General features: G+C 41.2%; 6 protein-coding genes across 10 annotated transcripts; 4 read left to right on the top strand and 2 right to left on the bottom strand.

Annotated features, from left to right (window-relative positions):
- Nucleotides 1-9,731: 9,731 nt before the first annotated feature.
- Nucleotides 9,732-32,767, top strand: LOC148817903 (uncharacterized). Its single transcript, XM_088937313.1, has 25 exons — nt 9,732-9,852; nt 10,122-10,267; nt 10,571-10,775; nt 11,308-13,070; nt 13,926-14,097; nt 14,806-14,862; nt 17,384-17,454; nt 18,498-18,647; nt 20,127-20,189; nt 20,852-21,001; nt 22,216-22,323; nt 23,074-23,215; nt 23,742-23,858; nt 23,958-24,002; nt 24,227-24,306; nt 24,389-24,501; nt 24,943-25,126; nt 25,900-25,984; nt 26,285-26,430; nt 26,909-26,999; nt 27,779-27,927; nt 28,139-28,224; nt 28,580-28,649; nt 29,349-29,467; nt 30,014-32,767. Exons 1-25 carry the CDS (start codon nt 9,732-9,734, stop codon nt 30,153-30,155), a joined length of 4,575 nt encoding a protein of 1,524 aa, XP_088793439.1. The 3' UTR covers nt 30,156-32,767.
- A 1,911-nt stretch (nt 32,768-34,678) lies between these two features.
- Nucleotides 34,679-45,006, top strand: mapre1b (microtubule-associated protein, RP/EB family, member 1b). Its single transcript, XM_088937185.1, has 7 exons — nt 34,679-34,914; nt 37,992-38,122; nt 38,496-38,641; nt 39,162-39,369; nt 40,731-40,846; nt 42,012-42,164; nt 42,608-45,006. Exons 2-7 carry the CDS (start codon nt 38,002-38,004, stop codon nt 42,656-42,658), a joined length of 795 nt encoding a protein of 264 aa, XP_088793311.1. The 5' UTR covers nt 34,679-34,914; nt 37,992-38,001; the 3' UTR covers nt 42,659-45,006.
- A 1,895-nt stretch (nt 45,007-46,901) lies between these two features.
- LOC148817905 (WD repeat-containing protein on Y chromosome-like) lies at nt 46,902-67,196 on the top strand. Its single transcript, XM_088937492.1, has 27 exons — nt 46,902-47,005; nt 47,167-47,209; nt 48,055-48,211; nt 48,527-48,645; nt 49,924-50,027; nt 52,898-53,087; nt 53,378-53,483; nt 53,814-53,898; nt 54,107-54,228; nt 55,766-55,839; nt 56,232-56,362; nt 56,496-56,563; nt 57,057-57,205; nt 57,665-57,802; nt 58,176-58,283; nt 58,912-59,139; nt 59,628-59,698; nt 60,169-60,373; nt 61,027-61,221; nt 61,761-61,931; nt 63,544-63,759; nt 64,129-64,296; nt 64,401-64,569; nt 65,056-65,188; nt 65,776-65,968; nt 66,167-66,262; nt 66,717-67,196. The coding sequence occupies exons 1-27, from the start codon at nt 46,902-46,904 to the stop codon at nt 66,966-66,968; spliced, it is 3,795 nt and encodes a 1,264-aa protein (XP_088793618.1). The 3' UTR covers nt 66,969-67,196.
- A 132-nt stretch (nt 67,197-67,328) lies between these two features.
- LOC148817906 (uncharacterized) lies at nt 67,329-68,924 on the bottom strand. The gene is made up of 2 exons (XM_088937493.1): nt 68,614-68,924; nt 67,329-68,311 (listed from the first exon to the last, which is right to left on the bottom strand). The coding sequence occupies exons 1-2, from the start codon at nt 68,745-68,747 to the stop codon at nt 67,942-67,944; spliced, it is 504 nt and encodes a 167-aa protein (XP_088793619.1). The 5' UTR covers nt 68,748-68,924; the 3' UTR covers nt 67,329-67,941.
- A 1,291-nt stretch (nt 68,925-70,215) lies between these two features.
- On the bottom strand, nt 70,216-75,921 carry LOC148817907 (dolichyl-diphosphooligosaccharide--protein glycosyltransferase subunit 4-like). 2 transcript variants are annotated; one of them, XM_088937703.1, is made up of 3 exons: nt 75,663-75,921; nt 71,644-71,771; nt 70,216-70,294 (listed from the first exon to the last, which is right to left on the bottom strand). In XM_088937703.1, the coding sequence occupies exon 2, from the start codon at nt 71,768-71,770 to the stop codon at nt 71,645-71,647; it is 126 nt and encodes a 41-aa protein (XP_088793829.1). In that variant the 5' UTR covers nt 71,771; nt 75,663-75,921; the 3' UTR covers nt 70,216-70,294; nt 71,644. The 2 variants fall into 2 exon arrangements, with proteins under 2 accessions (XP_088793829.1, XP_088793830.1); XM_088937704.1 differs by lacking the exon at nt 75,663-75,921 and adding an exon at nt 72,368-72,413.
- Nucleotides 75,922-76,067: 146 nt separating this feature from the next.
- acss2 (acyl-CoA synthetase short chain family member 2) lies at nt 76,068-99,497 on the top strand. Of its 4 annotated transcripts, none has more exons than XM_088937522.1 (19): nt 76,068-76,800; nt 78,448-78,643; nt 84,987-85,078; nt 86,158-86,261; nt 86,564-86,636; nt 87,475-87,550; nt 88,024-88,141; nt 89,024-89,071; nt 90,444-90,581; nt 91,216-91,386; nt 92,406-92,539; nt 92,886-93,018; nt 93,222-93,278; nt 93,618-93,698; nt 94,462-94,570; nt 94,891-94,959; nt 95,361-95,537; nt 95,859-95,933; nt 96,581-99,497. In XM_088937522.1, exons 1-19 carry the CDS (start codon nt 76,674-76,676, stop codon nt 96,706-96,708), a joined length of 2,106 nt encoding a protein of 701 aa, XP_088793648.1. In that variant the 5' UTR covers nt 76,068-76,673; the 3' UTR covers nt 96,709-99,497. The 4 variants fall into 4 exon arrangements, with proteins under 4 accessions (XP_088793648.1, XP_088793649.1, XP_088793651.1 ...); XM_088937523.1 differs by having other exon boundaries at nt 89,027-89,071; XM_088937525.1 differs by lacking the exon at nt 91,216-91,386.
- Nucleotides 99,498-128,797: the final 29,300 nt, after the last annotated feature.

Below are 128,797 nucleotides of genomic sequence, written 5' to 3' on the forward strand. Positions count from 1 at the left end.
TAACTGATAATGACATAGGATACATATAACAACCAATGTTGCTGGTTACACCAAAGCACAGTGTACTGCAGAATAGTGGGGAAGTGTTCTCCACTTATACCTGGAAGGTTGTTGCTTCAGATGCCAAGAAAGACACTGTTGTACCCTTGGGTGAGGTACTTCACCTGTGCTGTTCCAATAAAATAGCCAGTGGAATAAATGAGTACAAATATATGTTGCATTGCATAAAAATGGCTGACAAACTAGTCATTAAAAATAATTACTGGAATAGATTGGAGGGGTTGCATACAGTCCTATCTCGCCTGCTTTGCTTCCATGGTTTCACAGTTGACGTGCAGTTTAAAAAAAATATTTTCCGATTTCATTGATCACTCTGTGGGTGCCTCAGTAAACAGGGAGATAAAAACAAGACAGGTTAATTAAAAATTAGCTTTTATTTTCCAAATGGTTGGTGTACGGACAGCTGGTTTTAAGGCTCCTTTGTTTTATAGCAATGTAACGTTTGAAACGTTCTGAATTCTTTAATAAACTCTTATTATCCGTGTGTTTGTATTTACAGGGGTCTTATGCAATGACAACATGAAGCGATGATCTTTGTGCCTTGTATCTTTGTGTTTCCTGTCAGTCCTTGGTGTAGAATACAGCGTGAGGACACACCAGCCCTCTGAAGACACGGGTGTGGGTGCCTGTGTTAGATCCTCAGGTGAAGTCGAGTCTTCTGCAGTCTGCAATGTACTGACCCAGACATGTTTGCTTGTCCTGCTCCATGAAGTTGCCCACCCGCCCGTCGAACAGCACAAACAACGAAACTCGCCGCAGTCGTTAGTGCTGCGTTTGTGCTGCTTTAGTTTCCGAGATATAGCGCCTTGTTTTTTCGGGTAATCACGTGATTATCTACAAGGGAGTTTACAGGTTCCAACAAACTCGGTACTTGAACTCCTGATTGTGATGACAACAATGGGGGCAATTTGTTTTCAGAGTCTGTCTGATCGTACAAAACAGCAAAGTCACGACCACCAGCTCTTTCAGTTGTGATCTTTTGATCAGTTGCAGCCTGTTGACTTTGCAGCCTTTACACGAATTACAATGTTAACAGAGAAATTACTATGTTAGTTTACTGGGTTAGGTCTTTCTTTTAATTTTTAACCATGTTCTCAAAAATGTATTGCCTGTGTAACCCTTTGATTGGTGAAGAGACACCAGTTTCCAAATTACCGCTGGTACAACACGAGAGCCCATATTCACATTTTTAGGTATTAGTTTCAAGATCGATATAATTTAACAATAAAAAAAACAAAATTGAAAGCACGAGCATAATAATATAATGATCACAGACTTTACATTTCTATTCATTTTTGAAGTACGAAGCAGAACCTTAAACCTTAAATATACGATTTAGAACCCCTACCTTAAATATACGATTAAAATTGTTCAAATACCATGTATTCATTACAGAAAGCAGAGGAGACAGTTATATTGCAAATTAAAAAAAATGTATTTATTTCGAAGAGTACAGGACATTGTAAATCAATAAAGCCATTAAAAAAATAAGCAGATGTAGTTATTTTGCAAATTAGTAAAGCAATTAAAATTAAAAATAGATTCTCATTGACAGTAAACAAGCCACCTGGCGCTGCTGGCTTGAACAGCTCTCAGACCCGTGATTGGCTAAACCCCCGAACAGTTCGGGCCGCGATTGGGTGAAGAGTGAGAATCGACACTCTGATTGGGTAAAGCGTCACAGCGGAACTTGTAGATACATACATGTAGATACATAGGTGATGTTCTTCTTGGTCCAAATACTGCAGCCCTGGTTAACCGTGTGTGCTGTATGAGCACGCTGGATATACAGTAACACATCCATTGGTTTCCAATTACTAATCAAAGAGAAGTCGCACTGAGGTCAAAACTGAATAGCAGACAAAGAATGTCATGGCATCCACATCGCTTTCACGACTCCGATAGCATGTCACGATAGGAGTGCGCGCATCACGATCCCATTGCGACTGGCGAATCACTGTCATTGCGCCACTGTCACGACATTAAGTCCATGTATCGCGATATGACATACCCCGGCAAAAAATGCCCCACCCCATGTCGTGACATGGAGTCCATATATCGCGATATGACAAAAACCTGTCACACTCATGTCGCGACATGGAGTCCATATATCGCGATATGACATACCCCGGCAAAAAATGCCCCGCCCTATGTCGCGACATAAAGTCCTTATATCGCGATATGACACAAACCTGTCACACCCATGTCGCGACATGAAGCCCGTATATCGAGATATGACATATGACATACATACCCTCGACAAAATGCCCGCCCCCATGTCGTAACATGGAGTCCATATGTTGCGATAGGATGTTCCCTGACAGGATATACTGACCCTATGTCGTGACACAAAGCCCATATATCGCGACACGTCCTATCTGGGTATATCATGTCCTGATATAAGACCTTTGTTGCCACAGCTGTGCCAGGGTGGCATGGAAGCAAGGCGCCAGTTGTGATGTACACTGCCGCGATGTACATGCGAAGTGCATTGGATCCCTATCATGACATGCTGCGGAGGTCTTGTTGCGATGGTATCCCACAGTTAAGCGTTTGGCAACAGCGTGTCACGGTAGGGAAAGAAAAGGAAAAAGTGCCTTAGAAAATAAAAACCATAGATCTTACAATCACGGTGATTTTACATACATTACAACCAGAGGTTTATGTCATAGATGGTTAACTTGTTGGCATTCGTCATGTCTTAGTATTAATTCACATCTAAGGAGGGTCACATGTTTATGGATATTGATTGTCTTAAAAATGTAAGGGTACGAGCTAAACTGTAACAGAGCGCTTGAACTCGGCAGACGGGGTCACTGGAGGTGAAAGTCACCATTGATGCTCACGTTATCACCGGAAAAACAAGGCGCTATATCTCGGAAACGAAAGCAACACAAACGCTACTTTCAACAGCACAAACCGGCACAAACGCAGCACTAACGAATGAGGTGGGTTTCATCGTTTGTGCTGTCTGTGGGGGGAGGGGAACTTCACGGAGCTTTTACCTTAACCTTTAAATATTCAGCGGACTTGAGCATAACATACCAGAAGAACGTGCACGCACGTATGGGTTTCAGAGGTTGGAGCAAATGCATCGCCCCAAGGGTAATATCGAGTGAGGCGCCATGAGAATAAAAACCGCGAAGGTATTAACATATTAAGTTCTGAAGATCTTGTTTGATCCTTCATGATTCTTTTAAACTTGTATGAAACCTACGAAATCAGTATTCTATTTTCGATGCCAAAAGACACCTAATTTGGAAATTCGTGACTTCCCACAAGACTTAACACTGAATTGTTATAGTCGCATTACAGTGCTAACCAATTCATCGTACCTTTAATTGCAAGAATGGTCTGCTAATAAAAGTGTCAAATACAACGCCTCCCCTGTATGACATGAGCTGGAGTATATGTCCCGATTAACATTTTATTCGCAAAGAAATTTGGGTAGAACTGCTTCACAACGCAACACAGAAGACAGGCTGTTTCGGTAGCAATGAGCTGGAGAACCGTTCCCGCTTTTGGTGTCTTTACCCCAGCCGTGCGCTTGCTACACATTGACAACTCTTTCCAGATTTTCAAAGCTTGGTTTGCCCTTTCAGGTCTTCTCTTTTGAGATTTTTCTGGATTAAAGATCAAACACGATTTTAAGTGCCAGTGTAGTTCATACATCCCTTCCGTTTTAGCGTGATATTACCTGTCGACCATGTTACAGTAGGCTATATATCCATGGGTCTTAAGAATTAAGGTAAAATAACCGTCTGACGTGAAGCATTTCTTTAAAAAGTAAATGCATTGTAAAACCGCAGCTTAAATAAGTGCTCTTTTTCCATCAAGCCCTAAGCTAATTTGTTGAAGAAATACGGTCACTGGTGAAACATTAAAAGACACCTATGTATATTAGTATATCCTGTGAAAAAGGATATACAATCAAAAATGTTGATCTTTAGGCCTATAATTATTGCTACATGTGTAGTTTTGTTTATCCATCAATTGACACGTACGGTAGGAAGCATCTGGTGTGAATTCAGATGTAAAATTCAGACAGCCTATTCTATTGTGATAAATGCTTATTGCGGCAGTGGTGATAAGTCGTGTCGAAATTCAAAATATGTAGAATCCCATATCGGGCAATTAAGTAAATGTACATTAAAGGGTTGATCCTATACCATTCTTGAGCTGCACGGTCCTGATTTGCATGCAGTCTACATCCGGGTAGCGGCGGCGCTTAGCGGAACGAGCCGCCACGTGGCTGATCTCCACGCGTGCACCTCCTCAAGCCTTGTGCACGAGACCAGCTCCGCCATGTTAGTAACCCAACTGCCCGCCCGCCCGTCTGTCTGTGTGAAATTGTTCTCTTTTTGATTTCTAAAAATCATTTTGTTCGAATGATTAGAAAGTCTGAAAGACGGGCGCATTCGCAACTTCAAATGTAATACACACAATGTGCATTCATTCGTTTGTGAAGCGAATGAATGAGGTACCGGGCTCACACTGTGACTACACAAAAACTGGACGAAACAAGGTTACACATGTAAACCTGAGGTGCTTCAACACCTGTTTAAGTAAATTATTAGCTAATGTGACATGATACGTAAAATTACTTTCGGTGAATTTTGTGGCAGTGTCCTGGGAACGCTTTTCCAATGAGCGGTTACAATCCAAACATCACTATATGGTTTCCTAATCATTTCGAGTCCCAAAGCGTTGGTCTGTATTTTGAATTTCTGAACTAATTACTGACGTCATCGTCATGACAGTAGAGAAGAAAATACACCGTAGTACGTAACTGTTGAGCGTATACATACGGCTACCTGTAAAAGGGATTGGAAAACGGAGGTCAAAATTAAGTGAGCACGCAATGCACGAAAATGAAGCGTTTATACGAGCTAATTTCAACTCCTGTGATGAGATCGGTCGTTGTCTTCGCGGGGACCCGTCGAAGCGGATCGGCGTAACCCCGTTAAGCAACAACGTTGCAGGCCAAGTGAGCAACGAGTGCTCATTCGTGAAGGGAAGACAAATGCATTTTTTTTTTTCCCCGAGAAGGGTTTTTCACGCCACGAATCTCTCCGCATCGGCTGCGGTTCCGTCTCGTCTCGTCTCGTCTCTAGGGGGCAGCGTCGACACCTTCAGGGCATTTGCGCGGAAAACGTGGCTTCGCTGAAAAACGCTACCCCCCCAGATGCCGTGCATTGGCGAGCCCCTCATTCTGCCCCCGGTGAAGCACAAAGATCTCGCAACGTAGCGTGACGTCACTCGGGGGGGGGGGGGGGGTACTATAGCAAACGAGGAATATTTCCTGACAGGGCTGTCGGCGGAGAGCGTAGTGGAGAGGTATGTACGTGACACAAGCTTCGTATTTTAAATCTAATTTAGGTGTGAGCAATGGAAATACCGGTGCGGCTCACCTTCAGATAGCGTTTAAACCGGCGCCTCTCCACCGTGAGATGGCTTTGTGCAAAACAAAGGCACTGAAACAAAAGAGCGCCGGTATTGTTCAAGAAAGGCGACAGAAAATGCTGCAGAATGCAAGTTTTTTTTTTTGGGGGGGGGGGTTATATCTTTGCTAAATGGGTGCGACACATGGGCTTTTAATTGTGCAAAATACACAGCACAAAGGATTAAAAGCAGGGCGCTGCAATGGGGCTAGTAACGTGCGATGTGGCATCTTCAGAATGACTCAATTAATAATCGCGAATATAAAAGTTATCTTTTTTTTCAGTTCTGATCCGCCCGTCGCTGTACGAGTACGGAGTGTTTTACACCTTTTTTTTTGAACGCGGACAGTGAAAACATGCTCCTCAGATGGGGTGGGGGGGGGGGCAGGCAGTTTAGGTAATGTAGCCCCCTGGTTCATTAAAAAAAAAACCGTTTCTCACCAGACCATAGGCGATCTTATCCCCCTTCCCCCCACCCTCAAAAAGTCCAAATGATTTTGCTTTCCCTTATCCTGTATCGATCAATCGCCAGTGCATTTTCTCATTTTTAAAGCAACTTAATGGAAGCGGTGTAATATCACGTGTGTGTGTGTTTCTAGTCCTGCAGCGTACACTCTCGGGCTGCTCTGTAATCAGATTTCTGCTCTGTGTTACTCGGCTTCCGCGGGTATGGCTGCTAAGGTCTTATCTTCAAATGTAGTTTGGCGGCAAAAATCGAGCATGCGCTTATTTTTTTTTCCTCCTACAACAAAAAAGAAAAAAAAACCACCGGAGAGGGTGGGCGCTTCTGGTGTTTTTTTTGACTTGATGAGGGTGACTCGAAAATCGGAGACCAGTCGTTTAATACAACTGCTTGCGTCTGCGTGTGCAAGTTAGCTTCAGCGGTTAACCGGTTGTTGGTGTTTTGTTGTTCAGTGATCTGACAGCCGAGTGACAGAAAAAATTAGGGCAAGGGGTAAGATACACCACGTTTCTCTTCGGGTATTGCGGAATGGTTGCCGACAATAGATTCCTCCCGACTACTTTGAAAAGCAGCCCAGAAGATGCAGGGTCAAACGAGTTCAATTTCGTGTTCATTTTTTTTTTGAAAGGGTTTGTATTATTAGGTGCACGGCAAGTCCGTAAATCTGGTTCCCAGTGTAGTGTGTCATTCCTCATGCTGGTCGTTTGAAGAACAATAGGACTCGTCTATCGCCCAAATACAGCATCTCTCGGATTTGCCCAGATTAATGCCCGCAGTCTGCAGGCCGGCTCGTTGTCAGGGCAACCGGGACGCTGTTTGGACCGGGCCTCAAATAACGCCTCCCTGCTGGTCGTCTAAAAATGAACATTTCTAAGGGGGATAATTATGTTGCAACCCCCCACGTGTTCCTTTTTTGTTTTAATCCTGAGAGAAAGAGAACTACTGAATAGGCGAAGCTATAGAGCAGGCTAGGTACAGTTACCTTGGTCTGGCTGTCAACGGCGGGGGTATTTGAGGATAATTTGCTTGCCAGATTGTAAAATTTGGGGAATAATAAGTGAAACTAGCAATACATTTGTAGTCAAACGGGTTAAACTAGCCGGCGTTTTAAACCAGGCTGTCCAAAACGGAGAATCGGTCTTGATCGTTAACGCAAAGGCGCAGGTCCCCCAGGCCGGTAGAGGGAGCTGGAGTGATGCTTTGAAAAAGCGCAGCGCCCTCCCATTGGTCTCCATACTACCGAGTGGGCCAATCACGGCGCACGGAATTGTTTTAAGTACCGTCGTGCGCCGAATGACGTACAGCGTCTCCGAAGGCTCTCCCGTCCAGCACAGCGACCCCTGCGGCCTTCCAGGCGTGGGGGAGAGCCTCTGTGTGAATGACGCGCCTCTCCTCCAATCAGGGCACGACCGTGTGCTGCGCGGCAACGAATTAAAAGACGAGTGGCTCGAAGGTGGGCGGGACTGTTTATACTGCCTCTTCTGGGTGGTTTTACCTGCGAGAAGAGTCGTAGAAAAAGTTAAAAAAAACATCAAGGAAAATAGGATTATGAACCTTATTTAGATTATTATATTGTGGATATGTTAAGGAAAACACGGAACGGCAGCGCAGTAACTAAGGAACACCCCGTTTTCTTTCAGGAACAATACGTGCTGTTTTTATTTTATTTAGGACAAGATACATTTTTTGTACGTTATGCAAGTTGTCTGGGAACATTAAAATACATATTCAGAGCACATTTTGAAACATTATTTTCAAATTGTTCTTTTCTGTGGTGTCACGTCTTGTAGTATTTGTGCCGCATTTTCTTTTGAAATCGGGCCATACCCATTTTTGGAAATTGTGTAGCGAGTGGAATTTTTTTTTCTGAACTTCAATGTACTGTTTAAACTCAAAACATTTGGACTATTCAGTGTTTGCAGTTCTTTAATATTGTAAGGTCAGTGAATGATGGAACACGTAATTTCACGCAATTCAAAAACTTGAGGTTTTTTTTTTCTTTTTTGTGGCGGTGTATTGAAGGTTATCTGAGCGTTTACATTGGACAAGTGACTGTAGGTTCAATTAGTCTCTCTGGTTTCTTTGGAAGCTACTCGCGTTACCAACCAACTCCGTGGACTATGGAAGTAACGTGTTGTTCAAGTAGCGATAGGATGTACATGAATGAAAAACTGGAATGTTTTGCATATTTTCACAATGTACCTGAATTGTTGGTTGCTTTTTCTATACAAATACTTTATTTTTCTTAGATGGTGGAAGGATGGAAGGATGAATAAGCCATCCAAGCAAATTCGGCCTACCTTTGGCTATGCATCAATAAGATGTGAAAACCGTATGTATTAGGCACTGTGAAATACCGTGTGATTTATTTTTTTGTTTTCTCATTAAGGTTAATAATTTCGTATGATTTCCTTCTGCTGTTTCTTACAGTTTTGCAATTTAACCATGGTTTAGAAAAATGCGATTTAAACTGTTTTTTACCACCTATTAGAAATCTGCAGCAGTGTGACTTTAATTTGTTAGCAGCTCCTTAAAGACACTGAATGGTGCCGTTGTTTCTGAACAGGAAACAGATTTTATTTTTAGAAGGAGGTGTTAATCCAAGCCAGCAGGTTTGAGCTACATTTAGAGCAGCATCACCCAACATGTGGACCTTCCCATCCTCTTCACTGCTCTGTTTTGATACAGCCAGCTCCTTAATTGCTATATTGATCCTGCTACTAACCAATTAAACTATTAAGGAGATGGAGCAAACTATGCAATGAGGGGGATTGAAGGGGGTGCATGCTAAGCTCGGTGCATTAGAGGTCTGAATTCTCATTTGCAGAGTAAATTAACATAGTGTATTGCTCAAAGGATCTTAAAGTGCTGCACATATAGCAGGGCCCCTTCATCTGTCACTGAAACCATGACCTGGGTGATGCAAGTGCAGTTCTGCAAAACCAGCCCCACTACACAGATGAGGTGTAGAAGTGAGTTGTTGCTTCATCAGTTGGAGGGGGGAGCTGAATGGAACCATGGAGCTGAAATTAACTGGGATGTTTAGTTCACTTACACCTACCTATGAATGATATCATGACATATTTACTGACAACATCTAGTCAGGACCTCTGTTTATTTTTATCATCTGAAGGACAGGGTCATTGGATTGTAAATGATGGTCGTGGAAGAAGAGCATCACCTACTGGTCCACAAACACCACTTCCAGCAGCTGCCTGGTTTTCTTCAGAGCTCACCCATCCCATTCCTGATCAGATCTAGCCTGTCTAGCTTTTGAGCTCTGACAAGATCAGGCTACATGGTGTTAATTCTGCATTGTGCCTATTATACAAAGCTTGTTACCATAAAATATATTCTTTAAAATATTGCATTAAAATGAGCTAAAATTAGAGAATATGCTTTAACCACAAAATAGTGCCTGCCACATTCATCAGCTTTTTAGATGTGGCAAATGAATATGCAAGTGTACCTGGGGATGATATGTTAGACTTGTGATTTCTTTCATGATGCTATGTCGGGGTAATTCCACAGATCCAGTCCCTGGTCCATCAATCAGAGGTAACAATCTGCAACATAGGGTTCAGAATATCCCAATTCCACTATTGTCACCATGTACCAAAAGCCAGGGATTCCAGGTTTTATATAGAATTGAATGTCCTACAGGTAGCAAGCAGAGCTGTCACTTGGTGATAAACTGTGTCTGTGGTGGCTTGAGTTTGTCACTAAAAATGACACTTTATGCATGTGTGTTTTAAAGGCTGGGAAAGATGGCAGTGAATGTTCGTCTCACATCCGATGCTGGAGACAAATATGATCGTGTTGAGCTGTTGGCATGGCTCAACGATTCCCTACAGACAAAATTCACAAATGTCGAACAGATCTGCTCAGGTAAAGGCAGCACATCATTTCTGATTTTTAAATTTGTCCATTTAGTTTCTTATTCACTTTTTAGGGCTGAGGCCGCTATTTGATAAAAGTTAACAAACACGCTACCTATTTGTTATCTGTGTAACAAGTCTAATAATATTTTAAGCTAGCGCATTTGCAAATTCCATGAAGCAGCAGTGGTAGAAATGCCTTTAAAATATATACAGAAAGAAGATTCTTGATTACTATAATCAAATATTATTATATTTTCATCTTTTTATGATCTGCAGGTGCTGCCTACTGCCAGCTCATGGACTGGCTTTTTCCAGGCTCTATGGATTTAAACAAAATCAAGTTTCAGGCTCAGGAGGAATTGGAGTTCATCCACAATTACAATCTTCTACAAAAAAGCTTCAAGAAAACTGGTGTGACCAAAGTATGTTTTTTTGTGTTTTGAGATAGCAAATGATTCTGTGTTTTCTCTGTAATAATTTTAAGGTCTGAAAATGAATATTACATGATATAGGGTGTATAAACATAACAGGATAATCATGGAATATTCTGTTTATCAATAAAGTCTGGAGGCTTTGCTCAGTTTTTCTACAAATTCCAACAACATACATATATTTTAGAATATGATTATTCCTCACACTCTTAATTAGCACCAGTCATTGAAATTTCAAACTACAGTATGTAACATGACTGTAATTGTTCTTCTTTTATCCTTCTTTTATCACAGGTAATTCCTGTGGATGAGCTAGTTAAAGGAACCTTTCAAATCAATTTCCAGTTTTTGAAGTGGTTCAAGAAATTCTTTGATGCCAATTTCTACGGACAAATTTACAACGCGTTAACAGCCCGAGAAGGTCAGATTGTACTGCCAGTGACGGAGAAGCCTGTATCTCCGCCAAACACAAAGTCCCCCAACAGTTTCACTCGTGCCGGTAAGGGGCTACGTTCATCTTGTTCTGCAAATAGGCAGGGCAATTGAATTCTAACTTCTTCACTATAGTAGTTAATATTAGGTATTGGCACTTTTCATGGAACAAATGTAAGTTGTCCTAATCTCATAAAAACATAAGAAAAGGTCAAACAAGGAAAGACTGTTTGGTTGTTGGTAGCTTATAAGGCTCATTCAGCTGTTCTTCAAAAGATCTCAAGTAAGTGACGTGGTTGTTTGTTGCAGTCATCCTCCACATGCAAATAAATACCTCATGTTTTCATTTGTAAAAAAATCCTTACAGTTACTGTCTGTCAGAAGATCCTAGTTTCTCTCTTAATGCCAGAGTCATCGCAACGTGGGCAAACATGAAGAACCCAAGAAGGGACCGGACATGCAATTGTTACAAGTTGTGCCTTACAATTTTAGATGGAAAACTTTTCTTTAAGCACCTGGTATGTTTTTCTTTTAAATTCAAATGAACAGGGTTGTTGAGGAATTTTGTTACTAATGTGTTTTTATTTTAAATTTGCTAGGTGGAAAAGAAAAAAATGACTGTGACTTTGATGAGGAGTTACATGATCCAAAAACTAAACGGATAACTTTCCTTACACACTGGCAAGAGAGCTTTAGCTGGGTTCGTCAGAGTAAGCTCGGAGATATTTATGCCTACTGTGAAGTCTGTGACCTCAATATCACAATTCACCATAGAGGGCAGGTGGATTTGAAACGGCACCAGAATTCAAAAAGACATTTCGAAAACCTGAAAAAAAGGAAATGCCTGACAAATAAGACAAGTGATAACGAGGACATGTGCGGACGGGACTCCGTTACCTGTGGCGTCACAACCCTGAAGTTCATTAAGAAGTACTGCACCAGTCTGAAAAGCTTCACCAAAGTACGTGACGGATCCAGGGTTTCCAATTGTAGAGCAAGATATATCCTGGGACTGAAACATCCAAAAGACATCGCCTCCATCTGTAGCCAGACCCCGTACTGTGTTTATCTGCACCGTAATGTAGATGTGGGAGATGGTGAAAAGGCGGATGTGGTGCTCGTGGGCTTCTTCGACGAGAAGGCCGGTCAAAACAAGATCAGACTCCTTGACGTCGTACGGCCCAAAACGGAGACGGTTGCCTCCGTGACCTCTTGCCTCATGGAAACGCTGCAGAAGTCTGAGCTCCCAGTTCTCAACCTCTCTGGTTTCCACACGGATTGTCCCCCAGAAGAGGGGGCTGCGGTCCTCTCCAGGCTAAAGGAGATGAACCCTAACGTTATTTGCGTTGGAAGCCTCTCCCACTTGGCCAGCCTCGCCTGCAAGGCTGGAGTGGCAGCTTCCTCGAAAGACGTCAGTCAGTTAATTTCCAACATTCACACCTATTATTCCTCCTGCTCAACAGCCAATGATAACCTGAAGGAACTGTTTGCGAACATCGAGCCTTACCAAGCAGATTTGCCCACATCAACGCAGTGCCTTGCGTTCACTCATATCTTAAAGAAAATAAGTGACATTTGGCCTGACCTAATTTCATATTTTCAGTCCTGTGACCATAAGAGTGAGAAAGTCAAGATAATCTGTGAACAGCTAGGAGACCACCAGCTGAGGGCAATGTTCCTCTTTCTGAGCCATGCCCTTGAACCCCTGTGTGCTTTCCAGAGCAAACTGGAAAAACAAAATGGTGACCTGGCCCAGCTCCTGAAGGATGCCAGCGGCCTCCTGAGAACATATGCTGCCAGTCTTCTTCTTCCAGAGGCCGTGGTTAAATTGTTGAAGGGCCATGACTCCAAAGTCTTGGAAAATGAGAAAAACTATCTTCCAGGAACGGAGCTGAACATTGGCGCAGAGGTGGAGGAGTACTTGACAAAAAAACAGCAGGGCCTGGGGACTGTCTGGGGCGACTTCTTCAAGGATGTCGCTGTGTTCTACGCCTCCGTGACCGCACAGATTATGCAGAATCTCCCTCTGAATGACACGCTACTCAGAAACATTTCCATTCTTTTAAATCCCTCCTGCAAACTGAAGATCACAGGCAAAGTGGTAGCAGATCTTGCCACACATCTGGGCCTCTGTAAAATTCCTGAAGAAACCACTCAGCTGGTTGATGAATTTCTGGAGTATCAGCTCTTGGAAAATGATGAAGCCCAGGTGCTGCCTCCATCCCTCCTGCAGCACTGGAGTGCTGTCTTAAAGACAGCCTTATCTGGAACTAATGAGCAGATGTCCATTTTCCGAAAACTAATCTTGACCTTGCTGTCATTACCATACCCCAGCATGGAAGCAACAAAGGCTTTCAGTCAGGTATGAAACAAGTTCACATGGTTTCATTATGCAGCTTGGTTTTGTCTGATTATTAACCCGAATTGGACTTTCATTTAATTTACACACTTGTATTTGCTCTGTGTGCAACAATCATATAACTGAATTTTAACAAATGCAATGCTAGGTTAAAGGATAATACTGATTTTTGAGCAACACTGTAAAAGTTTGCCAGTGCAATCAATAAGTAAAGGCCTATCATTTGTCTTAATGAAATGTATAAAGTATAACTTTAGGTCAGGTAAGATTAAAAGCTAATGGTTTTAATGCCGAAACAAATGACCGTCAATCTTTTTTCACATACCACCTTATAGTCTTTATAACTGAAAAGACTAAAATAACCTTGTAAACATCCCTTTTCCTGTTAGACATCTTAATTCTGAACCTCAGTTTAAAGCTCAGGTTCAATCATGCAGCTCTTCTGTCAAACATCTGGACTGTTATATCACAGTAATCGCAGGTTTCTGAAACCTTCATACCATGTAAATCAAAGTGGAGCTGACCGTGCATCTACGGCTTCTTTTGCAAGAAATTAAGTCTTTCGCAAGATATTGATAATTTTAAACAGATGTCCGATATGTTTCTTCTTTCTTACCTTTTCATGGAAATAATAACATTTTTGTTCCCACAAGGATAAGCACATAAAATTGGTAATTCAGTGTATTGGCATCCATGCAGGAAGCATGCCCTCAGAGACGTTTTTGGATTTAGGCATTCTCTGTTCTCCTTCTTGATCTCCATTATACTCTGAAACTTGTCCTTTTATTTGCACCTGTTTGTACAATTATTTTGCATTCTTATTCTTATTTCAACTTTGAACCTTCCCCCCCCACTTAGGCATTTGAGAACGGGGATGTCTCACTCCTTGATGAGACGGTGACCGAGAGTGAGCTGGATGACACCAGGGACTCAGACTTGACCGCAGGGAATGATGATGTCATCTTAGTCGAAGATGGCCATCTGTCTCCAGAGACCACAAAGCATCCTAAGCGCTGCAACAGCTCTGCAGGCAAGCCTTAATTCCAGTTTTCTCAGATTTTTTTTCCTAAGGTCCCATCGGCAATATATAAGTGATCTTGGAAACTGGAATGAAGTTTCCAAACTGCCTTCAAAGACAAGTGGCTCAAAGGAGGAAGTTACAGGAATATGCCTATACATTCCTCATTTCTCCCCATGCACAGTTACAGGGTTTGTAGTTGAGGCGAAACACCACAATTGGCGTTGCCAGATCGGGTGACTATGTAACGGGGAAAAAAGAACTTAATGAACTCAAGCAATGTTCTCAGCCCAAAGACGGTAAACAAGACTGTTGATGTAAATTGTTCCTCCCTGTGCACAGTGCACAAGAAGTTTCTGTGTTTTGATTTTAATCTTGCCACGTTTTTATGCATGCAGGAGGACACAGCTGACATCTGCTGAAATGCTGTACAAGGCATAGAAGGTGGTTGGTTTTTCTCTGTGTTGAGTGACTGGTCAGGCAGTTCTTGAATCAATTGGCTACTTTCCTTTGCCACAACTCCCCTGCCACAGTAGCCTCACTGCATCCAAGGTTATGTTGCACCTAGTGGCTGAATAAGGAAGATGCCTCCTCCAAGATGAAAAAGATGCAAAGTATGCAGTCAAACAGAACAGAAAGAGACCTAATGGCCACTTGCTAAGTTTGAAGTTAAAAGCATATTAGCCATTGTCTTTTTTCAATTCTGTTTGTGTTTTGCAGATGTGATTGATCTTACCCAGATGAAACCCTGTGCTGTGCTGTTGAAAAAGATCAACTGTAAGGGAGGAATCAGAAATCCCAACATTCATTCTCTAAATTCTTAGTTTACTGCAGTGGCTTGTCTAGAAAGAAAGGTGGAAAGGGCACGTCCCAGATAATCTTCGAATATATTCGAATATATTCGAAAACCTACACAAGGTTTAGTGTAGTATATTTAGTGGTGGAAATGGGCCAGAATGACCCAGAATGCTGTGGTAGGCGTGACAGTTTAAATGGGATTGCATTGCATCCATAGAAAAGTTCTACAATCTCTCCTTGGCTCCACCACTGCCTTGGCCAGAATGGCCCCTGTAATCAGCCAGCCAATGGGAGATGGAGATGGTGCAGTCACCTGAACCATAGTAGAGGTTTGTTGTGCACAGTGAGCTGAATTTACCATCAGGGAGGACTAATTCTTTTTCAACTGTTAACTGGTTATACATTGAGATGGATGACATCATCTGTTAAAGAAATAGATGATAATACTAACAAGACCTAAGATCAAGACTAAGGCACTGAGGTGAAGCTGCAGGATCCGATTGTGATGGTGATAAACTGATGTTTGTGTGTCCAGGCACGACTGCTGTAGTGCTCTGCGGTGAACATTCTGGGTTTTCCCATTCAACACTTGCTTCCTTTTTCTGTAAAGAACACAAATGAAAGGTCTTTTGTGCATTTCGTGACTGTAATAACTGTTTGCTGCTTTGACTGAGCTCCAAGTGCTGTTTACTGATCTGCGTCTGCACATTATGTTCTTGGAGGCAGGGTTCTTGTAATAGATTACTTTTAAGTGCAATTACTTCTGTGGTTTCTGCTTAGGGCTTTTGTAGAGCGATCTTCTGAAATAAAGGGGCAGTGTGTCCTGGTCAAATGTAGGACTAATCAAAATAATGAGTCCTTTTCATATTCTGGTAATGTTCCATCACACTACACAGTGTTTTGTTTTTACTAGAATTTTAACTTGGGGCAGCAAGAAGTGACGATGTTTTCATTTTTATTGGAGAATCTTGGAACTCTGAAACAATCTATGTAGCATTAAGTAAGTTGGCGTGTGCGTCAGAGTGAAAGCTGAGTTTTAGTATAGCCCGTTCATCCAGATCTGTAACGGTAATTTTAATTTAAACAGCATATACCGCTCTTTGTTGGTGGTGGGGATATAAAATAGTCAGTAACTACTGAGTTCTACCTGGTTACAGTCTCAATATTCATACAACTTTAAGTCCAGCAAACCTCTAATATCAAGAGGCATGCAAGCATTTTAGTCCAGTACTCCTAAACATGTTGAGTAGGCCACAGTACCCCAAATTTAGCTTATAGAGTTTTATTAATATGTATTTAATTATTACAGGGAAAGGAAGCATGTGAAGCAAACGTTTGGGGATGCTTTCTCTAAATAAAATTGTGCTGTAGTTACTCTGGTAATTTCTTTTCATTTCCACCACTGGATATATGTAGGTGGTTTATTTCCTAGTTATCTGTCAGTGGGATGTGCATTATTTCCTGGTTTTGCTTGCTTAAAAGGTGTACAACAACTGTTTAGGCAGTGACGCGTTTGAATTTTGCAAAGAATGTTAGTGTTAGTGCATTTTTGGTTTTGCACACTGTCTAATTTATGTAACGTTATGTAATTTGTTTTCTGACTGCATGATCTACAGTTAACTTATAAAGAAGACCTCAATGATCTCTTCCTTTTTATACTTTTCTTCAATATTCGGTATAGATGAACCCATTAAATATTCAATTCTGCTGATTGCTTTTCATTCCACATTCTTTGCACAAAAAGCTGTCTCTCCTTTAATGAAAAAATCCAATATTCCAGAGGCAGTTTGGATTAAAAAATGATTTTGTGTCTTATGTGTCTGAATGATATTAATGGCATCTGCATTAATGTTTGTGAGAAACATTCGCATGAATTTAAAATGTTTTTTTTATTCTTAGATTTAAGATGTTTTTTATATGAACAGACACTAATCATAGACTTGGGACCTTGTGTCTGCTTTTGTGCAAATTCTGCATTCTCGGCTTTCTCTGTAGGTTACCTTCCCTGAATTTCTTTGCACATATTAATAGACCTAAATAGTTTTAAATTTTGGAATCTGGTAGTAATTTTATGACCCTGAAATAGAAGAAGCAGATAAAAAATGGATGAGTGGGAGAATGGATGTTTGTAATGTTATGTTCACACTCGCTAATTTAGAATCACTTGTTGTTAATCGCTTAGGGATGACATTCACTGTGATTCAGGAGCAAATCACGCTTTGATCTGCAAGTGTGCTGTTGTCAAAGCCATTTTATTACAGTAGCAAAGGGTTAAATAGAAACACTTTTTAAAGCGCAGTTAATACATAAGCCACATGCTTACGTCAAATGCATTTGACATCGATCTGCCCCGTTGTATGAAATTCAGATACAGCCAATCGGCATGTGTTTGGTGGTCCATTTACCTACATTTTGTTGTGGAAGAATGGCTTTGAGAATGTGGCTTGTACACATACACCTAGTTCTGGTGTTCAGCTGATTGGGTTTTGTTCCATTCCAGGTACAAGTGTGGACAACAAGAATGAAGTTTTTATTGAAGATGACATTGTTTGGTCTAGTTCATGTCAAGAGGTAATAACCCCATTTGTTAATGTTTTGGTCATGCCTTTCTGTTTGAAAAAGTGACAGCAAGAGGTTTATAATCGGGGGCGAGCCGGCGAGCCAGTGTCTCGCATTGCATCTAAGTCTGTCTGTGATGATGCATGAGATCACAGCTGAGCAGTCAGTATAATCAGGCAGTTTATTATTGTGAACTTATCTGGCAGTATACAGGACAACTTACAAAATTTGTATCAACCCCGTTTTTTTCTGTAACAACGCTAGTATGCATACATACATCCAGGTTTTCAGGAGTAATTTGCATGAAGTTCCTTGTCTAAGGGTGCAGCAGCAGGGATTCCTTTCAGGTATTTGACTGCATTAACCTCAAGTCGGGGGATCAGAGCCCTAACCACTGCTCTACACTTTTAATTTGGAGGGCGAAAGTTTTTTTTAATTTTTAAGTGAAAGAAATGTGAGTTTTATTGTTTATCTTCTTATTTAAAGATGTTGCAAAGAAGACAATTCTGTAAGTCCAGGAACAGATTTTATGGCCAGTTGTGCCTCACTTGAGCTATAAAATCTATTCCAATTGAAAAGGTGTTTGTTCCTCTGAAAAATTTTTAGCCCAAAATTATAACCCATAATGTTGATGTCAGGGCATAGAAAATACCAGTGTTGTTTCATTCTGAATGCATTCTTGGGTTCAAGTATTTAATGGGAAACGTTTCATCTGTCAATGTGTCTGACATAGACTACAGGTACATTAGGTACCTTGTAGTTTATAAATGTCCCTCACGAGGGGTAATATACTGGATAAAACAGCTGTTTGTTATATCCACAGTGTTAATGACATGGGCTTTTATTCAGATATTTCAAGCTTCAAATATTAGTTTAAAACCTAACATCTCTTGCTTTCTTCTGATGGTCTTGTAAGAGTTAACTGAACACCTGACACTTGCCTTCTTGAGTCTTTACCGTTGGGCCGTCTCCCCTCTGCTTCGATTATCAGTGCAAACAGGCATCAGCTGTGCTGCTTTAAGCAGTGTCTTTAGATGGAGTTTCTGTTTCCGTAGGAGACGACCAGGGGAATTTGTGGCTGGGAGTCCAGTCTGAGGCAGAAACCTCCAGTTCGCAAAATATTTCAGGTGGGAGCAAACTCCTTGGAGAATGTGAAGAAAGAGGACAACAGTGGGAGCACACAGACGAATTCAGGGGCGCCTGGGGTACGTACCTTCAACCTATGAAGTAGGATGCCTGGTGTCCTGCAGCAGGCTCCTTGAAACTCTCTGAGGCACTTTTCCACTAGTGCACCCTTCTTCAGTATTAGCGGACAAGCATGGTGTGTTCCCGGAGCAGCTGCAGGGTTGTGAAATGTGAGAGCTTGTGTGAGAGAAATTGGTGGAATGTGTGGAAATAATTCCTTTGCTAAGGCTACAGTTTTGGCAATGGAATTTTTCGCTCAGTCAAGTCAAGGGCAGGAGCCAAATAATAAAATGTAGAGAGCCTTTTAAATTGCACGTTACACCTTGTAATAGAGACAGTCCGTGTCTTGGTTTATTTAAGTATAAAATAGTCCACTGCTTTGAAACTGCTGTATGTTACCAAGTCGTCATGTTCAATTGCACATCCGTCCTCTTACAAACTGAAAGACTTTCACTGCTAATAGGTTCCTCAGGTGTTTTCACTTCACGAACACACCATTGTAGGTATGTAAATCACAAGTTTGCTCTTTTGATTTTTTTAGAAATGAGCAACTGAACCCTCCTAACACGCTGCAATGTAATGGTGGTTCGTTAGTGTGGATACTAATTAGCTCTGACCTCTTGTATCAAAACGCTGTGCATCATTGAACTTCTCATTCCACCTTTTCTGAATTAAAATACACGTTTATTGCAGAAAAATTTAGACTGCAACATTTCTACATAAATAATCCCTTATAAATGATCACAATAGCACTTTGACCTGTGTCAAACTTTTTCCCAGCATGACAGGAGCATTGATTTCTGAAACCTCTAAATGACTTCTTTAGCTTGTGCACCTCAAACGCTGCCAATATAAGGTGGTATAATATTTAACAGTTACAGGGTGTCCAAAAGCTAAGCTAAGCATATTTTTTATTTTTCAAATTTTTGGATACCCAACATGTATAGGTGTAATAATATATCACCTCTTCCTGTCCTTTAGGAAACGTCTTTTAATATAATTTTTAACACATTCAGGGAAGAAGAAACATGTATTTGATCAAGTCCAATGTTTGAAGGCAGATGTCTTATAGCAACGTTCCCTGATCTATGGCTGAGAGCCTGTGCATTCAATGATCAGATGCCTCTGGAGGGGCTAAAACATACAAAGAAATGAAAATGAAAAGGCTTGATTTGTGGGGGAAAAAATAGTATTGTTCCACATTTTCTATGGCACAGTCTCTTTATTATATCTATCATGTTCAAGGAGCTAAAAATGGTCTCTTAGGGGAAACACGACTACAGAGTAGTAACAAAACTAGAATGTTATATCTTTGCAATATGAAGTTTTATGTCTTTAACTTCTCTGTGATATTGAAGTAGTTCTGGTTCCCTCTGAATAATCCTTCTGTTTACCTGCTTTGCAGCTGTATTCTTTGACAATAGAAACACAGTTTCTTATCAAATGCGAGTCAAGTGGTAAAATGGAATTAAAAACGAGTGTTATGTCTTTTGCTTAAGGTTAAAAGGGGGAATCACACTTCAACGCCTAACAAGCCACCCAAGAAATCTTATCCATACCAGGTACTGCCTTTTTATTCAATTAAAGCTATATTTTCCCATTGGGGAGAGTTGTTTTACAGCACACTGTCAACATAACACATTGACAGACAACCTCTTACCACCAAAGAAGTTAATGAAGCAGTGTTTCGGTAAGATAGGGGAGAAGATAGTTACAAGACATTGTTTGAAACAGATATTGCAGCAGGGATGAAGGATTTCCTGTGTCTATTAGTGTAACACCTGGGGACACAGAGGCGTCTCCCAGAGGGGAGAAGTGTGAACTCACAGTGGAGGGGGTGAGAGACGCACTCCACAATATAAATTGTTTTCTTTGCCACCCTCTGTTTGTAGAGGACATTTAAAGTGATTTGATTTACCCCAATTAAATTGCTGCCTAATTTGACTAGTTTTTCCATTTTTCAATCCTATTACAATCAACGGTACTGATGTTACCAAACCAGTGAGTGAGACAATATGTTAACAAGCTTTCAATAAATGACTTGTAGAAAAGTGTTACGATGGTTCTATCGTACTTTTTTTCTGCCCTGGAACAGACCACACATGATCTGTAGTTGTACTGTATCTGGTTTAACAAACAAAACTTCTGGAGCTGCAGAAAGCAGTCTGGTGATATGGGTAAGTCTACAAGAGTCGGTAATGAAGCAGTTTCCATCCTTTGACAGGATGGGAAGGGCTTCTCGGTTGGGGAGCTGGTGTGGGGGAAGGTAAAGGGCTTCTCCTGGTGGCCTGGCCTGGTCGTGGGCTGGAAGAGCAAGCAGATCCCCACCGCCATGCGGAAAGTGGAGTGGTTTGGAGACGGCATGTTCTCTGAGGTGAGGGATGGGGAAGTGTTACATGGAGCTCCAGATGAGCCCTGGGACAAATCCGTTCTCTGTGCGCAGCAGGACGTACCTTGCGGACTCCTGCATCACATGTATTGTAATCTCTGTATGCATAGAAAATAAGTCCTTTGTAAAACTTTTTAACAGCTTTATTATTTTTAAACAAACATCATATTTTTACCTTTACAGTGTTGTAGACCTCTTCAGCTTCTCTGCAATGCTGAAGCAGTTCTGATTCCCTCTGGATAATCCTGTAGGCTTCCTGCTTTGTAATGCCGGCATCACACTACACGACTTTTCCTAGGATTTGCAGTCGTAGCCTTCATTTACATAATCGTAAGAAAATCACAGCAAGTTGTAGAGAGTGGCAGTGACACCCCCAGCGACTCAGTCATAGCGCTCTTAACAGCCCCTACGACTCTCGGCAACGCGATAAAATCTCGTAGCGAGTCGCTAGTCGTAGGGGTGGGCTCTTGTGTCTGCGACACAACCGCTCTCAACCGGAAGGACCATGACCAAACAAGTGTGGTCTACTCCAAGTTTTCCGGCGTATCCTCTTTTTTTCTCGTCACAAAGGAGAGCACAGGCTACAGCGAAGGCGACAGCTACCTGCTTGTTCTCCATGTTGTTTGTTTACTTTTACTGCGGTGCTCCTTTTTGCCGGTGTGCTCCACGTTGATTGGCTGCCAAAATGAGGCGACCTCTCGGTACGTTCGCGGCCCAATACGAGATTTGGAACTGTGATGAAAAGTCGTGAGGGAATCGGTCAATTAGTCACCCCCTGCGATTCCTAGTCGTATAATTTCACACCCTCCTGGACAGAAAAGGCAGTGAGATTCAGCGACTGCAGTCGTTAAATTTGACATGCTCTCCGACTAGAAGTCGCGTCGAGTCATGTAGTGTGACGCTGGCTTAACTGCAGTATCATTCCTTGACATTAGAACTGCAGTTTCTTATCAGGTGTGAATGAAGTAGTGAATTGAAAGTAAAAATGATTGTTATTATGTCTTATTTATTGTTTTTTTAGTTTCATCTTCTTTTAAGCTTAAATAGGAGAATTGTATTTCAACACCTAATTAAACACCTATGAAATCTTATCCATACCAGGATAGGATATTTTACTTTAGAGGAGTTTAAAGCCCTTTTAATCCGTATCTTCCTGTAATTGTCAGTCCTTCCTGAGATCCTGATGTTTTGCTTTTCAGATTTACACAGAGAGGTTACTTCCATTTTCTGCCTTCTCCAAGTGCTTCTGTAACAGCTCATTTGCCACTCTACCAGCATACAAGGATGCCATTTTCCAGTCACTTGAGGTAAATAATAATAATAATAATAATTGCTTACACTTACATAGTGCTTTTCTGGACACTCCACTCAAAGCAATTTAGAGGTAATGGGGACTCCCCCTCCACCACCACTAATGTGTAGGCCTGCCTGGATGATGCGACGGCAGCCATAGTGTGCCAAACACTCATCACACATCAGCTATTAGTGGAGAGTAGAACAGACTAATGAAGCCAATTCATAGATGGGGATTATTAGGAGGCCATGATTGGTAAGGGCCAATAGGAATTTTGGCCAGGACACCGGGGTTACACCCCTACTCTTTTCGAGAAACGCCCTGGGATTTTTAATGACCACAGAGAGTCAGGACCTCGGTTTTACATCTTATCCGAAGGTTTTTACAGTATAGTGTCCCCATCACTATGCTGGAGCATTAGGACCCACATGGACTGCAGGGTGAGCGCCCCCTGCCGGCTCCATTACTACCTCTTCCAGCAGCAACCTTAGTTTTTCCCAGGAGGTCTCCCATCCAGGTACTGACCAGGCTCACACCCGCCTAGCTTCAGTGGGTTGCCAGTTGTGAGTTGCAGGGTGATATGGCTGGTGGCTGAAGCCTTTGCTATGCATTTGCAGTGCATTCAAACTGCTTTGGATTGTAAAGTGTTATAGCCATGTTCGTTGTGAATATATGTGTATTTCCTACACTGCTAGGGAAATGCCTGTTACCAGCGTGGTGTGCTCTTCTGTTGTCTAATGCAAATGTAATGTGACTCTTGTAGATGGTGAGTGAGAGGAGTCAGAAGACATTTGCCGCTTGCAAGACCGAGTCTAAGGACGAGAAACTGAAGCCTATGCTGGAATGGGCCTTTGGTGGGTTTAAACCAAAAGGACCCGATGGATTCAAGCCTCCAGTAACTGATAGTAAGAATGCAATCTTCTGTAAAAATCTTCATTGTGGGGAGCTAAGCTGTGGGCCAAGTGCCATGACATGAGATGGTGGTTTTATTGAAATGATTTTGTGGTTTTTTTTTTTTACAAAGTTCACTTTCACGTGTCTTACGTTATGGATATCCTTTCAAAGTTTTGCATTCTTGAGACCACAAGAAAAGCTAGGAATGAGAGAAGGTCATTTCAGCTGCTCGTCCTGTAGATCAGGGGGTCGTGCAGTTGTTTCTCAGCCCTTCTTCAAGACTCTCGCACACCTTTGCATAGAGACATGTCCCCAGTTCCCAGTTTTACGTAACATTGCCACATTTCCATTCATTTTTTGTCGTCTTTGCATTAATAATATTCAGTCTCAGCATAACATTTGAATAATTTCATCGTATTTAACAAGCTTTTAGGATTATAAATGTTTGACATGATAGATATACAGTTGAAGAGCCTGAGAAGACATTCCTAGATATGTTTCGCTTATTTATTTTTATAAACTTCTTTCTCTGCTCAGATCTTGCAGCGAAAGCGGCGATCTTGGACACACCAGTTCCAGAGTACCAGCCTCCAACCAAAAAACAGAAATATGTTTATAAGAATAAAGGTGGAAACGAGCAGGGGCACTCTAGAGGTAAGGCCAGTCTGCAAGCTCAGCTCTCCTTTTCAGTACATTCGATTTCAAGCTTTGTAAGTCTGTAACAAAACTGATTTTAATTTTAATTCTTTACAGTGCAAATGGTCCGTGAAGTTCTGCAGAAAGGGAAAAACATTGAGGGTAAGCGTGTTTCAAAATGTCTGATTTAAATGCGAGAATATGGAGCTCTCTTGTCAGTCAAATAAATAGACGGGGTGGAACATCTCCTTTGTGATGAAAGGATGACAAAAACTTACTGCATGCTGGATGTATCTTTTGGCAGACAGCACGGTCTATTTAAAGTCTATCATTGTTAAGTGGAACACATTTAAAATAACCACTGTTTCCGATTTTGTTTTCCATAGAGTTCTGCCTGTCCTGTGGGACACCGCAAACTGAGATATTTCACCCCCTGTTTGAAGGAAGCCTGTGCCTGAAGTGCAAGGTAGCTATCGTATTCGTGTTCTTTTTAAAATACATTTTAGGCTCTTTTAACAAGAGCTGATCCCGTAATCTTTCTATTGTAGGATAACTTCACTGAGACCTTGTACAGGTACGACGAGGATGGCTACCAGTCCTATTGCACAGTGTGCTGTGCCGGTCTGGAAGTTATTCTCTGTGGGAACGCTAGCTGCTGCCGGTGAGTAAGAGAGGGGCAATATAATTCCCAGCAGAAAACTCCCAGGATTTTTAGTGTTGAACTAGGTGAACTAGGCTTTTTTTCTCCTAATCCTAAACTCCAGTGAGGTAGATGAAAGGTACGGATGACTTTTAGATGGGATTTGTAATAGCGGTATTATTTCTGGGATTAGTTAACTTGTTTTTATTACATGTATTGGGTCTCATTATCATTTAAAAACACGTTCCTTGTGTTGAATATCGTATAAAAACCGGGCCTCATTGTTGCGCAGGGTGCTGTGCTGGTTTGTAAGTTATTCTCTGTGGGAATGCCAGAGGCTGCGTAAGAGAGGGGAATTAGCAGAACACTCACTGGATCTTTAGTGGGGGGCCTAGAGTTGTCATTGTCATATAGAATTCGCTCTCTTTATTTTCTGATGACGCTGCTGTTGCCCTGGCCCAGGTGCTTCTGCCTTGACTGCCTGGATATCTTGGTGGGCCCTGGGACCTTCGACAAGCTGAAGGAGGTGGATCCTTGGAGCTGCTACATGTGCCTGCCGTCTCAGCGCTACGGGGTCCTGAAAAGGAGGGAGGACTGGAGTATCCGGGTGCAGGAGTTCTTTGTCAACAACAGCGCTATGGAATTTGTAAGAGACAGACCTGCATCTGATTTTGAGTGACGTACTCCGTGCCCACAAAGCCTTGGCTTCAATAAGTACTTTTTTACTGCATGTTCAAATACTGGTTACGGTTCACTGCATGCATGCTGTGTATCTGGGCATGAAACCTTTCCACTCATCTGATGGATTTTTTTTAGATATTACCTTCATATTACAGTAAACACTTGGTTTACCGGACTTCAGATTTAACGGACGAAATCTGCTACAGTGTAATTTTGTCTGTGAATTTAGAAATAGTCTTTCCTTGCAATAATGGGGAAATGCACAAATAATAAAACAAGGTCAAAATAAATACGACAGTATTAAAATTCAAGTTAAAAGCCCATATGTATTACTATATATATATTGTTCAGGTGGGTAGCTGCGTCAGCATGCATAGTCTGCAAAGGAACAAGTAATAGGTTTATTCCCTGCTGAAAAGAGAAGAGAGAAAACAACATTTTGGCCATGGAGCCTTTTATCAGGTGTGAGAAAGACAGGGCAGTAAGCAAAGGTAATGTAGCAGGAGAACAAAAGCTGGGAGAGAGGAGGGGCAGGTGGCGGGAGCAGGGGACGGACAGAGTGGCCAGTCAGGTAGTGTGAAGTCAGGATAGGTGAAGAGATGAGTAGAGAGAATTTAGAAGAAAATTAGTCTCTATTAGTCCGTTAAGCCGAGAGATTACTGTATTAAAGCATAATGTTTTTTTTTTATTATTTGTGCTGCAGACCTTATTTTCAAAGCAAATCTTTTTGCCTTACAGGAGCCTCACAGAGTTTACCCTTCAATCCCTGCGAATCAGCGCCGGCCCATCAGGGTCCTGTCGCTGTTCGATGGCATTGCAACAGGTGCGGTTGTTACAGGTTTTATTTGTTAATGGTCTTTCAGATTGTGCACCTAGCTTTTATGAGCCTTTTGTATGTGAACTGTGTCTACTGCAGCACTGGGGGAGAGTTCATTTGACCTTACGGTTTTAGTTCTTTCACTTTGTTTGCAAACAGGACAAAATTTTAGTTAAAAGCATTGGTAATTAAGACCCTAAAAGCAACTTTTGTATTTTTAGTACTTGATTTTAGGCAACATTTTTTAAAGTGCAAATCCCACAATGATAAGCATAATAAGAGCATATGCTTTCTTTTTCTCCACAGGTTATTTAGTTTTGAAGGATCTCGGCTTTAAAGTTGAACGGTATATTGCCTCTGAAATTTGTGAAGACTCCATTGCAGTTGGAATGATAAAACATGAAGGGAGAATCGAACATGTGCACGACGTGAGAACCATCACAAAGAAACATGTGCGTGAAGCCTCTTAATTCCTGATTTCCGTCTCTTGCCTGACCTAGCAGCATAGCTCACCTCCCACCTCGGTGACACCTTGTAACTTTGATGAGTTGGCGACAGCTTTTGTGTTGTTAATGTTCACCTACAGAGTTAGTTGGTCGAATTGGACCACTGCATCCTGCAGCAGCTCTGCAGAGATCTGACACACATGCCTGGATAATGGCAGCAATATCAGAAATTGGTACAGTGACTCACTATGACACTAATTTATACCACTTGATTGCTGTCAAGCCTAGAGGGTCATATTGTACACAGCTGAGCAAGTTATTGCTTCACAGTGCACCGTTTTTTTCCTGCGGTTGTCTGAATAGGTCATTTGGCTTCATTTGTGACATCAAATAAAAATATGGCATTTTTATTTATTATTTGGAATTATTAGCCTTTTTTGTACGTCACGTAAATGAAGTTACATGCACTTTTTTTTCGTTCTAGATTGCCGAATGGGGTCCCTTTGATCTCTTGATTGGAGGAAGTCCGTGCAATGACCTTTCCATTGTGAACCCAGCTCGAAAAGGTCTTTTTGGTATGACTTTGTAATATACCTATCCACGTCTGTAGATTTAAAAGAATATACAACATAATTTATGGCTGTGTGTCTGTCTACCTCCCTGTTTAATTGCATTTACTCTGCCTGTTTGGGGACAGTATAGAGCAGTGGGTAAGCTTTTGGACTCCTGAGTGGTGGATTGTGCATTGAAGTTCCTACTGTAGACACAACTGTTGTTGGGGTACTTTACCCCAGCTGTGTAAGCACCAGCATTGCTGGGGGTAATTGCTGCAATGGCTTTGACTTCACCTTTACTTCCTTTAAATATATAGAATGTTTCAGCCAATTTCAAGACCATACAAAGCAATAACAGAGGGCACTGTGACACATGTTGGAAATGCTAAAACAAGTATACAACCAGCTCATCCCAATTGGCTTCGATACACTTCCAAGGATTTAATGCCTGTACTGTCATTCTATGAAGCTTCTCATTCATTTTTGTTTGGGAACATAATGATTTTAAGCATGCTTTTTATATTTTGTGTTTGTTTTCATTTGGACGTTGTGTGTGGCAATGTGTCAATAAAGGAAAAATTCTGATTTAATACAGGCCACAAAAAGTTAGATGTGTATAACAAAAATAAATTAATACAGGCCACAGAAAGTATAGATGTTCTATATGCACTGTATATATTTTATTTTATTCTAATGGCTACAACACTGAATTTGTAAAACTGATGATCCAGTAAACTTGATGCTGTAAGGTTTAGTCAGTGTCTGCAGAGGACAATATCAGGTGCATGTTTTCTTTACAGAGGGCACTGGAAGACTTTTCTTTGAATATTACCGTCTCCTCAACATACTGAAACCGAAAGAAGGAGACAACAGGCCGTTCTTCTGGCTATTTGAAAACGTGGTGGCCATGGGGGTCCGCGATAAGACGGACATTTGTCGATTTTTGGAGGTAAGGATTTCGACAACTTGAGAGTAACTTTAGGAAGAGAACCACTTTGCTTGGCCAATTTTCAGTTGCTACTTTAAATTCAGTCATCAAAGATTTCTAATAAAGCCCTTTGAGGAAGAATACAATGTTGTAATGTACAGTATGTGAGGACAGCCTATTAGCCGAAGAATATAGCATACTGGTTCTCTGATACATTATCTGTTAATTCCAGTGCAACCCAGTGCTGATAGATGCTGTCAAAGTGAGTCCTGCGCACAGAGCAAGGTATTTCTGGGGCAACCTCCCTGGAATGAACAGGTATGGCTAATTTTTTTAATATACCCTAAATGGTAAAAGTCTTTGTGCAGTTGCTGTGTGACTCTGTCTTATGTGGTGTTCAAGACAGTCTCATGAGTATTTTGATAGGGTAAAACCCTTTGAATAGAGCATTCTTCTCATTTTCTTGCGTTTCAAGTCCTGGCCTTTTTTTTCGTACAGTGAATTGATTTCTTTGTCTTGTAGGTGTTGGTGTTTAGTTTAATATACAGTTGTCTTTTATTCTCTGTTTTGCTAAGTCGACAGTGTCTCAGTTCAAAACCTCTTAAGCAAACCTTTAACCATGGAACTTGAATGTTCTGTTAGTATGATATACATGTGATTTGGCTCTCCACAGGCCTCTTGCTTCTTCCCAGAGTGATAAACTGGACCTTCAGGACTGCTTGGAACATGGAAGGCAAGCAAAGGTCAGAACTCTATTTCTGCTATTTTAATTCCAGTTTGTTCAGTTGGGTTCATGCCTTGAGAAATAAGCAAACATCTAGGGAAGTTTGCTAATGTGTGCTTTTGTTGAGACAGCAGCTAGGATTAACCAATAGTAGTTGAGGAGTTTCCAACTTAAGAAAGATGGCCACCCCACTTGTCTCCTGGTGAATAATATTAGAGTGCTATAACAAAAGCAGCAGCCCTTTTGAAGAGAAAAGCATTACACTTCCTTTAGGGAATATCATCCTGGAATTCAAAGTATTTTATACTCTCTTCAGTTTTTTTTTTATTGAAATGTCTGCTTCATTAGAAGTAATTAATTATATGAAATTGAAAGACTTTTTAATTTAATAACATAACTTTAATCACTTTATTAGCCCTATACAATTTCTTGCATCAGGAATTCGTATTTTCGCATACCGCAGCTTGCTCTCCATGAGACACATAGACACACAGACAGGGAGAGAAGCCTGGGGTCAGAGCGCAAGGTCAGCTATTGTACAGCGCCCCTGGAGCAGTTGGGGTTAAGGGCCTTGCTCAGGGGCCCAACGGAGTAGGATTCCTCTGCCAGCTGCGGGATTTGAACCGGGAACAGCCACAGGTGCAGATCCTTAGCAACAGAACCACCGCTCCGCCCCATATATAGTTAATCTCCTTGTCCTTATCTCATTTCTCTTCAGTTCTCTAAAGTGCGTACCATTACAACACGACCAAACTCAATTAAACAGGGCAAGTCGGAGATTCTTCCGGTGGTAATGAATGGAAAAGAAGACAATTTGTGGTGCACAGAACTGGAGAGGTAACGTTTGCCGTGGTTTTTATTTTATTACTTTGCAGTGGGTTTAAAACATTAAATCTGGCATTATTATAGTATACCAGCATTTCATTTATATAGCACATGGTTTCAAGACTTTTTTTCCATGATTAGCTCCCCTCATTTTGAAATATAGAGTAAATGAAGACTCATGATCATTAAAAACACATCTTAAAGTGATCAACTGAGGGTGAGCAGACACGCTGTATGCTATGTCGGCACAGATCTACGAATGATGGCAAAACCGATCACTGTTCAGCGGTGTAAATTTAAATGCTCTGCAAGACTTGAATGAAAAATCTTGATGTGATTCTGGGGACCCCTAAGAAACCCTGGAGCTAAAACTACTGCTTTAAGCCTGTAAATTATTGCTGTTAGCACACCTCCGAAGAGAACTGAAGAACCTCATTACGCCCCATCTTGTACACGTGCTGGTGTGCGAGTGAGTCGCTGACTTGATTGTATTTGTCGGAGGTCTTCAGGTAGTGTGTGCCGTTTTTGCACCATTGTGTTTCTCTTCTTTTCCTCCAGGATTTTCGGTTTTCCCAGACACTACACGGATGTGAATAACATGGGGCGTGGGTCCCGCCAGAAGGTCCTCGGGAGGTCGTGGAGTGTTCCCGTAATCCGGCATCTGTTCGCGCCCCTGAAAGACTACTTTGCCTGTGAATAGCTGGGAACAATGCAAGCGGAGACACCTCAAGGACCTTTGGAAGCTGCCCTTCCCTTCCCTGGGTTGGGTAGCTAGGCAACAGCAACATAAAAAAAAAACTGCAAAGCACAGAGATTGAGTGAGGCGGGGGAGAGCGGTCCTATACGCACAGTGGCCGCTTTATTAGGTACACTTGCTCGTTAACGCAAATAGCCAAACAGCGAACCAGGTGGCTACAACGCGTCGAACCTTCTACAGCAGCAGAAGACCACGCCGGGTTCCACCGGGTCAGCTAAGAACAGGACGCTGAGGCTACAGTGGACACGTGATCACCAAAACTGGACGATTGAAGATTGGGAAGAATAAAGTGGCCACTGAGTGTATACCCCCACCTTCAGCACACATGCACAACTGCCCCGCACAGTCTAGAAAAGACATCCTCAGCTTCTCACTGATGTCACACAAGCAGGCTTACGTTCCATGCTCTTTCTTTTAAATTTTCTCCGGATCCCTTTGTCTGAGGTAAAACCAAGGAACCTTCTGTCCAACTGGGGTGTGATTTCCGACGTTATCCGGTTTTATTTATTTAAGGCACACCTGGAATTGCTTTTAAACGTTTTCACTTGTCGGAGTTTATTGGTCACTTACAGCACTGCCACTTTGTCAGCTATTTTAAAACAGGACAATTTTATTTAACGGGAACCTCATATTCAGTTTTCTGCCTACCTCAAACCTCTGTGTGAAATCTGCTGTGCGGTGACATTCTCTGTGTACGCTACCGCCCCCTCCAGGGTGTATCCTGCTTTGCACCCCATGCGATATGATGATGGGAGAGTGTGGAACATTTTGGCGTTTCTCATTATTGATGATGTGAAAGTCTATATTTGATTGATATCCTTGGTTTGCTCAGTGTGTGTTAACCGTAACTTTATGAAGCGGTTTGCGTCACTCTGGGGGTCAAGTACTGATTTACCATTGAACGCTCCCGGATTTAAACAATTGACCAATCTAGGTGTGTGGGAAGCAAATTTGTTTTAAAATTAATAGTATTAATAGTATTTAATTCAATTATGTAACCAGTTCTTATTTGGTCAAATTTGATGGTGAAGCCAAAGTATATGAAGTCTGAAAAAATTAGGGTGTTAATAATAATTTATAGTGAACTTATAAGCTATTTTGTATTTTTGTTTTTTACCGTCAGAATCAACATTTTATTTGGTTTATTATGATGCTGATATAACATAAGACTGTTGGACAAAATTGCCAGGTGTATCTTGATTATATCCTCATACAGGAACACAAAAACTGTTATTTTTCTTTTATGTCTTCTTGTAGTGATGGTTGATTTTTCTGTTGTTTATTCACAGTTGTGGATGATTGGAAATTTCATAGGACAGATAAATCTGTTGCTGGATGAATACATTATAGATTGTAATCTAAGCAAGCACAGCAGAGAAATATGCACATAAGATCATGATTCTGTATCTGAATCTCTGTAAGGCTGAACTTCACATCATGTGGAAGTGGCTTAAATAAATAATCAGGTAGCCTACTAAAAAGGGACACTGTTACAACTATAAGTGCCTGTCATTTTTAAGCAAAAGAAAATCTAATGCACAGGGAAACAATATGTAGCATTTTTGAGTACTGTGAATTACTGCTGTGTGATTCAGAATATCATGATCCAAGCAGCAATTTTAATCTAATGACTTTCCACACCTATGGAACACCTCAGGTGTATTGTTCACTTTCTCAGCCAATCTTGTCCTTTCAGCGCACACGTAGTTTAAAAAGAAACTGTCATGGCAAAAATCAGTTTTACCCAGTTCTGTGTACTCCTCCATGTATAAAACAAAGGTCATTTGATTTTCTGTTTTTTTTGTTGGCTGCTACCTTTTGTTATAGCAAGACTGAAACATCATTATGTTCTTATTCATCAGTGCTGTTGTTTATAGATAGCTAGGTTATGGGGAAATTGTACATTAAGAATGCTTGCTTTTATTTGTATTTTTTGCTTTGATTTACCTTTTTTGTAATTGCCATAATTATCTATTCAGGGTACTACTCACCCTCTTCTCATGACCTGTGCATTGTAGTGTTCTATTTTAAACTGGTTTTATTATTGTAATATGTCAAATCTTCTGTTTGCATTCTTACCTTGGATGTGGTATATCCCAACCACATAACGCAGCTGAGGTGAGCTGGATGTGACGGATATTTTTGGTGCTATTTGACATTTTTCCAATCAAAACAAATCAGGTTCTGTTCTTAAAAGCAAAACTTGAACAATTATGCCTATGTGCCATATAGTGGAGGCCTTTTTAGACCTTTTGGTTACTGTTGTCTATGTACTGTTTATTGTCTATGTACAATAATACCTCACAAGAATATGTAAGGTGCTAGGATATTTTAAACTCTTATTGGTGCTAGTTTTAAAACTTTAGTATAAGGAATTTTACTGCGTTATGTGTACTGTTTTTTTCCTTGTGTTTTGGTAATTGGGTTACACGTACTGTAATAGTATTCATAATGAAAGTACCACCTGTCCTCAAGTTTTTAATAGAAAGGTTGGACTTGTTTCTCTCAGCTTCATTGTTAATATATGTGTAACTATAGGAAATAAATTAAATTGATTATCCTGTTCTCAGTATGTTCATCATAAACTTACATTGAAACGTTTCTTTTTTGTACGTCTTTGAGAATTAAGCATTTTCTATTTCTTATTTAAAAGGATCGCATTAAATAAGAGGATTGCAGATGTTTTAAGTAGTTTTTTTTTCAGATTAAGCAAAGATGTTTAACATTCAAAACCCATCCCATTGTTCATTTATTTCCCTTTAAAAACCCAAGAAATGATACTGAGGGGAAAAAAAACTTTTTTTTTTCAAACGCTGCACTTCTCTCAAGTAAAACACAGATGGAGCTCCGGTATCAGAAAGGATGTATTATTTTTCGTTGACTTGAAAGAGCTGGATACTGCGTACTGTAGCTGCACGCTTCCCTCTGCCATTAATTCCACCAGTATGGAGTAGGAACAGTAGGTAAGGCTCTGACTGGAGGGTTACAGGGTTGAGATCTACGGTAGGATACTGCTATTGTACCTGTGTCTCACACATTGTGCTCATATGGCTCCAGAAAAATCCCCTGCTGTACAAACTGGGGCTCTTAAATCATCATGGCAAGGGAATTCTTTCTCAGTCGACCTACTTGGTAAAATAAAGCCGAGGAACAAGTTGTTAATGTGCCTCCACTGTGAGCCCCAAGTCCAATGTAAATATCTCTACGTACACAAGGCTGCTGCATTACTTGACTACATGAACACTGTTTTATTTTGCTGGGTTCTCGATTCAAGTACGTGATCGAGACTTTGCAAAGTCGCCGAGAGTGCTGTATAGTACTCCTGTCACTGTCAAGCAGGGCGATCACCTACAATCGTGCGCCCTTTGAAACCAAATCCGACCGTCTTTGTTTTTGTTTTTTTGGCCGCGGTCTTGTCAGATCAAGCCTATAGGTAATCGTGAATTCCACACGATCTAATTTCTCCCTTCATAATGAGAAGTAAACTCTTCTCAGTTAAAGTACAGCTGCCAGGAATCAACACCTATAATGGTTTTACAAAGTATGCGGTTTGGTCACCCAGAACTACGGGTTATTTTATTTGGGGAGATTTTTGGAAGGGAATAACATGCCTATCTCTCTCCAGAAACTCGGGCTGCTGGCAATGATGAGTTTTTTTGGTCAAGCGAACACGGGTTTCGTGCTGTCAGCACTCTAGTAGAGTCATCCATACGGACAGCCCTGGCCAAGTGAAAGGACCAAGTTGCTTTGCTTCCGATTCGTGTAATCTCCTTCAAAGGGTCTTGAAACTGCTGCGTCCTGCAGTTCCCCAAACTTCAAACACAGGTGGGCCCGCAATATGCTCCGAGCAAAACAGAAGCCCTTCAGCCTAGTATAATCGGGTGTGGAGAAGTCGTTAAGGCTCTGTACTTGTAAGTGAAAGGTTGTTAAGTAAAAAAATCAGTAATTAGAAGGACAGGACTTTATGGGCGTTTGTCATTTTTTATATCCTGCTACAGAGGATATCTCTCAAGCACGATGTGCTGCCCCTGGAGCTTGGCTGCGCCGAAAGGTATTTGGGAGAGTTTTTTCCCTACTTATCCTGATGTATTCTTCTATAGCACTTATATATATATGCAGCATTTGGCAGACGCAGTCTAGCTTTTGTTTACGGGTGGGTTTGGAGGGGGTAGTCGCTAAATATTTTTATATTTAGTATATTTCTAAGTATATTTCTTGCGTCTTTGTTTTTTTTTTTTGCACTCAGAATTGATTTAGAAGCTCCATCATTGAATGACCGCAAAACCGTTAAACATGTTGTGACTAAACGTCTGCGTCAGTGTCCTTCAGCACCACTTCATCGTCAGCCTTGTGCTGCTCCTCACCGACCGGCGCCGCTCCAGGAGAGGGAGTTCAATGTCTGACTCCCGCCGGCAGGGGGCGTCCTTTCGCCGGCGGGGGAAGGGTTAAGCGCGGCGCCTCGCCCAGGCCGCCTGGGAAGAGGCTCGAGCTCCCGCACGCCGGCGTTCGACCGTTACGTCGTGACGTCTTCCGCAGATTGAACAAACCGAGGGGCACCGAGCGAAAGGAACCGCCGGTAGACGAGCTGGGGGGAAAAGAAAAAATAAGAGAGAGAGAGAGACGAGACAGTTTGATTCCCCGAATAAATTATTGTATTGCTTCAGTCTGACCAGTGACCGCCAAGTTAGTCGAGACTTGCGAGGTAAGTGGCGAGCTTTCCGGCGAAGTTGTGCTTTTTTTTTTTTCTCCGAAGGAGAATGGGAACAGGCGACTGGAAGGGATTGAATGGCGGAGATAGTAGCAAGCGTAGGATCTGCGGTGGGAGAGAGAGAGAGGGGGGGGGGGGATTTCGCACAATAAGAAACGGCGATTCGGTTTTAAGAGGTTCTGAGCTGTCGGGGTGAGAAGGGGGCGTACTCCCCGTCTGGGCTCCCGGGGTCATTTTGTGGAAATGCCTCGGTGTGAGGGAGAAAATAGGCCGGCGAGAGACACCCCTCCTCCCCTTTCTTCAGCCGAAATCCTGCGCAGTGACTCAGGCCAGAACAGGGGAAATGAGCTCCGGCTCCGCAGCTGAAGGAGTGGGATCGCTGTACATGACAAAGACAGAGGGGGAGATGGGCATTTGTACCGGTGTCACTGTGCTTAATCGGCAGTTCGTTTTTCCCCCCCCCAGCTATTTCTTCCCTGAATCCTCTGATCAGCCCCATTCGCGCAAAAGGCCTGACGGGATGGTAATAAACCACCGTCCAGTGTCAGAGCCGCCGTTATTAAAGTTCGCGATCGAGGGGATTGGCCCATACGCTGGCTGCGACGACGAAACGTCCCTTTTGTTTTTTTCAAATTTAAAAAATAACTCAACTCGCTTTGAAAACGCGGCTGTGTACGCGGGATGGGCGGTGAGGAAGAGTCGTATCTGGGTTTTCTCTCCCCCCCCCCCCTCCCCCGGAGAGTGACGTTTTCCGAAACGCAGACTTGGTTGAAGATGGCGATTTGAAAGTGCAGAACAGAAATCATATCGAGAGAGAGCCGCAGCTCTCTCCTGCTGCGCCACATAGACGAGTGTGGTATTAAAACCGTCTCTCTTGCCGCCAGTATTGCGCTGTGCAGTGTGGCTTTGCCTATTCCTCGCCCCTTGCTGAAGGTGGACTGGCACAATCCTGTCATCTGTTACACCTGAGGAAAAGCCGGCTAACCTTCACAGCTCCGTTCATACACAGTACTTAACGGATTACGATCCAAACACCTACATCAACCCGAAAGCATGCATTGAACACTTTTTTTTTGTGATTGAAGACTGGTCTTGGTAAAATTAAAAAAAAAAAATGAAATCCGTTTGCAAGATTGATTTAGTCGATCCAGCACTGCAGTTAGCAGGCAGTCCGGGCTCCTCCTCAGTGCTGGTTGTCCGAAGCTCAGCCCCATGTTGCCTATTGGCAGTCGAGATCGAAGGGGTTTCGCCCTCTCCACCTGGTCCCGGCCTGCACAGCAGACAGCAGACAGCAGTACTTCATCTAGGCTGGGAGTGACTGTACGAGGAAATGTTGCCTCCCTTTTTAATGTAGGTTGTGCTTATTTGGTGCGTTACCGTGCCCACAAACTTTAATGGAAACGACTTCTTCAGCTTGAGTTTTATCCAGTTTAGTATTGCCTTTTTTTTAAGTGTACTAAGTGTATTAAATTTTGTCTTTTGGATAAAGTGTCTCCGGTTTTTGTACACAAGCCTTCTGAATGGCATTGGAGTGCTTGTGAATGTTGCTTACGAAAAAATACAATTCCAATACATTTTCTGGACTAAGCTACAGAAGAGGTATTTTTTTCCCACCTGAAAAAAGGCTCAACACATTGAAGAATTCCTTGCCAGCTCTTCTGTACATTAAAGAAAAAAACACATGTACAGCTTCCTGTAGAACATTTTATTGTGCAGTACTTTCCCATTGCTTTTTGTCTTTGCCAGTGTGTGTAGTGTTGCCAGTAACAGTCACATGAAGGTTGTGTTCAGTAAATATTCTGAAGCTATTGCCAGCTTAATGACACTACTCTGTCATGTGCTGAGGAGTACACTGTGTCAGACCAGTCTTGGTAGAAGCAAACAGTGTTTGTGGATTGATGCACAGAGTGCATGAAGTAGTCAAATGTGCGAGAAATGTCAGAGGATTTTGTTCTGATCTTTATTTCTCCATGAAGCTTTTTTAAGCACAGGAAACTCAGCCATGTGAATAAAGACATGGATGCTTCACATTGTTGCTGTGTTCCAATTGCACTAATGCACCGAGGCGCAACAGCTGTTTTTTCGGCATGTGATCATTGAAGCCAAAAACATTGTCTGGAGTGAAGACGTTTAAACAGCTGTGCCAAGCATTCCCCCTGTCATATAATGGATTGAAGTCTGCTTTTCATTGTGGGCCACAGTCCACTCAAAATAATAGCACTAGGGATCAAGTGGAAAAGTCACTGCAGACACCAGTTGACGGTTGTGACCCAAGTATAGAAGAAGCATGGAAGAAAAAGTCATTTGTGGAAAATGCAGATGTCAGCTTTATCTGCTGAGAAGGGGAAGAGCAGAATGTTCTGGTTTGTTTGTCAATATTGTTAGTATGGGTGACATATTGTAAAAGTGGTTTGTAAAAAAAAAGGAAACTTACGCAAATTAAGAATGAATCGGGAATTCCTAACTTGTTTCTGAGACAATTGGTTAATCCCAAGTCAAATGTAAATCAAACGGGTTGATCAGTGCTGTGTTTCAAATGTGGGGGCTGCATGAATTAGTCCCATTTTCCATCTTACGCTATGTGCTGTAAATGGTGTCATGGTTAGCACTGCTGCCTTGCAGCTCGTGTGTCTTGGGTTTGATTCTAGCCTAGGGTGCCTTGGTGGAGTTTGCATGGTCCCCCTTAATTCATGCTGGGTTTGAAGTGCTCTGGTGTCCTCCCAGCTGCCAGGCTAGAGGTTAATTGCAGTCTCTAAATTGCCCTTGTGTGTGAGCACCCTGTGACACAGCTGCACAGCCTTGTGGCCCGTGCTTCTGAAAGAGGCTGAGGGTTTCCTCAACACCATTTTCTACTAATGGATAGATGTGTTAAAGTTAGTATCTTGAAGATGGAGAAATTATTCCTTTTCCATTGAGAGAAAATGGAGTTCTGGAACTAAATGTGTCCAAATGATAAGTGGCTGTGCTGTTGTTTATGACTTTTATTAGATATCTTAGTATGTCACGTGTAGGCTGTGCTGTTACAAACTGGAAAGAACAGTCTAGCCTAATATTTATTTCTTCTCTTTCAGCTTACAGAAGATGGCTGTGAACGTCTATTCAACTTCAGTAACCAGTGACAATTTAAGTCGACATGACATGCTGGCATGGATAAATGAATCTTTAAAAATAAACCTTACAAAGATTGAACTGCTGTGTTCAGGTAACATCGTGGAAATGAAAATATTTGCATAACTGTAATTTTCCTGTTTGAAGTCCATAAATGAGTTTTGTTATTTAATGTAAAAGAAGAATTAACTGAAAAAGAATGATAAAATGCCTTTTCCCTGTATCCCATGATCATGAAGTTTGCAGGAGTTACTTAAAGTTCCATCCATTTAGACGTAGTTCCTATGCTTGGAGAAACCCAGTAATTTAAGGCACAATTGAGATTGTTTATATTTTAATCAGATTTAATCTGTACTCCATTTAATGAAGGTTTACTGTGTAAAATGATGCATGTCAGAAGATCAATTAATGGAAAGCACTTCCAGTACACATTTTCTTACTGATCTCTTTTTTCCTCCTGTTCTCAGGTGGTGCGTACTGCCAATTCATGGACATGCTGTTCCCTGGTTGTGTGCCTTTGAAGAAAGTGAAATTCCAAGCCAAACTAGAACATGAATTCATTCACAATTTTAAACTGTTACAAGCAAGCTTCAAGAAAATGGGGGTTGACAAAGTTAGTAACCTTTTTTCGTGTTTTTACTATTTGCATCTACTTAAAATTAAACTGTTATTAGTTGATCATTAGTAAATCAGACTCGAAATCCCCAGATATAAAGTTCAACTGTTAATCCAAAGCTGTTTATACTGATGTGGCATTTTTAGTTTGTACCTTGGGCATGTTTAGAGGTGATCTTAGGGTGTGAAGATAAGATTTTTTTAAAGTACTTTGGGAACTCTACTAATAGATATGTCAGTACTTTGGGGGCAGTTAGTTGTAGGTGGTGTGACAGATGGACAGCTCCTTCTTTACTGTTTGATCATGTTGTAAATTGCTTGAAGAAGGACATTTCTAGGCTCCATGTTCTTTCACATGGTCTAGAAGAGTGGAACGATCCTAGGGCTGCTAGGTAGTGGTGAGCTTTGTCCTTGATTAGAATGGAGCTATTCAGTTGGAGATGAGCAGAGGCAATCGAATCTTTATCATTCACAATTGTCTTTAATAAAATACCAATATTAATATGTTCTCTTTTCAGATTATTCCTGTTGACAAGTTAATAAAAGGAAAATTTCAGGACAATTTTGAATTTGTTCAGTGGTTTAAGAAATTCTTTGATGCCAACTACGACGGGAAAGACTATGACCCAGTAGCTGCACGTCAAGGCCAGGAGACCATGCCTTTGCCCAACCCCTCCACTCCTGCTCTCAACAAGCCCAAGAAAATCCCCAGCACTGGAAGTGCAGGTAAGACCATGGACCCCTTCAGCTTCTCCTCTGCTGTGCTCAGGGCTGTTCTTGACTCACGCTTGCATCTCCCCCTGCTCAGGGCTTCCTCATTAGACCTAGCTGAAGTGTGTCTTGTTAAGTTGTACCAGTTCCGTCTTTCCACATGATACAGTTTAGTTGGCTATTTTTATCCTTTATGCTTCATCTTGGCTTTGATGTTCAGCTGGGAACATTCCATCCGTTTTACAAAACATGCTTTAAAATTTAAAATCTGAAAAGAAATGTTTTTATGTGCATGTGGAGTGGAGTTCACTTTCAGATCTTAAGTTAAAAACGATAACGTGTTATGTAGCCAAGTCCACTGATTTGTATACCCACATAGGGATGTTTTTGCAGATTTTACAGTTTCCCTTGCATTGTTTCTAAATCTTTATCCCAAAATAACATGAATTCCTGATGTGTCATTCCTTGCTAATTACAGATGACAGCCTCAGTCAGGTATCTAAAGGGAGACCAGCAGCAAGAATTGGTATACTAATTTGTTGGTCAGACCTGGTTCTGTGGCTTTGCACACACTTTCTTACACTGTGGGTTAAAGTTTCAGAAACTAAGTTCTCATTAATATACAACAATTATTTGTTAAAGTTCTTAATATTGGAAAAAATCTTAATATGCACGTTTTGGCCATTAGATTTAATTTTGGAATGTCAAAATCAAGTTTTGTGCAGTTTCCTGTTCTTTTTTTCCTGTTGTTTTTGGTTGGTTGCAATTTAATCATTTTCCGAGTTTCTGCAGGGAATAATATGTTTTGTTTAGTGTTCCCCAGTGAAAAACCTGCTAAACCATTTAATCATCAATTTGAATAATATCCAAACTTTGATGATATAATCAAATATAATTTAATTTACCATATCATTAGGAGAAGGATGCTGTGTGTGCGTTTTATTTGATGCAACAACCACAAAAACTAATGAGAACCTTTTTTCTGGATATTTGTTTAATGCAGTGAGATTGATTTTTTTTTTTCCTTTCCATGTCCACTGTGTGTGCTCTTCCATAGTTTTGTATCTACTGAATAGATGTATGGAAAATTTAAGTACTGTTTCAACAATGGGGCAGTGGGCACAACCCAGGGAGGATTGGAATTTCAGGTTCAAACAGCCACTCCAGTTCATTTTAGGTTGCCACCTTAAGCTATTTAGCACGCATCTCAGTGACTGTTTTTATGGGTTTGTTCATGGTTATATCAAAAGACCACTTTGCTCAATTTTGTCCTGAAATTACCTGCAGAGTTTTATACCTTCCTGATCTCTCACTGCAGTGCAGTGATGTTGCCGGTTGCGCACTTCTTGATTTTGTTGTTCTGATATCACTTCCAGCCCCTCAGAGACCAGCTGCAGTAGCAAAGCCAGCTCCTAAAGTTGCTTCAGTGGGAGCGCGGAGACCTGGCGGCGCAGGAAACGGCGATGAGGAGAAGGCTGAGCTCGTTCAGGAGGTTTGTGTAACTTCCAAGATTCTGGATGTTTATTCCCACAAGTCTAATTTTTAAGTCCTCTTTTTTTCCCCTAACCAAGAACAAGTTCTTGACTGTTAACGAGAGTTTAAGGGTATTTCGGTTAATAAATGAAAGGAAAGGAAAATTGCATAGCAGGTCTGTGCATGGGGTTCTTTTATCAGGTTGTTTCTAATCTGCTCCTAAAGCATTACACCGTTTTAAAACTGAGTAAAACCAAGGAAAACCAAGTTTTTTTTTTGTTTAAAATCGGAGACGTTGTTCAGGTTCTCAACTGGTTAAGTAAAATCCGCATTTGTGTTCACTGCATTGGTTATTCTGCTTACACAGAATCATTTGACCTGCGTCTCTCTTTTTAATATTTAGTACTTGTATCACTGAAAATAAAATAAAACCCTGTTGAGGTTAGATTCAGGTATATGCCAGTGAATCAGGTATTCTGTTTACATAGGGTTTATGGAAAAATGTGTTGGACTCAGCAATTGCCAATTCCATGTATGTGTAAAAAACATTTTCAAACTAGGGGCTACAATTATACCATTGCATGTGGTATTTTGCCTACAGATAAATTGGTTAAACCAATTTCAACATTTGGAATAAGCATTGTAGGCCTCAGCCTCTGGGGCTGGTCTTTGGACCAGAACTTGACTAATTGGTCAAGGAGTTGTGCATGTTGCTAGGTGCTCTGTGATTTGTTGGCTCGTCAAATTGATCTTCCCACAGTGATGCTGTGTTTTGTAAAAGGCTCTAAACATGGTATGTACTTAATATTAATAAAATTGTAGCAATTTAAAAACTCTTTAAATTTAGTCATTTTGTAGGTTTTGTTGTCGTTGTGTATTTTATGTGCTTGGCTTTGTGCTAGCTTTGGTTTGGATCAACTGCTTCACATTCAGTAGTCTGTGTATTATATAAAGGACTCCTAATTCTTGTGTTCTATTACTTCCATGTAGGAAATGTATGCATAATCCTTTCTGTATATATAATGCTATTTGACTTCATGTTGTCATTTGGAGTCCTTATTAAGCATGATCTTTTGAAATGGGGTTTCCCCTGGCAGAAAAGGTTGGTAACCATAACCACTGGTTTAAAGATACAGAAGTGCCTTGTGAGCTAATAACAATTTAATTTTTTTTCTTACCTCTAGGTTAACTTATTAAAACTCACAATTGAAGACATGGAGAAAGAGAGGGATTTTTACTTCGGCAAACTGAGGAATATTGAACTGATCTGTCAAGAGAAGGAGGGGGAAAATGACCCAACATTGCAAAGGATTGTTGACATCCTTTATGCCACAGACGTAAGTATTTTGCAAAGGGTTGTGGTAAAGTATGACTTAATTATGAAGCTTAATGATAGTGGCATCAGTCTACTTGTTCTCTGAATAAGACAAGAGAGGACCTGTCTGTGGAATGTACTGTTCTTTAATGTTTTAAAAAAGTACATTCCTCACCTCTCCAATCTTTAATGTGTTTGTGGTATTGTTCCTTTATTTAATACCAGGATTGTGCAGGTACTGGCATGATTATACTGATATAAGAAAACCAATATACTGGCATAAAAATGTATTCTGCTGCTACAGCTACAGCTGTGAACATGTATTGCAGCTTTTTCTAAAAAGAGCTCTTTCTGACAGTTACAGAGTTTGAACTTTTTTTGACCAATTATCATAATGTTTATACTGTACTACTAATGAAGCATTACTTTTCATAGCAGTCATTTTAAATTGTGTTGCTTTCTCAGGAGGGCTTTGTTATCCCAGATGCGGAATCTCAGGAACAAGAGGAATACTAACATTCCAGGCTGGATGAAACTTCTACAGTACCTGTACTCCCCTACACATCATGTTATGCATTTAGTTGAGAATGAACTATATATGAAAATTTGTCGGCAAAAACTAATTGAAGTACCTCTTGACCCTTGACGTGTATAAATGCAGAATTCCAAAAGCAGAACTGTTCGTTTCAGAGTGGAGAAAAAAGCAACGCAGATCCGTCTTCAGACTTTGCTTCCCATTGTTTTGCTTTTAGGGAAGTTCAAAGGTGTCCAGCACCTTCAGTGTTTGTCTTCTGTTTTGTTTTTCTGTAAGCTCTGTCACCTTTTCACTGTTGTGGTTTTGTAAAAGTCACTAAAGTTTTCTGATTTTTTGGATTATTAAATGTTGCTGAAATTTAAGAAGTTTTTTAATTATTCTATTACATATCGGAACAGAATATCACCTTCAGGGGTTTAATGAAAACGAAAGACTGGGCACCAGACACAATTTGAATATGTATCAATATCTGGTGTTCTGTCTTGAAAGGAAAAGTGCGTCTTTTTGCGGTTCTGTGATTTGTTTTTCAACACTGAGTTCTCAGTACTGAGACATGAGGACTACATTGTATCTGTCTTGGTGTGGTAAATGAGTTGGTCTTTATGAATTGGAAGTCAACAGGGAGTCGTTGGTTGTATACCAGTGACTGAGTGCCATTTGTTTAATTTTTTAATATTCTATACAATACCTACTCTAGCATTGTGGATTAGATATTTTGGCAATTCTGAAAACTTTGTTACATTATTGCACACACACAACTGTTTTAATGAAATTGACACTGTTTCTATTAATGTTTTTATTTAAATAAGAGTTTAAATAGTTTGTATCCAATGTCTTTTATTAAAGCTCTCACAGGGTTCGTTATCCAGGTTCACTTAAATTCTGCTATTCTATGTGAGGAAAAAACGTTAAACTTTAATTGTGAACTGGTTTATTTTCTATTTTTAATACGTTTTTATGCCTGATAGGTTCTCAAGAATTTTTTTATAAAATGAATGTTTTTCCTGCAGCACATTTCAGGTATAATGAAGTTCTGCCTCTTTAAATTTTACAACCTTTTAAAGAAATCTACAGGAAGTCTGGTGTAAGTGATTGGCTTTTTAGATTGTGATGACACTTAACAGGAAGTAATGCAAGGTTTCCACATAAGGTTATGATGGAGAAAAATGTTTCAAATTCTCACACATTCAAATTGGCAGGAAAGAAATCCAGTACATTTATGTTTTTGAGTATGTTCTTCTGGGTTGCACCACAAAATCACAGCTTCGTTTTAGTTCACCAAGTGTGTGGTTTTATAGTGGCAACGACATCAGTTTCGTAGGCTGTGACCTTCCAGGTAATCTCTAGTTTACTTTGATCAATACCTTGGCAGCAGACTGCATGAAATGAGGCCCGTTTGTGTGAAACGGTTAAAAAAATGTGCAACGAATCTGTAAGCTTTTACTATTATTGCAGTACGTTCTGACATAATCTGCTTTCAGAATAATGGGGTTTCCTAAGAGATCTTGCCTGTTATTCATTCCTGAATTGTCAATTCATAAAAATCTGTTTCGCAACTTTTTGAAGACTGCATTGTGCAGTTTAATTTCTGATTCGATTTAATATTAATCTGGGGGAGAAAATGTAAGGGATCTTTTCCCCCTTTTCTAACACTTTAAATCAATGGATGAATTGTCTAGCTGAAATACCAGTTACTGCTCATCTTCATAAACAAGCAAAGGGATGTGTATGTATTGTCGGTCTACTTATTTTTTGCACTGAGTCAAGAAACTCACCACTATGATGAAAATCAAGGACTTTTTTTTAGAAATGGCACCTTCTGAAGACCATGGGGTAGATGATCTTTTCAGCAAGATAATGGTGAAGGAATGTTTTTGTCTTGTTAAGTCCAGAATATAGTAAATGCATTGTCAGAATTATGTAAATATAAATCTGTCACTGGAGTACGTCTCCATTTCTGAATATTTTTTCAATATTTTTTGTGCCAATGTCTTCAGTCTTCTGTTTCAAGTTGGTTATGGTTTCATCGCATCAGTTTTAGACAGTTTTTTTTTTGGAAGCATGTGTGAAGGTGGAATAAGGAAAGACTGTAAGTAGAACTTTAGAAGTTGCCAAAAACATACAGTAACCAGCCATTGTTGGGATGGGAGTGAATGCAATGGTGCTATTTCTAATTCCTTTTGTGGCCTTTATGGTTTGTTGTCCTAAGATTCTTGTACACTGTGGACCATGTACCACTATTGGTCTGTCTCTGCAGGGCGTTCTTCTTTTACCAATTTGCTGAAGTCGGTTTCTTACGAACAATAAAACTATTTCCACACTGTTGAAATGTCTTTGTAATGTTTTATCAGGGGTATTTGCGTGGCTCATATTTTGTATTTGTTTTTTTTGCATGGATCTGTCAAAACAGGTGTTCTAAATCGGTTAACTCATGTCCTTGAATCGATTGCTTTTCTTGTTAGTGAAGAAATGCTGTCTGCTTGCATCTTTTTATGAAGCCAACAAATTTCATGTTCTTTAGATCATAGGTCATCTCCAGTCCTAGAGTTGATCCAATCACTTTGGTTTTATAGGTGTCTCCCCTCAGTGGAGAATCACATTATTCTTGAGCAGTAATATCAGTCCACGATTCAGTTAAGTATAGAGGGGTGCAGTTAGAAGGTATGGCCCCTATCCTACACATTCTAATTATAAAAACTAAAGTTAAAGATAAATGACAGATTTTTTTTTGTCCCCAGTTCTGTTGAATTAAAATGTTTTGGCTAGAGCTGAATCTCAGTAGGCAGCCCCTATCTTGACATTTTCCCTTTTTTCATTGATTCAATTTTAAGGTTTTTTGGAAATTGGTAAGCAATTCCTTGTTTTAAAAGTGGAGTGTTGCAGTCATGTTAAAGCATGTGCCTATTTAGAACTGTATCTCCCTCATTCTGTCTGCCTTTTTTTTTTATCTACATAAGCTTCCACCTTCTAGATATGCAGCTTTGGAGCTTGTATTCTTTTAAGTGGTGTGCAACAAGCTATAGAGCTGACAGGTCTCTACCGACTGTCATACTAGTGTTTTGTCTAGCAAACCTCTTTCCAAGTTCCTCTTGGGCTCGTCGTATAGTGTTCGCTTCCTCTTTGTGGCACGAGCCGGAAGTTTGCTGTTGTCAGTTTAGTCAGTCCTTTATCTCGGGTTACCCAGGATAGTCAAGCCTGTTCAAGCAGGCTTTTACTGTGGGTGAAATGAGGTTTTGCTGAAATGGAGATTCCTGTTAGGTGCTTGTGGATCAGTACATGATTGTACTTTTCTCACCCTGTAATAGAAAACAGACGACTCTCATTATGTGTTCTTTCTAATTTAACCCAGTGGTGGCCCGAGGAGGACAGGCTCCCTCTTTCGGGCCTTGGTTCCTCTCAAGGTTTCTTCCTACTTTACTCTGCTAGGGAGTTGTTCCTTGCCACTGTCGCCTTAGGCTCGATCACTGGGGGTTCAGGCCCTGGAGTCTGTAAAGCTGCTTTGTGACAGTGTCCATTGTAAAAAGTGCTATACAGATAAACCTGGATTGAATACGTACATCCAAATAATAGCATTAACTGCTTTTCTAGAAATGCTCAAACGTGTTAATGGGTGTTGCATGCACCCCCTTATTGTGTAGAAGGAAGTTTTCATATGAAAATTCAAATAATTCTTCCCAAAGATGAGAATTCAAGTGAAGGAGGAACTCTGTAAGAGTGTTCTTAAAAGGCAGCATGTTTGGACTTATGCAACAGCTGCATATTGAATCAAGATAAGTATTAGCTTTCTCAGTGTTATTCTGACGGCTAATAATCCCAACATGACATTGTAAGCACTCAGGCTAAACCTTTGCTTAAACAAAGACATTTGTTACATAGTGGCAAACTCAGTCCTTCATATAGAGTGTCACAAAATGTTGTGCAGTGCAAAGACATCTTAAATTATTTTTCCCAATGCGATATGCATAAAGCAACATTCATATAAGAAAAGATGTCATACAATATCCACTTAAAAGAAAAAATGTGGTAACAAATGCAGGTTTCTGTGTTTTGAATTATTCCTTGCTATAAAACAAACATTAAATCCATTAGTCTAGTTTGTGAGATCATCAGGGAGGATGAATTACGATTAGATGACATCATAATAAAGGAACATTCTATGAAATTACCAGCCCTGTTTCAAGTGGAGAATGTAAGTGCCAAGAGCTCTGCAAGGGCACTATAAAAATGAAAAATAAAGAAACACAAGAAATCCTGATAAAGGGTAGCACATCTGTGAATGCCAGTAACACGAATGTGAAGGTAGCTAAGCAGTCCTCTTCAGTAGCATGGTAAGTTTCTTTTGTCATAAGTTATTGTGTTGCTAGTTGTGAGTCTTCATACATGTTAAAAACTATCTTTAATTTATACTGTACAGTATACTGTATGTTTACAATACTCTATATTATACAGTGTATAGAAGTTATTTAAAAAATCATTTTTATATTTGTAGGGTGAACTCAGAGACTGATAAAAACAGGCAGGCTGCAGCACAGGTATAGTACAGATGGCAAAGGCACTGTTTTGCAAAAAAAAGTTTTTGTGTAATATAAGCTGGATATGGTTTAAAGTTTCATGTACTACTTCAAGGTAACTTCTCAAACATTTGAGGACAAATGTAATGCAGTCTTGCATATATATTCACTCTAACCAGCTGCACTTTTTCTGTTTTGATGTTGTAACTCACTAACTACAACTATGAATAGTAACTGATGAATAGTAAATCAGATTTTGATTGTAGTGAACACTTGCAGTTTCTCTTGACACAGAGAGGGAACAGATCTTCTGAACTAAGTTATTTAAAGCATGGATCATTGGAACACTGAACCCAGAATCCTTCCCTCTATCTATGTATTCATAATGTCTTTATCCAGTACAGGGTGTATCCAATCTCAGCAAGCAACAGGCGTAAGGCACCCTGGATGGGATGCCAGTCTGTTGTAGAGCAGATACACAGACACACACCATCAATTTTCCCAAAAGCCAGTTAACCTACCAGTGTGTCTTTGGACTGTGGCAGGAAACCCACATTTACACGGAGAGAACATACAAACTCCACACAGATAGCAGCCCAGTAATTGAACCCAGAGCCCCAGCACTTCAAAGCAGCAATTCTAACCACAGTGCCACTGCACCACCCTACTACAGAATCCTTGTTGGCCCAAACTGTATTCCTCCAGTACAGAAACACAGATGTGCAACCTGTTAACCATCTCTAATCCGTTCCGCTCTGGAGACAATGACCCTGGGCAAATTCCCTGTTCCTTTCCAGCTGGTTTATGTTCAAAGCCCATTGCCCATTTGCTGTTGACTTGCACCCTGTGCTTCACGTTTCCCACAGCAGCCAGCTGGCGCCCCAGCGGAGAAGCCAGCGAAGGAGGGCGAGATGTCGGCAGAGGAGAGGCAGACGCAGGGACGCGTGGAGGACCAGATCAACGACGAGCACCTCCGGCGCATTGAGCGCATGTTCCGCGAGGCTGATACAGACGGAGGCGGAGGCCAGTAACCGAATCGTGGAGATTCTTAAAGGCCTTCTAACATGAGAATATATGTATATGTACTGAAAACCTGGTTAAAAAAAAGAAGTTTCAAAGCATTCGTGAGTTAATAGGGTTAGTTAGCACAGTTGTACCAATGCTGAATTATAAAAGGTAAATAATAAAACCCCACCCTCCCCAAAGAACACGAGTATCGAGCAAAGGGAAAAGGGAAATGAGGTACAATTCTGTCTTGATCTGTTATGATAATAAAGCATTACAGCTCCGCTGAGCTGGTCTTCTTCCTAAAATGTCCTTTTTGATTTAACTTTGCAGGCTTGGACATGGAGGAGTTTCGAGATGCCATGAAGAAGATTATGGGCGAGGTGGATGATGAGGACCTGGACATCATCTTCATGAAAGTGGACACTAATTGTGATGGCAACGTGGACTGGGTGAGTGGGTCACAGAGCTGCCTTTCGAAACATGCCTGAATGGAAATTAATATTTTAACTCTCTCTAGAAAGCAGCTACAGATCAGCAAGCAAAGCATTGTGGTTCACTGGGAGACAGTAAAATCCTGATGAACCGTTCAAGAAAAGCAATTCGATTTGCCTTGAAAAATATTTTGCTCAGCTGTAGACCTTTCAATTTTGTATTGTTAGTTGACCAGGGACTGCATGCCAGCAATTTTGTTATGATCTTTAAAATGCTGTTGATAGTGTCACATAATAGGAGCCATCTGAGCCCTCTGTTAAGTGCAGACTGATCCTTAATAGGCAGAATTTTGAATAGTTCGAATAGTTTTTAGAATAGAATTGTTTTTGCTTCTTTTTATTGAAATTCAAACTTCTCTGTCCATCTCCGCTGTGACCCTGAAGATGTTCATGCAGCCTAGCTGAGTATTATTCCTTCACTTTGGGCTTTGAAATAAATGATATTGTATAACATTCAGGCTCTGTGAATATTGCAGCAGTTCATGCACAGACTGTCTCAGCGACAGAGAAGGCCCGTAACTACAGCTGGCACAGAAAGGCCCTTGTACATAATTGATATAAATAACTTCTTCCCAGAAAGGACTTGTCCAGAGGGAATACTCATGTTTTGCCGGAGTCAATGGGGTGTTGATAAACAGTATGGATGAAGGTCTTTGATAGCAGCAGGCATGGGGCTTCACATTTCTTGCTTATATCTCCGGCGTGCACTTTCAGCCTGTGCTCCCTGTCTGTGTGGTGTTTGCATGTTCTTCCTGTGGTTGTGTCTGGATGCTCCATTTTCCTCCTGCCTCCCAAAGACAGGCAAGCTATCTATGACAGGACGCTTGAAATTGTCCCTTCCCAAAGCTTGAACCACAAAATGTAAACCTCTTATCAGAACCCAGACCAGAAAAAAACAGATTAGAGCTATGATACAGAAATTGTACCATCACTTCATTTAAATTAGGTGCTTTGAACAATATATCCTAACATGAACCTGAAAGAAATATGGGATCAGTTGTAAAGGAGGTGGTGGTTTTTTTACTTGATTTTATGCTTTTTTCCAGCTTTCCAGGGTGTGAATGTGTGTGGTGCTGTGGATGGGTGTTTTCTAAAGCAGAGTGACTTTTTATAAATTAGTAGGACGGCTCAAGGTTCTCTCCCACCTCCCAGTAGCCCTGCCATCCCCACATCAAGTACAGATTTCACACTGAAACACTTTTTCTCATGTCCCTGCTCTTGCACCTGTGTTTCCAGGATGAGTACCTGAACTACATGCTGCTGGAGTACCGGGAGAAGGATTCCCTTCAGCAGCAGACCAGACCCCTGTACTTCCCCAAGCCACTGAAGATCGTCCCCGTGTAAGGCAGCCCTCTCGGCAGTGACAGTGTTATCTCTTCCTGTAAATGGATCCTAAACACCGGGCAAAACCACACTCTCCCTCCCTGGGATGTGTGCTGGCTGAAGAGGAGCAGGGGTTGAAACCAGAAGTGGGGTGCTGGAATGCCAGCTCTCTGGGCTGGGCCCTCTGCTGTGGTATTCAGAGAGTGTCGCAGCTAGGGTATATTTCCAGTCTAAAAAAGTGGGAAGCTGTTGATGGAAAAGCGGAAAAGCATTTTGCCCAAGTATTTTGCCCAAAAGTACCATCTGTCATTCATTTATGACCCAGTTCTTTCACAGATAGGTCACTGAATTATATTTCCCAAGAAAGACCTCTCAGTTGTTTTTTAAAACTCTCTTTGGCTTTTAGATTAATTAGTTTCAAGAGCTGCTGAGTAGAGGTTCTGCTTTAAATCTGTCAAAACAGCAATCCTCTTCGTCTCCTGCACTTTCAGGATTTTAGCTATAAGCTGCTTTGCCCTTATTATTAAATTGTTTAATTATTATAATGATAATAATGTTATAATAATATAATAATGTAAAAAATATTCATATTTTGACCGAGACTTTCAAAATACAATTTTTACTGAAAGTTTTGGTTCAGTTCAATACAGTTACGTCTTCAGCTCCAGGATCCCTGCACAGGGTTTGAACGCATGAGTCCAGTGCTAACATCTTCTGCCCCTGTTCCTTATTATTCAGCCTCTGTTTCTGTGGTAATGAAGGGTTAACAGGAACAACATATGGATACTGACTTTATTCTGAATTACTTAACCTTGTTAGTACAAACGAAGTAACGACGGACTGGTTTCATTACCAGAATGTCCTCAGAGTGGTATAGCTCATCCCTCTGATTCTGTTGTTCATTAGCAACTGACAAAGTAAATTGATCAATTTGCGCTGGTCTTGGATTTTCAGTCTCTGGCTCTAAGAGAGCTTTGCAGGCGGTGACAGGCCAGTGGATGTTGTAACAGTACAGTATGTGTTAGGTACAGCTGATGGTGCAACCACCCAGTCAGTTCAGCTCATAACACAGCTTCAGTGCAACATATTTAATGTTTTATAGTTGTTTCAGATTCTTTAGTTCATTTTAATTTGTATGGTCTGAGCCCTGAGGCTGTGGTAAGTAATCTGGCTTTTGATGTTGCTGTGCATAGCATTTATTTCGTCTTTCTGAAGGGGCTAAGTCTGTTTTGACAGCAGCGTAATAGGTGTGTTCCTACACTCTGGCAAAAGCTGTCTTTTTTGTTATGGAGTTAAAAGGGTTTCCATGTATCTCTTAAATAATTAAATAGTAAATCTGGTTCTACAGCACAGCCTTTCTGTTACATCTGTGATAGTGCTGGCAGCCGAGTCCCAAGAAAAGATGTTAACGCACTGTAACCCCCAGTTATCTTGCTGAGGAGACACTTATGTGCTGGATAATCTCTTGTGGAATTAAAAGTACTGTACATAGGATTTAATAGATTTATATCCTGCTTTTTAAAAACATATTATGGAAAGAACAGCCCGGCCCAATTTCATTTTGTAGTCTGGTCAGTTTTGTAATACGAACTGTGTTCTAAGCTATTTCCAGCCTATTGCAGAAGTTCACAGTCCCATATTTATGATACTGGCTGTTATCAAAGCAGAGAAAATGCTAATGTTGTGTAGAACAATTGCATCTACAACATAATCATCAGTAGAAGCCTGACCTTTGCAATACATTTCCTATGCAAATCCATCATTGGAGTTGATGAATCAGGCTGTGGGGGACTTCAGATGTCCGAACAGAAATGCTGCCATTATTTTGCTATTTTTAGCAAATCTCCTAAATGGTGATCAAATCAAGACCATTCAGCAATGCTTTTAATGGGAATATGACTTCACTCCAGTGGGAGGCTCTGTGCTCTCATTGGCTGAGATTTTCCCTTGGGCTGGGGGGGAGGACTGTCTTCTCTCCAGTAGGGATAGGGGTGATTGTGTGTGCAACAGCACAGACAGTGTGGCCTGAATGTCTAATAAACCTCTTTCAATGATGAGTCACTTCTCTGGCAATGCAGCACCCTCCCCCTCCCTCCTCACCCCAGTTTGCAGTGGGGTCGCGATTAATGACTCAGTAATGGGCATGGCTCATGTAGCTGTGTATGCATTATTCAGACAAATTCCAGTGTATCGGCTCAATAAATGAATGAATGTGTTCCACTACAAGCAGAATCAGAGCTGAATGCCAACAATAACATAATTCCTGTTCGTCCACTACAAGCACCTGTATTTTAAAGCCAACTAAATATTTCCGTGTGTGTGTTTGGGTTATTTTGACATTATATGGCTTCTGTCTTTTTCCATCCAGACATTTACAGTAGCTCCTCTCACCAATGGAAGCCCTGTTAATGTGTTTACCAGTTTAAGGAGCATCTGTACATGTGTTATTCAGGCAGAGGTCCAAGTAAGCTAAGCTGAGGCTTAAGAGGCACATGTCCCTAAACAAACAGATTGTGAGATGAAGCCAGAGATGTGTGTCTGCAGCACCATAGGGGTCAAATTCTGACCGAACATGTGGTGTTATCTCTCTGAATCACTATATGGTATAGTATTAAAGTCAGCATTAGTATGGACATATGGTTTGACTCATTACACTCTTGTGACATAGATTGGTTCCATGTTTTCCATACGTTACCATGTTGATAATGATTGGAGCACTAGAGTCATGATCAACCTGCCAGTTAAAGAGCTAATGAGAGCTATACTGTTTCCTGGTTAGTTCAAATGACTGGGATTTGCTGGGAGAGTCTTTACTGCTACCTCCTCCCTGTGTATGAGTGTGTTTGCCTGGCTTGGCCCTGCCTGATACTGGCTCTTATGTCTTTAGGGCTCATTGTGAGGTGATAGTGCGGCTGCAGTTCTATCCTTTCCAGACACCCCAGGCAGACAAGAAGGATTCTGCCGAGCAGAGTGGGCTCCCCAAGGCACGGACCCAGCTGGGCCGCTACCTCTCCATCAGCCGGGATGGACTCCTGTACTACTGGAGCGAGAGATTCAAGCTGCTCCGGACTGTCAATGTGAGGCCATGGGCAGACCCTCACAGGCCCAGTGTATTCTCACACATCACTACTTAAAAACACAACCGGACGATCCTCTAGGGCCTCTAGGGATCCAGAGCTTGAAACTTAAGGTTGGAAATATGTTTTCGGTGTCTTTGTAATCCTAATTGAATTTAAGAGCAGAGACTGTTTGAAAGCCTGTGTCTCGTTGATGTGATTATGTGTGGGGAAGCAGGTTGAAGTGGGGCAGGAAGTGTCTATCCTTGTGAGCACTGGCCTTGGGCGCTGAAGTGTCCGCTGCATTTCAGCTGGACACTCCGAGGCGCAGCCACGCCCATCCCATCTGGGTGACCGACATGATCTGCCTGAGCAACTTGAACCTGCTGGCCATCTCCTCCACCGGCCGAGACGTGGGTGTGTATGTCAGTGACTACAGCACTGCACTCCTTCTCTGTATAATGCATTGTGTGGTGATGTTTTTAACACTTTGTAGGTGCAAGGACAGAGCAGTGAGTTAGAATATCTGTCAACTGGCAGATCTGTTTCATAAGTTCATCAGACAAACAGCTCAAGATGGTTACAAAACTAATGAAAGACTGAGCAAGAATACTTTGGGATTGAGTGTGGCACGTGTTAAATATTCTGAAGTGTAACTTTTTAAGAGATCATGCACTGGTTTATTTTAAATGTGATGAAAGAAAAATACAGAATGCACTTTAAAAAGCTTTTTTTTTTAAACATCAGAATTCTACGACATCAGTGCCAGCAAATGTGACATTGTCTTTTCCCTCACTGGGCTGGACAGCTACATTCTGGTTATGGACTACTGGTAGGTACCAATCTGCATGAGTAAAACAGGGTGTTCTGTTATCTGTGCTACTCATTTCTTACCTGAAGGTCAAGGATGACTTCATTCTCTCTGTATTCACTGTCTACAGGAGCTCTCATAATGGGTTATCCTGGTTGCAGCCAAATACCGAACTGTACTCATATATTCCAGAAATCACTTCACATGATTTTATTTCTGTTCTTTTAAGGTCTGATGGGAAAAAAGGTGTGTTTTCCATGGGTGATGCAGGAGGCAGTATTTCAGTCTTCACATCTTCAGACGTTATCCGGTATGGACTCTTCAGCACTCTGAACAGCACCTCTAAAACAGGTACAGTCTCAGTCTCTGCCCAGGACAGCTGACCATTCCAAGAAAAATCTAATAATATCAACTGACTTCCCTAGCAGTTTGCATGAATAGTAATCGTGTGTGATAGTGAGGTGTCTAGGAAAGATATTTGTTGGGTGGGTTTTTTAATCAATTTAAAGTTAAAAAGTAGGTTTTTATCGAATCTATCAAAATTGCACACATACTTTTTTGGGGTTCTGTTTAAAATTATTTTGTGGCGGTGTACGTTCTGAATAAGATCCATGGAAGTGGAAATTGCTTGAGGAGTTCTTGGCAAAATAATGTCAGAAACCACATTAGTAAACAAGGCCTATGTTTCTATTCATGTTTTTTAATATTGTACCTCTCTACATTACATGTTTTCTATGTACAGTTTATAAGTAACATTCTACATCATTGGTTTTATTTTCTTGTATAGTAAAAGTGCAGTATACAGTAGCTCTTCCCTGTGTTTTCTATGCATTTTTGTGAAGAAATATATTGTTTGGAGATATAAAAATGTTCTTTATGTTTCCCTCCGCTCCAGGGTAGAAATCCTGAAGTGACTTCAGGTCCTCTGGCTGGAACTATTAATGGCTCCTCTCAGAGTGAAGTAACTCGATTATGAAAACGGCTTTCTAGTCTAAGTCACATCAATAGTAATAGAAATCCCACGGTGACTGTGAATGACGAACACCAAACTAAATGTCAGAACTGAAACCCTAAAAACAAATTTCTTTAACCATTTGAGGTTAAGCCTACTGTAAGTGTGCCTTCTATCGTTTATACTACTCGTCTGAATTGCTTTCTCCCAGCTGATGTTTGGATCACTACAGAGTTGATTTTCTAGAAATAGCACATATTCTAAGTAATTAATATTGATGAAAGGATAAAAAAAAATAGTGAATTCTCTGACATAACTTTTCATTGATATATTGAGCACGTAGGTTGTTGCTTATTATTCAGTGCTCCATAAAGGCAACAAAAAAAAAACACAGACACACGTATATATAATATATAGATATCAAATTTAGCTTGTTTGGTTCTGAGTAGCTAATTGATCTGAGGATGTCACCCAGCTGTATCTTGAAAAAAGCCAAGGTATGAGCTTTCACAAAATGGCTGGGCAGCTTATTCAAGACTCCTGCAGCCCTTTGTGTAAAAAAAAAGTGTCTCACATTCTCAGTTTGTATCTACCATTTAGTTTTGTGTCCTCTGGCTCATGTTTGATGTTGACTGGTGACATCTTTGCAGTGCCTTTGTGCATTTTGAAAGATTGGACCAGTCCCCCCATTGTCTCTTTTTATTCTGGACTAAACAGATATAGTTCAGGACAGTCCTTTAAGCCCTAGAATGTATCTGGTCACTCTTCCCCAGACTGGTTAACTTCTCCAATGCAGTATGTTCATAACCAGTCCACCTGCTTCTGTTTGCAGTGCGATTCTGGACAGCAAGTGATTTTCAAGTGGAGATTTGCCATGGAACTAATAAATCATTTGTAGTCTCGGATTCTTATTCTTAACAATTCTTTGTTTTACAGGTGGAAAATGTCGCATCCCTACACCAGCTTTGTTTAAAAATACATCCAACATTTACTTGTGCTTCAGAGTTTCTGTAAGTAGCGGATCTATATTGCATCAAAGTAGCTGTAATATTCAAGAGAAATTTAAAGTTTGGCACCTGCTATTCGAATGGCTCAGTTGTCTATACACGTGACTGCCTTAGTTATATTCCGAGCCATGATTTAAGATAGTTGTATGAAAGCAGAATGAGTCTGAAATTGGTTCAGCTAGAGATCACCAGATACAAGAGAATAAATAAACTACTGTAGAATAATACCAAAATAAATTTCTATCTACGTTTGATTCTTGTCCTCGATAGTTTTGTCATGTCCCAGATTTCGTCTTGTTTCCCATGAGAGTCTGAGGCATGGATAATAAGTATTTCTGCTCATGAGCGTGGCTCATTCCTTGCTGTTTCACACTCTTTCGGGGTTTTGTGTGCAGGCTCTCCACAGTGACTGGTGCTACCAGATCAAGTTCATCCCAGAGCTGAACGCTGTCGCCACCTGCTCTGCTACTGACAACAGCGCCATGGTGCTGACCCTGGTGCCCCACTCCCAGAAGAGCCGAATTCAGTACGGCTGCTTCCCACCTCCCTCCCTCACTCTGCTCCAGCCCTTTGTACACCTTCTGTTTTGAAATGAAATGATCTCAAAGTTTTCCTGACCAATCCTGAATCGGAATACTCCTCTTTTCTGTGATTCACAGTAACTCAGCTTTTCATCTAAGGAAAGGCATTTTATGCTTTGACTATTCCCCAGAGTTTAATATACTTGGTAAGTAGTATGTTGGATCTGATGTATTTTTGCAATTTGTATTAGACGTTTTTAACTGGCCAAACCTTTAGACAGAACAGAATAGAGGTGTTGTAAAGGAGTAAAAATCCATGCTAGGGAGAAATACAACCATGTTTTGATGATAATACATTTAAAAAACCTCACATAAATGTTCAATAGCTAGTAACTGAAAGAGCAAATTTCTGTGGCTACAGATTATTTCCAAAATATACAGCTATATACAGTTCCTTATATAAATTTTGTAAACATATTTCTTTGCCATCTTCAACAGCTCTTTAGATTGAGATAATGTTGTTAATATGTGGTTACAAAAAAAACAGAGCAGAAGTACAAACTGGACCTTAGTGAAGAAGAACCTGTGGGAGGTCAAAGTGTGTACAGAATAGAGTACAGTTTTAGCAAGAGCAAGACAGCACTGTCGCAGGGGCTGACTCTTGTGGCAATCTTCTCGCTGCGCCTCGCTCTGCTGCAGTGACAGGAGGATTTGACAGGATCGTGAGAATCTGGAACCCCTACGTCACAAACTGCGCCACCTCCCAGATGAAGGGGCACATGTCCGCCATCACCCACATTGTGGTCAACGGGCGCGACAACAAGATCATTAGCATTTCCAAGGACAAGGTGAGTTGCCCAACGAGAAGTGGAAGAAGAAAAAAATTCTTGTCCATTGTCTATTTCTTTTGAGATGGACATAGATCTACTTTTTGTTGGAAGTTTTAAGCTTTCCTGAAAAAAAAAACAGTTTGTGTAGCATTAGATCTTGCCAAAGTAAATACAACAGAATGGCTGGATGTTGGGTCAATGATTGAGCATGGTGAAGACTTCAATTGGTGAAGTTATAGGAGTTGAGCTCTTTGATCGTGGGTTTGAGCCTGGATCATGTCTCTAGCCTACTGTGACCAGTATTCCTCAAGAGTCGACACCACAATTGGCTGTGCTCCACCAAGGGTGGGGTGGGAATAATAAAATAAGCTCACTTAGTGACACAGCGACCCCTGTGGCCACCCAGGTACTTGTAGGCATGAAATGAGGCTGGTGAGGGATGCACCGCTCATGCATTTCAATGCTTTTTGTTTTGAGAATGTGCGTGTCTGGGACCTGCAGGACTGCGCTTGTCTCCAGAACATCCACTCAAGAAACATGCCCTTGGGCAAGTTCCCCATCTCAAGCATTCACTACAGCAAGGACACCAACACCCTGGCCCTCTCCACCTTTCAGGTTGGCAGTGCTGGTCTTCCGTCCTGATTCTTCTTCTCACTTAGCGTTTGCTTCTTTGGTTTTTTTATCATAGATTTCTTAAAGCTTCAGAAAATTGCACTGAGCAGGAGTTCTGATTTTTTAAAAACGTATTATTCCAAATCGAATTATTTTTTGTTTGCATGAAAAAAAAAAAGAAGTTGGCTTCTGCTCAGGGAAAACAATCCCAGTTTGTGATGCATAGACTGCTGTGGTGACAATTTTAAGGGAGCAGAAGCTAAAAGCAAGTCAGCTTTTGTATATATAATATACTCTATGCTGCAGGAAGAAATACTGTTGCCCAGTAATGATGAGAGAATGTGAGACTTTCTCCTTGTGCTCATCATTGCTGTAGATTGGTGTTCTGTATGGTGCAGTGGAAGATGTAGAGGCCAGCAACAAAGCAGCCACATCCCACGAGCAGTCACTGTGTGCTGCGCTCTACAACAGCAACTTCAAACAGGTATGTCAGGTAGTGAGGGCGTTATAGGATTGAATTGGAGTACTCAGGATTATAGATACACTGCTGTGGACTTTAGAAAATAAATAGATGGTTTGTCTGTTCTTGAAGGTGATTTTTGTAAGATTATTTTGGCTTCTACTCTCTGCCTATCTTATTGGACTATTAGGATAACCCCTGACAGATTTCATAATTGTAATAGTTGTCATAGATGGACCCAAACTGGGGCTGTGAAAAACTTCTCTGAGTCCCTACTGTTCTGAAAACATTAGCTGCTGTGATCAGCAGAGAACTCTTCTCTTCCAGTGGGCCCTGTTTCTCCTGTGGGGCGCTTGTGTCACTGCAGGTTGGCAGGTTCAAGGAGCACATGTACAGTACATGTATTTCATCAGTTCCTGAGCTTCTCTGGAGAGCTAAGTCCTAAAGTCAATTGTGGACCCCAAACAGGGTGGGTGTGTAAGAAGAAATGAATGTCCATTCCACATGTAGAAGCAGTGGATCGGGGCTGCGGTGGTCCTGCTGGCTCCTCCTGCATGCTTCTGACTTGCTTTGCTCCTGAGCCTCAGGCCTCTTCCAGCGCAGGCCTCCTGCAGCATGGGGTTTTCTTGACTCGGGTGTCCGTCTGTTCTAGGTGGTGAGCGGCTGTCACAGCGGTGTGGTAAGCGTGTGGGACATCCTCACAGGTGAGAAGGTCATGCAGTTCGCCACCTGTCCGGAGAGAGGGGTGGAGGTCACGGCCATGGCCTTTGACGGCCCCAAGAGACGTCTCATCACCGGCTCGAAGGACGGCTCCCTCAGGCTGTGGAACTTCAACAACGGGGCTTGCCTCTTCGAGCTGCCCAAGCTGCATGACTCTGAAGTGCGTACTGCAGCGATGGTGGACACTTTGAGCGCAAGCATTAACACTGTTCTTCCTGAACAGCATTTTTCTCATTTTCCCAAGATTTTACCATACTTCATCATGCATCTTCTTTGCTACAGTTTCCTGTGTTTAGTGCAAAGCAGTCATTCTTACCATACATCAGTATACTCTATAAGGCTTTTACATGATTTCATTGCACCTTACTACACTTTTCACTGCTTTTACTGTTGTACACCACAGTAGACTTTCAAGATGGAAGCCATCAGTGTTATGCATTAAAAATAATACACATTACAATGTTTGGGACACGATTGTAGCACTACGACACTTTGCTCCTGAATGGCTAAGGTTAAAGATACCAGCAAGGACATGTTTTGCTTTTCTACTGCATATAATTTCATATACAGTATTATGAATAGCATTTATATATTTCTATACATTGCAATACTTGTATTTGCTTAGGAGTTTTTGTCATTGACTTGCAGGTGACTGGGATTCTGTATATCAACCAGAGGATTTATGTTTCCGGTTGGAGTAAAAGAGTGGTCTTGTACCTGTGAGTAAAAAAAAACACCTTCTGATTAATGTCACCAACCGATATAACACTTGTCAACAGTTGTCATCATGGAAGACATAACGCACATCCATTGCTCCCCTTTTCCCAAGGCACGGAAACAGAGGAATATTGATTTACTGTAACAAATATTTCTTCTGAAAGAAAAGAGGCACTGCGCACAAGTTCAGACCTGTCCCTCTCTGTCACAATGTTTCATTTAAGCTGAATACTACTGAGGATTTTACAGTTTGTCAGGGGTTGTAATGCTGTAGCTTGTAAGACTTTAAAATACGCATCTGCTGAAGAGAGCAAAAACCGCAAAAAGATATACAGGTATACATTTTAAATAACAGACATACTATATGTGAAATTATCAAATCCATAAGCCACATCCTTGACTTCAGTAATAACATTCCAGTTATTTGATCATTAGACTCGAAGTTTTAGCTCATCTTTTTGGTGATGGACAGGGATTCGAAAGAGGACGATGAAATGGAGTATCGGCTGTGGAACTGCTATCACTCAGAGGATATCTTCTCCATGGACGCCCACAGCCACAAACTGCTGGTCACCGCTTCCTACAACGGGGACATCATTGTATGGAACATCGACTCGGGTCAGGCCTTCTGCCGGTTCAACGCCAGGGAGAGCCCCCTGCCCCTCCTGCCCATCAGGGTGAGTTGGTTTCTGCAGTGTTAAGTAGACAAGAGAGCACATGGAGCACACAGGGTAATTACCACGGTGAAAGCAGGGTAAGATGTAGTAAAGTACTGTGATGTCAGAGCATGATGAGCTATGCTAAAGCACAGCACAGTAAGCTCAATGCCTGATGTAAGCATGCTGTACTGCTGTTTAGAGGTGACATGCTTTATTCTTCGGAATATCGCAAGTGGCAATGACTGGCAAATGTCTGGCAAATATTTAATATTTAACATATTTAATATAGAAAAAACTTGAAAGCACATTCTCATATATCTTAGAGGTTCATTCCTTCTCGGTCATTTTGCTTGGGTAGTACTTCACCTGATTACCTGCTTGTGCTGCCGAAGATATCTTAGATATCTAATATATGTGGTATTTTCCTGGTGTTCTTTTAAAGAGTTTCTGTGGTAAAGCAAGTCATTAGCTACAGACCTCAAATCATGCCAGGTTCAAACTTGAGGTTCTGCTTCCTGACCTTTAAGTATGGCGATAGTATTTTATGATGATGTTTCTTGAGGAGAGGGACAATGAGAACACAGAACGGTCTGTGGTCAGCCCTGCTCCTCCACAAGGTGAGAGCTCAGGCACCAGACCTGACGCTCTGTGTACTTGACTTCCGGGGGCAGGTGATTGATCAAGGCAGTGCTCGTCGGGAGGGCAGTCCTTCTGGCTCGGAGGAGTCCCTGAGCAGTGAGGAGGATGTCGGTGATTCCCGGAGGCAGACTCCTGCGGGCACCGACAAGTCCGGCGTCAGCGGGCAGAGAGCTCCTGCCTCGGCTCCTCCTGCTCTGAAGAGAACCAGCCAAATACGTCTCCAACAGGCAGGAGGCAGTACAACATCACATTGCCCTCCAGGGCTGAAGCCTTGCAGATTTACATTCTTCTTGCCCCCTTTCAGTGCTTGCTGTTTTGGCTGCATGTACTGGTCCAAATTATATACAGAAGAGCTCTTCACAGATGTGTCTACTGACAGCTCAACATCTGGCTATAAGGCACAAAATACAAATTAAACTGAAGTAAAAGCCATAAAACACCTCAGAGCATAACTTATTAATTTTTATTGTTCTGCTGTAAACCTAAAGAGTTTTCAGAATCTGTAAAACAGACGGAATGACAGGAATTTACAGGAATTCTTAAGGATTTTTTATATACTTTCTCTGAAGTCTGCATGAATTTATTCTTGGTGTTTGCTCAACCATCCAAGTCTTGTTTATGTTTTTTGAAGAGTCCACTATACCTTACGGAGACACCATTTAACAGCATTGCCCTGTATACGGATGACATCTAGTCACTGGCTTTTCGATAAGAATGTTTATTTAGCACAAAAACATTCTCTGACCACCACCTGCTTTTTCTGAAGGAGAAGCGACACAGTTCCCAGGAAGTGAGCCCTGTGTCGGACACAACGGACAGTGATGATGACTGGACAAGTAAGGGGAAGAGACCAGCCACCACCTCCACCATGGAAAATATGGAGAAAGAGATGGATATAGAGGAGAAGCTGGACAGACCTAGGCTGGCTGTGGAGAAGGTACACTATGTATTAAAACTGTCAAACTGTCATGATTGTCACTAATGAACTGTTTCATTTAGTGCAAAAAGACCTAAACTTACTGAAAATGTGTTGTGTTACAAGATGAGAATAAATCCGGCAGCCATTTCCAATGGAGATAGAACAAGTATATATGTGTCCATCACATCCTGTTCAACATTCACCTCTCTTGGATAAAGTAACTTTGCTATACCGTAAAAAGTCTAAAAGCTGTGTAACAATACTAAAACACAAACTTCTATTCTAATGTTAGAAAGCAAATTCAAAAGCGTGTTTTAACTGTTTAGATGACAAAAGGGCAGGGCATTTGTACATAGTGGACTTGGGGGAAAAACAAGATATGGACCAGCTTGCCTACACAATCAAGTAGCCATGGTAACACACCCAGGAGCCACTGGCCATGTCTTTAAATACACAGCAAGCTAATGATGTAACTGGAGATTAGGTCCTCAACACAGCAACAACAGCATCAGCAGGGAAAATTACTTTTTTCTGCAGTAGCAAACAGCCTACATGGCAATTACCGAGTTCATCTAAAATGACCAAAGGCTATACTTTGAAAAAACAAAAAAGGCGTTCAGTATTTCTGTTCCTCACCTCCGTCATGCTAGAGCAATCTAGAGTTAAACCGTCTTGTCTCCACGTTGTTTCTGGTTCTCGTTTGCTTGCATTTAAAAAATCTCGACACAATTAAGCTTTAAACCCGAGCTTGTTCAAGTCTCGACGTAGTCTAAAAATGGCTGAAGGCCTGCGATGACTGAGCTCAGCTGACACCTTGTGGTGGGGAGAGTGTATTCCTCATGGACGTAAGGGAGGGTCTGTGTTCTGCTTGAGCTTTTTTGTGGCTTGATCACACCCTTAACTGAACTTACTAAGGGCTGTATCACATTTTTTTTAAATGTAATCTTTCAGTATATTAGAGATTTTAGAAAAAGGCATTTTCTAAAAATGTTGACATTGAGTGAAAACTCATAGGCACTGTGTTCTTAACAGTTTGGAAGCTCTGAGTTGAAATTTCAAAGCACTCCAGCTTATGGTTGGGATATAGACTTCTGCTTTTGTTTGTTTTTTTGTGGTTGTGGAGAATTATTCAGAACAGCCTCGTTTAATTTAAAAAAAATCAAAACGACAGCTGTTTTACCGCCTGTATTTTTGGATTGTAGCAATCTTCCACACCAGACAACAATGTGTGCATTGTGTAGCCCTCTTCTTTACTCTTCCACTGCAAGCCTGGGGTGCTTAGGGAGGAATTGTGGTAGCAGAGAGCTGGGATACGCTGCAGCAACAGGATCCTCCAAGCCAAGGGACGATAACTATCCCGTTATCCTCCAGGAGGATTTCACTGGAAGGGGTACTTGCAAAGCACCGTTAACTCCTCTTTTCCTAAAGGGGGTTACTGTAATCGAAATGAACTCAACCCTGATGGCTACTGAATACAGCTGGAGCCCCTGGCTCCTTTCTTTAATTCTTTATTCATGCCTCTTCTAAAGAGGGGGTACAGCCGCTCTTCTCCGAGACCCCTCGGCGTGTGTTTCTACCAGCTGGTTTGAAGTCTGAGCACTGCACGCTCTGTGATCTGCCACCTCTTCAGGTTGTGTTCCTGCGCACCCGGGAGCGCAGCCCCAACACGGCGATTCTCCTGACCAGCGCGGCTGATGGCTACATATACGCCTGGTCCATCAGCCACCAGGGGGGGATGCTGGGAAAGTTCAAAGCAACGCATGGCAGTGACACCGCTGTCTGCTCCATGTCCACAGACCTGGAAGACCAGATGCTTCTCACAGGAGACACCAAGGGCTACATAATGGTAAAGACCACATTTATAGGAAGACTTGCCTTACAGTAAAAACGGAGAGGGGGGGGGGTTGACCATGAAAGTAAATATTAAAACCTGAGATTCACATTTCAGAAACTTATGTTTAGAAAAAATACAGTAAGGCAAAGAAGTCCAAGACTGGGGATTTTTTCCTGCTATAAATACATTTTAATTGATGTGCGAAATGTATGTGGACTTGAAGACATATATTGTATTGCAGAGAGCTTGAGAATGTCCAAAATGAGAAATATAAAAGGTTCAGAGACCACATTTAGTGCGTCTTTCTCAAAGAAGGTGACAGGTGTCTCTTATTGAGGAAGTCCCAGCATTGGATTGTCTGTCTCTTGTGCCTCCGTGTAGATATGGGACATTGAGAATTACTGCTACTGCATGGGAGATGAGAAGCAGTCCTGCTGGAGTGAGGAAGAGGAGGGAGAGGGAGGGAAATGCCTGAGACTAGCTGACCTCATCCCAAAATACTGCAGAGTGCGGGGTCCCAGAAGCCTGGTAGTTAAGGAAGAGAAAGAGGTAATACAGGTGAATCTTGGTCACAATTTGTACCCATTGAAAGGCAGGACTGCACGATGATGCCTTTCATTAATAGACTTACTGTCCGCTTTTATGATTTGAAGGTATGGGGTGGATGGAACATCACCCTCGTCCCCCCAAAACTGCTCAGCTCTTGGAGGTGCCACCTGAAAGCGGTTACTCACCTGGAGTATGTGGACAGATTTCAGCTCATAGTCACGGCCAGCCTGGACTGTAATGTCCGTCTGTGGAGCATAGCAGGCAAATACATTGGTAGGCATGAAAGGGAGACATCTGGTGCTGCAAGTTATGTGTTAACTTGTACATCAATAATATTTTAAAAATGCTGAATGATAAGAATTAATTTAAGAGGTCATGAAGTAATAGAATTTTACTAATGTCTCGGTGAAACTCTTTTGCATGGACTTGCTGTTGCAAATGCAGCAACGAGATTCTGAGTCCAGCAGTGTTATGTATTAGCAGTTAGCAATGAGGCACATGGTCTGTGTGTGCAGTGTTATTCATAACCTGTGTCCTGGCATTGACAATCCGAAGTTCAGAAAGGACCTTCATCCTGTACGTTATCTGCTGGCCTTGCTCATGTGCCAAGGCCCTCCTTGAGAAACACTAACCCACTGACTGCCTGACACTCGGAGAGAACAAAGAACATCTACTGTTACAGACAGCAAGAGAATCTACCTGCTCAGGATAAGAGGACCAAGTATGACAAGCACTCTCCTGCAATTCTTTTGTCTCCAGGCACCTTTGGCCAAGCTGTGTGGCGTGTGGGTGTGCCCCCTGTCCCCCCTACGGAGTTGCCTGCAGATCTAAGAAGGGTGGGATCCTGCCAGACCCTGAGGGTACTCAACGCGGGCTCTCACCCTCACTGGAAGTAAGTCTCCAGGAACCCCCCCCCAAACCGGGGAGGCCCCCCCAGTGAGACTCAGGGTTATACAGCAAAGACATCATCTCTTCATTCTGCAAATTGGCCTCAAGCTGCGTCATAAGTCAAAACATGTTACATTATGAGGAAGCAGCTCCTTCTGGGTGCATTGGTGGAATCAAGAGCTCAACAGGATGCCAGTTCATCGCAGGGCACACACACACCCACGAGTACAGAGACACCGGTTATGTTATCTAGTACTGCTGGTTGCATGGGGAACAAAAGCTTAACATCTAAGAGTTGTAATTTACCCTGCCATCCTAGGAGAATTTTAAAAAATCATATTTTATTTGAGCAGGTTCATTGTGTTTCAGTAAATAAAAAAATACCGTTTTCTGAGTTTTATCACTTTCCTGGGACATTAACACCTCCACCCAAGAGCAGTGCTCCAAGTAAGCTAGTTCATAAAGAAAAGGTCAACTCTTAACTTGAATTCTGTCTGTGAAGTTCCCTTGATTCGAAAGTAGAATGTTATGGCAAAGGACGAGCGCCATAAAAATGCTCCGTTAAAACAGTCTGAGGTCGTGCATCTGCAGCTGTGCCAAGAAACTGATGGAGAGGCTGGTCAAGCAAAGGCGGCAGCAATCAGTGATGATGAACTTCAAGCTGGCCAACAAGGATTACAGCTCCAAACTGCAGGAGCTCCTGCCCACCGACCCCTGCATCGCCGAGTACAGCCAGGAGCAAATCGAGGAGACGTGGAGGAAGTGGCAGGTCAAGGGGAAACAGGTACAACCTGACCGCGGTTGTGCAGACCCTGTCACAGCTGGCTGATGGCAACAAACTGGAAGCCCTTTCTGTAGTATTTAACATGCAAAGCAACTGAGTGCCTTTACCGATTCGACTGGTAAAAGTGGTACCATTTCTAAAAGAAGAAAAAACTTTCATCAGTGTTATATATTTAGCTCTCCCACCATTGTGTTCCAGAGAAGCATTGTACTGGGCAGAGCTTACAAACAGAAGGTCAGGCACCATCTGCCCAACCTACCCGATGTCAACACATCTTTCAGCAGCAGAGAGCAGGCAAGTCACCTTTTATTATCATATATGATAATATAAATATGAATTTAGTATATTAATACAAATACTTTTTAATTGTATACATATTTTGATCAATTTATTTTTTAAAAATTACAAGGTCAATTTATGATTCCCAGTACTTTAAGAAATGAACAGTGCAGTTACCTTCCTGTGGTAGACAACGCAGGAAGACATGGAAAACCATGCATATGATCTTAAATCAGATCCCGGAGAGCTAGTGCATCTGCAGATTTTCCTTGCACTAAGACTGATAAAGACCTGAACTGGCTCGTTAATGATTTAAATGGACCAAGCTCTTCAGGTGTGGGTATTTTAAATATTTCCCAAAAATCTTCCTATGGACCCTTTAGGACCACGAGTGGACACCCCTGAATCATCTAAACCATTACGTACTGCTTTATGTTACTGTATGTTCTTATGCTTCACTGTGCTCCAGCTGAGGATCTACAAGTCCATGCCCTACTCCTCACTCACCCCAGTCACACAGCCGCCCATCCCGGCGGTACTGAGAGAGCAGCAGCTGAAGACCCAGGAGGGCCTCGAGCCTATGGGCAAGCAGAAGCGCCTCAACAAACGGCAGACTCACCTGCGCTTCACCCCAGCAAACAAAGTCGCCAGAAAGAAATCTCCAGCTGGCAAACCAAACGGGAGCAACAGCGCACCTGCGAAGAAGGCACCAAGCCTGTGAAAGAGCCGCTAATCTGCACTCTGGCCTTGCTTAATAACTGGAGGAAGTAGCAGAAGTTCTCAAGAATAAGTGAAATACAAATTCCCCTTTGAAATGTTGTGTGTCAGTGTTTTTTGTGTGAGTTGCTGGAGATCACCACGGGACAAAATTTTACAAGACAGACTGGATTTAAAGTGAATTTTCAGTTGATTTCTCTAAAGTACAGTGCATCAATAGGACTGTGTATCTCATAGCTTACAGCAGTAAAATCAGAGGTAAAAATTTGAGCCACTTAAATTTGGAAAACCTGCAATGTGGGCACTAGGATACTATTTTCCTGTGGGAAAATAAATGACAGCATTTCAGCCCAGAAAGCCTGGCTTTCGTTATTTTATACAGAAACATTTATTCTATTTGCGCCATCACAGAGGGCATGAAGACATTACATGAAGCACATCACGTCACAAGCATTCTTCATACCACATGATTTCTCCCAAATTCAACAGGAACCAATGTCCCTTTATAAATAGCAGCTGTTGCTCACACAATCCATTGAATACTCAGGATACTATGCAATTATTAATCACAATCTGTTAGATCACATCAGCAAAGGAAGTTAAAAAATGAATTCATCTTCTTGCACGATTGAAATATTAATGCTATTTCTACTAGGTGGTAGAACAAGCACAGAAATGGAGTTCAGAAGTTCTTAAGTTGTGCTTTCCATTCGCAAAGTGTTAGCTGTTTTATAATTACGGGACTACTATTTTTACAGCTAGGGTTTACAGTATTAGCAGAACACAAAAACCCTGAATAATACACTTTCACTCCCTGTCAATTCAGTGAAGTGCTAAAATAAAGGCCGCAACATGAAATGTTTAGCAAGTTCCCAAACCTCCCACACATTTGAAAAATAAATTAGCAAGAATAAGATGCTAAGATACATTCCGTCACATTGTCCATCATGAGAACCAGACAATATTTTTGTGCAGCTTCAGCATTTGCCCTCCCAAGGTTTGGGTCTTCTACTCATTTGAGACACGGTAGGACTTTGTTGACACGGGCTGATGTTTCGTTTTTGGAGTCCAGGAACTTCTTTGCCACACTGAATGAGCTGAAACACCTCTGCAAATGAAAGAGGGGAGCCCTCTGCGTCCTGACTCTGTGGCTGAGTCGTGCTGGTGGGATCTGAAGCCCATGGGGTTTCCTGCAGGGTCTGGGGGTTCACATCTCTGTGTGGGCTGCTGCAGGCCTGCTGTAGCTCCTGCTCACTAGCCCGGCGTGGCTGCTCCCCGCGATCTGACTGGCGTGTCCGTGCGCTCTGCCACTTCCGGTAACCTTCGAGGTCAATGGGCTGAACAAACCTACCAACACATTTGGACATTTTAAGGGGGCAGCTTTTTCCTTTCATCTGGAAATAGGCTGCAAATAGTTTTTAATAGTTCTTCTACGGCTATCACTGCCTTGTCAGCACACAACATTAACTTTTCCTCGTAGTGATTGTGCTACAGAACAAAGCTTCATAAAAAGTAATAAAGTAGATTATAAGCAAACGAATTACTCTGAAATATCTTCTTGAAGAGCAGTGTTCACCCTAGGTGTGACTCGATTTAACCAGCTTACACTTTTCCACAGTAGACAATCCCATAGTAATCCTACTACGTACCTGTTGTAATAGAAAATTTTCATTTTCAAAATATTTTCCTGCGTTTCACCCGTAATGTTAAGAGTCTTCAAGCCATTTTGAAATCTGGCGTCATTTTCGAAGTCATGAGCGCTAAACCCAATATAGGACTCCATATCATTTGTATAATCTTCAACACGAACCAAAACGTGAATCTTTTAACACATCACTATTTATAAAATAAGTTATTTTCCTGTTGTTGCTAGAATCGATTTAGGGTGCAAATGTACACATAATGAATTTATATTTGTGTCAGTGAGGTTAAAGATTAAATTGAAATACTCTTCACACGAATCCACCACCCATTCTATCGATACAAAGCAGCCATATTGAATCGACGACAACGAGTGTCGGAGGTAAGAAAAGAAACAAGCTTCAAAAACGGAATCTAAACTAACATCGCCACCTATTGGACGGCATGTACCCTTACACTTCAGAAACGACGAGGTTAGACGATGAACTAAGGTGAGTTCAGTGACAGAAAACGTGTCTCCATGGACAATACCTCAAAACTGAACAATACCTCTTCAGGTTATATTTTATTAACATAAATACATTAATTTTACAGATTTTATTTTTTCTAATTTTTAGTTTTAAGCTACAAATCAAACATACAATTGCTGGAATCCCATGTCTGGTCTTGTCCACAATGTGTCCCAGGCTAACACCCGGATATCGATGGATTATTGATGATAAGAATCCCTACCGTTTTTCATCGTTTGTATAGCCTTGAGTATGATCCATAATTAGTATTTACTTAGTAATATTTCTGGGTGAAGATTAATGGGACCTGTCACATAACCAAGCCCTTTAGAAGTTCCTTCTCCATGTTAAGCTGAAAAGCTCTGCAAAAGGACCCTTCACTGAGGCTGTAGTGACCATTACTTGTATTTTACTGATGCTGCTATAGGCTTAGAAAAATTTAGGATAGTGGCAAGAAAGATATTGCATGAAGAAATCTTTCAAGGAGCAGAGTGGGGTAGCAGTCAGGGCTCTGCACTTGTAAATGGAAGGTTGTGGACTCAAAGCCTGGGTGTGGTGCTACTGTCCTGCCCCTGAGCAAGGTGTTTCACTTAGTTTCAGTCAAGTCCCCTTCTGCGTGAGTTAGCACTGGATCAGGCCAATCAAGGAACAGCAACAATAGCAATACAACAGTTTAGTGACTCTGATAGTCTTAAATAGTACTGATACATTTGCAGATCAGAAATCAGACTTTTCAGATGACGTGCATTGTAAAAAAGTGGCAATGCTATGTACTGTTGTTGTTCAAATGAAGTATTACATGTAGTGAATATGACATTAAAAATGGCTCAGTTCAGTGTTTTGTCATCCAGGAAGTTAGTCTGAGAGCATTTGCAAGCACTGAATTTCACTACTGAAGATCTTCATAAATGCTCAGTGCTCAGTGAGGGGCTACTTTGCATAAGCATTAGTATTAATCTGATTACAGGTAACGTATTTTCTCAGGTAATAAATTGTACTGCAAAGGAAATAATAAATGACCTTTGTGGTAAAATGTTATAATTCATGGGAGGCAGGAAACTGGGAATAACATTTTTATTGAAAAAGAATGTTAAATAAATGTACAAATGATGTTATTCTCCAGTGAAAATAATGAGGTTAAGATGCCGAGGATGTCATGGCAGTTCTTCTCTCTCATGTCCTGCAGTAAAAAAAAGAAAAAAGGATAAAAAATTATGCAGATTACACTATGCAAAAACGAATACATTAACAGAGTCAATGAATCAGAATTTGGCATGTACAGTACAGCAGACACTCAATCAGTAACAGATGAACTTTAAAAGGAGCTTTTGACATGTTAATTCAGGACCTGGTGTTTCTTACTGCAGCGAAGACGATGGCTTACAAATACGACTATTCATATTTTGTCTTTAGTTTAAGTTAATTGCCATAATAGTGGTGGTATATCTCCAAATGGATTTGAAGCCATTTTTGTTGTTGAGTATTTGAATATTGTATAATGGCCACCTTAGGACCAGGGTAGATATGAGTGATACCTCCCATAGTGGTATGTAGGTGCTTTTATAATTCACCAGAATCTTAGGTCTGGGCAATCCTGATTCTGGAGACTCTTTGTGTCTGCAGGACTTCATTCCAACTCAGATCTTAACAAGCTCATCAGCTCATCATCAGTTTCACAGGAGCAGTTTAACAGCTCCTTCCAGCTCTTCAGGTGCAGGTTATATGAAGAGAACAAGAAAACCTGCAGACACACCGTCTCTCCTGATCAGAATTGGCCACCACCTCGCTAGACCATCTGAGGTGATAATTGGAGAGTTTGTAGGCCTTCTAGTATTTTATTCTCTGTCCCACGTAAAGTTCCCCTGCATACTTGTAATCTGTATTTGGTTATTGTTAATGGTGTTGCTGGTATATATCTCTCATTACACGAGTTTTCTTTCTCTGATCATTGTCTCATTTCTTTTACCCTTATCATTGGCTTTCTCTGTTATTACAGTTTTCTAAAGGATCTTTATGTAACCTGCACGTTTTTGCACCAGTGCCCCAATCAACACATACTTGTTCAGTTACAATTACATTTAGCTCATTTGCATCATTGACACTAGAACTCCAATGCAATCTGAACTCCTTTCATCCAAAAGCACAGGTGCCCTTCCCACCCTGATGATATTCAAAAATCATATGGCATATGGATATGGATATGGCAATATTCAAAAAACAAAACTCTGGCCCTCCTGTATTTGTAAACAGTCTTTCATTGGATTTTCTCAGTGCTGTTGTATTGGCTGCACTCCTGCCACTGTAATGTTTAAGCAGAAATGCTGTGATGTGATGTTCTGACTGGATTGCTGACTTTTAAACACATTCTCATTCTGTGAATCATATTGGGGGTGATTTTCTGGCATGAACCACACTCTGGAAATATAACAATGGTGAAGCAAATGATAGTAAAAAATAAATGGTACACTGTCCTAAAAAACATTTGTTCAGCTTCAGTTTGTAGGCAATGAAATTGTTTTCTTTACTTACCTTAATGTCTATTATGCTTAGGCTTTCTTGGAGCATTAGTTACCACATAATGATAGAGTATAATAAGAAGGAAGACTGTAACTCCCAGCATATTGGCAAATATTGCAAGGTGGAAATCCTCGATCATTCTGAGAAAACAAAAAAACATCTGAGGGTGATTACAGCGCAAATGTCAACACTTACATTAATACATTACTAGACTGACTGATCATTATAATGAGATCTCATCAGATCATTTTGCTTTTACGATCTGTACATACTGTATATACATATTTAAGATTTAATTAAAAACAACACGAGTGTCGGGGTGTTTGTAGAAACTACAATGTCCTCTTATATGAAATTTCAGACTGATATCTGGTTTTCATGGTTTTTCTGTATAGAACAGCCCACATGGCACCCTGCATGTCAAGTCTTACAGACCGATAAAGCTTCAAGCTCTCCATCAAGCATTCAGGTTGTGTAATTTTGAGCACAGACCCCGTTACATACTGCGTATGTTATAATTTCAATAAATGTACAAAGATTTAGAGCATAAATTCTGATAAACCGGTGCCTTATCATTTACAGCTTTCGCCGTAAAAGGTGTGCTTTTTCTATCGAAACAGCGTCCGCAATGAATGAAATTACTGTCCAAACACGATTTCTAACTTGTCTCAATTGCTGCTATCTTATTTAAAACTTAAATCAGTCGAACATAGAAACACATAAATAACAGGTTTACCTTATATTTTTTTTATCGGGGCTTCAGTTTTTTGTTTAAAAACGAAAGTTACACTTAACTTCCTTATCGAGAAAGAGATGCGCGTCATTAGGGTTTTTTGACTATGGAAATCAATCCGTCAGCGAGACGGAGGGGAGAAAGTTATATTTCGGGAGCAGGCGAGCTGGTCGTTCGGTTAAAACAAATTCTCGACTTCTAGTTGTTCACGACAGCACGAAGACCATTTAAAAAAAAGTTCAGGACAGGGAGAAATAACTAAAAAAAATTTAAAAATATTCGATAGAGGATTGAAGACTTCAAAGCACTTTTATTAATGGTTCAACGTCTTATCTTTGTTGTCCACCTGATACCCGCCTAGGTATTATCTGCTAAAGGAACTCCGTTGCGGAGGCATGACTCCGAACATTGACCTTTTACTTTAAACAATGCGTCTACTACATTTGTATAATATTGGTTAGTGATTTTTAAGGCTAGATAAAGCGATTCAACGTTTAAGCTTCTGTGAAATCTGTGTGGCCTACTTAATTAGTGCAGCAAGTATAGACAGGACATTACATTTATAATACTGATATCAGCATCAGTTCTCTTGTAAACACAGCTTTAAAACCTGTAAAGTATGAAAAAAGCTAAGACAAATGAAAAATTTCCAAACCATTAAGTGTTGTTTTAATGTTCATGCTTGAATGTCAAGCCTTACGGATGACACCTCTTCCCCTCAAGAGTGTTAAAATGAGTTACATTATTTCTGTGACCCACAGCTGTAGCTGTTCAGTTTTTCAATACAATTTGTGAAACCAGCATCAAGAGAATTTGTATTATTATAGGCAACACAGAATCACAGGTTTCTGTTGTGTAAAGATACACTCACTGAAAGCAAGAGAATGGTGTGTTGTACTATTTCCTTCTCAAGGTGATGCTGAAAATGAATGTGCTTTTGCATCAGAATCTGTGCGTAACCTTGTGTGTGTAAATGTGTGTAACATTTACAATACATCATGACCAAATAGAGGAATAGGAATAGCTTTGGGGTTTTATGTGGATGGATTGAAAGCTGTCAACTAAAGAAAAAAGAGATGTCTATTCAAGTCTGTGGGTGCCATTGCATTTTCAGTGTTTCAGGTTTAATCCCACCCCACTTAACAAGGGGTTACTGTAGAGACACCCTACATGCACAAGGTAGCATGAAATGTGGGACAATTGTCCTTTTTGTCTCCTGATATTAAATTGACCATTTAAAAAAGGATTAGATATGAGCAATTCAGTAATGCAGTAAAGTGCTAATTAATTTTTACAATTATCATAGTGTAGAGTGAGAGACTCTTTACTTTTATTGCTGAAGGTATAATATATCTGAAAGATATACTACCAAGAAAATTAAAACACACAACAATGTAACTCCTTGTGCAGGCAATGCTTATTATCACCCTAAACAACTGTGTCATCCCTGTGTGTTTCAGGATGTTTTGGAGGAAATATTATGAGTCATGTCAAAATAGTTTATTTCACAGTCATAGTTCATGTTTAAATATAGCATTTGATTCATATTTTGCTCCTGGGTAATTGAATAAAGACTTTGATAATCAGTGAAATCCACTTAAATGACCAAACAAGTTTGCATGAACCAGAACATATTAATTTTCTATTTGCATTTTTGTTTATGTTACTATCCTCTTTGTCTTCTTTCTAGAAAATAATTAGTCGTACAGGCAGCTGTAGTCAAGAGAAAGCCCTTTTGCAATAGCCTGCTCTGGAGGCTTGACCTATGTCAGAGTTACATTTCTGGTACTACCACTTCAGACATCAGCTGTCGGCTGTTTGTCAATGTGTCAGAGGGCTCATTCTCATACAGAGCACACGCAGTGCATGTTAGCTTGTGTTTTGACAGAAGTGTTGCTGGATCTTTTTTAACCTTCCCTGAAGTAGAAAGGAAAAGCCTCATAAGCTCTTCTTTCCAAAGGTATTATAAATTTTAATGCACTGCAAGGCACGGGTCTAAATATTAGTCACATTTAAATTGTATCAAGCAGCTTCGAAGGTTCTTCTGCAGGCAAAAGAGCTTCAATCATGTAGTACAGGAAGGCCAGAGTAGTGGTCCTCAGGCACAGTTATGGGGAAAGCTGCTTGGCTCTGCTCAGATCACCCTGACAATGCAGTGTGTTCTAGGTTTGCCTGAAAGTTATGCATCAAGCCTGAAAATAAAACTGAACTTGATCGGCCTCATAAACATGTCTTTTCTAAATACTAGTTATCATTATTGCATTTTCATAAATGGAACCCATAGAATTTGGCAATTATGTATCAAGCTGATATTTCAAATGATCAAAAATGCAAAGCACAGTACAGCATTTGTGGACTTATTTATCTAAAAAACTTCTCAGCAGATACCTGTTTTGCTGAATATTATTAGTTTTTTAAGAACATGCTGAAACAAAGCACCACGGTTTTCAAAATGAATTGCAGCCAAAGACCCTGCTTTCTTTCATGATTCTCATTGTTTATATCAGCACACAGCGCCACCTGAGGACAGCTCATGCCTGTCTGATAATGAAGGCAGTTATGAGAGGAAGCAGAGGAGAGTGCGAGACAGCTGCTCTTTTCTGAGTCACTGCCAGGCTCCACGGTGCTTCATAATCTGATTGTGTGATCTTTACAGGAAGCAGAATGAGGGAGCTACTGTATCTGTGTGCCTCCGCCCAGCAGTACTGGTGCTAACTTGAAGGCCTCCAGCCTCCCCCGAAGCCACCACAAATATTCAGAAACTGAAAAAAGAATATTTTCATTCTGTTTGGTGAAAGCTGTTAAAAACAGGTGGTTCCCTTGTGTTTTGGCAACTCCTGACCTATATGGATGTGGATGAAGCAGCGCTGTGTTTTAATATTGTCAGTAGTATTCTATGCTAATTGTACTGGAGCAGGAATATTGCATTGTCTTGTACTACTTGTAATCATTGTTGCCACACAATTGCTATATATCATTTAATGTATTATTTTTTAGGGGCAGTTAAAAGTAAATGGATTAAAAAAGTAATTTAATCACCCTGCGAGGAGCTGTTGTTTTGTCATTTCAGGGGAATATTTCTCTTGACTGCTATATTAAAATGCATTTTATTAAATATTATTTGAATGGTATAACGTGTTTAAAGTGCAGCTTAATGTTCAGAAGAATATTTTTACATTCATAACGCACATAATGTTAAAAGAAAAGAAACACAACTTTTAGGCTGTCGGGCCTTCTTCGGGTGTGAACAGCCGAAACGTTGCGTTTCTATTTCTTCTCTTTTCAGCATGGAACAGACCTTGACTTGTTTCACAAAGGAGAGGCGTTGAAATTTGCCCCACGCAAGGCACGCCGTCGACTTAATATGACGATCGCATGTATCCTTATTGGGACGCCAGCGTGGTTCACTGCCATAGCCCCCGCTCGTCCTCCCTGAGCGAAGAAAACCAAATTTCATGGTCCCACTTCGCAGGTTTCATGACAGCCGTGCGAGTCCGCCAGCTGAGCCGACGCTCACAGCCCGTCTTCACTTCGGCAACGTCGTCCTCGCCGGACCACGCAGCCAGCCCACTGCGCCTTTAAGCGAGTTTTTTTTTTTTGAAAAATTGATTTATTTTTCGTCATCGGCCAGTTCGGGCGGCCGTTGGCTGTGCCGAAGAGCTCCGCCTCGTCATTGAGGGCAAAAGCAAGCGAAGTGACTTTTACACACCGTGCGGGGAGCCGAGGTGGTGGACAGAGGGTGGGAGGAGGAGAAGGGGCCGTTTTTTTTATTATTTCGCAGCCAGCGGTTTGCTTTCCCTTTGCTCCCCCTGGAATACAATAGTTGATTGAATTTCAGATTTTACTTTTTTTTTTTGCACGCCAGTCCACGACGATTAAATCAGTATTTTGTTTGCAATTTCAAAACGAAAACAAGACTCATATCGCAAACAAATAGGAAGCATGTGGCAGTAAGTCTTAGGTGTGCTTTTACAGGGCTCCGGTTGAAATTGAGGGGAACATATTTTGTTTTGTGAGAACGATTCTATTTATTCGCACTTCGTGAAGCGTGCCGTGCGGCAGTCCGAGCGGTGCAGAGGCATAGGATCGGTGTAAGCTTCGTTTCTGAACTCAAGCAAGGAAGTGTTGTTGTTGTTGCAGCTGGGAGCGTTTGTTTTGTGTGCAAGGAGTTGAGTACAGCGCGCTGTCTTGCACCAGAAAACGGCAAAACCCAAGGTTTTGCGAATTCGCCTCCCGCTGCCCTTTCCACATCTAGGCAAGCTACATATACTTTAGATACCGAGAAATAAAAAAAAAAGGTAAGACAACAATGATCCCCGATCGAGCCCCGCAAGGAGATGTATATCTTGCTCCAAACGACTTGATAAAAAAAGCTCACGTACCAAATTTTGAAAAATACAAAGAGCTCTACATGAAGTCGGTGGAAAGCCCGGAAGGTAAGTCTTTACTTTCTGTGTATTTTTTTTTTTATCCCAATGCAGCTGAGTGCACTGTCAAGTAGCTGGTAGTTCTTGACTGCCGCTTACACTTGACTATCGGATGGATATGCATGTTGCTAGTTTTGGACAACTGGTAACTGTGACTGTTGACGTCAGTGTCATATACTGTGTAGATTGTCATCTCTCGCAGCCCTCCGGGGTGAGGTGTATGAAGACCGTGGTGTTTTGTTTGAAGACCGTCTTGTTAAAACGCCATTGCAAAGGGGGCGGATTTTAAGCTCGAAATGTGTGCGCGCACACCCACTTGAAAAAATGAAAATATGACTAATATGACAAATGTTTTGAAAATTTTGGAGAAGAGGGCCTGTACGAGTTTCGCACTGGGTCCGCACCAGGTAACTCGTGTGTTGACAGTGGGGGGGTGTTACCTCGTTTACCTGGGCAAACTCGTCGGCCAGGCTTGCTTTCAAAATCTCCCCAGCCCTGGTCTTGTCAGGTTGGAAATTTACGGTATAGAGGTCAGCTTCTGAACGGTGCATATAAGTGCACTGCAACTTTTTCCTCATTTGACCTCATTGCTCCTGGTTATTCAGTGCCAGTGTAGGTTCTTCTGGACATTAATCAGTTTTAATAGTCAAACCAACGTGCATAGCTTGCTGCTGTTTCTTAGAGCCGGGAATAATAAAACGTGTGGTTGGGTTGACATAATATTCAGGTTACAAATTGGTGAAATCGGACTATCCCTATTTACTGAGGGATCATGTATTATCAGTAAGTCTCTCTCAAATCTTTTTCCTCTCCCCCCAAGTGACAGCCTGTGATATACTGTGTGTTTGGCTGTTATGCTTAAAATAAAGACGGTTCATATCATTACTCATCGGCTTCTTGGCATGGGACCCAGTTAATTCATAAACCGCAGGATCTGTAGGACAAAATGAGCTTGGTATAATTTGTTGGTGGAGGATGGGCTAACCATGTAAGTTAAGAACATAAGAAAGGTTACAAATCAGAGGAGGGCATTAGCACATCTGGTTCATTTAGTAGTAAATAGCTGTTAACCAGTTAAGCGGTGATGGTGTCTGTTTTTCATATAATACACCTAATGTATTGCAGCAGTGCTTTGCGTTTTTTATTTACACAAAGAGGCATTCAGCTCCATATTATGTGTATTGTTTACTTATACTTTGTGGGAGCCATAGAGGGAAATGTCACGTCGCTATAGACGGCCCGTGGCCAGCAGCATGTCGGATATTTCAGAGGGTTGGAAGATCTTGCATAGTCTTCTCCAAACGATTGTGCGCTGTTATCCTCACAGGGCATTTAATTGGCGAGCTGATCCTGAGTTTAACTTCATAGGCTGCCAAAAGTCTTCTACTTTCTTTGCTCTGTGTAACAGCAGCAATAGTGGGGACCTGTGGTTAGGGCTCAGGGTCCCTGACTGAGAGGAATCTCATCCTTGGACAAGATACTTCACTCAGACTGCCCAGCTGTACACAAATGGGTACCCTCCAGGTCGTCATGATAACTGGTTGACTCATCTGGTTGAATAAAAGATTAAGTAGATCTTGGCGCACAAAACAGTTCCTTGAACTCACGAGCTCGGCCCTTTCCCTGTGTTTCCACGTTTGTTTTTATTTCTTCCAGAGTTTTGGGGGAGCATCGCTGATGAATTTTTCTGGAAAACCAAGCATTCGGGCCGGTTTCTGGATTATAACTTCGATGTAACGAAAGGCAGCATCTACACCAAGTGCATGGAAGGAGCTACAACCAACATTTGCTACAACCTCCTGGATAGGAATGTGAATGAGAAGAAACTGGGTGATAAGATTGCATTCTTTTGGTGAGTGTTGGTGTTTAGCCAGTGGTAGCTGCCTCATTTTAAAGTACTAGCCTGTTCTTATATTCAAGACTGGTGTATCTGTGAGTTATGAAGAAAAGATGGGTCAGCAATTAGATGGCAGAAGATAAAGTTTGAGGAGAGGTGCATCTTCGGTCAGAGATTGACTGAGAAACATTCGTTATTTTCCAAGGCAAGAATAAAAAAAAATCCATCTCTTTCTCATCATTGTGGAGAATAGCGATTTAGTGATTTAGACAGTAAAGCCAGGTCTCAGCCCCAATGCAGGTTGAGATCTGTGATCGCAGGTTCGAGTCTGGATCATGTCACTAGCTGACTGTGACTGGGATTGCCCACGTGATGGCTCACAGTTGGCTAAGCACTGCAGAGAGTAGGGTAGGATTAGGGGGAGAAGGTCTCTCGGCTCTCTGCCTTCTGGGCTCTTGCAGGCTTCCATAGTGTTGGTGAGGGGCTTCTCTTCCAGTCAGTGCTGCACAGGAGTGGCTTGGGACTCTGTCTACGACATGATGCGCCGCAAAAATGAATGCGGAGAATAAATAGGACTGAAAGCACACCTTTCTTATTTTCAATTACAAGTCACAAATCCTGCATGTTATTGAATTAGTTTGCTAGCCAGCTTCGTGCAGGGCATACTGTAGTCCCTGCTTGTTTCTGTGATTTAATTAAAGTTTCAGTATTCTTAGCAGATCCATCCAGGTCAAGTTTTACATTATCCATTTAAGTATGTTGTTACGTGATTAAGAAAGTCAAGATGAAAAAGTTAGAATAGAATGCATAATATTCTTATATTATAAGCATATAATATTCTTTCATCATTCAAACATATTGTGCAAAAGATGGATTTCTTTTCAATATACAATGACCTGACCCTTAGAGACTGCTAATGCAATGTCTTGATTAACTCTTTAGGATGTTGAGGATTTAACACTGAGAATTTTTAAGGTTGTATCCCTGCTCAGTAACGAATTATGATGCTGGTGGACCTCTAAACAAACACCTGATTTTTTTTTTTTTTACTGTACATGCACAGATTAATTCTTATATCTTACATGTATTTGGAGGTCCATGTCACATTCATTTCATTAAGAGTTAGAACAGCACTAGGATTTGAATCGAGTATCGTCCTTTGAGGGTCAAGTGATCATTATGGATTCCTCTGCAGACATAGGCTTTAATTATTGTAAGTGTTCCAAACTATCCATTTATCTTGGCTAAAAGTACTCAGGGGACATACTCTGTTAGATGCATGCCTTTTTTAATCAATTTAGAGCGAAGCATCTTTTTAGCATTTGATTTTAGAGTGTATAATTGATGGCTTGTAGGCACTACAGCATTTCCAAGTCCCTGCTTCTGAGGAGCTACAGTAGCAGTGCAATGTTTCAAGCCACCTTCTGTATTCAGCCTAATGTGCTGCCAGAAGATGTGGTGTCATTGTCTGACCCTTCGACAGAATGAATCAGATTGTTCCTTTAACTCTTTACAGCTAATGTTAATAAAGCCGTTCTGTGTACTGTGTGGCACTTCAAGCTTTGAGTCTTAACTAATCTTTGGTGAAACCTTTTTTGGCATGTTCAGATGTTCAAATATGTATTTGATTAATCTATGCAATGGCATCCTCAGCAGAAGCATATGATTCCTTACGCTGGTAGAAATGCTGTATCACCTTCAATCTTCCATCTCAGACTTGTGCATCACTGCTCGGGGGAATCCTGGAATCCTGCTGGCATTTGAGTAGTAACATGAGACGGGCTCGAACCCATGCACCTGGGAAGATACTTTAATTGTGTGGGGAGAGCTTCTTGACCCATTTGTGGCTGCAGCACCTGCTTTCAAAAACTCACTCTTGGGGGGGGGGGAAGAGCCGCAGGCTTAAAAAATAATTAATTTACAGCTTTATGAATGCTTTGTAAAATGAAAAGGGGGTCCCTTTGTTGACACCCACTCAGCAGAGTCAGTCAGTGTTCCCCCATTTTATCTGGATCGCCAGACCCCTTGTTGGGAACGACTGCTTTAAACCGAAACAACAGGAGTCAAGGAGTAAGACAGTCGGTGACCAATCCAGCAGATCCAGCAGATGGAATCGGTGTTTGTGACTATTTTTTATTGGGTCTCTGGGATTTGTTGACACATTTAGTACCGTGTCCTTGAGGATACACGTGCTGGGAATACTTCTGCGGCCGAATGTGACAAGTGGCATGACTGTACCTACAAAAATGATGAATGCATTTTATCCCCAATCACCTCAAGCAGAAGGCAGTCCCCTCCTGTCATTTGTACACGCATGGAGGTGGGGGAATTAGCAGAGATTGATTTGTGGGGTTTTGGGCTACTATTTCTACTTCTGTCCTCAGACTTCTGTGATCGTTCCCTCCTTCTGTTCTCTGCAACATCTGCTTCAGCAGACCAGTGTAACTTCGGACGTTTCAGTATTATTTTGAGAAAAGGTCTGACATTGCTTCTGCCATATATAAGTCATGACATTTTGTTATACAGTCAGATGGTGTCCTTGTTGCTGATTAAATTGAGATGAGATCATATTGTTAATTGAATCCTCTTTATGGGAGGTGGGAAAAGAGAAAGCTGAATTTGCCACTGTCCCACTAGAGGTAATGAATCTGTAGTTTTGGTAACTGTCATTTTTTTTTTTGCAAATTTATATTTAGTTGTCTTTCAAGTCATTTGCTATGAAGGAGCTACAGTACCTTTAGAGTGAATAAACTTTGCACTTCCTTCTTGGGGCATTTCATATAATTTCTTTGTAATGTTCTTTCCTGGATTTTATGATATTTTGCAATATTCTCTGTGGTCCTGTCCTGGGCAGTAAACCCTGTGAAGAAAGCTTTGTCATCGTTTGCTTTATTACAGGTACTGTACAGTTAATTACTAGTCGCATATCAAGTGCAGGGAATAAATAACTGATAAAATAAGTAGTGCTTTAAATGGACAGATAACCATGATCTGAGTTTTAACAGTTTTAACATGGGCTCAAAAAAACTCCTCTTCTCTGTAACCTTTGTGAATCTTTTAACTCGGTATTAAAAAGTGAAATTCTATTTATTTTTATGTCTTTACCTAATGCTTTTGAAATGGATTTCCTTTTGCGCTAACAGATTTTCGGTCCCTGGGCCAAACTGTTCTGTAACACAGTGCATTGACAGTTCTGCTGCCAGTGCAAGAGCTGTGGTCTTTGAGAAAGTCCTGTACTGAGGTGACCGACAGCATGGGAAATTTGCAAGGTGACCTTGACCTTCCTGTTGTGTTTTGCTGCCATGGGCTAAGGAATATTACAGCTGGGCAACATCTGGGAAAGCTTTGTCACAAAGACCACTAAAAAGGGGGACAATTAGGTTTTTATTATGTGTAGATTAGGGTTTGATAGGTTTCATATGAAGTAGCCCACTAATCACTAATTGACCAGTGTATTTATTGTTGATTTTCAGTATGAAGAATTAGACACGATCCTTTACAGCAGAATACCGGCTCTCATCAATAGCAGCTTTGAACAGTACAGCTGTTCACTTCAGGACCATATCAGTGTGTAGATTTTTGGTTCTGTAAGGCACATTGCTAATTCTAGACAGAATCAGTTTCTAGTTTGTTTGGAAGTCTGGTTACAATTTAAAAATAGACCCTATCTCTTGTGCTGTGAGGGACCTGTGCAGCTGTGGCGTTTCGCTGGGCCTGCCTCCTCAGTCTCATTTCATGGTACAGGAACCCATTCCACAGGCAGGCTGGGCTGTGTATTTACAAAAGTCTCTTTGATCTCTGACAAAAACATGTTCTCTGCTTCTCGGCTGTATGCAGGGGGCTGTAGAATTAATACTGTCGGTTTTGCTGAAGCAGTACGCCAGCAGTTCCTTAACCTGTTGCAAAAATCTATAGCAGAGAAACCATGCACACATTTCTAATACAAGAACACCTTTGTTAACTGTAAAGGAGATTATGTGTGCATTATGTGGCAGTAATTTCCCTTGTAAGCCTCTCTTTTTTTTCATATGGGACTTTTTCTTTGTGGGTGCTATTAGAGTTTCCTGCATTGCACTTAGCTGAACTTGGGAAGAAGATATATAAGCATCCATTGCCTTAGAAAGCAACCCTTTAAATCAGTAAATTAAGAGATGCCAAACTGATGGACAGGAATAGTCTCATTTCTTTGCTCTAGGAAAGGGAACTGTTTTGTGTACTTTTTTTTGTAGTTCATTCAAGGGTATACCGGTCAGGCCACAAAATTACAATGTTTAATGGAGGTACATAAAAGCAATGCCAATTTTCAGACTCAGGGTGTTTTCTGTACTGCTGTCGTTGTTGAAGCACTGATTGTTAATCAGTATAGGTAGAAAATAATGGGTGTAGAATGATGTGTGGTTTTGCAATTTGGCCTTCTGCTTACTGACCCTGTACTGGTGGTTAGAAATGTGAAATTTGCCCAATCCGTGTGGTCTTAACTGCAAAATCGGAGGCCCACAGACACTTCTCCAGGCAGTATGAGACACGGGGCGTAAGTGCAGCACTTTAGTGTAGGAAGCTCTGTGACCCCCCCCCTGGGGATTTTTTACTCTAAAATACACTTACACATGCTACTGTGCCGCATCTGAGGGATGTTTTGGTTTTACTTCAGTTAACCAATAGCTTGTAAACCATGAACCTGGACCGGCTTTCCCAGAGCTTGTGTGAAGTGGGGCAGGCAGGCAGGCCTCAGTTAGTGCCAAGGCATTGGGAAGCAAGATGAACCAACCTTTACCTTTAAAACACTTCAGGCTCAGAAGTTGTGCTGAGCGGCTATAGGACCTGCTGTGTGAGTGCTCTGCTATTGCTCAATAACCCACATTTCCACTGCCAAGAGTGTTGCAACTGGTTCTCATGCTGACGGCTGAGGCCAAGGCCAAGGCCAAGATGAAGACTTTGGGAGCTCACAGTTGTGTGAACAGCAAAGTAATCCTGACCTTTTTTCAGTTGAGCATGTTCAGTGGCTCTGTGGCTGAGGATCTGTGCCTGTGGCTGGAAGGTTGTCGGTTCGTATCCCGCGGCCGGCAGAGGAATCCTACTCCGTTGGGCCCCTGAGCAAGGCCCTTAACCCCAACTGCTCCAGGGGCGCCGCATAAATGGCTGACCCTGCGCTCTGACCCCCAGCTTCTGTCCCTGTCTGTGTGTTTCATGGAGAGCAGGTTGGGGTGTGCAAAAAGACAAATCCCTAATACAAGGAATTGTATATGGCAAATAAAGTGATCTGGTCATGCATTTTTCCCCTGCTTTTTTAAAAAAAAAGCTGACAAAGCTGCTGAGTAGTAATTTAAACACCCTCTTGGAATACACTGTCTACATTGAATTAATTCAATTACCAATTAAATGACTTTTAAGAATAAAAAAAAACTTTAGCTCATTACAGTCTAGGAAGTGAATAATGGTGATTAATGCCAGTGTCTAAATTTACTACTGAAAATATTCTTTAGCTTTGGAATTTTTTCAGAAGTCAGTAAGCAGGAAACTGGTAATAGGATTTGTGATTGTTAACATGAGAGCAAAAGAAAAAGTCAAATTGACTTTGATTCCAATGATCTGTCCGTTCTTTCAAGAGAAATATGTTGTGTCTTCCATTACAGTTACTGTGTAGCTTAGCTCTTGTCCTTTCCGGTTCCATTTTAAATGGCAGAGCTTATCTTAGTGAAATGAGTAGAACTTTAGAACTGATTTTTCTGAATATGGCACACAGTGTGGTCGGGTGTAAGGTGCTGGACTCTTACCTGCAAGGTTGTGTGTCCAAATCCCAGTTGAGACACTGCTGTTCTCATCTGAGACAACAGCATCTGCTGTAGTGCTGCACTTGAATTGTTCAGGTCGAATACACATTTATACACCTGGGTGAAATGTACATCTTCAGGTATAAGAGCTTTGGCCATATTAGTAAATTATACGGTACATCTTGAATTAAAGCAGCCAAATGAAGATTAAAGGACAAATGAATATTGATCACGGTCATATCCTGTCTAAGAGCCTGAGTTCTCCGAAAACACTGGCCTGTTGTCTCCTTACTGCAGCAACATTAATTTACTGTTTGTATCTGCTTTCCACGCAGTAAGAAGAGTCCCAGTAATTCACTTAGTCTGTAGTCATTACAGATCACTGTCAGAATGCTCCTGTAGATCCAGCACAATGTCTGCTGGAAGGTCACCTTGCAAGTTCCTGGTTCAAGAGTTTTGTGACGGTGTGTGCGAAACTGTAAAATCCAGTCATGGAGTCAAGAACCTTTCTGATTCAAGTATCTGTTACTTATAGGTTTTAATCAGTGGAAACTAAATCATACTTGCTTTTATACCCTGTTATTTAGGGAAGGAAACGAGCCTGGAGATGATCTTAAAGTGACGTACCGTGAATTACTGCAACAGGTCTGCAAATTCGCCAATGTGCTGAGATCACAAGGTATGGGAATTTCTGTTAATTCCTATGGGATTGGAGCAGGTGTTGGTCACAGGTGTTGACATAACCTGGCTGTATTAATTATTGATTGGCTATTGCTTTAAAGAACTTTTGTTTGTTTTTGTTTTTCATTGTTCCAATACATCTGCTCTTTCTGTGGTTTTTATATGGCTTTAAAAAATACTTTATGTATTTATGATTTTTTTTATTTGTTTTTCAAAAACGACAAAATGTTAAAAGCAAAATTTCCTTTCCTGAAAGCTGCATAGCAGTAATATCTTCTGTGTTTGCTGTAATGTAAATGCCAGGTCCAATTTCTCCACCTTTGCTCTGCAGTGGCATGAACAGTAAAAGCCACATTCCTCCAAGAGATTTCCAGCTAATTTAGACCTCTGGAAGTACAGTACAAGTACAGCTACAAACTAATCCCATAACATTTTTTAAAAGTGAAACATTGTAAAGAATATTCTGTAGTGCCTACATAATTCTTAAATGTGAGATTTATGTAATGATACTAGTTTCAAAGGTAAAGCTATGACTGTAAACTATTATATTTTTAGATTTGAGATAATTGGCTAGTTTTTGCATAATCAGTTTCAATATCATAGTCCGCAAAAATTTTCATTTAATTTCTTTGGATATTTTAACAGTTTTCTTTAAATTAAAGCACATTACACAGGATTACAGTTTATTATGAATGGGTTATTCTTAATTCATAATGGATTACTTCAACAGCAGTAGACTCCTCTATTTCCCATGTTGGTTTTTGGTCTGTACAGAAAAACATAATTGTACAGTGCAATATCTCCCACATTTCTGATTAAAAATTGACGGCAGAGGTCCAGTAACTAATTCCAGGCCAGGATTAATCCAGAATATCAACTTGCCTGTCAGTCACAAGTTCCAGGACAAGGAGAGGGTGGTGAGACTCCGTCGGGTTGAAAGTCTCCTGGATAAATGCGCAGCTGGAAGTGTAGGTTGACCGTTTGAATACATTTGGGCCATCCTGTCGGAGAGGGCTGTGTTTTTTAAGCGCCGCCTGCCAGGTGACTGAAGCTTGTTGGTGTGTGCTGCGCTCTCAGGTGTGAAGAAGGGGGATCGGGTGTCCATTTACATGCCCATGATCGTGGAGCTGGTGGTGGCTATGCTGGCCTGCGCCCGCATTGGGGCCGTGCACTCCATTGTGGTGAGAGACACGCGCCGTTTTATGCCAAACCCGCTTGAAAACGGTGTTCTTGAGTTTCTCGCGAATGGAGTCACCTCTTGGTGGTTTCGCTTCTTGCTGTGGCTGTTTTTTTTATGTCTCATTCACCGTATTTAAAACAAGTACTGCTTTTCCACGCTGTCTACAATTCACTGTTTCTTTTGTAGTTTTACTTTTTAGAATCCATAACTTTCCTGTTGATTTTAAGGAGGGGGAGCGCCGAAAAAGCTTGGTCTCTGTTACAATAAATGATATTTTGAAATAGATTTTCCAATGTGTTCCAGTTTGCAGGATTTTCTGCTGAATCCCTCTGTGAGCGGATCGTGGACTCGCAGTGTTCCCTTCTTATCACAGCCGGTAAAGAAGTTTGTTACAGATTTGTTGGATTATCCTGAAGTCTTTTAAATCTGTAGTTAATAAATGGCTGATTAAGCCTTCTTTTTACATAAACACAAATGTTTTGACATTGTTTTCAGATCCCTTCAGATTCATTTTGAAAAGATCCTGTATTTTCGTTTGTGCTAATGAGAATGCTATGAGCCAAGTATAAGAAAACATACTTACCTCGTGCATTGTTAGAATAGTTTCCCTTGTTTTTAAATCTTCAAGAGTGAACATTTATCACTTACTTCTCAAATGAGTATATAATGGGCACCTTCTAGCTAATGAGATACTGCAAGTGCATTATGCAGCTCAGGCAGTATTGCCAGTAATTCTGATAAAATGGTTATACAGTACATAGCTGGTGCAGCTGCCACCCTTGTTGTACACAAGATGTATGATTGTAAGACAATGTAAGACTTGATGTTAGCCACTAAATCTAGCTTTAACACAAAAAAAACCTTAATGCTCTGTATGCAACTTTCAATGTACTGTAACAACAAGCATGAATAATTGTATTTGGCACTGAGGTGAAATTGTATTCAAGCAAGAATGTTACAGGGAGGGGGTGATAGTTTCAGGTTTTCTGGAGTCATTTTATTTCACAGGTCTCTTTTTATCTTGGTGAATTTCCATGTTCTGGATTTTAGGCCTAAGTGAATAAAAGTTTTATATTTTTATGTTTAAATGTGCTTAGTAAATACTAAGTTAGTAAATACTACACTCATTGTCTCCTTCCGTTGTTTTAAGCAAGTCAGATCCTGCTAACTGTGACAGCGGACTTCCTTAAACACAGATTGTTATTTTGTTACAGATGGGTTTTACCGGGGAGACAAGCTCATCAACTTGAAGCTGATTGCTGATGAAGCACTCCGCAAATGCAGAGAAAAGTAAGGAGTGTCTCAAAGCAGAAGGGAATTTAACTGAACAATAATGCACATTTGAAAACCTTTTATCTGCCCAAATGTGTTATGACCCTATAAATTCATCTAGTTTATTCGTCACTTACAGGAGTTTTGATAACTGCAAAGTTGCTAGAAGTAATATGATGTAGTTGAAGAAAGGATACAAACTAGAGGAAGCCAGTGGCTTCTTTCTTGTTGGCTTTTGAGTATCTTTACTAAAAGAAGAGGTGCCTCTCCTTCTCAGTCTTCAAAACTCTTCACCTTAATTTCCTCTTAGGAGTCCTTAAGCTGTTTCAGGACCTGTGCTGGAGCTGATGGAATCCATTGGGTTGACTTTGGCAGTACTGTATCTCCTCTGCTTGGGATTAAAGCGAACTAGTTCTTTGATTCCCATTGTTCTCCTTTGAATGGAATTTATGGTAGAGGCATTGTCGTACCAATGACTTTGTGCATTTCAGGAAATTCCCCTTGAAGCGGTGCATCATGATCAAGCACCTGTCCAAAGATGAGGTCAACTGGGAGCCTGTGGCCAGCCCCCAGTCTCCCCCAGCGAAAAGACAGTGTCCTGACCTGCAGGTGAGACTGGGCTCTTAGGGGAATTGTGCATTACAGGCAAGACTCTACTCTATTTCAGTGTTGATCAGCTTTGCTTTGTATTTCTTATACTGTAAGATGGCTCAAGTAGCTGGTTTCAGTCTTTGCTATTGTTGATGTAGGAAGAACTTTGTAAAGACCTTCCAAGAGAGTACATCATGTTGCAACTGAGATCGCAGTTTCTGGAGTGGACTACACATTAGAATTGAGAATTCGAGCTTTATTAGCCCACCAATTCTGTGACAACAGAAATAGCTTTCAGAAGCATAATAATTAGTTTAGGATTCCTGCTTTTTACAGTGTCCTAGACTAGACAAGTTATAAGCAGAACTGACTTGACTCTTAAATTTGAAGGTAAAGATATGTTAGGTACAGTAGCTGTAAGTAATATTATTTGTAAGCTGGCTGTCCAGCACTGCAAAGGGTAACTTCATTTTGAGTTCTGCCTTTGTTGTATTTTCTTTTTTATTTTATCCATGTAATATTGGACTCAGCAAAAATAGTAATGCAATCCTGTTTTTCAGTAGTTGTAACAGTTGTACATAACAAATACCTGTTGTGTAACCACTAATTTTTGTTTGACAATGTTAACTTGTGTGTTACAACTTTAATATTAATTCTAAGAACTCCATTTAACAGTGGCTACATGATTCATCTTTTTTGTGAACAATGTTTCCATTTTCTGAAATCAAAACGGAACAAATCAAGTTCGTTTCTTATTGATTTGTATCCAGAATAGTTTTATTTTCTACAAAATTTTACTTTGATCGGTGACTTCATTTGGTTTGATCACAACCAGGCATTTAAAATTTCATGGTGAAATTTAATCTCTTTTTTTAAATCATTTTTCAATCAACAATTTAGCAGGAGAGACAGAATGAGAGAGTAAAGAAAATCCGCCCCAAACCCAAGGTACTTTCCTAGCTTTTGCAGACCTTCTTTCATGCACTTTTGCTTTAACCTTAACCTTTGGAAAAATTCCTCATTTCTCAACTTAAAGTTTGCATAATGGCTCTCTAATTGGTGTATAACTTTTTTCTGTTGTCCTTCCCTCTAAAGGCTTCTGTGGCATCTTAATCACTAACCTTAATGCTAATCAATGCCTGACCAGTTTAGAATCACTTGACCAATACTAAAGGGTTATGCATAACTTCAATGATACAGAATGATGTAGTGACAATAGCTGAGAATTGCTATTGTCATTTTCACCCTGGAGGTAAGGAACAGTTGCTTGTCTTGTCAGATTTAAAACGCACTTAGTAACCAGCTTGCCCTCAGGAATTGATTACTTCCAGCTGAGGAAGGGATTCAGAGTTGCTGCCCTCTGTAACTCTGCGGGTAGGACTATTGGGTATTTGTTGTAAGTATTTCTGCCAGCCTTGCATGATAATCCATTGCAAGTTTAAAGTTGAGAGTTTTTGATTGAGTGTAATGTGAGGTGTGTTTGTGTTACAGGAAATTGGACCTTTATAAATTGTTTTCAATAGGTCATGGAGGAACAGTGTTTCTAACATAGTTGTTCAATGTGAATTGATCTTAATGCTTTTTACATCAACTACTCACTTTTCCTTTACTTTTCTTTCTGTACATTTCTTGTGTCCATTATATAGATTGAGATGTAATTAATAATCTCTTCTTTTCCTTGGTAGCCTGTGTTAATAATTTTTTAAAAACTGTCCTACTTAGTGGAGAGGAAAAAATTTTGCATAGATTATTTTGCAGTGTCACTTTGCATCTCATGCGTGTGAAGAAATCTTGCCTCATGTTAAAGTCACTGCCTTACAGACTGAGCGATATAAATTGAGCAGCCTCGGCTGGCTGCTAGTGAAAAGAAATGCTATTATTCTTTGTCATTGTGTCTCATTTGGGCTGCAATGACTATTTTAAGCTTAAGAAGCCATCAAGCCTGTATTGATTGGGGTATCGGCGGGCAGGGTTCTGGACTTGTAACTGGAAGCCTGTGGGTTCAAATCCCAGGTGAGACACTGCTATTGTACCCTTGAACAAGGCACCTCACTTGAACTGCTCAATACCTGCCTGTGTAAATCGGTGCAAACGTCGCTTTGTATAAAAGTGTCCGCTGCATAAATTTGTACAGATGATGGAATTGGCATTGCCTGGTAGCAAAATCTCCATTCACTTCAGTAGTAAACTCTCCTGGAGATTTTCCTGAAAAAAGGCAAAACGCAGGCAGGACGTTTGCAGCCAGAGCTGAAGTTGTGTGTCTCTGGGATCGAAACCTGCTGGTGTTGTGTGGGTCTCACGTCTCGGATTTCTTCCCCAGGTGCCCTGGAATCCGGATGTGGACCTGTGCTGGCACACGCTGGTGAAGGACGCCGCGGACGACTGCGAGCCCGAGTGGTGCGATGCCGAGGACCCCCTCTTCATCCTCTATACCAGCGGTTCCACTGGCAAACCCAAGGTACCGAGGGAGGTGTGAGGCGTGGAACTCCTGAGCCACCAGCTCAAGCCCAGTGTTTTTCCTTTGGGTATGGTGGCGTCGGCTGTAAGCTCCAGCCTTTTCAATCCGCATGACCCATGCGGGTTCAGTCAGTATCTCAAATGGGTTCCGCACCTGTGGTGGAAGGGTTTAGGTGCGCTAGCCTGGGCACGACCGGCTCTCTGCAAGACGGCAGCACTCATGACATCTTGGAGTTACTCGGGGACTCCTGCAGCCAGCATGGAACCTCTTCCATGTCTCTGTTGAGGTTGACGAATGCCAACAGATGCGTGTCTCAGTGGATTGCTGGAGCCTTTCTGCACTTCCTTCTTCCCAGTGATTGGGCAGAGGGGTTATTGTGATCCGTTGAGTCATAAAGACAATTGGCAATTCCAAATTGGGTGGGTATACTGGGTAAGGCCATTAATAATCCACCACCAATCCATGTGAACCTCAGCCGCTGGAGCCTCCTGCAGTTTGTCGACTCCTCTGACTATCATTTTATTACTATTTTTATGTTACCCTCCCTGTGGCGCTTGCTTTTTGATAGTATCCGAGTTGATCGATCGTTCCCTTTTACTTGTTACAATGGCAGTGTGCTTGTATTCTCTCAAAGGGTGTGCTGCACACAGTAGGGGGATACCTGATTTACACTGCTGCCACCTTCAAGTATGTGTTTGACTACCAGCCGGAGGATGTGTACTGGTGCACAGCGGATATTGGCTGGATCACGGGACACTCCTACATCACGTATGGGCCTCTGGCCAATGGGGCTTCGAGTGTACTGGTGAGTGCACTTCGTTAGGAGACTGCACTAAGAGAGAGAGAGATGCCAGTGTACTGGTGAGTGCACTTCGTTAGGAGACTGCACTAAGAGAGAGAGAGATGCCAGTGTACTGGTGAGTGCACTTCGTTAGGAGACTGCACTAAGAGAGAGAGAGATGCCAGTGTACTGGTGAGTGCACTTCGTTAGGAGACTGCACTAAGAGAGAGAGATGCCAGTGTACTGGTGAGTGCACTTCGTTAGGAGACTGCACTAAGAGAGAGAGAGATGCCAGTGTACTGGTGAGTGCACTTCGTTAGGAGACTGCACTAAGAGAGAGAGAGATGCCAGTGTACTGGTGAGTGCACTTCGTTAGGAGACTGCACTAAGAGAGAGAGAGATGCCAGTGTACTGGTGAGTGCACTTCGTTAGGAGACTGCACTAAGAGAGAGAGAGATGCCAGTGTACTGGTGAGTGCACTTCGTTAGGAGACTGCACTAAGAGAGAGAGAGATGCCAGTGTACTGGTGAGTGCACTTCGTTAGGAGACTGCACTAAGAGAGAGAGAGATGCCAGTTTACTGGTGAGTGCACTTCGTTAGGAGACTGCACTAAGAGAGAGAGATGCCAGTGTACTGGTGAGTGCACTTCGTTAGGAGACTGCACTAAGAGAGAGATAGATGCCAGTGTACTGCAACACTGAAGCCTGTACGAAAAAGTTCTCTCTGTGTTGGGAGCTGCTATTTCACTTAGCACAAGTTCAGTTTGCACAAAGGTCCGCACTTCTATTTTCATTTTACACTCACGAGGCAGTTTTTAAATGAGTGGTTTCAAGCATTCAAAGTTGTGGGTTTCTATGTATTTGGGGTACCTTCCTTAGGCCAATTTAGAACTGACTCGTAAATTCAATTCTGATTCAAGGAAGGAGTACGTGTTAGGACAGGCTGGTTGAAAACTACCTGAGCATTTTTCACAAACTTAACAGGTTGTATACGTCTTATTTATGAAAGCTCCGAGTGTGTTAATGCTCTTTTTTTTTTTTTAGTTTGAAGGCCTTCCAACCTACCCCGATATGAGCCGCCTGTGGGAGATAGTGGACAAATACCAGGTGACCAAGTTCTACACGGCGCCCACGGCCATCCGGTTACTGATGAAGTATGGAAGTGAGCCTGTCCAGAAGTAAGCCCCCGAAGTGACTGAGAATCTTTTAAGTTTTTCTTTTCCCTTGCGTTTTGTTGCCTTTTTGGTTCATTAGCAAGCTCAGTGCATGTTAGTGTTGTTAATTTCAGGATTCATTAACTAACGATGGTTGTGTTTGAAGGTCTTGTGTTCCTCCAAACGTATGAAACGTAGGGTACAAAAATGTAATTTTGAATGTGAGTCGCATGGCGTCGGATTGGGATTTTGACAAATGCTTTTGCATGGAAGTTGCTTTGTATTGCCAGCTTTAAAGATATTCATGTGTCTACCTTTTTCCCCAGTTAAGAGAAGTCAGGCTGAAGTTGTCCTCTGCCTTTTGATTCAGGTATAAGCGCGATTCTCTGAAAGTCCTAGGCACTGTCGGGGAGCCCATCAACCCCGAGGCGTGGCAGTGGTACTACACTGTGGTGGGAGAACAGAGGTGCCCTGTGGTCGACACTTTCTGGCAGACCGAAACGGTGAGCCGTGTTTGAGTGGAAACTCGCACATAACCTGCACTGGGGGCAGAGCTTTTGTTTTGTGAGGAGTGCCACCATTCATGTTGTCGTAGCTGTTTTGTTTTGTTTTTTTAGAATTGGGGCTTTAGTGTAGCTGTCCTAGCTGCAGAACGAAGCAACCCTGTCACCTGGCCTCTGACGAAGCCTTATCTGTGTGTTTTCAGGGTGGCCATGTGTTAACGCCACTTCCTGCTGCCACGCCCACCAAACCCGGGTCTGCGGTAAGATCCTTCTCATTGCCGTTTCATTCCTCCTACATCCATTCCATTCCCAAGGGTTGGATACTCGGATCTTGATATTAAGCAATATCAGACACGGCTGTTTGCTTTTACTGCGCAAAAATCATAGTGAATGAGACGAACTGCACGATTGTGATGATTTGCTCCTCTACCGTGGGCGGTTTAGAAGATGTGAAAGCAAGCCGTTGGCGTTGATGAATATCCTGTCTTAAATTTAATTTAAAGTTGCTTTAGTTGACCTTGCAAGCATAAAGCTCCTGCATTTTGTACGGGTCTTAAATATCTCTGTATGTAAACCCTGATCGATTGATTTATCCCCAGACATTTCCTTTCTTTGGTGTTGTTCCTGCAATCCTTAACGAGTCTGGGGAGGAGCTGGAGGGACCAAACGAAGGCTATCTGGTAATGCGTTCATCTGGGTTTTGGTATAAAGTTCCACGCCTGCAATGACGGTTGTTCACTGTAGGGAATGTGGAGGCTGCTTGCATCTCCCTTCATACCAGTGATTGTTCTTTGTTGCTGTGGGTGTAGCCAGAACTGCTTGAATTATAATGCTGTGAAGCTCAGAGGTAGGTTCTCATTGTGAATGTAACAGCACCACCTATTGGTAAAGCAGTATCACACAATCTAACCTTTTTTGGCAAAAATAATTTTGAAAAGCGCATTAGTAACCGTTTACAGATTTGCAGGGCATTCATTTTTATCCTTATTTAGTCTTGTGACATTTTATGTCTGAAGTCATGCTGATTAAAGCAATAAAGTTTTCCCTTTAAATTTGGAATCCCCAAACTGTTTTAAGACTACTTTGCTGGTACAATTCCTGAGTCTTCTGGGAGTGAATTAATCCTCTACCATGCCTACCCACAGAGACATTTGTAATTTGATGTGTTGTGAGTCGCAGGAGTCTCTCTGCTGGGAAGACAAAGATCCAATGGCAAGATAATCTTACCCTATTCCTGGCAGCTCTTTTCTAATCCCAATCCAGGCACGAACCAGTGACCTCGTTGGTGTAGAGCCCCACCTGCACCCTGAGCTTGTGTCTTTACTCCTTGAGCTGCTCAGGTGCTCCTGCCTGAGGAAGACATGGATCTGATGCATGTGGAGACTCAGTGGATCTGTAGAGTATAATTCACACAATCTAATCAATCATTTTCACCTGCTACAGGTGTTCAAACAGCCTTGGCCAGGAGTGATGAGGACAGTCTATGGTGACCATCAAAGGTTTGAAACAACGTACTTCAAGAAGTTCCCGGGCTACTACGTTACAGGAGATGGTAAACCCACATTTTTCTCTGGATTTTGAAATCCTACCTGGCATTAATTTAAAGTCAATAGTTTTATGTCCATAATGACCAAGGATGCATGGGTTTGTCTACATACCTGCAAGGGTGTTGGTCGGAATTGGGTTTGCTCTGCACTGAAACAGTTTGTGTATAAGAAATGCATTGCATTCTTGTTCCCAGTAATGAATTACCACTGTTGTTTGATGGATGCGTTTGATATTATCAAGGCAACAGATAGCTTTAAGGTAATCAAAGCTTATGGATGCTTTAAATGTGCCTTTTCTTAATCCTAGTTTGTGTTTTTCTTTCAGGCTGTCGGAGAGATAAGGATGGTTATTACTGGATCACGGGCAGGATAGATGACATGCTGAATGTGTCTGGTGAGGGCTACAGAGCATTGGTTTTTCAGTTCTGACATCTGTCTCTGTTGCGAAACTGGCCTGTAACAGTTCCCAGCAGGCCTGACTACTTTGAGTGATCAGTGTTCAGGAATTCCCCCCCCCACAACTTGTGCATTTCGTCCCTGGATCCAAAACCAGGGCCCCAAGGAGAGCACGGCCTCCTGTATTTCCGTGTAGTTTCCAGGGCTTTCCAAACCAAGACAAGGAGGCCCTTTCTATCCCCACAGGGCTGAGAGAGTGTGAAACACGCTGCCCAGCCGTGTAGCCGGAACCCTGGTTAATTTCGGGGAGTGGCTGGAGGAGATCCTTGCTCGATGGCCTCCTCTCGTCTGTGAGTGATCTCCTGACGGTGTCGCGCTAACCAGCTGTGTGTTGTCCAGGTCACCTGCTCAGCACGGCGGAGGTGGAGTCGGCCCTGGTGGAGCACGCGGCCGTGGCCGAGGCAGCAGTGGTCAGCCACCCGCACCCGGTGAAGGGGGAGTGTCTGTACTGCTTCGTCACTCTCAAGGAGGGCTTCGAGTACAGCAAGGCGATGGAGACGGAGCTCAAACAGCTGGGTGCGTTGGCTTACCTCGCGTGTGAGCGGCCGGAAAACGGTCATGAATAAATTCGGGTCGCTTGTCATCTGTACAACCTGTTCACGAATGAGCCATTTTAATTTGTAAGCAGTACAAAAATTTACCGTTTAGGGATAGGCTTACATTTAAGTTGTGAAATGCTAGGCTGCTGCCTCAGATTTGTATTGTTTTCTGTATTTTGGGTGCGGTTTCCCTCAAAACGGACTTCCAGCGAAACTGAGTCCATCAGTGCGTTGGAGTTTTTTTCTTTCTTGACAGATGTTGAAATCATAATGGCACAAATATTTTGCTGCTTCACAGTGCGGGAAAAGATTGGAGCTATTGCGACGCCCGACTATATGCAGAGCGCTCCTGGATTGCCCAAAACAAGATCAGGTGAGAGTTTTATACAGTATATGAACCAGGAGAACATTTACCAATGAGGAGGATGCTCAGCCCATCCAGCGGGTTTAGCAGTTGGCATTTAACTGTTCTGAGGATTGGCTTCAACAGCATGGCCAAATAGCGTGTTCCATACCACGTAGCGCTATGTTGAGTTGCAAGGCAGATGAGGTCTTGCAAGAAAAACTATGCGCCGAGATTTATCTGCTTGGAAGGTGAATGGCTTCAGTCGTGGGTTTTTCTTTGGCTGGGTTGAGAAAACGGCGGTCGACTACGCCCGCCGCCCTTGACTGAAGGCCTGAACGTGGTTACATTGAGATACATCGTCACAAATCCACCAGCGAGGCCTCGTCTTCCTCAAGCATCCTTAAAATGATGCTGGCAGGCTGCGTCGCCAGGTTAAATGCGACTTGATGGCAGAGCACAACTAGATGAGTGCCGTCCATGGTGACGTAGGGTGGGAGTAGTTAGCCAGGCCCCACTTGATCCTCTGCGGCCAACAAGAAGCGCAAAGCTGGGTGGGTCAGAAGTGTCTGCCTCCACTTCCTCGCTCTCCCCCCCCCCCTAGAGGATACGGGGTTTGTAGCTTCTATAACAGCCACGAAGGCTTCACCTCCCTCTCCTCGCTCGCTTGGTTGCAGGGAAGATCATGCGCCGGGTGCTGAGAAAGATCGCCCGGAACGACAAGGACCTGGGCGACACGTCCACGCTGGCCGACTGCGCCGTCATCGAGCAGCTCTTCCAGAACCGCTGCAGCACCATCGTGTAAGCACTGACCGCTGCTCGCCCACAAGGGGGCGCCGATGACAGCGCTCTCGGCGCAATCGGACGAGAAGTAAAATCGGGAAAAAATGTACAAATCATGGACGTAAAATAAGAACAGATTTCTTAGGAATGATTGTATCGTAATATGTTCTAGATATGATTTTCTTCATATATATATATAAAGTATATATATTTTTTGTTTTAACAAAGATAACTCCCTTTATTTTTTATCTAGAGGTTTTTGTTTAACCTCTGCGTCCTTTTAGTACTCCAAGTGCTGAAAACGGCAAATGCCGTTTCGCATTTTCTACACAGCTTTTCGCTGTTTCTTTTCCTTTTGCCTCCAGTGGTCCACGTGTGACTGGAGTGAAAGGTCTCTAGGTGCTTAAGACTAAATTCATGCTTTGAACTTGCCAAAAATGTCTTCTGCCGCAGGCTGGGGCTTGTGTGGTCACGAGTGTTTCTTGTGAGGGGTAGTTTCAGGAATATAGCTGTGAAGGCAGCTAGGAGCGATCCTTTCATTTCCTGCTCCCGGACATTTTTCGTTTTGTGCCATGTCTCCTTTTTGCCAAGTATCACTACATCCTAAAATTGGTCCATTTTAATTATTTTAATTGAGGCTTATTGCACCTTTAGGCCACACTTTTATGCTTCTAAGTCATCGTTTAATTTTATTTGTTAATACACTCTGATGCATGAGTCTTTGTTTTATGAGGGCTTTTGTATGAAATGGTGTTTGAAGTGGGGGGGAAAAAGCCTGATTTAGTTTCCTTCTTTATTTGTTGGCTGAATTATCTTTGTTGGAATACAGTACCTTAGCAGGAAATCTAGAACTCCTTCTGCAGGTTTAAATAAAATCATTTTAAGCATACACTACCTCCAGAGGGCGCCAGTGATATATATATATATTTTTTTTTAGATGGAAATACTGGAGACTTGGTTAATAATATCCCTGCTTTTGTTTATCTGCTCAACAGCTCCGGATGTACATTTCCCTTATAAAAATGCAGTGTTTTATCTGTCTTTAATTTGGAAGTGGTTTCCCATGTTATCCAAGAACCCTGTTTGTTTGTGTTCCAGCATGAGGATGTTGTGTTTTGGAAGTGTGGGTGTGCCTTAAGAATCTGATGATTTTCTTTCAGTGTGAGTTGCATAAGTGTAAAAGTCATTTATTCTTGTTGGAGTTAAAAACATGAATTGTTATCGAGTAGCCGTGAACCTTTAAGAAGTTTAGCAAGCTCAATATATGTGATTTCTGTGTGTGTGTCTAGAATTGTAACCTGAAGTTCAATGACTGCTTTTTACAAAAATGGCAGCCCATCATTGGCATTGCTTTTGGCTGGCTACTTTGTGAATATGGTGAATATTACAAATTGTGTTTAAAAATCGCATGTTTTTTGAAGAACTTTAGAGCTCAAGCATTTTAAAAGTTATAATTGTTCTTTGTATTTTTACCACATTATTATTCTCCTTTTCTTATAGTTTGCTACAGTAGTTAAAGCTGTAAAACTAATTGCGGGGGGAAAAGAACTCCAGCGGTTTAAACCTGCAGAACATGGAATGTAGAAAAAGGGAAAGAACAATGGGAATTAGAGGCAGATGTTTGGAGTATAAACTTTTCCCTTATTTGTATTATCTTTAAAGAATAGATTTTGTCACACCAAGGTTGTGTTGAGCAGTGTACATGTTCTTAGTATGACATGTATTTCATCAGTTTTAATCATTCAGTAGTCAGACTCATAAAAGTGGGTCTTTATGACATTGTGGGACTCATGCCTTTTACTCATGCTCCCTTTTTAAGCAGCATAACCCATTTTCCACCTCCAATACTTCTGAAGCTTAGTTATTTTGTGACACATGCTCATTATTTTACCAGTAATGGACTGATGAATAATCTCTAAATTCAGGGGATCACTCTTTTGTTGAAATATTATTTTGAGTCTCCCCACAGCCCTGGTCTTGGCTCAAAGCTGGTGTTTATTTTCTGAGAGACTCGTACCATAAATTCAGGTTTGGTGCATTTCTGAATGTAATTAAAGCTGGTGACATGCCAGCAACACAAGCTCTTTTTAAAGCAGCTCCATTTTAACCTAAAATAAAGATACTAGTATGTTTTATTTAAGTATACGTTGCAGAAATGATGTTGATTTTGTTGAAAACAATCTTGGTTCAATTTTTCATTGCATTTTGTCTGTACTCTTAAGAGCTACAGGGACATTAACTTCAATGAAAAGACAGCAGGCAAGCTGGTAAAACACTATTGCATCTATGCTTTCTTTTTGGCACTGACTGATTAAACCTTCTTAAAAGCTCCATTTAATGTGAAATAAGACCATGCTTCTGTATTAATTGCTTTATTTTATTTTTACTTTGTGTGGTTGGTATGAAGGCATTATCTGCTACTTTTTCGAACAACTGGCTTTGTTTTGATTCGGTATTATTGTGCTGAAGACTGTGTCTCTTCAGTTATTCCCCCCCCAAACAATAATTCTGCATTTTAAGCTCAAGTGAAGTCACTGAATTGAAAATTTTATTGTATTCTGTTGCTGTTTAGGAATGGTTATGCTTGTGATGGTGTTGCTTAAATGTGAAACTTGAAAGTGCTGTTTTTTTTTCTGGCAATTTCTGTTCTGTCTATACACTTAATCACTCCTGTAGTTTTTGTCTTGTGAATGCCGTAGACAAAAATGTCTACTGAAGCTTAAGCTGTGCTCCTAACATGTAAAAGAATCTGAACTAAGGAAAAAAATGAATGTTTTTTTATTGAAATTGATAAATACATATTGAAAGAAATTGTGTATGCTGTTTTCTTCCATCATCTTTGCAGTGTGTAAAATCAATAATTATTCAATCCAAGCTAATGTAGCAGGGGTCAGCCACTGGCCTGAGAGAGCTGAAGACAATTGTTGGGAAGTGCTTCTGTAAGCCATCGTGTTGTGGTGCTGAGAAAGTGTTTTAGTGGTAACTAGAGGCTCTTAATCTCAAATCACAATAAGCCCTGAGGGGAACAGCAGTTTAATCTTTCTGGCATTGATTTTCATTGTTTTGTCAATTATGATGACTTAAATCCTTAATTATTTAGCACTGCGCTTGAATTGGATTTCCTGTACGTCTTCATTAAATATCATTTCAAACACTGCAGCTCGTTAACAGGTCTCAATTTTTATGGACTTTAAATCTGCAGCCACAAGATGGCGCTCTCTTTGAAAACCTTTGTATGTTGCTGTGCACAGACGTAGTTTTTAGTGGTTTGGTTTTAGCAGTCAAGATTCCAGGACTGGATTTTAGATAGCATCTGACATTACAATCCACCGTTCCCAGGGTTTCTCTTTATGAGGGCATGAAACCGGTACTTTTTGTACATCAAGGATGAATTTGTACCAATTTTTATGGTAGGTAGGTTATTTGAAAACAAAACCCTTTGGCAAGACCACTTCTACTGCAGAAAGAAGTTCATTATATTATATAGGAGTACAACTCCAGTCCCTGAGGACAAAATTTAGCGTGTTTTCCAAGTGACTCTAAATGACCAGCTGCTAAAGACCTTATGAAAACGTTAAACTGGACCAGTTAACTGATCTGATCGTCGAGTGGGAATGAAAACCGGGAGACGGCTGCCATCCCGGACTGGAGTTGTGCGCCTCAGTTCATTGGCTTGTTCTGCAGGATGAGCTACTGTCTGGCAGCCAGAGTCGGGGGGTGGGGGAGATTATTTTCCCTGCTTTCTTTTGTCCCAGGAATCCCAGAGGGATTGTGGCTGAATGATGCGCAGACCATTCGATATCTTCTGCAGACGGCATCTCTAATCGACATTCCCCTGTACGCTGTGTGTACGTTCCCTTGTGATTTTCCTTGTCTCGGTCAATGGAGGTATATCATGCTAGGTGCTAGGTGGCTTCTTTCCACCCGTCCCTGCTGTATGGATGTATGGCTGGGGGATGAGGCCTTGTAGCACAACCATAACGATTATAATTTTTGTGTGCATGTACAGTAGTCAGCTGCTGATGTTTCAGGTGGTTGCTTCTTTTTCGGGAAATTAAGGAAAAGTTGAATGTCTCTGGATTCCTGAAAGGATGGGGGGAGGTGCCAATTTCCCTAATGTTAAGTATCTGAAATGGATTAGAATAAACTGGGTGACTATAAGCAACCGTGTGATAGGCTGTTGTGCTTTTTTATACTTTATTATTTTAGAATAATTTTCAGACCAATCTTTACCAAGTTTATCTTCTGAGCTTTAGACAAGCGGAACTGATTGCTTTGTTCTGGGTAAGCGAGACCGGATTCCCCTTGTGAAGTGAGCTGCCTATTAATTCTTATTCTTCACCAGCACTGATGACCGTTGGCACTGATCTGATGAGTAAGCACAAAAGGCCAACAGCAAATGAGTTAAAATCCATCAGGCACAGAAATGACACTGAACAAACAAACGTTTGTGACTTCTGCATTGTTGAAAACTGTGTTTAAACATAAATATGTGTACTTCTTCAGATCAAACGAGAGATTGTAAAAAAGAATAGAAGTTGACCAGATGAATTGCCTCTTCAGTGCATTTCTTTAGTTTGAATGCTTTAGTTTAAAAGCAGTAGTGCCAAATTATAATTATTAGGAATAAGGTCTTGTCTTCTATCAATGAGCACCAATTCCAATAAGCCTTGGAAAGACGTTTCTTATAAAGTTACGTTCTACAACTGTTTCCCTAAGGCCTTTGTCAAGGCCAGCGATGCAGGTGTTTTTGGGATGTTATCTTGTACCGAGTGTTCCAGTGTATTCAGAGCTGAAGATTCTGTGTGGGCGTCGATGCAGATCGATCAGTTGGGTGCTGACCTGTGATAACTAAAACGTTCCTCAAGGTTTCTGTGAAAATTTTGAGCCCTCATATTGTACTTTAACACGAGAGTAACTCTTACCTTTTTTTTTCCCAAAAGGTTTTTGAGTATGAAAGCATTTATCCAAACATGAATGGTGTTGAATTTTAATCATTTCTGCCTTTTTTTAAAGTGTAAAATAACATTTCAAGTTTAATAGACTTTTTAATATTTCATATACTTATGTTTTTCCCTAAAATATTTGGCCAGATGCTTTTTCTTTGTCTTTCACCAACTTGTTTGCTGGCTAGCCAGGTAGATTCCTCGCTGAAATGAAGAAACCAAGGTTCTGGCTGCGGAAACGTCTTCAGGTACGTGGCATGAAAAGGGTGTTGGGACCTAAAGTTTTTCACAGGTTGAAGTTTTTCAACTGCTTGAAAGTAAGCTAACAGGTAACATCCTATCACTATAGGAACTGTGGTCCCCATCTCCAACCTCTTCTTTGGTTCGTAAACCTGAATGCCATGATGATACAGTTAACCCTTTGCAAACCTGTGGCAACACAATGGCAGGACGCCAACAGCCATTCTGGCACAAACTTACGATCAGGTTTGGCGTCAGGACAGCTGTCAGCTGTGCTTGACCCCGGGCGCATATGTTTAGCGTGAGAGAACAGTGGGAGGGAAGGGGGGGAAGGGAGATGGTTTGCAGTCACACTACTTGCACCATGTGCTACCAGGCAAATCCCATTAACTTCTTAAGCCTTTGCTTAAGCACGTAGCATGTGCAAACTGCTTCAAACCTGGGTTTGCACTCGGAGGCAAAAGCTGACCTCTTGCTGATCTATAATCTTCCGTTAGTTTGCGCACCTCCAGGATTGCTCGTTCGCAAGCTTTGTGTTAGATTGGAGGAGGTTTGTGTGCGAGTACGTTGTTTTCAAGTAGGAGCTTTTCCAAGTAGGCTTTCTTCTAAAAAAAAAAAAGAGTTCTAACAAAATGAGATATTTATGTGGCTTGTCCACTGCAAATCCTTTGTTGAAAACCAGATTTCATAAAGTGTAACACTTGCGTGGCATTTTAATTTGTAACACTTGTCTCCTGGTAGGAGTTTGAAAATCTTTCATGTCTTCATATTTTTAATTTTAGGAGCACAGAGGTGCTCCATAAGGTAGCAGGTGTTAGTGCTTATTAGTATACAAAATATTCCATTTGAAGCCGAGATGAGACTGGTGAGCAAGAGTGGGGAAAAAATACCACAAACAACCAGACATGGTTGTGTAAACAGTCATTTCAAATCTCGCGCACTGCCTGTCCCCAGGACACAGGACAACCCTTGGTGCCGTGATGTGATGATTCTGCAGGTTAGCCATGGCCTTATTTCTTTGGGTGACACGTCTGATTTCTAGGATTACAGGATTAATCCAGGCTAAGGTAGCTGTGCTTTCATTGCTTCCCCATATGCTGCTGTCTTGACATTTTCCCCTTGCGTGGCATCGCCGTCAGGCTACCGCTTCCAAAAGTGGATGTCAGGCCTTGACCCCAAACTGGTGGGTTGGTCCATTGCAACCAGATTAGTACCTGTGCTGCTGATATAAAGATGGCAAAAGAAAAATTGATTCACTCCTTTGCATGCATGAAAAGAGTTTTGTGTCACCAGCTCCCTCCTGACTCACTGCCTCACTGTAACCTACTTTTCTAATGGTGACATTAAAGTATTGCGGCACAGTGAGGATTAGTAGATGAGGAGAGTGTCTGACTAGGCTGCTTAATGGTACATTTGTCATGGTACCTCCAGCTAGTCTGTTACTAGCATTGAGTATATCCTTCAGCTTAACAGCAGGGTTACTTTTCTGGAGAAAAAACAGTTGCTACAGGTTTATATCTAATAAAGTCTTACGCTAATGATGTTCCTGAGTTCCCACAGTAATGTCTTTTGTAAAGTTTTTACAGCTCGTTTACTTAATCACAGTCAGATGTAAGAGGGGGGCATACTGCGTAAATGTATCCATGCAGCTTTTAATTATAATCGTAAGAAATGCTCCTTAGTTAAAGAAGTGTAAAACGAGCTGTGTGATGCCTTAAGGAAGCTAATAGGAAGACCTCTGTTGTAAAAGTTTGTTTCTAGATTTTGCAACATTTTTTTCTATATCTGGTGAGTTCTGGTCTATCCAAGGCAGTTATCTCTGTATCCACTGAGTGAAACTGTTAATCAGGAGGAAGTGGGTAGGGAAGAAGTATTAATAAAACCAGGTTCAGTCATGTCCATAGATCTGATAATCGTGATCACCGGGGAAAATTCTTTCCATTCCGGACACACTGCAAGTCCTGTGCTGTCCAAGTCCTTCTGTGTTCTCTGCTTGTTGGATATCTCTGAAAAACACAGTGTGCAGAAGTCTGGGGCTGGCTGGCCCATAAGAAGGCATTCCTGATGCTCTTCAGGCTTTCAGCTTCCGGGGCTGCGATGCAGTCCAGCCACAGTTATGTTCTCCACCTCCAGAAATGTGCTCGTCAGCACTTTTGTTTGTTGTCGTTATCAGAATTTCAAAGGTAGCCTATTACTCAAAGTTAGGGGGGTAAAATGCTGATGCTGAGGTTGTTTATTTGTTTTGCCACCAATTTCCTGCTTTCCCTGGCGTTAGTGGAGGGGCTTGTGTACTTCTCCGCGCCTCTGTAGTGTGGATTTTCATGATCAAATCCCATCCCCGCAGTATTTTTTCGATGTTTGTCAGAGAGGAAGTGAAGAATGAATAAGTGGGGGAAAAAAAGACACCTTAGTTGCCTGTATTTATTTATTCTTTCCTCACCTCACATTTACAGTGTGGATATTAACAGCTCCCATTTTAGGGTGTTTTTGTTAGTGTTGTTTTGCTGCGGATGTACTCAGAGGTGATTAACGCCTCTGTAAGTCTGGATGTGGGACGCTGCAGTATTAATGAGCTATTCAGGCTCTTTCCTGTTTCTTTTTCCCCTAATTCTTCTGACTGTGCTGTGTCCTCTTGCTGTTTCTCTGACCCCTGACGTGTACCAGAGCTTGGAGGAAAGCCTATCTGGAAAGTGGCAGTGTGGTAACACTGGGATAGATCATTTTGGAGTGGAATGAGGTGGAAGCACAGGTAGAAATGAAGGCTATCGCTTTATGATTTAGAGACCTGACATTTATTTCCTTGTCCGTTCACATAAGTTGACATTTTGCTTTCCGTTAAAAATACACACTGGGAGATTCGTACACTGGTCATATGAAAAGTCATAATTTCTAGGTGGGTTTGTGAAATTGCTTCTGAAATGTTTTCAACAAATCAATTTTAAGCACTGGCTTGAGACTCCAGCCAGACTAATGAGGAGATGTACCCAATACCCTTCCTCACAAGGGACGAGGGACTGAACCAGGGGTGGGTTAATTTTTAAGCGGTCGATCAGACTTATTCTGTGTGCCATTTGGAGGTGGGAGGAATGTGCAGACAGACAGGTGGGTAAGGCTGCAGACAATCTCACAATATACAGACAATCTCACAGCTGTGAGACAGAGGCACTTGCAAGTCACACCACTGCACCCCCTCCACCTGGTGCGCACTGGCCACCTGAAGAGCACATGAGGGATGGAACTTGTTCCGACCACTTCAGATGAGCGTTTTCAGTTTCCCTTCGGCTACCTCAGACAACATGAATGCAAAGTAATTAAAAGCAACACCACCATCTGTTTACTGATTTATCTTTACTGATCCATGAATCTCTAATTTCACTCTGTGGCTGCTCTGATGGGCTTGTGAGTACTTAGTACCTCATCTGTGTGTGTGTGTCTTCATAGTCAGTTCACAACCCACTGAACTCTGGGTGCCTGGGGAAATTTAATAGAAGAACTGTGAGTCAGGTCTGCAAATGCTTTCTCTAAGCTGGGTGAAGGCAATAGATTGAGGTCAAATAAAAAGCAATTGTAACAGCTGAAAATACATGTAGAGTATGTTCTACTGAAATCAAGATTGCCTGCATTGTTTTGTGAGGTCACAAGAGTCTAGAGTTCATAGTTTTGGCAGTTTTGGCCAGTGTAAAATCTATTGCAAGCTAAATAAAATATAAATGTTGCAGCTGAATCCAAGAGTGGGCAATCTTGAACCTAAAGGACCTGTGTGTCTACAATTGTTTAGATCTTTTCAATTCTGCAATGCCGAAGAGCTGATGAGATGAAGAGCTGGGAGACGTTGTTAAATTGGTCTTATTAAGTCAACAACAAGCTGATTTACTTTGCTAATAGATGAGTTGGAAAACCCAGCAGAAACATTGGCCCACCAGGTATTTTAACCCCTGGAGGAAGATGAGAGAAATATGACCTAAACCAGGTGAATAGGTGTAGTGCCATCAGTATGCAGTTGTTGAGGTCTGTGTACTACGACAATGCATTGTATGTTCTGCACTCTATCGAATTTTGAATCGATACCACACTATTAGTTAACCCAAATGTTGATGGTCTTAACATGGTGTGAATAGTCTGTTGGCTCATAATAGGAAAGAAATACTGTATAAAAAGATCTTTGATGTAGTATGCTCTGCTAACCTCCCTTTGAAGAGGTTCGGGTTGGGTCAGAATCCTAGAGAATTATGCCCTACCTGTACATTATCATCATCCCATGATTTAAAGAGCCCTTAAGCCATGTGTCCCTCTGGTCTTATGATTCTCACATCTTTGTCTGGTTTCCCCTCAGATCTGTTGACTACTGTCTGAAGAACTGTATTGCTTTAAGCTCCTGGCATTGACTGGGTGCAGAGCTTTGCTAGGTTCTGTATTACAATCAACACTGTGGTACATTTGGTGACTGCTGCGGAGGAGTAATTTAAAGTCAGGTAGAAGACTATCTAAATCTGAGGATTTGAAGCAGTCATTAGTGATGTTCACGGCATTGCAGTTGCATCTTGGTGTTTATTATCCTACTGCTTGACAACTTTTTCTTTTCTGCATTTTTTACCACAATAGTTTGCAACATCAGCATGGTAATGTAGTATAACTTTTCCTGAAAGTCTAATTCTATAAATTCAGTCCTGGGATGTTGCTTTGTATCGATGCCATTAGAGAAGTTATCTTAATTTTAGAGCACAAAATGGTTTCAGTACTAATTCACTACAGCTCTTTTCCTCCCTCTTAGTTTCCTCTGGCAGGTAGGGGGCAGTGGAATTCCACAAGCTTCAGAGACCGTCTGTTGTATTTACAAACACTTCACCAGAGAAATTAAAGCAGCTGTCCAAACAGTCAGCTCAGATCTGAGAGTGACAGATGCAGGGGAAACGTGGGGCGGATATAACCGACTTTCAGTGGACTGAAATTTCTGAAAAGAACTGCTGTGTGCATTTTTAACTTCTGTGAGCAGCAATAAGAGGCACTTTGACAATCCTGTCAGCATGAAAGAAAAGGATGAGAATGTCAGAAAGTCAGTAAGGCACTGACCTAACGTCTGAAATAAAGCATACTAGGATGAAGAAAGCATCTCTCTAGCTTTAATCTTCAACCTGAAGCTTCAAAACAGACGTGCCCGTCTCCTGCTTTGCCTTCCCTTGACAGTTACTCTGCATGAATGGGGAAGGCTCCCTTGTTGCCATGGGAACGAAGCCTATGTGTTTGTGCTGGAAATGGCCTCCACCCTGCTGAGTACAGCATAAAACTCTGAAGCTCGCTGTCAGGTGCCAGGCCATCTTGTCAAGGTTCCCTCTCCCTTTTATACTCTGAGTCCCAGGATAAAACAGCAAAATAGAGTCCCGCCCCCCCCCCCCCCACCCCGAAATAACCCGCTGAAAATAAACCACTAGCTTTCCAGAGCACTTGTTTGGATCATAATGCTGTGACACAGCCAATGAGCTGGAATTTTTACATAAAGAAAATAAAATGCTGACATTGCAATTCTTCTCTTGACGGGCATTATTCTCAACGCCCGACTCAAAAAAATCCTAGTCCAGACCTGCAAGGACACTTGACAATCCTGCACAGTAGAAAATAAAATATAAACGTTTTTTTTATATATATATACAAGGTGTGCTTGAGTCCGTCCTGCACACTGTCTCCATCGTCACCCCCAAAATATTCCAGAGGTTGGGGAAATACACACCATGTTCTGTCCGGACTGTTCTGGCTGCTCAGAGGCACATCATTCAATGCGCATTTCCTAATAGTCAGGCCGGTGCATGCTGCTTCCTCTTTGTGGTTTTCCCCAATATGCAGCTGTCCCTCTTTATACCGAGCCCCTCTATATCTTATCGCCAGTTTCCGTAACTGCCTTGGCAGTATCTTGGGTGGAGGCTGTATTTATTTTTAACCGCTTTCTGAGCATATGTGCGATACCCAAGCGTCGTTTTCGCCTCCATCTGTGCATCACGTGCTTTTCCTTCAGGAAAGCGCTGCTGCGCCTCGTTTGGCCGCGGAGGTGACTCGTTGAGGCGGGATGCCTCGAGCACGGGGGCGTGGGGTGCTGGCGGTGTCGTGCCCCGCGCTCAGGAGAGCAGAACCCCGAGCGGCGAGGAGGCAGATGGGTGGCGTGTGAAGAGCACAGGTTGCTCCTTGTCTCCCACTGTAATCTCGGTGCTGATTTCCTGACTGAGGTTTCCCAGCAGGGCGGGCAGTAGGAAGGCCTGGGACACCCGGTGGCGGACCATATGGTGATCTTGTTCCGAGGGCTTGGAAATAGCTTTGTGAATTTCTTTGAAACATTCATAACTGCTGCCGATATACCGTGGATGTCAAACACATTTTTATGCGTTAACTCTTTGCCTCTTTCTCTTGGTGGGAAAAAAAAAACACAGATTAAAGATTCCCACTTACTACAGCGTGAAGGACAAAAGCTGTTCAAGTTTATTTACAATAAAGCTTTGCAATACTGTGCTTCCAAAAGCGTTATCCTATTACCCTATTCACTGGGTTCAGAAAAAAGATGAAAAGGAGTTTTTTTAGAGGGTGGTGAGATTTATGTTCCAGTCAGAGCAATTCACTGTATGCTTTTTAAATTTACAATTAAAAAGGTTTTTTTAACAGTTCTGGAGTCCTTAAAAAATGACAGTGTTTTGGCATCAGATATATACTGTATGTAACAATACATATTACAAAGAGTACAAAAACTAATTAGTTCTGTGAATAATGGAGGCAGGAAGCGATTTTATCTTAACTGGAGTGCAGTAAATTCAGCAGAGACACAAGGGCTTGCTACAGCTAAAAAAAAGGAAATACAAATGCTGGTCTTTTGAGACCAATGTCATTTTTTTTCTCCTTTGCCAGCAAACGTTCAGAGTCACATAAAGGACAAAAAATACATTTTCAGGCCAGCGGGGACCCTTTTTTCTGGATTTTGCCTACTCTTGAAATTTTGCAAAACATGAGCACTGCACTGCCTACAGCCACCCAATCATTGGTAACATTGCTTTAAAGGAAAACCTTCACCTCTCCACCCTGTTCCGATGAAAATAAAAATGCTAGATTCCAGGCTAGACAGTACTACTGAGTGGGGGGTTCCTGGTCTGTGATTAAATCGAATCTTGATTTCAGGATCCATTCACACATCAATGTAATTAAAACAATACTGATTGCTTAGTGAAGACAACATAATTGATTGCTTTTCCTTTACTGGTCCACACTGGAGCATGTAGGACAATTCAAAGACAGGGAGAGAATCCTGCAGCAAGAGTGCTTTTATTTCATTTAGTGAAGAGGCTCATTTATACACCTGTGTATATAAAACAAATTCTTTATGGGTCTCTGTTTTTTCATTGCTTATAGTATAATTAGCTGACATTACCTGTGCTTTGCATAATTAATACAGGATTTGTTTTTTCTACATTATAGGTAGTTGAGCAGATATTGACTTAGTGTCTGTTATACCTTATGCAATACAGTACATCATACTAGTCCTGCTGTATTTTACACTTGTGGCAATAGCTTCACAAAATATGGTATCTACGTTGCATGACTACAAGCATACTTGAAGCCTACAGTAACATTCCACTGTTCATTTTTCAAACCAAGCTTTGTCATTCTTTATTCCTAAATTTCTAATCTACCAATGGCTGATGTACAAGGCCACACAGGTTTGCTATTGCTGATAACACCCAAGCCCCTGCTGAAAACTGAGCACTCCAAATGTTCACCGATTCTTTGTGCTTGCGCCAGTCTGAGGGCTTTTCATGTAATGTAACAAGACCTCTCACGGACAAAACCGAGTTATCTTGGCAGGTTTGAAGGCATAGAGGGATGTAACATGATCATTGTGTTTGTATGAGCTCTCTGGAGGGTGCCACCTGTCTGCTGTAATGTCAAGTATCAGTGTAATGAAGGCTGGCTTTAGTAAAATGTGGCAGAACACCGAGTACTGCTCTCACACCCTGGATAGGTTTTAGCTCATGGTTAACTGAATATGTTCACACAAAACTAAGGTACAGTAATTAGTGTGAATTAACATTAAGTTGCTACATGAAAATACAGTAAGAGTTTTTTCTGTGAAGAGAATGTTTTCCGTGAAGTTAATTTTCTTACTTGTGGTTTAAACATTATTCACGATGACCAAACCCCTCCACGTCTATAGTATATAAAACACGTCAAGTGTTCTAGTTGTATCTGAATCTTTAGGTATACATGTACTGTATGTCAACAGATTATTTCATTGAATAAAAAGAAATAATGCAATTTGTTTTAAAAGCATGCAATATTTCATTCTGTGCCCCAATAATGTTGTCTTGCATTTGAATCCTCTAAAGAACTGAAAGATACTCTGTAAGAACTTTTCAAGAAAGTGGACAGCAGAATGAGCATGCATTTGTTCTTGGAAGTGTGGGTGGGCGTTCTTGCATGTGAAGGATGAGAGAATATCTTGTTGCAAAAGAACTGAGTCGGTACATTGAGAGAACAAACAGGTTAATTCCACCCTAAAGGTAAAAAGAATGAACACCAATATTTCAGTTCTAGAGCCTTCTTCAGGTGTGCGACACATCTAGTGTGCTTTTTCTTTTTCTTTTGTTGAATTGAAGTCTGTTTGTCCCTTTGCATTCAAGACCATTGTGACACAACTCCCCACTCTGCCCCTTTAACAGAGAGATCTGCACCTTACACTGTGTTGCATCATAGTGAGCCATTTGCCGTTTCCTTTTATGGACAGCAAGTGTTCTGCTTTTCCATGGTGAATATAAACAAAGTCTTGACTGGCGTCACGATCGTTAATCACTCTGAATCTTTTTGGTCTGTTTCATCGCAAAGGCTGGCCTGACAAAGTCCATGCAAGGTCACCTCTAAAACCATTGAAAAGAGCATCTTCTGTGGAGCACACACATTAAAACCCCTGAGAGCTCCGTCCTCCTTTGATCTGATGGGCTTTTGTACAGCAGTATCCTTTTGTATTACAGAAAAATGTGACCAAGATCCTCAAATTTTGGGGGGCTAATGGACTCAAACCTAAAGTGAGTCAAAATCTTATGGAAATTAAAGAAAGAAAAAAAAGCTTCTGGATGTAACAACAGACAACAAACGTGGAAACTATTTGGAAGCGTATAAAAAATAATGTTTGCTATGGAGGGTCATTGGTCATTTTTAAACCAGTGCACACTGTCTTTGTATTGAGGCACTGTTGTGTCTATGTTGTGTAACATTTCACCACAGGTGGTCTTTGTGTGCTCTGTACTTGGTTAGAACAGTCTTCCTCGGTCAGTACTAATAGCTTAAAAGTTATTTTTAAATTCACGGTGCTGCAAAGTCGAAAAGTGTCCAAAAAGGCAAAGCCTAGACTTGGGTTGACAGTAATGAACTTACTTGTATTATAATTACTTTTGTGAAGTAATGCCAAGACTTCATTCAAACCTGTTTTTTTATTCAAATACTGTAACTGCCATTTCAGAGTACTGTGTTTTGTGTTCTGATATGATGCCAAAGATGTTTGTTCCATGTCCAGTTTCACACTGTATGAAGCCTTATTTGAGTCAAGAATGGAATCGTAAATACTGTATGAGAAAAAATAGGAAGGCCACAAAAAATAGGAACTTGTACATGTGTGTGTGCCAATTTCTTCTTCGTTGTTAACAATTATTTGGAAATGAGTTAATTTGTAATGACAAAACTGCACGTTGCCCTGCAGAGTAGATCGGAAAACCTAGCTTGCTGTGCTAGAGTGTTTTTTGTCAAGATATTTTATATTTTGTATGAATTGAGCTCTTTAAAGAGTGACAGGTGCACAAGATGTTCCTGGCTGAGGCAGCCTTCAATAGATTTGGCCTTTAATTATGTTGACAGGAGTACTACCACCTTTTAGCCTGATCTCCTCAGATCTTGGAAGGTTAGCAAAGCTGAGCCTGGGGTGGGAAGACTTCCAAGGAAGACCAGATTGCTACCGTAAGTGGTGTTGGTAGACCAGTAGGCGGTGCTCTTTTCTTTGGCCCAGCATATCCAAAACAGTATCCCAGCATAGTGATGGAGGGACACTGTGTTTCAGATCAGACATTAAACGCAGTAGGAATATAATGCTGGTTTCCAGGCTGGAGTCCACTTTGACCAGCCTGGCTTTCCTGAAAAGCCCCCTTTATTGAGGTGGTTAAGTAATTTGTCACTTCTCTGCCAGCTCTGCTGTGGCATGGGGCTGATGGCACATAATGGCTGCCATCTGTCAGTCATATGGGAGCTGCACTTCAGTGGTGGATGAAGTGAGTCCCCTCCTACATGTCAATCTCTTTGTGTTGATTGGGAACTGCTCTGTATAGACTGAATTAATTATAATTCATTATTTCCAGGGTTGGGGGTGCTGTACAAGAATACTTGTCTTTGTTGGCAATAAAAGTGGATTTTACAATTGTTTCCATAACAATATTCTGGCCTACTAAGTCAGGCACAGAGACAAACAGAGCTAACATAACAAGGAGAGATATTTATGCTTTTTAGTCCATTTCACAATCAGTAACGATAAGGAAACCTCTAAAAATTTTAATTCCTTGCTGTTATATAGTGTCTTCAATCCCAAAGTGGATTCTGTTCTACAAAATCCTAATCTGTCATGACTAGTTTTACTTTATATATATGATTTTACAATGCAAAAAGCTTCTAAAAAGGCAGCTTCTGCTAGCTTTGTGTGATTTCTGGCTCTTTACACATGTACACTTCATTGAACGTCTCTCTGGGGAATACTTTAATTCAGGAACACTAGCACACAGCATTACAAATACAAGAAGAGCAAATTTCTTTCGAATATTGTGCTGACATTACTGGGAAGATAATTGTGTTTGTATCAACCAAAGAAGGTGATTGTTATCTGTAGTCTGAATTACAGTGCTCTTATTGAACCACCTTTTCTCTGGTAACCCAGATTTATGAATGAATTCAGATAGTGGTGTTGTAACAGCTTCTCTGCTGTGTTAGGTCAATAGCCAATTTAAAAAAGCATGGATCCATGCCTCTAGTCATACATTTTCAGTCAGCAAAGAAACAAATAATAGCTACATTGAATTAATGATGCCTTCTGTGTAAACCAGGGAATGCTTTGATTAGCTCTAGTGTGGTTTACTGCAACGTTTTTCAATTATGTTACAAAAAAAAAGACAAGTGGAATTCTTATGAATTTTGCAGAGATTTTAATTAGGTTTTTTGACTGGTAGTTATTACTTTGTAAATATTAGGATTATTGTTCAGGAAGTGAAACATAAATTAAACACATAACGGTTTGAAAAGTTAAACATTTTTGCCCAAGTATTTACCTTGTCTTTTATAATTGTGATAAGAACCTAATTTAGCTGTTCAAGAGTAAAGTATGTTGCTTTTTCTACCCTTTTAGTATTCAATATTCAAGATTTGAATTGAGGTCCACAGCTATTTTAAGATATTCCAGTTTCATCCCAGACACTAAAGATTAGACTGAGCCAGTCTGTTTTCATAAGATAATCTGTGTCATGTCCTTTCCCTACTGTACAGCAAATTCGTGCTGTAGCCAAAGAAAACTGCTGATCCACTGGTGACGGCCCACACACAGCAAAGATTATTTCTGTGTATACATATGAGCCTGAAAAGTGCCTCTCCAGTTCCATCTGTGTATTTCTGTTTGATAAACATGAACAAAACTGCTATGTTCACCATCTGTCATGAGAAGTATTAAGGGATGGAGTTGACTTCCCAAAAGACAAATGGCAGTATTCAATTATCAACAGATCCAGAGAAGCAGTGTCCATAAGATTTCCAACTAAAAAGGTACTTTTTGATTCCAACTTATGGGTGTCCTCTGTAATATAAACCCAAGTAAGCAGATGCTTTTATGAATGGGTAATTGTAAAATAGAAGCTGTTTATTTGGCCATTTCCTTGGAGCTATAATAAGTCTCCATTTACAAAGAGATTTTTAAAACAATTTTTGAGACCTTCAGATCGTTTTTGTACAGTGCAGTATTTGTTCCAAATAAACTCTTTAGCGATTTGTTTCTACATTTTCCAGACATACCCATCCCTGTCTATGACTGGGCAGTCAGAGAAAATGGGGCACAATAAATGCTGTAAAGAAACTGGGAAAAAATTTAGGCAAAAAATAATGAATGGTCTCTGACAGAACAAAACCTCTATATCTTACTTGTTCATGACACACTCTCCATCAAGTGTTATCATTCTCCTACAAATGATTGTCTTTGAGGAATCAGAGCTATGATGCTAATGAAAATCCAGTTGCTGTAGACCCGTAGAATGGGGGGGTGCCATTGATCGAAGGTTGAGTGCCTCTGTGACGGAGTACGAAATGCTTACCTCAGCACATCGGTGGCTTGTGTAGCTGATCTGGCATGCCACATTGCGAGGGCTTTTAAAACAGGACAGGTTTAGGGCAGTCAGTTTGTGGTTTGTGAGTGATGTTGACTTAAATGTTGGGATTCAGCTGGCAATGAACTTACAACAACCTGGATGTCATGGTCTGTTAATGCACAGCAATGCAAACTGACGGAGCCAGCAGAGGGAGAGCTGGCAGCAAAGGAGTCAGGTCGCTGCTCTTCATGCACAAGCATTCAGACAATGGTATTTAAGGAGGATTTCATGATGGAGAGTAAGAGACATAAGATTCTCTAAATCTTATGACTATCCAGACTGAGATGAACTGATGTGTTTTCCTTTATAGCAGCCTGTGTTACCTTCAAATATTTGCCAGTATTTCTCAGATTCTGTAAGAATTTAATTCTCGGATGCTATACAGGTAAATATGAAAATGAAGACATGAAACTGAAGAAACCAGTGCTGACTGTTGTTTCAGCTGTTTCGCCACAGCTGTTGCAATGTATGTAACATGCTTTGGAAAGAAAGACTGGGTTGAATGTCTGCTGAGGTTTGGGACATTAATACTGTCGCCTTTCACCACGACAACAAAGAACACATACCCCCAGCGATTGGGTGCTTTTCTTTGCCTTGGCAACAGAGAAGCCTATCAGAATAGAGACCCCCTCTCCCTCAATGGAGACGATAAGAATTATAGAGAAATAATAGCGAAGGAGAAGGTAAATGATCTTGTGACATGCCCCATAGTCCATTAACTGTGTCTGCTTGAAAACCTACTCTAAAAAACACTTTGTGTACCACTTATCACAGAAAGTCACCGTTGCTCAGTTCGTTATTTTAAAAGGGTTTACTGCACAGTCTTCCTCCAAACACAGAAGACACATGGCATTTCCAAATAATGGCAAAAGTAACGGTTGTTAATAGAAATAACAACACAAAAATGAGTTCTTTGAGCAATCTTGTTCTTGGGTTGGGAGCCAGATAACTGCACTTTGAAACCCTTGTCCTTCTGAAGGAGATTTGAAAGGGGAGAGCAATGTTCTCTGCAGTTTTTATTTTTGGTCCAATGATTAAGAAACATTCCTGTTTCCTGTTTGGACCTGAATAGCGAGTACTCATTCCCTCTCACACATCTTTCATACTGGAGTTCATTAGAGGAGCTTGTTTACAGCCTGATGGTACAGAGCCCCATGTCCATCAGGTTTGTTAAATTATGTCATTTAGAAAACATCGGAACAGAAAATGACTGCCCTTAAGGACCAGAGTTCCTTTACTTGAGCACATGACTTGCTTAATTGATCAATATAACTTACGAGTGTTCTTCATCTTTGAAACTTGTGCTCTCCAGATTCAGGGCTGTAGACCCCCTTCTTTAAGCTGTTGTGGGTTTATATCACATCCTTACAATTGCGACCATAGTGGGAGTTACAACAATACAGCTGGTACAGCTGGGACTTCACAGCTGCCCTCTCTCCATCATTTGTCCCACACTGCCCCTCAGACAGGCAGGGCCCCTAAGCCACCACAGCTCCTGGAGTCTGACTTGTGAGCACTGCTACTGGCCACTGGGCTATTAGCAGTGTGTGGCTGTCCCCATGGCAACCCAGGCTTTGGTTTCCAATGCGCTGAGAGGTGATAAAACCAGGAGTCCTGGGTAACTGCAGCAGTTCTGCTCTAGAGAACGTGTCAGTAACTGTTTCCTTGGTAACATGAGAGCTGTGTGTCTGTGTGTGCCTTTGTAACATTTGGATTTAAAGAGCCAGGCCCACTGCATGTTTTATGACTATATAACAAAACAACAGCAGGTTTTATACAATCACATTAAGTATTACCATTGATTTGAAAAATGTCTTCAGGTTATGATACCACTACAGCTATACTTGGAATTGTATACTTATAATGTCTTGTGTTTGCTATATGTCAATGTGTAAATGTAAGCAGTTAACTTCAGTATTTCAAATATTTAGCTTAAAATTGATAAAACTATTAAGAAAAGAAAAAATAAACGCTGGCATTTGACTTTTGAATACAGGTGTGAAAATTTGTGAGATTTCTGGTCTCTGGAAATGCATTTCCCCCAGAAAGGTGATCTTGTTAGTACAATTTCTCTGGAACAAAAATATTTTTCACTGCTGTTTTTCCACCAGTTCCCTCAGTGCCTTTTCTTTTTTACTGCCTTAAGCAGCTGATTCACACCTACTATCCAGAGTTTTGCACATCCTAATTAATCATCTGTGAATAGTATTGCAGCAAAAATGGTGTGACTTTTATTTTCAAACACCCAAAGAGCTTTCTGCTGTGAGCTGAGAACGTGGTGTCTGGGTCTGGATTGTGCGAGTGGAGCTCTTTGCCTGTGCGGTCAGGCTGTTTGCTGGCACTCTGACAGAACCACCTCTGACGGGACTTGCCCAGAGTGACCTTCTCAAGTGGTTGTCGTCCTTGACGATTGACTCATTGACATGTGGCACCTAATGGCCTAATGAGGGGCTGCAGTTACAGCCAATCTGCCACTACAGTCTGACAGTTGTTGTTCTTTTAAATTGACACTTGGGTTGACAGTTTGTTAATTGATTAGATTATTGGTGGAGGGTGTTTATGCACATTCCTACATGGGTTTAAATAGCATTTGCATGGAGCTTAATGGCATATGTTTTGGTAAAAGCTGCAATAAAGCCTCCTGCACTTACTTTGACGGCTTTGTGTGTGTGTGTGGAGATCCTTGGGACCACCTAGCTATACTGATGTATAGAGAGGCTTAACTTATCATTATACTGGTAACAGACAAACTTAACTGATTTGGAAGATGGCATCTTTGGAGCTCATCCTTTATCTATAGGAGCCTCTGTGTACCTATGTATATCAAATAAATTCTGAGCTTGTATACACACAGCTGGAACTCCAGAGGAATAACGAGTGTGAGAAGCAGCCTAGACAACCGCACTCAACAGTCCTTAAAGACACTTCATTGTATAGCTTGGCATGTTTCTGTAAATCTGGATTTGATTGTTAAAAATGTTCAAATCTCAAAGCCGTTTGTAAGAGCTGGTATATTTTGTGGTATAATGGAATTAATCTCCTAGAAGTTTATTTACACAAATTAGGACATAATGTCTAAGATTCTAGATATACCATTTCCTTGTGTTCTGGAATGCCCAGATGCTCACCTTATTTTTTTTTTTTTTTTGGCTGAGCAAGCTTCCAATACGGATCTTTGTTTGCTGTAACCTTGGCTGAATAGCCTGTCATCCCTTTTGGGAATGAAATTTCTCATCTTAGCTCTTGGAGACATGATTGCACAGCTTCTGGAAATTTTGTTCTTAATGCCCTTCCTAGAATGACGAGAAAGCATTTGAAAATTCAGCATAAGTACAGCTGTATTTTCTCCCAGGCGAAAAATTGCAGTTAGGCAATTTTTTTCTAAGCTTGTACTGTACACGCCACCACAGCTATCTGGATGAAAATATATTTGGCCAGATGGTAAAGCAGTGAAGAGAGACACAGTGTAGCCTTGCTCTGCTGTTTTGTGTACATAAATGGTATTGTATGCATAGTGAAGCGATCTGAAATAATCAATCAAAGGGAAAATATCGGCACAGTAACAGAGCTGCATGCTTCAGATTTCCCGAAGCTTCCTAGTGTCACGTCATCACTTGAGTTCATCTAGGAAAACATTTGGTTTTGAGGAAATGGAAACTGCCAAAATAACCCTGGATTTTCCCATTTTTGTTTCAGTTTAAAAGGAGAATGTCTTTTTTTAAATCGTCCTTTAACTTGAAAGCTTTTTGTTTCCCTTTGCAGTGTGGCAGGAGGTAACGGGAGGTGTTTAATGTGGCATCATTTTTATTCATAGTTAGGAAGAGGCACGGTGCCAAATCCAAGGTGACTGATGTTCACTATGCTGCTCGAGAATTTTTAACACTACTCATTTTGGTGCTTTAACTAAAGGAAAGTAAGCATGCTGTGTTTGACAAGACAGACTGTAAAGAAATCCAGTTGTTTCTGAACCATTCAAACACTTAAGGCTACTTATTTTGAACAATGGCGAAACGGAAACAGTAATTATCTTGAAATATAATTAAACTGTGCCTGAAGGCATAACATTTACTGCCTCTTTTCAGCATGCATTCCTATTCTACTTTTATTGGTCTCAAAGCCATTCATGGATGAACCACATTAAGGGCATTGCCATTTGCCAAACAGCATTAGTATTTGCAGTGGTGTTACTGTATCGGAATACTGATACACTGGAAAAAGTGATGGTTGTGACATTATCCAGTTTGATGGAGAACTGGATGTTTGACACAGACAAAGATAACGATTTGTTTGAATTCCTAATAGCTAAAGCTTTGGAGCACGGCATTGTGGGTGGTCAAGATAATATTAAATCCGTATCAGTCAGACAGTTAGGTCCTCTAAATAGACTGAGTATGCAACAGTTGTAATTACAGGTAGACTGGAGGAGAGAAGTCTATAACAAGGGCTTCAGCACAGTACTGTAAGTGCACTTGCAAGGGTATCTCAGCCAAAATGAGAAGTGTTTGTAGGTATGCTTGTGATTAGTTAAAGGGGACAAACAAATAACTGATTACACTGCTCGTTTAATTACCTATTCAGCACTTAACTTTGCTCATTTTCTGATTCCAGTGTTCGTAATTCCAAGCTGTTGCTGTTGATCTATTGAGTTTCATCTCTGTTCTGATCTTCTTTGTTTAAGCACTTTTATGTCTCATTTTACTTTGCAAAGAATTGTAATCTGTTTTTAACTTTTACTAATGCATGTATTCCCACATGGACAGGAAAGACTGACCAGTAAATGCATTCCACGTATTTATTCTAAAAAGCTGTTTTTCTCTCTACCATGTGAATAGATTGTTTTTTATTTTGCATTCACAGTAGTTTTTCTTTTGCATTGCTTGAAGAACACCTCATATATTCTCCAGAGACAACTTCGCAGACAGAGGACAATCATCAATCACCATTTAAAAGAAGGCGGGTTTAAATCTATTTTTCTCTTGCATCTCTATAGGTGGGACAAGTTCAGGCAGGTTTTGCTTGAACCAACTGTGTAGCAGATCTCTGGGTGCAAGGGACTATTAACCATTCCAGCATTAAGAAAATGCATTGTAGAAGCTACCCCTCATTGCCTGATCAATGGGCCTTGACCATTTCTTCTAAAAGCATCCTGTCCTATGAAGGCTGGGCAATTTGTTCTTCATGCTTACACAGATTGAACAGGGGGATGCAAGGCACCACAGCTTTATAAACTAGAACAGTGCCTTGGGAACACTTCCGCTGATATTCATATCCAGTGAAAGATAAGTTGTGGACTCCTCACTGCAGCTTGTATCCTTCTTAAATACAGTCAAAGGAAAAGGAAACAGCTTAACTGTCTGAGATGAGCCACACCGAAACTCTAGAAGTGCTTGCAACTAAGAGCTAGTTTTATTTGCTGTCCAGGACCAAGGAAAGACTAATCCACTAACTCTTCTGCCAGTTTTACGTGCAATCAATTGGTTCATGAGATACTATCTCCTTTGCTTTAATTCCTTTCATAAATAACTATATAGGTTTCCTTGAAGCAATAACTCACAGGTGGTGTAATCCAAATGTTGTGAGGCATGCTGCCACGCACTGATAAGAACCAGCAACAGAATCTGTTTGGAAGGGGTGTGAATAGTCCTGTTATCTGTATGTGCACTCTGTGCAGTCGCAGGCTGCAGTGCTCACTGTTACAATAGGGCGACCCTGAAACTGGCCAGGACATGGTGATTGAAGGAGCCTGATATTTTGAAAAGGGCAGATTCTCAAGTTCTGCAGTAGAGGGGGTTCTTTCTTTACAAATAATAGCTGTGGAGAAGCCGAGGATGTGTTGAGAATATGTAGGTAGTCCTTAGATGAGTGTCCCCTGGCCATGCCTTGACACTACTTTCAAGCCTTATCCTCACCCTTGGGTGTAGTGTGCTTTTGAGGAGTTTCATTTTGACTTTTGGTCTTGCGAGATTTTTTCTTTGCCATTGTTTCTCAAGAAATGGTCTATAAAAGTAGTGTCCATTCAAAATTAATTAGTAGGGAAGAAAAACTCAGATTTTCTGAAGTGAATTCTTATTTAAAATGCTTTTTGGATGCACATTTGTCACAATTGTCTAATAATTGCCTTAATTATACAGAAGCAAATGATGTTGTGATAAACGTGATCTGTATTCTCAAACTGCAGCAATAACTGGTTATACATAAGCACTCTGGACACTGAAATCACCTGTAATCAAAGCTCAGTTGGAGATGTATTTTCCATCTGGCTTGAAGCTATAGCCAATTCCACACTATTCGCCTCCTGCTTAGTGCTGCATTTAGGTGTTATGAGGGGCCATTTAAACAGAGGGAGTTATTTACATTATGTGAAGCTGAAAGGCAGGGGCTTGTTTTGGTAACAGTGGTGTTTGACTTTAAAACCTTGTTGCTGTTACCCCCTGGCACACAGAGTAATGGTGGGTCTGTTGATTTACTGAAGTGCCATTCTGCTTAAAGTGGCACTGCAGATTTGAAAAACCGCACAGGTGCCTAAGCATACTTAAATGGTGCTTGGCCTTCCCTGAAAATTGTTCATGTATCCCTTTGTTCGTAGATGGTGAATAACTGCTGAAGTGAAGCATCTGTTTTGTTTTTTGTAAATCCAACATTTGCATGGGCGTCGCTCATACCTGAGCTTAATGCACCACAAATCATATTGTAGCTGCCATGGCACTTATAGTGTTAGAGAGGTGCTTTCTGTGCTTTCTTCAGTTTAATGCACACTGCCCCCCTCCAATAGTGCACAGCTGGCTATTCTGAAATATGAATGCCCTCTTACTGGCGTGCAGAGCTGGGGTCCTGATGGGACTCCTGCCCTCTGTGTGGAGTCAGATGAATGTTTTTTTCTTGTTGCACAGCTGTCTTTGTGAGGGTGTTGATGGGATGGCAGCTTCTGTTTCACACTGTAAGCCGGGCCTCTGGTTGGGTCTGCGCCCCTGCAGATCACAGCGCTGCCGTCGCCTTGTAAGGGAAGGAAGAAAGAAACGTGCACTGCTTCCTCGCACCCCTGCCTGCACGCCGCATTCCTGCCGTCAGCTGCGTTTGTTAATGGCTGATATTCCCCTCTTGTGGCATCCGAGTCCTTTTGCGGGCTTCATTCTTCTGTCAGTTTTTGTTTCTGCTAAAAAATAGGCATTAGCCGACAAAATTGGATTTTCAAAAGTACATTCCCAAAGATGCCCCCTTGAAATTCTTAAGTGGATTTGTATTCATTTTCCTGGAGGATTTATAACAGTGTCCTGAAAAAGGCATAAAAGCTTACTGAAGCACTTGGATCTTCCAGAACATTCGCCATTTTCTGTATTGCTATTAACTCAGCCCATTATCAATAACTGCCACATTTGCATCTGAACTGGTGGTTCTGTGCAGGAGTGCTTATATTTATAATTTATTGCCAAGCAGTTTTGTGGCTGTGCAAGTTAATGTCTCAGCGGTAGCACATTTATGAAATGAGATTTGCTACATTTAGAAATTTTGGGAAATTAGATTGTGTTCACTGCGATTTTTCTTTACACTGTTGACAGCACCCATGCCTCCCTTAGAAAAGGTGATGGATGGTACGTTTTCACCTGAATGACAATTGTAGGATAGGACTGCATTCTGCCTTTAGTGTTCACAGGCAGGTGCTGCAGTTTGTTGTTGTGATTGGTAATGCCAGTGTGGCTGAATGAGCTTTCTGTTTGTAACCATCTGTAACTCTCAGCCAGCAGGAGGCTCTGTAACACTGCAGGAAGAGGTCACATGACCTCGATCTCTGACCAGTCAAACACTGCGAAGTGCTGGAAAATAAGATGGCATATGATCCACTGAAAAAACAGATGCTCACTTTGGTTAAAGCTTCTATAGGTTTTTTAAGAATGGATTTATTTTGGATGTACAGAGCATAGGAACTCTATTAATTAGAGTACTATTAATTAATCTATTATCTTTTTTCCCTTTATATAGTTATTTGCTAAAGTGTTCAGTATCACACAAGATCTATTTTAAACCTTTGTCCTAATATCAGTATTAATTGTTTGCACTGCATGAAAGCAAAAGATCCTTAAGCACTTTACACACAGGAGGGTATCCACTTCATCTACAGGACCACTGCTATGGAACACAAACCTGGGCCACAAGTGGCAGCTGTTCTGTAGCAGCAGTCCTACTACACAGCACATCAGGTAGGGAACGAAGAAATTGCTTCCTCAGTTGAATTAAGGGGGGAAATTTAGATTGGCCAGATTATTCAAGCTCAGAGTGGGATTTGCCCAAAATGTTTGGCTTAATACCCCTCCTTTTGTTAAGAGGGAGCAATGGGATTTTTAAATACCTCAGGATTCCAGTCCTCTAAAACATGACACCTGCTACACCACGCCTTCCCCAGTCACCATGCTGTAGTGTTTTTCTTTGGAAATTCTAGTTCACAGGGATGTGTGCTGCCTGGTGGTCATGACCCAGGCTTGAACAAGCCACAGCTGGATTATAGCCCACTCTGTTTCCTGCTCTCCGCCCTCAACCCCACCTTCTGCCCTTGCTCTGTGGTCTGCTTACTTGTGCACCCTCTACAGATGAAGGGTGCGCTTCTGCTCTGTAAGAGCCAGATACACCAGCTACACCTGAGAACCAACAATAAAAAACACAGAAGCCGGCCAGGCCCTGCTCATGTCCCAGCACACCACATGGTCTGCTGCCTTTCTAAAGTTAGGCTTTTAAAGGGAAAAAAAATCTTTGAGCCACAACACTTTTGGAATCCCACTGATTACAAGGCTAATCAGACGCAAGTACACCCTGTGTACTCAAACCGGCAGTTAGAGATAACGATGGGTTGAGGAAAAAAGACAAATGGGGATCTATTTCTGGTGCTCGACCGCTCTGCTGCTTGTGCTTGTTAACCCGCTGGGGACTGTGTTGTACCTTAAAGGAATGTTGTTTTTTATCTGTGAGCGACTGCTTCTAAAACTAGTGTTTCTAAACACTGAACTTAAAATCCCATATACCAATATTCTTTTGCTCTTTTTCTCAATGCAAGCACCAGCTAAGATGTGTAAGATTGAAAATGGGATTTGATTTCAAAGAAAATCTACAAAACATGTGCCACTTATAATACTGACCCAGTTTCCTGAGTACACATGCATTTTTAAAGCTCAGTGCAGTCAGAAGGCACTCAGGCAGTGATGTGTGTAGATGTTGTGAAAAAGGATCATTCTAGTGCAAGAGTGAGGGAGCAACACAAGAATTATGAATCATGTAGGAAGATTCTATTATCCTCTTTAGCTCTATTTAAGATCATGATGCTGAGTTAGCAATGTATATTCAGAATACAAACCTCATCTTTAGCACAATAAATACAATCCTGAATTTATGGTAAAATAAGGAATCCGAGAACATAGATTTTATATGTAACCTCCAAATGTGCTGTTTTCCCGATAACGTCACACAAATATGTAAAAAAAAGTGTAATTTGTAATATTATGCTACTATATTTAGAAAACTTTGCCATAGGTAAGAACAGTGAAAAGCACTTAAGCTTTCTCTGCTACTGTTTTCTCACATTTCATAGTATAGTAGATATGATGCAGACAATAATTGTTGTTTAATTAACTTCAGTTTATCAACAATATTTCAAATGGGTGACTTGGTATAAATGTATTTGGTGTGGGCATTTCCTGAGTGGAAAATTTGTTTAAAATCTTAAAAGAAAAGCAAAGAAAGATATTGGACCTTATGCCAAGTACTCATCTGAACAAAATATTTTTTCCATTTGCTTCGGAGCTTCATGGAAAACAGTTTTCATTTGTTCTGCTCTACCCAATACCCAAAATCTTCATCTGCTTTCGTCTAAATGCCAAGTTCCTAAAATAATCTTGAAAGTGGTCTCTGAATCTCTTCAGTGGACTTAATGTCAAATGGAATCGCCAGCAGTACTGACTAAATTGGACCAGAATCATTCTGCAGCAGGGTTATGTAAATGATTTTTATGACGTTGTGGGGATTTTCTCATCCTGTTTGATAACCCACAGTGGGGTGAGCATTATTTTCAGGGATTAGATGTAAAATTCCTAATCCATAGTACACATGAAGTGTGTGAGGTTAGGGTTGTGTGCTTGTGGTACTGCACTCACTCATTCCGCCTGGAATGTTTTTAATTGCCCTCATTAGACCTTTCCCTTAAAGAGCTGCTAGCAAACCCTACCCTGAATGTGCAAGGGAAGTGCCACCCTTTCCTTGTTTAGATTGCTCAATCAAAAAAGGTTATTAAACAAACACTCTGTAGTTTTGTGATACCGTTCATGGCGTCGAAGTCAGAAAAGATAAGTCATCACTGCGAGCTTGGGTGCCAGAAGTACTTTTGAGACCTGCTAATTTTATGGTCAGTTGAAGAATGGTACCCGATTGCTTCTTGATTTCACTTTTATTCAACAGACGCATGTCTGCATCCTGTTGTTTACAAAGTATGGAGGCCAGCCCAGTGGTGTGCCTGATCCTATCTCTGGGGGTAATGAGATTGACTAGGAGGAACACAAGCAAGTCGTTTCTAATGGGATTGTAATCTCCAAGCGGCACAGAGGCAGATGCATTGATGCAAACATTGCATAACGGTTTTAAAACAAGATGTGCATGCAGGGGCGGAGAGGGAGAGTTGGTAGCTGCATTATTAAATTCAAAACCTGGTACCACTTTGGAGCACTCTTTCACGTACACAAAAACAGATTAATCAGTCTTTAATCTCTTTTGGGATCATTGTACTGTATGTTGGGATTTAAAAATAATGTTTAGATTTAAAAAATGTTATTAAATATGTTCATCTAGTGAGACACCATTGAAATATTTGGCCTGTATTTTTTTGTGTAGAAAAGATGCTGGGTTGCCTTCCTAGTACCACCATAAATGAAGTGAACTGATGACAGGAGAGCATTTTCATTAAGAAAAATCAATGCAAACTATTTTATATCCAGATGGTTAAACATCTGTTGAGAATGCTGAGGGATATTGATTTTGTTTTAGTGTTGCCTGTAGGGTTGGGTGGTAGGTTGCCCACATAGACATATCAAATCACTGCTCTCAAACCGAAAGAGCTACAGTATATATTGACCCATATTTCACAGATTTCATTGCTACCAAAGGCTGCTGATTCATCAATAAATGGCAACAATATTCATCAGAGACGGAATGTCACTGGGGACAAAATAGGGCTCCATTAGAAGAGAATGCATGTAAGATGTATTTAGAACTTTGCATAGGATGTTTTCCTGGAAAGACACTGTAAAATAGTTTGATGGTTACTTATTATAATGCAGCAACATGCAAAATGCTCTAAACAAGAAACATAACTGAACTTGATCTTGATTCTTCTGCATCAGTATACACTACAGCTCCATAAACTGTTATGATGCAAAGGATGCCCTGAATTTATAATATCTGATCTAATTTCCACATCTTTGTAATATTTGCTGTTTACACTCACTGGGCAAAGCACTAGGGGACCAAGTGAAAGGATAGGAATAGTGGCATGCACTGTGTGGCTACATGAAGACAGATCCATTTCAAGGTCTCATGCTATTGAAAAGTGGTTGATCCTTTGGAACGTGCAGTTCAGTCCTGCACACTATTGCCTTTATCACAGCCTCAGCTGATGATGATCCTGCTGGCAGATGGGGATGGGATTTGGCGGCAAATGTTAAACATCTGTGGAAAAATATCAGGTAATGTTCAAGCTCTTCTGCCTGCTCTCCAGGGTCCAGCATGTTATTTGATGGGGGTTCTAATATTTTGGCCAGTGGGTTTAAGTTTGTGCTTAGCCATTCATCAGTTAATTCAGTGGGTAGAACCTCATGTTTAAGTCAGATGTGCTTAATGTACACTTGTAAATGTACACAAGTTGTAAAGAATTGCACTGCAAGACGTCTGTTTGAAGCAATTTCTTTGGCAAGTCACAAACCTGCATTTAGAATATTAAATATCTTGAAATAACATTTTCACACGGATGTTCTGGAAGAAGTTTCATTACAAAGCACAGAAGATGATTTATATATTGGATTGGATTGTGCTTAGTTTTGATTTACACTGCATCGTGAAAAAGTACACTTTAGTGGCTGTCACATGGCACTGCACGATGTATTATTTATACCAAGCTATACAACTAAATGTAATGCTATAAAGCAGCATAAAAACAGTTCTTCTAGCTTGCAGTTTCGGTAAGATGATGCCCGTTTGTGTTCTTTCATGCTTTGTTGGATGATCCATGTAGACCTGCATTGCACGCTGGCAAAAGAAGAATTTGTCCTATATGTGCTTCCTGTTGTTTCTACAGGTTTTGTAAATTGAGCCAATGTGTCGTGGAATGAAGTGCAAGACGTTTTACTGGAACTTCTGGTAACTTTAGATCACTTACAGTCTGCATCCATGTTATTTTTAGTGGTAGCTCTACTTCCAAACCTTTTTTATGTACGTTTACTTCACCAAAACTGGAATTCATCTATTCTGATCTAAATACATAGCCCGCAAACTGAAACAAATATACTGTAGCATTTAGCAACCCACACAGCTGTTGAATATATACGGTATATAAAAACGTTGCTAGTCCATTTCCTGTTGAAAACCAAGGGATGCGTTTAGTTTTAGCAGGAAGTTTTTGTAGTTGCTATGGTGACTTCATGCCTGAGCTCATTTCCTGTGAGCTGGGACTGGACAAGTCCTTAAATTTAAACTTGTTTTCCTTTAAATGAATGCTCTGTTATTCCCAGATGTTCAGACTGCTGTGAGAGGCCAACAGTTTAAATCCTCTTGTGTAATCTGCCACAGTGGCAGTGCTGTGGGGGCAGATGAGTTTTCATGAATAAGCCTAAAGCACAACAGCAACAGAGAGAGTTACAGAGAAGCACAGAGTGACTTTTATAAGAGGAAGCTGTCTGCTGGAGTAGGTTGCCTGGTGTTTCATCATAGTGTATCTCAGTGCAGCATGGGAAAAGAATAAATGTACTGCTGCTGGAATGCAGGGTTGAGTGAAAGAGGCATTGATTTTTTTTTAAAAAGCACACATACCATTGAAGGAATATAAAAGAAAGCTGAATCAAGAGACAAAGCATGCAGTATATGTTGCCATCCCCCTACTGTACACGCCTCTGCCTCCTTTGCAAAAAAATATAACATTTTATCAAATTATGTAATAAGGATTTTTTAAAGTAGATTAAATTCTATAATCAGCAAACAATTAGGTTCAGAATTTTAGGCAAATTGTAGAGTTCCACAGTTTCAACCTCGTCTACCAAATATGTCTCAATCTCGTCTGCTGCTCGTCTTTAGTTCCTATGTGCTGTAGGATTGGATGCTGGAAACTACCTGACTTACTCAGAGAAGGAAAATAAACAGGTGATGGTGGTCTTCTGATGCAGAAGCAGATTCTGCAAGGATGTACACTGTCCTGCTACTCACTGTCTTTAGTCATTCAAAACAACCGTTGTTTTCTGAGGTGCCACATCAGGGAAGGATTTGAGTTTGAAGTGTAATTACTGTGTTCTGTGTGTCTGAGGACCAAGAGTGCACTATTGATCTGCGGGGGCCTTGCTTGCACTTCACACTTCGTGACATTTATAGCGTTCGAGCAGTCAGTCAGTCAGCCAGCAGCAGCTGTGAGAAGCTGTAAATTTGAGTGAACATGCAGCGACAGCTAGGATCTATATTTCAGCATCACTGGAGCAGCTCAAACTATGGATTAAAGTTATACACAAGAAAAAAATAAGGTATAAATTATTGAAAAAATTATTCATTTTTCCCCCATTGCTATATTTACGTTTTTTCCAGATGCGCCTGTTCATTTTTGGTGTTCTCAGCTTTTTGGATTTTAAGATTGAAATTGAATTTGAACAAAAGGATTATACTGTACATTGCCAAGAAGCACTCCATTTGGAACGTAATGTGTGTAAGAAAGACATCCTTGCAAAAATATTCTTCAGACATCAATGCATCTTTAACGTGTAATCATTTGAATTTGCAATTACAAAATTGCACACCAGACATAAAAGAGGAACTGTAGGCAAAGTGAGACCTGAAGATGCCATTTAAAATGAAATCCAGCCCTCTCTGTACTTCCACTGTGATTTATAATACCTACTAATAATTTCCCAATTGTCATTAAAATAGAGCATCTTTCGAAAGGAAAATAAAATTCTCAATGCATATAAACACATACATGTATGCACATATATGAATTCCAAACATTCATTATGAGAAAGCCACTAATTTGTGGAAGACTCACAGCAACCCAGAGCTTTTGCTCATCTCTGGGATGTGGGAAGAAACTGGAGCAGCAAGACAGAACTCATTCATGGGGAGGACATGCAGAGCAGCTCCAGGTCATAATCAAACCCAGGACCTAAGTGCTAACTATTGAACTGCTTTTACTACCCCACATGCGGAAAGGCTTCTGCACTCAATTTGAGTAGGTCGTCACTCGTCAAGACTTACTGCATTTAAAACCTTAATGTCTGCTACAGCCCTG

Source organism: Atractosteus spatula, chromosome 19, assembly GCF_055471065.1.
Source record: "Atractosteus spatula isolate fAtrSpa1 chromosome 19, fAtrSpa1.hap1, whole genome shotgun sequence".
In the NCBI taxonomy this organism is placed as follows: domain Eukaryota; kingdom Metazoa; phylum Chordata; class Actinopteri; order Semionotiformes; family Lepisosteidae; genus Atractosteus; species Atractosteus spatula.

Excerpts from the sequence above, each read along its gene's own strand:
- LOC148817903 (XM_088937313.1), top strand. The coding sequence starts at position 9,732 with ATGGCAGTGAATGTTCGTCTCACATCCGATGCTGGAGACAAATATGAT. Across the intron at positions 9,853-10,121 it reads TGTCGAACAGATCTGCTCAG|GTGCTGCCTACTGCCAGCTC; the intron begins GTAAAGGCAGCA and ends TATGATCTGCAG. Across the intron at positions 24,502-24,942 it reads GGGAACGCTAGCTGCTGCCG|GTGCTTCTGCCTTGACTGCC; the intron begins GTGAGTAAGAGA and ends GCCCTGGCCCAG.
- mapre1b (XM_088937185.1), top strand. The coding sequence starts at position 38,002 with ATGGCTGTGAACGTCTATTCAACTTCAGTAACCAGTGACAATTTAAGT. Across the intron at positions 38,123-38,495 it reads GATTGAACTGCTGTGTTCAG|GTGGTGCGTACTGCCAATTC; the intron begins GTAACATCGTGG and ends TCCTGTTCTCAG. Across the intron at positions 40,847-42,011 it reads AGGCTGAGCTCGTTCAGGAG|GTTAACTTATTAAAACTCAC; the intron begins GTTTGTGTAACT and ends TCTTACCTCTAG.
- LOC148817905 (XM_088937492.1), top strand. The coding sequence starts at position 46,902 with ATGAAAAATAAAGAAACACAAGAAATCCTGATAAAGGGTAGCACATCT. Across the intron at positions 48,646-49,923 it reads GTGATGGCAACGTGGACTGG|GATGAGTACCTGAACTACAT; the intron begins GTGAGTGGGTCA and ends CTGTGTTTCCAG. Across the intron at positions 58,284-58,911 it reads ACAACAGCAACTTCAAACAG|GTGGTGAGCGGCTGTCACAG; the intron begins GTATGTCAGGTA and ends CGTCTGTTCTAG.
- LOC148817906 (XM_088937493.1), bottom strand. The coding sequence starts at position 68,747 with ATGGAGTCCTATATTGGGTTTAGCGCTCATGACTTCGAAAATGACGCC. Across the intron at positions 68,312-68,613 it reads AAAATTTTCTATTACAACAG|GTTTGTTCAGCCCATTGACC; the intron begins GTACGTAGTAGG and ends ATGTGTTGGTAG.
- LOC148817907 (XM_088937703.1), bottom strand. The coding sequence starts at position 71,770 with ATGATCGAGGATTTCCACCTTGCAATATTTGCCAATATGCTGGGAGTT.
- acss2 (XM_088937522.1), top strand. The coding sequence starts at position 76,674 with ATGATCCCCGATCGAGCCCCGCAAGGAGATGTATATCTTGCTCCAAAC. Across the intron at positions 93,279-93,617 it reads CCACCAAACCCGGGTCTGCG|ACATTTCCTTTCTTTGGTGT; the intron begins GTAAGATCCTTC and ends ATTTATCCCCAG. Across the intron at positions 95,934-96,580 it reads ATTGCCCAAAACAAGATCAG|GGAAGATCATGCGCCGGGTG; the intron begins GTGAGAGTTTTA and ends GCTTGGTTGCAG.